The sequence below is a fragment of the Uloborus diversus genome, chromosome 10 (assembly GCF_026930045.1).
Source record: "Uloborus diversus isolate 005 chromosome 10, Udiv.v.3.1, whole genome shotgun sequence".
NCBI classification, from domain to species: domain Eukaryota; kingdom Metazoa; phylum Arthropoda; class Arachnida; order Araneae; family Uloboridae; genus Uloborus; species Uloborus diversus.
This window is the reverse complement of record NC_072740.1, coordinates 80,089,912-80,234,090: the sequence shown is the minus strand read 5'-3', so window position 1 is coordinate 80,234,090 and position 144,179 is coordinate 80,089,912. Positions and strand designations below refer to the sequence as shown.

Genomic DNA, 144,179 nt, shown 5'->3' with positions numbered 1-144,179 from the left:
AAATTCATACTTAAATGTGTATTTATTATACAAAGCAAAACTAATACAAAGACTTAAGAATTAAACATTTTTAATAAAAAAATAAAATAAAATGTTCACTTGCAAAAGTCACAAATGTAATATTCATTTACACATCCAGCGCACAAAGTATAGCACCAAGACTCACAAACCAAACATCTGATCCAAAGTTCCCTTTGAAAATCATTCGAAAAAGCCTCCCCGCAAAAAAATGCAAATGGCCTCATCCTCTTCTGCTGGAACTTCTCCAACAGGCATCTCCATTGCCGACTCCCCTGAGGATGTTGAATCGCTGTCGTCTGACTCTTCATTAAGTAAGAATTTTCTTTTGGGTAGTTGTTTTTTCCCTTTCCCTGTCGGAATTAATTTTTTAGATTTGTTTACAACTTTTTTCAAGTTCCGTTTTATATGGAGAACTTGTAATAACTGCAGCCGAAGAAGGTTTTCTTCCTCTGTTTGAATATTCCGCTTTGGCGCAGGTACAGGCCTTATACATCCCAAGGTATAACACAGGGCTCAAGTAGATTTGTAGGGCCAGCTTCTGCCAGTTCAATGACACTGGGTCGGGTTCCTTTGTCTTGAATTCGAGCATCTCGAACATTTTGAGCAGCAGGCATGGGGGCGCATGAAGAATTACTAACCTGAGGGGGGATAGACGTAGGTGACTGAATATTTAAACAACGACTTGAAATCGGTTCAGTTGGCAAACAAGATTGTGAAGGTAGGGAATATCAGACATGCGGTCACAAGGGTATATTCCCGTAACTTCGAACCCAGTTGCCGCTATAAATCATGTTTGGCATTGCATGTAAGCCTTGCCAAAAAGTTCAGCGATTTCGTAAGGGCATACAGGATGATCATTGTATCGCAAAAACTGGTGCACATATTCACTGTAATAACTTTTTAAGAGTCCCATAAAGGTTTCATCCAACGGTTGGGTTTTGTAGGATGTATGTGGAGGAATGCTGATGATCGTCACATGATTTTTACGAGCAAGATCAATTACGTCAAGATTCCTTGTGTGGGTGTTCGTGTCCGTCGAGAATTAGCAGAACAGGGGATTCTTCATTCGGGCGTGTCTTTTGAATAAAGTGGTTAAACCACTCTGTAAATAAATCCGTTTGGATCCATACAGATGGATGGCATCTGCCGAGTGACCCTGGTGGTGCTCTCATTAGAGCATGAGCCATATTTTTTCTGGGAAAAGTCCTCATAGGGGGACAAAATTTCCTCAGGCACTCATGAAACAAATTACAATAATAAGGGAACCTCGTTCTGCTGACGTGATTGCTCCCACTTGCCTTTTCCCTTTTAGTCCAACAACATGTAGTATCTTACTTTGCACAACACTTAACCCGATTTCATCGACGTTAAATACCCTATCACTTGGGTAAGGATGTTTATCGTACTCAGCTTTTAACATGTTAAAAAACTTATCAATAATATCCTTATTAAAGCCATTCGCTCTAGAAAATGAGGTACTGATTGGATTAGTGAGTCTCTTTGTGACGTCTTATAAACAAGTCAAACCAGGCTCTCCCTGCAGTTTTATTTAGAAACGGGTGTGGAACATTTATTCCGAACAGCCAACCTGTTGGCCAATCTTTTTATAACATCTCTCCTTAAGCCGTAGAAACGGTCATCCATTTCTATTAAATATTCAACCAGCTCAGTTTCCAAATGAGCTGGTAAAACAGACTTTCGTCCAACTTTGAGGTTCACACACTCTTCAGGTGTTATATAACTATTTACAAATCTTTGTAATGACGTCTGAGGAACTTTATAAAGCTTCACAGCTTTTCTCAAACCCATCTTCTTTTCTCTTACGGAAACAATCGCTTTTACCATAGATTGGGCATCCAAATTCTTAAATTTACCATTTTGCTTGGGACCAACAATCTTCCTCAGCATCTGAAATAGGCGCAAAGGAAATGTAGTACAACAAATATTATATTTCAATTTTTTACAAATACCTATTATAGTCTCTAAAATCTAAACTAAATATAATAGACAACAAATTTAGGTGAGGGAAATGTGGAAACGTTTCCACATTACCCCCAGTGTAGCGCTTCCACATTACCAGCATAGCCATGTTGAACTATGAAGATAAAACTACGCTACATTTTCAAGCTAGGAATCCATTTAATGATACCAGATTGCAGAGTATTATTTGCTTAACCAATAACTGCCTAAGTACTAAGAAATAGCTTAATGGACTATGTAATTAAAACAACCTTAAAGACTTGCCTCAAAAGTTTGAAAAATCAAGAAAAACTAAAGAAAACTTCACTGATAATAAACCACGAGTTGACTAACAACGCTCCTACAGGCTTACTAAACAAACACAGTAACAAGTTGATGCGTTCCGCGTAAAAGTGCGACGCCTCACAAGCCGTACAGTAGGGTGGATCGAAAAAAATAAAATTTCGAATCTTAATTTGGAATACCCACCAAAAGCTGTGCATGTGTAAGAACAATACACATGTAAAATATTATCAAGTTTGAATAACTCCTTGAGGGTCCTACCAAGGCTTGAATTTCTCCAAAAATAGGAAAAATGGTCAATTTTCCAAAATTTTTATGAAAATAATAAGGTTCAAAATTTTTGTTCTAATACCATTAAAATGTTTCCTTTTAACACGCTTTTCATGCATCTTCAAAATTATTTACATTCTTTGCAGTATTAGGTTCGCACACAAGTTCGTAAAATTTCGTGAAATTTCTAAAAACCAACTTTTTTCAAGCCTTTTTGCATATTGCAATATTTTTTCTTTTAAAGTCCAACTTTTTTTTTCTTTGTATGACAGTGCAGAATGCAGTTTTAAATGGAAATGAAATTATACTTTATTATATTAACAGCCCAGCACCTACGACAAGGAGCGTAATTGCTTCAAACTACACCCAGTGGTAAAGTGTCGCAGCAATTTACCTATTGGTCCTGAGAAAATTCACATGAACCAGCATTTTCACCATCAAGTAATGTGAACAGATGACGCAAAGGCTGCTCGTATGCAGTTCACAGATTAACTATGGGACAGGATGTCCAATTTTATTCTCTATAGCCGCAATTGCACCGTTCTTTTTTCTGGGATTCGTGACCGTGCCATCACAGCCAAAAACTAAAAGATCCTTAAGGCTTAAACAAATTTTCAGTTCAAAAATCACCTTGCTGTCGCGACATGTTTTGCCGTTCGAGAAGTTGGCGTCACATGACCCAAATAAAGAGAATTGGATTTTTCAATCATGGGTTCCTCACTTATGGTTCTTCTATGGTATCTGTCTCCAACCATTTCTTTTTGTCATAGTTTTGTCTTTTCGGCTATCAATATCTACCCTTTCACTTCTAGTTTGCAGGTTTTGAAGAGAAGCACGTACTTCGTCTGTGACACCTGTGACACTTCTGTCGCTGTCTTCGAATTTTATTCATATCAACGACTTTAGAACGATAATTATTTGACACAGTACCAAAATCCTGTAATGTTTCTGAAGCAATTGTTGCAGTACATCGCACATCTGTCAGAAATGCCGTACTAGTAGCACTCTTGATAGCGTTGGCAGAGAAAGCCTAATTTGTTCCACTTTTGAAGTGACACCAAAAAATGTTGATGGCTCTGTTGGCGGGAGTATAGCCGTTGCAAATTTTTCTTCTTCTGGAATTGAAACAAAACTTTGCTGTTCCTCATCAGTGTTATTACAGCATCTCGTTACGTAAGTGAAAATCTGAAAAAAAAAAAAAATATTGATCCTGTCATTCAACAAAATGCCTATTTTTGCCACCCGGAAAATATTCTCTTAACAGTGATCACTGATGAACGAAGTACATCAGAGAACTGACTTTGCGTACAGGCACGTAGCTAGGATTTTGTTAAGGGGGGGTCCAAGGTTGCACGAACTTTAAAAATGGAAGCATGCTAAATCAGAAGCATTAACTGTTAATTGTATAAATTAATACTATTCCAATCAAAACTACAATTAATAAGTATGATAATTAGCTTAATTAAGTAATGATATAATATAAGTATGATTGTTAAAGCTTTGCAATATATTTGCTTTCAAAAAAAAAAAAAAAAAAAACGCTCAATACTGTCTAACTCAATAAATGCTCCATAATTCCCCATTCCTGACTGTTTTGAATTGGATTTTGAACTGCATTTAATGCTTCTATGGACGAAAATATCGCCAAGGCTCATTAAAGAGAAGCTCGAACTGTCTTAATTCATTTAAATTTTTAGGATTCATTCAACGATAAGAAATGGAATGATACTTCTAATCTTCATCCTTTTTAATAATATTTTCATATAAAAGCTTATTAGGAAAACATTAAAGCTGTTCAAACAACGAAAATACATAGGAAGTGTCGTTGCTCGTTAATAAGTATTTTCTTGTTATGTATTGCTAAAATAAATATCTAAGGATCAGTTATGGTATTTACGATGAATTAAGTTAAACGATAAAATATCTTTGTCAAAATTTTGAAGAAAATTTGAATGATAATTTGTTTATAAATACTATTTTTAAGGCTATCAATGATATTAAACATTTTTCTTGGACATTTTCTATTTAAGGAGTTTCGCATGCAGGGTCATTTAAGGGTGATAAGAGGAAGTATTACTTTTAGAACTTTGGAAATTGAATGAATACACTTACGAACACATTGTATTTACATAGTATTTTATGTATAGATATGTCTTTACTCCTCTTCAGGAAAACAAATAAACTAAATCAAATCTGTAGTTCTGTTCTTTATGCTGACTCGAAACAATTTCTGTGCAAAATGTTCCATTCTAAATTTAAAATTTCAATTTAAACAACTGTAGGGGAAATGACCGATAGTAACAATAATGAATCATCACAACAAAATTTGACACTTTAAACCTAGTTATTTCACTAACAATATGGAAAGATAAAAATTTACATTTCTACATTTGGCGGTAGTCATCCGATTTCGTTCCTTTAGGAAGTAATCTTTGCCCTATTTTGTGATAATGCGGCAGCACCAAAATTAGATATTACTGTAAAAAGCTAATCATCTTTCGGTGACAAATATAAAAGGTTTATAGGTAGTTTGAAGCCTCAGTTAGCAAACATTTTGCTCTAAGTCATGAGATGTTTTTAAAAAAGGACAAATCTCTTGTAAAAACTCTAAGAAAAGTTGTAAATTAAAAATCTAGATACGATATAAATTGATATTTTGAAATTACATAACAACTAGAAGATCGCCTGTCAAGATATGATGGATGAAAATTGATTCCACATTTGAACGAAGCAATTGCCTGTTTGGTGACATTTTGATAGTTGACATTTTAAACCCTAACTCCAGTGGATTAACCCTAAGCTTCAGTAGATAGGGTTCAACGTTGACCACTTTTTCGTTTCTTCATTCCCCTGAAATGACACAGTCTTACCAGTAAAACAGTTAAGTTACTGGATCCAGTTCAGCCTTGTTACAATAAAGCCTTTCCCTGCATTTTAAACATTACCAAAACTTGTTATCAAATTATCCTTGCGTGGCGCGAGTTTCATTGTTGATGAGGTCGAGAGCGTTACTCGATCATTGGCTATTATATTTATAAGGATAAGAACAACTACTATTATTTTTGCATTTGGAGTCTACTGTGCTTTTTAACTATGAATGTACAGATACTTATTAAATAATTCTTGAATACAAAAAAGTCAGTAAATAGCTATCAAAAAATTTGTTAAATGAAGCATATGCACGAATATTATATAGTATTTTATTCGAAAAATGGAACTAGATTATAGAAGAAAATATATATTTTCAGTTAAACTAATTAATAACTTTTTCTTTTGACCTCATGAAAACAATTCAGTTAGTACTTTAAAATATAGATTTAAAATAATTTCATTGTGAAATATATATGTATCTTTAAACTTATACATCTTTACACACATGTGTTAATCATTCCAAAGTTGAAATTTAAAAAACCAAACACATTCAATTTTTTTTTTTAATTCAATTTCTTTGTTTTTTTTTTTTTAACTTTGATATCATTGAAATCAATTTTGTTACATTAGTATTAACCTTTACTTATTCATTTCTATTTTTTACTACCTCCAGATACATATTTTTTCCCCTTTTTCATAAATCATATATAAATACGCAAGAGATTAAACATTCGCAAAAATTCTAGTTTTTTTCGGTACATTTTTGCTCAGAAAGAGTGAAAGAAAAAAAAAAATCTGTTACCTTGTGATGAAAATTAATAAATATTCAGAACGAATTTCCAGACATTAGTTTCATGGTTGTAGAAAGGCATTTGATGAATGCTAAAAGCTGCGAGCTTCCGGGACACAATGATATAAGTAATCCATCATTGTTAGGAATGAAAATTATAAGTGAGATAAATTGAATTGATTGGTTAAAAAATGAAATGATATTCGATGCTGTTTTTGTCAGAACAAAATTTTAAATAAATGAGAAAACAATGCATAAAATTGCTCCTATATCTAAAAAAAAGAAAAAAAACACATTAAAAAACTGCAATACAACTTACCCAGTGGGGGTTGGCTAATTTTTTCTTATGAGTTTATGGTTTTACTCCTGATTTTTCCCTTTTACTTTGGAGGAAAACATTCGTGCAAACAACCCATACCAATGGCAGCAATAGAGAAAGTGAATGTGCGAAAAGAGTTCTGCACTATCCATGACTCTAGGGGCCTTAGGCACCTTCTAAAAAGACGGCGGCTGACCCCACAACTGTCCTCTTTGTATGACCTTCCCTCAAAAACATTCCGACAAATTTCCTGTCTCCGACATTTTCATCATTGATGACTCTCATCAATCTTTCGTTGACAATAAATGTTTGTTTACGAGCTGCTGGCGATTTCCTTGCGGGGAGTAAGATAATGTCTCCTTTTCGGATATTTTCGGATAGCTGCTGGCGATTTTCTTGCGGGGCAGGGGACTAATAAGATAATGTCTCCTTTGGGCAGGTCTGCGACGCGTACCACGGAATGAAGACTTCTGTCGCCACCCCCCCCCCCACCACCACCACCACTCCCAGAGGTTCTATTGTTCTGAACTAAACTGAACGTGAAAAAGTTATCGATTAATAAAAATATTTAGGACAAAAGAATTTTTTATTTATTTATTTATTTATTTTTTTGGAAAATTCTGTTTATGTAAGTGCAGGAGGACAGTGACCTATCGGGAAGGGGGGTGGGGGTCCGGACCCCATGGACCCCCCCCCCCCTTGGCTACGTCCCTGTTGCGTAGATTTTGAAGGCCAGGCAAGTGGCTTCTGTTCATGAAGAAATAAGAGAATTCTATAACTCAAGGATTAACTTTAATGCATCAGACTACTGTGATGTTATCAACCGGCAAAAATGTGCAGTAACTGCCACCCTTCTCCTATTTTAGCTGGCATATCTAATGAAAGTCTTCAACAATAGATTGAAAACACCAACGCCAATTTTGCGTTCGTTTAGTTCTCCTGTCACACTCACGTGGTGGAACGCTGTGGGTGACAGAAGCTTCTTTGTTGGTGATTAGTCAATCGGCAAGAGATGGTTTCACAAGAGCAAAAATCAAATCTCAAAGTATCATGTCATCGTTTGAATCAAAAAATGATTTCAAAGAGGTTTTATGAATGGATGTGACGATCTGACTATTTTCTGTGGCTTTAACTAAATGATACTTTTCAAGTCCCTCATTTTGTGAAATATTGATGCTTATATGTCAGAGCGACTGTGTGTGACTAAATATATTCTTTGTAACCAATGCACTTCTCTCTATGTTTTATTAGTTAATACAACTAAATCATTTTGATAGTTTACTTCTAATGTAAAATTAGTAATAAATTTATACTTAATACATGTGGCTCGGTAGATGGAAAAGGTAGAATGGAACTCGAAATGCAGCTACCTGTGTTTAGTGGATACTGGGCTGTTAATGTAATAAAGTTTAACTGCATTCTGTACAGGCGTTGTAAAAAAGAAAACTGGACTTTAAAAGAAAAAATATTGCAATGTGCAAAAAAGCTTTAAAAAAAGTCAGTTTTTAATTAATTTCGCGAAACTTAACGGCTTATGTGCGAACATAATGGTGCAAAGACTGCAAATAATTGTGAAGATACATGAAAAGAGTGTTCAAAAGTAGCATTTTAACCGTATTATAACAAAAATTTTAAACACTAGTAATTTCATAAAAATTTTGGAAAATTGACCTTTTTTTCTATTTTTGGAGAAATTCAAGCCGTGGTAGGACCCTCAAAGAGTTGTTCAAACTTGATAATATTTTATATGTGTGTTGCACTTACACATGCACAGCTTTTGGCAGGTATTCCAAATTAAGATTCAAAATTTTGTTTTTTTCGATCCACCCTACCGTACAGGTTATGTTAACACATTACCAACACGCTTCCACATTTGCACCACTTCCTCTAAAGTTAGAATGCACGAGTTTTAAACTTAATATTAAAACCTGTTATCCTTATATATTATTTCTGTAGCCTGTTTTTTGTTTCTACGCGAGATCTTCCTCAATTCTTGAGCGATTTCTTTGATTTACACCTTATTTTAAAGCCTATCGTGCAGGCTACTGACGAGAAATTGACCCACGGTCTAAAATTTTTTCTTTTAGACCGTGGGTCCTATGTCCTATTCGCACTTTTTTTCCCTGGCAAAAAAACCTGTTTTAAAGAACCAGAATGAGGTTTTCGGTTAAATTTATAACTTTAACTTGCACTGTGACTGACAGAGCTGAATAGCTCGATCGGCAGAGCGTTCGACTGGTAACCAGGAGAATGAGTGTTCGGGCCTATGTCCGGACAATCTGCAGCAAAAAAAAAATGGAGAAATATCGCGCATTACATGAACACTTAATAACAATGAATAACATATGTGAGGGAATAGAATAGGTGAGATGGAAACGTTCCTTGCTGTTATAAAAACTTGATGCAACATGGAGCTAAATTGATTTTTAATTGTAAGGCTTCTTTTTTTAAGCTTTGGCTCCGGTAAGAAAATTAAAACCTAATGTAAGCGAAGATATAATTATCAGGTTTAAGAATTCAGACTACAATGGAATTGTTTTTTGCTCAGAAAAAAATAATCTCAGCAAAAACAACCCTGTTGTAAAAATTTCCCCGCCAAGAAAACCTTTAACTCTTTCTCACAAAAAAGAAAGCCTTCATCCTAAACCAAAAAACCCTCAGCCTTAAAAAGTCATGATATCTAGTTTGCCCGCCAAGTATCTGCCAAACTATCATCCTCCCTGTTCTCCTCTTTCATCGCACCTACTTCCGTTAGAACCTCCTCCCACCTTCAACTCCTCAGAAATATGGATAGATCCTTTAAAGTGGTTATCTTGTTTGGCGGGAAGCTTTTTGCTCACCAAGCAAAAAGCTTCCCGCCAAACAACTCACTTTCATGGCAAAAAATTGAACACTTGCCATTCACAAATTTCAAACTGACTCGAAGGATCGCGCACTTCCTCTTTCCTCAATGAATTCGACAATCCTGATGGACAATAAAGAAGTATTCGTGGATTACGACAACACAAATGATGTTTTAGGGGGGGGGGGTGTGATTTTGTGACAAGGGAAGTAAGGAGTAAGAAGTGTGACATCAAGCATTTTTTAGTACGAATATGTTTATAAAAATTAGTTTATGAAAAGTACATCGTAACAGATGGAGAGGGGTCAAAAATGTTTAAAAAAAGTGTAACATCATTTATATGGACAGCCCCTTACCAAGAAATCGGACGAAGATTTGCAGAACTTATCAGAGCATTTTTTAACATAGGGACTACGCGACACCAATGTCGCGTAGTGAAAAAATTCTGTCGCCTAGAAGATGCAAAATCAAACCACTGGGCGACATAGGAAAATCCAAGATTGGTTCACTCATTTTTGTAAACGGTTTTCATATCTTTGTAAAACCTTAGGAAGCCCATCGTCTTCATTAAAACCGCCGACTCGTACTTGCCGAAAGAAAGCTTTTTTTCCTTGTGGAAAGGCCTTGCCCATAGACGGGCCACCCAGGGTCACCTCGCACACGGCGACAGATTAAACAATCAATTAGTACCCCCACCTCATTAGCGCTTCCCTTGATGATAGCCGATAAGCTTTTCGCGCCTGTGTACAGGAACGCTGACTTGGGAGAGCAAAAGTAGTTTAGTTTCAGGCCCTGGTTTGGTTTGCTTATCTTTTTCTCAACACCCATGGCTTTCTCCGATCAGTCTACTCCCCTGAGGGAAGCAGCCTGCATGGGAGAAAGCCATGCAACTTCCAAAGACCCTGATGCAACACCAGAGGGAACCACGGGAAAGTTTCATTCGTCAACAATGATGAGTAGCCATTATAAACCTTTCTCGAAATTGTCCAACTCTCATTTGTAGGAATGGTTTTGAGGAAAGGCCATATCAAGGCCCTGGGCCATATAGCGAAAGGAAAGTGACACCTTGGGATAATCAGGGAAGGGGCTGTCGGCAGCGGAGCCATTGTAGACAGCACCACATTTTTAGAAAGTGCCAGGGGCTCCTACAGGAGGCTTGTGAATCTCTGAGGTTGCACAACGCATATTTATTATTGGTATCCATAGCAAACTTTTCCTTCCTCAAATTAGTGAAAACATCTTTCAAAAAATCGAACTACAGAAGAAAAAAATTCAACGCACTCCAAAAATGATACGTAAGTTGTATTGCATTTTTTTGAAATGTGTTTTATTTTTACAATTTTGTGCCTTATGCCTTATTTTGGTATCCCATCTAAATATTACGTTTAGAAAAAAATAGCATCGAATAAATAACATATTGTCATTCTGCACACTCCTTGTGCTTCCAGTAGTCCTGTAGTTTGTCATAGGGTTATTGAGCAATCACGAATAACTTATTATCATCATTTCAACAAAACTGATGCTGCTCTGATTTTTCAGATTTCTGTGACGACAATTGTTTTTAATATTTATTTAGACAGTGAAATTTTCTTCGTCATAGTTACAAATCTTCTGCGGTTTGATTTTATTCATATTTATTTCAGGCCTTAACTCAAGCAAACTTTATATTTAAAAAAAAAGGTTTTTTTTTGTGTGTAAAATGTTTTTTCATTAAAAAACGCCTATATAGATTAACTTAAACAGTGAAACGTCATCTAATCGTCTTTAATATTTACAGGTTACTAATACCCATCTTTAAGTTTGATAAGAAATTAAAATGCATTACGTTACACGCTGTAAATAATCATTATGCTTAGTGTACTGGTGGATATCGGCCATAAAAATATTAATCTTTATTACCGGAACCTAGTTACCATTTCTTTTTTTATGGATATGCCTCGTACTAGCTATTGTAAAAAATCACCAGTACCACCACGGGTGCCAATTTCTGGACCATTTCCTTTCCATTTGAATAAACAAGAAACCCAACGGCCATTCTACTTGGCCATTATAAAAGAATAAATTTCTAAATCTTTGAAAACGTAAAATGATAAGATACATGGAAAAAATGCATAAAAACCTTAAGAAAAATTACTTCAAGAGTATTTCTCTATCTGTAGCAGTATCTGTAGCAGAAAACAAAAAGAAAAAGCACTCACGCGATGATAAAGAAGGAATATTCTTTTAAAAACGGAATGAACAGAATAACCCGAAATGTAATATTAACAAACTAGAAAATCGCCGGTCATGGTATGACGGGTGAAAAATGTTTCTACATTTGAACGAAGCAATTGCCTGTTTGGAGATATTTTGATAGTTGAAATTTTAACCCTAACAACTGTGGATTAACCCTAAACCCCAGTAGATAGCGTTAATTATTCTGCTTTCTTCGTTTTCCTGAAATGAAAATCTTACCAGTAAAACAGTTAAGTTACTGGATCCAGTTCAGCCTTGTTACAATAAAGCCTTTCCCTGCATTTTAAACATTACCAAAACTTGTTATCAAATTATCCTTGCGTGGCGCGAGTTTCATTGTTGATGAGGTCGAGAGCGTTACTCGATCATTGGCTATTATATTTATAAGGATAAGAACAACTACTATTATTTTTGCATTTGGAGTCTACTGTGCTTTTTAACTATGAATGTACAGATACTTATTAAATAATTCTTGAATACAAAAAAGTCAGTAAATAGCTATCAAAAAATTTGTTAAATGAAGCATATGCACGAATATTATATAGTATTTTATTCGAAAAATGGAACTAGATTATAGAAGAAAATATATATTTTCAGTTAAACTAATTAATAACTTTTTCTTTTGACCTCATGAAAACAATTCAGTTAGTACTTTAAAATATAGATTTAAAATAATTTCATTGTGAAATATATATGTATCTTTAAACTTATACATCTTTACACACATGTGTTAATCATTCCAAAGTTGAAATTTAAAAAACCAAACACATTCAATTTTTTTTTTTAATTCAATTTCTTTGTTTTTTTTTTTTTTTAACTTTGATATCATTGAAATCAATTTTGTTACATTAGTATTAACCTTTACTTATTCATTTCTATTTTTTACTACCTCCAGATACATATTTTTTCCCCTTTTTCATAAATCATATATAAATACGCAAGAGATTAAACATTCGCAAAAATTCTAGTTTTTTTCGGTACATTTTTGCTCAGAAAGAGTGAAAGAAAAAAAAAATCTGTTACCTTGTGATGAAAATTAATAAATATTCAGAACGAATTTCCAGACATTAGTTTCATGGTTGTAGAAAGGCATTTGATGAATGCTAAAAGCTGCGAGCTTCCGGGACACAATGATATAAGTAATCCATCATTGTTAGGAATGAAAATTATAAGTGAGATAAATTGAATTGATTGGTTAAAAAATGAAATGATATTCGATGCTGTTTTTGTCAGAACAAAATTTTAAATAAATGAGAAAACAATGCATAAAATTGCTCCTATATCTAAAAAAAAGAAAAAAAACACATTAAAAAACTGCAATACAACTTACCCAGTGGGGGTTGGCTAATTTTTTCTTATGAGTTTATGGTTTTACTCCTGATTTTTCCCTTTTACTTTGGAGGAAAACATTCGTGCAAACAACCCATACCAATGGCAGCAATAGAGAAAGTGAATGTGCGAAAAGAGTTCTGCACTATCCATGACTCTAGGGGCCTTAGGCACCTTCTAAAAAGACGGCGGCTGACCCCACAACTGTCCTCTTTGTATGACCTTCCCTCAAAAACATTCCGACAAATTTCCTGTCTCCGACATTTTCATCATTGATGACTCTCATCAATCTTTCGTTGACAATAAATGTTTGTTTACGAGCTGCTGGCGATTTCCTTGCGGGGAGTAAGATAATGTCTCCTTTTCGGATATTTTCGGATAGCTGCTGGCGATTTTCTTGCGGGGCAGGGGACTAATAAGATAATGTCTCCTTTGGGCAGGTCTGCGACGCGTACCACGGAATGAAGACTTCTGTCGCCACCCCCCCCCCACCACCACCACCACTCCCAGAGGTTCTATTGTTCTGAACTAAACTGAACGTGAAAAAGTTATCGATTAATAAAAATATTTAGGACAAAAGAATTTTTTATTTATTTATTTATTTATTTTTTTGGAAAATTCTGTTTATGTAAGTGCAGGAGGACAGTGACCTATCGGGAAGGGGGGTGGGGGTCCGGACCCCATGGACCCCCCCCCCCCTTGGCTACGTCCCTGTTGCGTAGATTTTGAAGGCCAGGCAAGTGGCTTCTGTTCATGAAGAAATAAGAGAATTCTATAACTCAAGGATTAACTTTAATGCATCAGACTACTGTGATGTTATCAACCGGCAAAAATGTGCAGTAACTGCCACCCTTCTCCTATTTTAGCTGGCATATCTAATGAAAGTCTTCAACAATAGATTGAAAACACCAACGCCAATTTTGCGTTCGTTTAGTTCTCCTGTCACACTCACGTGGTGGAACGCTGTGGGTGACAGAAGCTTCTTTGTTGGTGATTAGTCAATCGGCAAGAGATGGTTTCACAAGAGCAAAAATCAAATCTCAAAGTATCATGTCATCGTTTGAATCAAAAAATGATTTCAAAGAGGTTTTATGAATGGATGTGACGATCTGACTATTTTCTGTGGCTTTAACTAAATGATACTTTTCAAGTCCCTCATTTTGTGAAATATTGATGCTTATATGTCAGAGCGACTGTGTGTGACTAAATATATTCTTTGTAACCAATGCACTTCTCTCTATGTTTTATTAGTTAATACAACTAAATCATTTTGATAGTTTACTTCTAATGTAAAATTAGTAATAAATTTATACTTAATACATGTGGCTCGGTAGATGGAAAAGGTAGAATGGAACTCGAAATGCAGCTACCTGTGTTTAGTGGATACTGGGCTGTTAATGTAATAAAGTTTAACTGCATTCTGTACAGGCGTTGTAAAAAAGAAAACTGGACTTTAAAAGAAAAAATATTGCAATGTGCAAAAAAGCTTTAAAAAAAGTCAGTTTTTAATTAATTTCGCGAAACTTAACGGCTTATGTGCGAACATAATGGTGCAAAGACTGCAAATAATTGTGAAGATACATGAAAAGAGTGTTCAAAAGTAGCATTTTAACCGTATTATAACAAAAATTTTAAACACTAGTAATTTCATAAAAATTTTGGAAAATTGACCTTTTTTTCTATTTTTGGAGAAATTCAAGCCGTGGTAGGACCCTCAAAGAGTTGTTCAAACTTGATAATATTTTATATGTGTGTTGCACTTACACATGCACAGCTTTTGGCAGGTATTCCAAATTAAGATTCAAAATTTTGTTTTTTTCGATCCACCCTACCGTACAGGTTATGTTAACACATTACCAACACGCTTCCACATTTGCACCACTTCCTCTAAAGTTAGAATGCACGAGTTTTAAACTTAATATTAAAACCTGTTATCCTTATATATTATTTCTGTAGCCTGTTTTTTGTTTCTACGCGAGATCTTCCTCAATTCTTGAGCGATTTCTTTGATTTACACCTTATTTTAAAGCCTATCGTGCAGGCTACTGACGAGAAATTGACCCACGGTCTAAAATTTTTTCTTTTAGACCGTGGGTCCTATGTCCTATTCGCACTTTTTTTCCCTGGCAAAAAAACCTGTTTTAAAGAACCAGAATGAGGTTTTCGGTTAAATTTATAACTTTAACTTGCACTGTGACTGACAGAGCTGAATAGCTCGATCGGCAGAGCGTTCGACTGGTAACCAGGAGAATGAGTGTTCGGGCCTATGTCCGGACAATCTGCAGCAAAAAAAAAATGGAGAAATATCGCGCATTACATGAACACTTAATAACAATGAATAACATATGTGAGGGAATAGAATAGGTGAGATGGAAACGTTCCTTGCTGTTATAAAAACTTGATGCAACATGGAGCTAAATTGATTTTTAATTGTAAGGCTTCTTTTTTTAAGCTTTGGCTCCGGTAAGAAAATTAAAACCTAATGTAAGCGAAGATATAATTATCAGGTTTAAGAATTCAGACTACAATGGAATTGTTTTTTGCTCAGAAAAAAATAATCTCAGCAAAAACAACCCTGTTGTAAAAATTTCCCCGCCAAGAAAACCTTTAACTCTTTCTCACAAAAAAGAAAGCCTTCATCCTAAACCAAAAAACCCTCAGCCTTAAAAAGTCATGATATCTAGTTTGCCCGCCAAGTATCTGCCAAACTATCATCCTCCCTGTTCTCCTCTTTCATCGCACCTACTTCCGTTAGAACCTCCTCCCACCTTCAACTCCTCAGAAATATGGATAGATCCTTTAAAGTGGTTATCTTGTTTGGCGGGAAGCTTTTTGCTCACCAAGCAAAAAGCTTCCCGCCAAACAACTCACTTTCATGGCAAAAAATTGAACACTTGCCATTCACAAATTTCAAACTGACTCGAAGGATCGCGCACTTCCTCTTTCCTCAATGAATTCGACAATCCTGATGGACAATAAAGAAGTATTCGTGGATTACGACAACACAAATGATGTTTTAGGGGGGGGGGTGTGATTTTGTGACAAGGGAAGTAAGGAGTAAGAAGTGTGACATCAAGCATTTTTTAGTACGAATATGTTTATAAAAATTAGTTTATGAAAAGTACATCGTAACAGATGGAGAGGGGTCAAAAATGTTTAAAAAAAGTGTAACATCATTTATATGGACAGCCCCTTACCAAGAAATCGGACGAAGATTTGCAGAACTTATCAGAGCATTTTTTAACATAGGGACTACGCGACACCAATGTCGCGTAGTGAAAAAATTCTGTCGCCTAGAAGATGCAAAATCAAACCACTGGGCGACATAGGAAAATCCAAGATTGGTTCACTCATTTTTGTAAACGGTTTTCATATCTTTGTAAAACCTTAGGAAGCCCATCGTCTTCATTAAAACCGCCGACTCGTACTTGCCGAAAGAAAGCTTTTTTTCCTTGTGGAAAGGCCTTGCCCATAGACGGGCCACCCAGGGTCACCTCGCACACGGCGACAGATTAAACAATCAATTAGTACCCCCACCTCATTAGCGCTTCCCTTGATGATAGCCGATAAGCTTTTCGCGCCTGTGTACAGGAACGCTGACTTGGGAGAGCAAAAGTAGTTTAGTTTCAGGCCCTGGTTTGGTTTGCTTATCTTTTTCTCAACACCCATGGCTTTCTCCGATCAGTCTACTCCCCTGAGGGAAGCAGCCTGCATGGGAGAAAGCCATGCAACTTCCAAAGACCCTGATGCAACACCAGAGGGAACCACGGGAAAGTTTCATTCGTCAACAATGATGAGTAGCCATTATAAACCTTTCTCGAAATTGTCCAACTCTCATTTGTAGGAATGGTTTTGAGGAAAGGCCATATCAAGGCCCTGGGCCATATAGCGAAAGGAAAGTGACACCTTGGGATAATCAGGGAAGGGGCTGTCGGCAGCGGAGCCATTGTAGACAGCACCACATTTTTAGAAAGTGCCAGGGGCTCCTACAGGAGGCTTGTGAATCTCTGAGGTTGCACAACGCATATTTATTATTGGTATCCATAGCAAACTTTTCCTTCCTCAAATTAGTGAAAACATCTTTCAAAAAATCGAACTACAGAAGAAAAAAATTCAACGCACTCCAAAAATGATACGTAAGTTGTATTGCATTTTTTTGAAATGTGTTTTATTTTTACAATTTTGTGCCTTATGCCTTATTTTGGTATCCCATCTAAATATTACGTTTAGAAAAAAATAGCATCGAATAAATAACATATTGTCATTCTGCACACTCCTTGTGCTTCCAGTAGTCCTGTAGTTTGTCATAGGGTTATTGAGCAATCACGAATAACTTATTATCATCATTTCAACAAAACTGATGCTGCTCTGATTTTTCAGATTTCTGTGACGACAATTGTTTTTAATATTTATTTAGACAGTGAAATTTTCTTCGTCATAGTTACAAATCTTCTGCGGTTTGATTTTATTCATATTTATTTCAGGCCTTAACTCAAGCAAACTTTATATTTAAAAAAAAAGGTTTTTTTTTGTGTGTAAAATGTTTTTTCATTAAAAAACGCCTATATAGATTAACTTAAACAGTGAAACGTCATCTAATCGTCTTTAATATTTACAGGTTACTAATACCCATCTTTAAGTTTGATAAGAAATTAAAATGCATTACGTTACACGCTGTAAATAATCATTATGCTTAGTGTACTGGTGGATATCGGCCATAAAAATATTAATCTTTATTACCGGAACCTAGTTACCATTTCTTTTTTTATGGATATGCCTCGTACTAGCTATTGTAAAAAATCACCAGTACCACCACGGGTGCCAATTTCTGGACCATTTCCTTTCCATTTGAATAAACAAGAAACCCAACGAGTAGGGTCCTATCGCAATTCGTGATTGCGAACTATATGATTTTTTCGCAATCACGAATTGCCACGAATTTGCTCGCTGTGTCCTGGAAACTCACAACTCTTAGGCAGGATTATGGATCACAACAAAATAAAATGCTTTGAAGAAATTGAAATAAAAAAGAAAGAAAGAAACGAAGGATTTGAAATGGGGAACCTACCCACAGTGCCTGAAGTGCAGCGAAGCCTTGAAAAATTCGGGTTTTTAACGTAAATAATTCCCACCATAGAGAATTGAAAAAAAATTGCATAGAGAGCAAAAAAAAAAAAAAAATCTGCATTTCCCAACGATAAAAACTGTTAATATGAGCGGGTAATTTTTCACCCTCATATTCGGGAATTTATGTAAGACGCTTTTTGGAGACTTCATTTCATACTATCTAAGGTGATTAGAAATTTTTTTTTGATTAATTACCTTTTATTAATGCCTTAAAATTTTGATTAGCTAATTAATTTGAAGCTATTTATCATGCATTAATAAATGTAGTTTTAATTGAAATAGTACTAATTAATGTAATTAACAGCTAAAGCTTCTTGTTCAGTATTCCCCCATTTTTAAAGTTCATTCCGTCTTGGACCCCCGCCCCCTTAACAAAATTCTAGCTACTTGCTTACGGCCCTGATCATATGTTTTAGAAATATTAACAAAACTGCAGGGTCGAATTTAGCTCCATGCCACCCCAAGACAGATTTGAAATTTGAGCCCCCTCCCCCCTAAAAGAAGAAAAAATTCTTTCACTCAAAAACACGAAAAAAAGGTTTCTATAAATTTAAACTGTCAAGCTTATTAAGAAATGGTGACGTTTCACATTCCGGGGAGCCCCGATAAGATGTCACAGTGATATCCCAAAAAATTCCATGTTCCTCAAATTTTGCTGACAATTCGGCAAATTTGGAGATAATATTGCAACATAGAAATCGGTAAAATTAAAGTTTTCCTAAACCCAAAAATTTTAGTTCGACGCGCCTCTGTTTATATTATTTAATTCTGTACATCGTTCATGGCTCAAGTACTGCTCTTGGGCAGGTTATTAAACAATTCGTATAAGACCAATTTCAATAATATTTACAATATGTATATTTATTTCAATTAACAATTAATAGAGCAAGGTTATTGTTTTTTCATGGTAATATAGTTTCATAAAACATGTTTTCTTTCATTCTTTGAAGTTTTAAAACATTCCTTAAAATTACAACGCAAATGAAATTCTGAAAAATGATATAGACACGAGTTAAACCTATAAGGGAAAAAATAATGATAGAAAGTGGGGAAGTAAACAGAAAGCGAGATTTGTCTCAACGCTAAGCATGTTAATATGTTTCACATAAGACAGCATATTTATTTTCGGAATTAATTAACAAACTTCTTTGTTGTTTCATTATTTGCCATCGTTTGCTTAAAAAGACTTTTCGATTTTAGAGAGAAAAAAAAAGAACAGGGGAAAAAACCGATGACTTTCCGAATTAATTCTGTTTTTTAAAAAAGTTACGTATTAGTGCTCTTGTGATCGCAACTGTGTTTTGATGTCAAAACTCTACCTTAGATATTTAACATCGATATAGCTGAATCTGATGAGCACTAAACTTTGATGTCTTGTGTGTTAACCATTTTATCAGTTGCTATCTTTTTTTGTAACAGCATCTTTACAATGATTTTTTTTTTCATCTACAAATCAACGATTTGAATAATTTCCTCTGTTATTACGTGCACTCACTTAGTATTTCATTAGTAATTGTTACTGGATTACATTGAAAAGAGTCCAAAGTTTCCGCTTTTGAAAACTGTCCACTTGAAAAAAATATATCACGTTTAAAAATTAAAAAAAAAAAAAAAAAAATCATTAGGTGTGTGAAAGTAATTATTATTAAATTTCAAGAAAATCAGAGTAGAATCAAGAAATTCAGAGTAGATCTCTGTGGAAAATAAAAGAATGCAAATATTTTACTTTCAAGAATAAAAAATTAATTTTAAAAATGTGTGGTTAAAGCAAAATTTGCCGCCCCTGAAAATTTTGCCGCCATAGGCAGCTGCCAACTCTGCCTATTGGGAAATTGGGCCCTGCAAAACTGGCTTTATGCTGTGAGTGCTATGTAATTATTCTTCATTCCCTTTTTAATATGGGACCCTCCAAACCAATCTTCTTGTTACTATTGCCAAAGATCGTCTAAAAACTGCGTTTTAAAAAGAACTTGTAAAAGTTTCCAGATAGGTTCCCCACCTCTCATTTTCGCCAATATCGTTCAAGATCAGTCTAAATTTTGTTTTAGCCGCTTGAGTTTCAAAATGTTTCCGGGGGGGGGGGGCCTCCTCGCTCTCTAATATCATTGAAAGTCTTCAAGATCTACGTTTTTGGAGCTCAATTTCAAAAAATTGATGGTCCTCTAAAATCTGCTCGCCCACCAAGGTGGGGAGGGTCATGGCGCAAATTGCGCCATAGAAGTTTTTAGGGGGTGTTTGTGTTTTGACGGGTATTTTTCTCAATGGGGGGGAGCTCTTGCTTTTGCGGGGAACTTCACGATATTTAAGGGGGTGCACCCTTGATCAAGGGGGGAGCACCCCTGTGGATTGCCTACATTTGCAATTTGTTAAAAATTTGGGAGTAGACCTCAGAACCTCTTCAACCTCTAACCTTACCAAAGATAGTCTAGAATGCGTTTTTAAGTCTATGAATTAGAAAAATTTCCTTGGGATGGGCTTTTTCATCTCTCCTCCCATTAACAACACCAAAAATCGTCTAAAACAGCCTTCTTAGAGCTACAATTTTACAATATCAAACAATTTCCTGGGGAGCGCTCCAAACTTCTTTTGCCCTACCATTATAAAAGATAATTAGAATGTATCTTTAAAATTGCAAATTAAAAAATAATCTTGGTGCGGGTCCTTGAATCTCTCCTCCACGTAACATCACGAAAAGATCGTATTAAACTGCGTTTTTAGCACTACAATTGCAAAAAAAAAAAAAAAAAAAAATCGGCCAGAGATACTCGAACCTCCCTCTTCTGAACACTATTCGACATATTGTTTGCGTTTTTAAGGTTTCAATTTCGAAAAATGGGCAGGGGGGGGGGTCGCACCCGAGCGCTTAATACTACGAAAGACAGTTAAATGCATTTCAAAGATTCCAAATCAGAAATCTTAGACAGGCCCTCAAATCTCTCCTCCCTCTAACATCATCAAAACGAGCGTCTAAAACTGCATTCTTAGAGCTACAATTTCGAAAAATATACAAGTGAGCGCTATCAAACATCTTCTCTCCTAACATTACCAAAGATCGTCTAAAATGCGTTTTTAAGACTACGAATTCGAAAATTTTCCGGGGGAGAAACCCCCGGACCCCCTTTACTTCGGACTTGATATTATACTTACGTTAAGTTCATATCGGCTTCCTCTTAAATCAGAAGTCCCAGGGAGTCACGTCAAAACAAAAAGTACTTACATAAATACTACTTTGAGGCGACGATATATGCACATGTTTTACTGCCTTTATGATAAAACTTGTGTCGCCTAGTAAAAATTCCTTAAAAAATGCTTTGGAACTTATGCAGTATGAGTTAGCTCCATACCCATGGCATTATTTAACGAAAGTGAACTGAGGAAGTGCAGAAAACCAGCAAGCTTCCTCAGCAAGAAATTTGTTAGAAGTAATTTAATAAGAAAACCATACTGAAGTCTTCGATACTAATAAGTCCCCGATCCTAGGAAGGGAGTGGAGTTATAGGTGAGAAGGGGGACCCAAATTTTGTAATTTTCGATTATATCTCGTAAACGGCAGGAAAAATGTGTTCCGAATAAAAGTGAAAGTTAACTAAATTTATTGTGAAATTGTTTGCATACTTATATGTCATATTTCCAGTGTTTTTTTTAGGTATGCATTCCTAAAAACCAATACTGTTCGAAAAAAAAAACTCATTCTTTTTGTCTCAAAGTGTCTGTTCCAAGCAGGCGCTCAAGGGATCTTGTGCAGCAATCATAAGACAAGGAACCTGCCGTTTTTCTGTGTCTTGAAAATCCATCAGCTGAACACTTGAACTGCAGATTCAAACCTGATACCGAAGAAATACGAAGCCTATGCCCATGCCCAATCACCGAGACACCCAGCTGACAAGCAATAAAAAACTATGAAGTTCTAGAATGTACTCAATTTCGTTATTCTTATTGAAATGAATATGTAATGCTATGTATGGCATGATAACGAAAATTTTAATAATATAGAAGTAAGTAAATGTAGCTGCCTGGCAGCACCTTTTTTAATTACAGTTTTTATTACATTATTACTAATCATATTTTGAAAGTGTTTATATGGAATATGGACTGACAGTAATTAGAAAATAAATATATCATCTTTCAGGCGACATCTTGGTTTTATTCTGAGACGGAAGGGTCATGTCACCAGCAGTGGAAAAGTTGTTCTAGGAAATTGGTAATAGATGTCATCGTCGTCCCCTTCGTCCTGGATAAATATTTTGATTCCGTTGTTGCAACTACCTTTGCAATGCAAGTTAGAGAGTTTAAAGATGATTTTCTACAAGTGACCTTCCGGTCACTTGCAGAAAAGCAATCGGTCAAAATCATTTTCAAGATTCCCTCAGGAGCAACATCCGATTCCGAGAATTTCGGCACAAGTTGGTCATTCCTCCTTTCCCAAACCCCAGTCCGATTTTTCACCATTAAGTTCCTAGCTACAGGTCTACCTGGTGGATCAAGAGGGATCAGTCTTGATGTTTGCAGCTACTTTGATAAATGATCTGTAACGGAACTCATTGAGGGACTTTTCTGCCGCTAGAGCACCATACCTTGAGACATATGGCCACAGCAGCCTCAATGGATTCAAGGGAAGAAGGACTTTTGATGTATACCTTAGACACATGTTGTATGATTTTAGATTTCTGGTACATCCTATTCCTATTCAGAGTCACAATTGACTACAACTGTATTTATGTCGAGGACAGCAGACTAAGTGCCTTGCCTCCATTATTTTATATACCGATAGATGGCAGCACCATCACCGGATCGAACAGTTTAAGAGAATTTAGAACTAGTTCAGGAGCTAATAGCTACCTGGTGCTAGCACCCCCAGAGGTATCTTTTCACTTGGAGGACGTTGAGACCACGAGCATATTTAACGTCGCCCAGTCCCCTTTAATGACGACGGTGGGTCTTCGACCATCGAGGTTCGAACTCAGGACCCTCCGGCCCCGAATCCGACACTTTCTGGTACATTTTGACAGCAGAACGATCTGATCAGTTTGGGATTTGGCTATCAAAAGAACAACCAGGAGGACTTCCTCTCAAATGATAGCAACCGAGAAATTTTGCTATCTGATGATAGCTGTCTTCAAAATATCAACGTCAACATCACCTAACGCTCGGAGCGTATTTGTCTCTTTTTCAACAGCTTCATCATTAGCAGATTTGTCAGCTGACTGTTACTATGAAAGTTGCGCAAAAACCTTCTTCTTTGATCGTCGTTTCAATTTTTTAACTGACATTGATGTCCATATGGTTTATACAGTCGTCTCTTTTTGCCTAACAGTTTTGTCGATTAGGTATCCTAGTAACAACAAAAATTCAAATTAAATTAAATCAATGTCTGCACGTTCTCAGTCAACCAATTCATATTGCATGTACGTAATTTTGAAAATCTGCGTCCCATTCCTTGGCAAAGGGCTGTCCATATAAATAATGTAACATTTTTTTTTTCAACATTTTTACCCCCCCCCCCTCGTCACAAAGTTCCTTTTACAAGCTACTTTTCATAAACATATTCGTATTAAAAAATGCTGTGCGGGTATGAGTAGACATTCCGTATATTTTACAAAATACTCAAGTAGTTGAATTGTTCTTTATGGGTAACACATAAACTAGTTGAAAACATTTTTGTTTTTATTTTGATAGCTCATTTGGTTGCTTTGTGTAATTCACAAGGAAAAAAAAAGTGAATATACAAAGCTAAAATATGAAAACTGTTTGCAGTATAAGGGAAACAGACTTCTCTTGAAACAATCATTTCAAGAACAATTAATATTATGACACACTTGCATATACATACTAATTTTGAAGCAGTGGCGGCGATTTGGCAGGGGGGGCGAAGGAGAGGGACACCGCCCCTTCCCGCTTTTTATGAGAAATTTATTTTATTTTTCTACTGAAGAACCAAAACTAAAAATTACAAAAAAAAAAAAAAAGCAGAAATGTCAAAATTTTCAAAACATAATTGTTTTTATACATCTGTTTACGAAACATTTTGCCCCCACCCCCCACACACTTTTTGTGGGAAATTTGTTTTATTTTCCAATTAAGGAACAAAAACTAAAAATTGCAAAAAAGCAGAAATGTCAAAATTTTCAGAACATTTGTTGTACTTTGTATAGTACATCTGTTCACGAAACATTATTTAGAACAAACAGTAACTTTTAGTTTATGTATTCATTGTTTAGATAATAGTAAATTAATTGTTTTATTTAAACAAGCCATACTTGGTTTAATGAAGTTATTACCATCAAGTGTTTGTGACATCTCAAAATACTTCGGGATAAATAATTTATAATGTAAGTGTTAATTCACGTCTAAAGGTAAGTTATTGTGTACATAATTCATCAAAACCTTAAGAAGCTTTCATCAATTTCCACTTATCTGCTCTCAAAACCAGCCCTAACAAAATTTGTACTTTTCTCTCTTTTTTTTTCATTTTTTGCTGCCGTTTCCCCCCTCCCCCCTCACTGATGAGCCCTAATCGCCGCCTCTGATTTGAAGGCATACCCCCTTTTTTATAATGAAAACGAATTTGATATAATGAAAGTTAAATAATTGTGATTTTCTCTTTGAAGTTCATTGTAGACATGACATTTGAAACAAATGATAGAATCATCTATAATTCAGACAGAAAATATTTACATACAGGAACAAAGCATGTCCTATTCGCACTTTTTCTTATATTTGTAAACATTTACAAACAATTTCAATTCTCTATAAAGCAAGTGTTCTTTATAACAATTTCGAGAAAGCACAGGAGGGTACGGCATACTTTCGCATACCAAAATCAAAATATCAACACCGGCGGGAACTTGCGCACCCTCTCGTGGTTTCCTCTTTTAAAGGGCAATATTTGTAACATACGATCATTGGCCGATCGGAACACTACTCCTTCTAGGCACTATAATTTTACGATGTAAAGGGGGACAGTAGGCACGCTCCTGGCATTGTTTTCAAAATCGAAATCTTAAAAAACCCATTTCTTGGCTATTTTTAATGAAGTTAGGGGACGGGATGGGACTCGGGGCTCTTCCCCAGAATATTTCCAAAATTAAGTCCTAAAAACGCAATTACAGGACATTTTTCAGGATAAGGGTAGTTGTTAAGAAAATCTCTCAAAGAAACTATTCGGAATTAAAGTTCCCAAAACGAAATTTTAGACGATTTTAGATGATGTTAGAGGCAGAAAAATTCGGTGCTCTTTCGCGGAAATTTATAGATACTGAAGTGCCTAAACCAAAATTTAAGAAAATCTTGGCGATCAGCTACTCTAGTCAACCCGGATTCGCGGAATAAGGCCGTTTTATGCATCCAACCCAGCTTCAAGCCGCGTTCAATACAGGAGGGAATTCCCTCCACCTACATTGAAGGATTATTGGCGGATGTTTCCCACAAGAAGTACAATAACAAGTAATTACTAGGGATGAAGTTCTGTATATATGTTTCGTCAATAAAAATTTTATTTTTAAATGAAATTGAAAACCAAAATAAAATAAATTAATTAAAATAAATCAATTTGAAACAATTTTTTCAGAAAAAAAAAGGATAATAAAAGTATATTTCGGAACAGTTGTGAAAATTTTGCAGGGGATTGGAATCCTAAAAACCCACCCCTTAAGTGCGGCCATGATATTGACAATCACAAAAGGCAAAAATTTTAATTTAGAAATGTATTTAAAAGATCCAGACATATTTTTACACAATTTACTGATTAATGCTAGTTCTCACAATGCTGATCCCCAGTCAAAATTAGTAAAAGCTATTGCATTTGTCACAAGCTATTTTCGATTAAATTTATGAAATTCAAGTAATAAATTAAAAGGATGAAATAATAGGGTTCATATTGCAATATAATATGATTCACAGTGTAGTCGTGATAAGTAATTAACCCATTATGCCCCATATTTTCAGAAAAAGCAATATGTTTTTTAATGCTCAATTTAACTATGAAAAAGACACACTCACAAAAAAAGGATATTGCACAATATTTTGATGGGAACGTAAGCGGATAGACTGATGGGAACGTAAAGAAGAATCCACGATTTGACAAAAACTTCCCATCAACCCGGCTGCAATCTCCCTTTTATCCACCTTCCGCTTGAACCCGGGGTGAAGCCGGAGTGTGCATAAACAGGGCCATAGTTTCTATCCTGGATTCGCCACTGCGCTCAAGTATTGATGCTATTCCAAAATGATGCTACTTTTTCCCTGTGTATTTTAATTTTTCAACTATGCAATGATATATTTTTTAATTTAGAGATAATGTCGCGACCCCCTAAATGCTTCGCGAGGGGGTCGCGATCCACAGGTCGGGAAACCCTGGTTTAAAAGTATCTTTAAAAGAAAAGGAGGAACTTTAATTTTATTTATAAATTAATTTATTTTCAAATATCGCCTTTTTACTGGCAATACAAGAGATATCCCGTTTTGCAGTATTGCGATCTATAACGTCATTTAAGTACTGAGCCATTTCGTATATTTATCGCTCTTTATTTCGGCAAGCTAGGGCTACATTCGGAAACAGGCACCGGTCATACCGGTGCCACCGCAAGCGTCGATGCGACTGGTGCCTGTTTCCGAATGTAGCCTAGGTTGCGGAGTGTATGTAGGTAGACTTACCGCTTTGAAGTAAAGTGAAGAAAGGTGACAAGCAAAGCAGCGCTGCTCTCGACTTCGTTTTGTTTTGTTATAAAATTGGTCTGGTGGTTTGCTACATTCAGAGAAGTTCGGTTGGAATAAAAACCGCTAATCTCATTCCTTTTCTCTTGAATTTTACTCCAATCCAGTATTACTTTCGAAATATTCTATGGTCTGTTGCTGTACTAATCAGTTTGACAGTTGTGATAATATATATCAAAAATTTGAGCACAAAAATATGTTCATTGGCAGTAGTAAGTGTTATATTTTTAAGTGGGAAATTGGAGTGTAAATAAAACGTTAACTGTATAGAATTGTTTTTTTTTTACTTTACCGTCTTGTTTTCAAGAAAATCATTTGATTTCTTGAAATATTTCTACTTGTGTAATTTAGTTTATTATGTTGTGTCAACGAAATTGAAAGGTAAATGCTGGTTAAGTGTTTCTTACCTTTTGATATTGTATGTTGTATTCAAAGCAAATACTTGCCTGTATTTATATTAAAGAATGTGACAGAAAAAATAGTAAAAACTGCTAATTTTCACTGTTGTCTCGCTACGGTTGTTATATCTTGCTTTTTCCTACTACAGTTGGAATTAGTAAAGTTGTAAATTTTCACCAGAAATGCATTTTGAGCTGTTGTGAGTCACTTTCTAATGTGAAGCAAATTGGTTGTTTTATCCAAAGTTAATTCTGAACTGCTTAATAGCTTTTTGAATATGCAGTGGCGGCGCGAGAGCAAAAGTAGACGTCGGTGACGCAGTTTTGCGAGGCCCTTTTAATCATAAAATATTCTCAGACAAATAATTGAATTCATGGAATTAATTTTTATACTAATTATTGGCACTTAGGGTTCCCAATTCACTTAATTGCTGGGACAAAAACATTTTGCGATGAGTAGCGCAGTCAAAAAGAAGGTTTTGTAGTGGTGGGGAGGGGGGAACATTGACGGGGAAAAAATTACGTGATAGAAAGGGGGGACCGGGGGTTCTCTCCCGGAAAAAATTTGAAATTTATAGTTGAAAAATGCCATTTTAGGCTTTCTTTGCTGATGTTAAGGGAAAAAAGGTACAGGGAATCTCGGTGGAAATTTCTAGAAATTGAAGCCATAAAAACGCAATTATAGGCCATATTTATTGACTTAAGGGACAGAGACTGTCCCATATCCATTCTTTAAAAAAAAAGGTCAAAATCAATCTCTTGCAAATTCTCGAAATTGAAGTTTCAAAAACGGAATTTTAGACAAACTTTGAAGATTTTACAGGAAGGAAAGGAGCTTTTCCCTGGAAAATTTTTGAAAATTATGGTACTAAAAACTTTAGCAATATTTTATATTCAGGAGCCATTCCACTTAAACTTTTTGTTAATGTTGTTTAAAAAGCTTAATTTCTTATGATATAAAAGAAAGGCGGTATGGGGACCCTTGCCCGAATATTTTCTGAAATTCAAGTCTTAAAAATGCGATTATTAAGGGCCTATTTTTGGTAATATTAAGCTCGGTAATTTTTGAAACGCAATTTTAAACGATTTTCAGGGATTTAACACTCCGTCGGGCGCAATATGTTGTAGAACACGATCGGAGCGCATTGAGCCTGGGAAGCACACTTTGATCTACTGATCTTTTCTACGCATGTTTACATTTTCTTACGAAAAAATTGTCAACTACAAACACCAAAGAAGAGAAATAAAACAGTTTTTCATGATTTTCGAATGTAACATAAGTTTGAGAAAATGAATATACATTTTTCCATGAGCTATTGAGGAGGCGTGGCTAACTAAAGAATTCGAGGTGTGCCTAATAGATCAGTTGCGCCCGACGGAGTGTTAAGCTTTAAATATCACGAAATTTAAGACCTGGAAACAAAATTTCAGTTGCTCCATAATGCTTTTGGTGTGTGTGGAGGGGGTAGGGAGTTCGGAGAAACAGTATTTTGAATATTTTCTTACTTTTAGATGAACTTAGGAAAAAAAAGAAAAGAACTGAAAAGAAGAGCAAAAAGAAGGGAGAGAGTTAGCTGTTGAATAAGCTTTTGCCATTGAATATTTTTAACTCAGGTCCCGACAGAATTGGGCGAAACATTTGCTAAGGCTGGGCTTTGTGCGTGCAGTCTCCCCTGCATACACTATTATATGATTACTTTTGCGTTTGTTGTATTTAATAAGAGCTTCAATCAAAAACATGGAAATATCTTAAAACTGCTGAGAATTTTGCGAGGCCCTATCTGCGCGAGGCCGTAGGTAGTTGCCGACGTCTAGCGCCGTCACTGAATATGTCATGATACTTTTAAAATTGACTGTATTGTATGATGCTTTTTGTGATGTATTTTTTGGAATGACACCTAAAGTTTTTGTGTAAATGAACTTCCATGTAATAGTAAATTATTTCTTTTCCCTTGGTTCTTAACTTATGGTGAGAAATTTGAATTTTTAAATAAGTAAGGGAAGCTTTGAAACACTCGCCTTGATTTTCAACTATTTGATCAAGTTTAAAGGTTTAATAAAGTTTCCATGTTATTCTTGATAGTTTTAAGACAAGTTTTTTGTGGTTTTTTTTTTTTTTTTGAATGACATCTCGAATATTTTGCGCGAATGAAATATGGTGGACTTTGCTAATTGACTCTTCTTGTTTCTTCAAAGCTAAGCAGTTGAGTTTTAATTCACTTCCCCATATATAAATTTGGTTCTTAATAATTCTTCTGTTTCTTTGCCTCAGACTTTGAAAATGATTCTGCACCTTTTTTCCCTTCTTGATTGATGTTTTCATTAAAATCTAATTTAAGATTGTTTTCCTTCCTTGTACCTGATGTGACTTTTAAAAATGCAAAAAAAAAAAAAAAAAAAAAATAACTGCGGGAGAATAAATTATTTAATTTTTCAACCAGGAAAAAATATTCACAATGCCAACTACAACAGTTGAAAACAATTGAAACAAATCTTATGGTTCATCTTTGTGGCTGTCTATAAATGTGACTTTTTTCAATTTATTTGAACCCTGCCTCCCCTGAGCCCCTAAGTGTCATGTTTCACCTTGCCCCCTTTGTCACAGGACGAACTAATGTAAAAATATTGTCATGAAAAAATTTCCGACAAAAATGTATGACATCATTTGTTTTGCTTTCTTCTCCTTCCTCTTTGTCACAAACCCCGGAACAAATCTGATATACCCCCCTCTTGGCGACTTTTTCCTGTTGGCGCCAAAAAAGCGTCGCCAAGAAAACTATGTATGACGTCATATGTCATACATCGTTCTTAGCGATGCTTTTTTAGCGCCAACAGGAAAAATTCAAATTATGTCATTAATTATTTAATGAAATTAATGCATTAATTTTTTTCCGTTGTTTCTCCGGGATACGAGCCCTCGGTCTCATAGTACTTTCGTAATGAGACCTCGGCTCGCCGGCCCTGCCTCGGTCTCATTACGAAAGTACTATGAGACCTCGGGCTCGCCAGGACCTCGCTACCGCTCGGTCCGTTATCCCTCCGACTTTTAATATACATCACAGTCGGATATAAGTCACAGATCTCCTCCGTTCAGTATACAATAAAGTCACAGATTTTATGTGAAATTAACACCATTTTTGTGCTACAAAAATGCCAACCAGACCAAAATACAAACTACCAGAAACACACTAAAAACACAATAATTCAAAATATGTTCACTTACCTTTTTTACTTTTCTTTTACTTCCTCACGTGAGGCAGTGCACATATGTTCCGCTCTTAGGGAAATTATCCCATTTTTTTATTATTACTTTACAAAAATATTTAAATTATGTTTGTTTTGACAAAAAAAATTCCAAAAAAAACAACCTTATTTTACTTGTATTTTGTACTCCACCCAATTAATTTCGCGAATTATTTCCAAAAACTTTACAAACATATCCTCATTTTTGTATTCACAATTTTTCATTCAAAAATTTCAATTGATACATTTGGACAACATCACAAACCGAACTCATAATTAAAATAGAAAATTCAACTAAATTAACATTAAAAAACAACAAGAAAAAGAATACTCTAAAATAAAGTTTGAATTGAAACTTTATTTTAGAGTATTCAACTTAAAATCTCCCTAAGAGCGGAACATACGAGCACCTACCTCCTACCACAGAGACACGTGAAAAAAGACAGACTTCGAGAAACTACTTTCCAGCGTTCAAGTTGCAAAACCAGGGTTGCCAAGTTATCGCCTTATTGGCGATTTTCGTATCGAGCGAAAAATTAAAATCTCGCCAAGAGGGGGGGCATATCAGAGGAGAGCCCAAACCCCTCTTGCGTGACATTACCCCTTACCAATCAAATTAGAAGTTGAAACAGGCACAAAACATTTTTTTTTTCTCCAAATATCTTATAATTTTTGGACGAGCACCTGTTCCATTTCATTCATTTGCATTTTTTTTTCGTTTTGAAAATCTTTTGCTAAGTTTTTAGTTCAATTTTTATTTTTACCAATTAAATTTTTAGTTTTGTTATAAAAATATGCCATAATGTAAATGATTTCTAAAATTTTAAGGAAGCAATTGCACATTGAATATCAGGCATTTTTTTTTAATTTTCATTCTGTATGTATTTTGTTTTGATAAAAGATTTTTACATTGCTCTTGTATTTTCTTTCATAAAACACCCAATTTAACAAGGGAACTGATGTGATATACCCCACCCTTGGTGACTTTTTCCTGTTGGCGCCAAGAAAGCGTCGCCAAGAAAACGATGTATGATGACATATGTCATACATCGTTCTTAGCGATGCTTTTTTAGCGCCAACAGGAAAAAATCAGATAAAAAAACATGATCAAAGCACTTCAGAACACAATATATATAAAAACAACATAAAAGCACAACAAAAAACATCACGAATATATGCTTCAAAAATGTACAGGGCCGGGGTTTTTTTGTAAACATATTAAAATACAATGAAATAAATTATTGTATTAATTACAAGTCGAAATTAATGCATTAATTTTTTTTTCATCATTTCTCCGGGATACGAGCCCTCGGTCTCATAGTACTTTCGTAATGAGACCTCGGCTCGCCGGCCCTGCCTCGGTCTCATTACGAAAGTACTATGAGACCTCTGGCTCGCCAGGACCTCGCTCCGCTCGGTCCGTTATCCCTCCGACTGTTACTATACATTACAGTCGGAGTATGGTCACAGTTATGTATATTTTCATGGAGACACCCAAGGGTGGCTCCTTCCGTTCAGTGTACAATAATGACACAGTTTTAAGTGTGAAATATGCACCATTATTGTGCAGATTTATTAATAAAATTCAGCATTTTTAAGAGTACAACCGAAAGAACTTTCAATTGTTAACATAAAATTCAGTACCTAAAGGAGGCACGTTAATGTCTAAATAATTCGTGGCATCGATAAGAATTAACTTTTAGAACAAAATAACCATACTATTTCTGTAAAATTAATTTATATACAGTAAAAATAAAGTTAAAAACTACAAGAACCCCTCAAGGATTTGTAAAAACAAAGAATTTTGGAAGTGAGAGGTTTTTTTGAATTCTAAAATAAAGAACTTACCTTTTTATATGGTATAAATATTCACACTCAGTCTAAAACAATACATCATATGACAATGGCACGTTACAGATACACACCACGTTGGAGTTAACTTTTAATTAACAGGGTGGCGACAGATCAGGGAAAAGTCAGGGAACTTTATTAACCAGGGAAATATCAGGGAGTTTTGAAAAAATAACAAAAAATCAGGGAAAATTCATTTTATGAAGAAATTTTTTTTTTTTGCTTTACAAAATTAAATACTCTAATTTCCTACGCATTTTCCGCCAATTATCTGTTCAAAAAAAGTAAAATTAATGAGGTGCGATTATGCACTGCCGCATATTTGTGCATTTTTTTTCCTCAACGTCAAAGTATTGAATCTTACTTATTAACCACATGATGAACTTCCTAAGATTTCTTCTGTGTCTGTTAGGTTGTTTATTTTACCTAGCTTGAAATTTCCTTTTACGCTTTCAATGCTACGTAAAATAAACAACCATACAGGCAAAGAGGAAGCCTTCATTAATGCCTTAGCTCCTTTGCCTTTATTCCATTGTCTCGAAGTAATTAAGTATTGTAATCACGATTTCAAGAAGAAATCTTTGGTTTTTGAATTAATACTATAAAAGCTTAAAAGTTATTACTTCTTTGAGTTTTTAATTTAATTGCTAAAATAGTACTTTCAATTAAAAAAACTTTGTTTTTTGCCGTTATACTATTTGTTGTCACCGCAGATTGTAAAGGTTTTCCTTTCTTCAGACTTAAGTAATTTTTTAATTTTGTAACCAAGTTGTATTCTTTTATATATTTTGATATTAACTAATTGCTTTTTTTTCTTGCATTCAAAGTTGTTTGTTACGAAAGCAAGCTAAGATTTTTTTTTCGTTACATACCTACTAAAATCATTTGAAATAGAGTTAACTTGTGAACTTAAGTAAATATTTTAATTTTTTTATTGTTAAAATGATGTATTCATTCATTAAAACCTATATTCTTGATTATAGAAAAGCTCCCTATGAATGGATGTCAAATGGTTTGATCTGTTTTTCATAAATATGTCAATTAGTTAGATAAGAATAACTACATTACTTCTATTCTTTCACTATTACTTTTTATTCTTGCAACAATTATTACACTGTTTGAAAATTTAGTTCAAAATAATTTCAATTACTTTTTAGTTCTATCATAAATACACATATGTTTGTAAGAGTAATTTTAATAGTTTCTGAAATTTCTTATGCTAAGTGGTTTCTAGAAGTAAAGTTTTTTTTTTTGAATTTTCTATAATCTTTCCATGTATAAAAATTTAATATACTCTTTTGTTGGTTTTTCTTTCCTTCCAAAAAAATTGTCTTGTTTTTTTTTAAACCATTTTATTAAAAAAGTAGCATCTTTTTAAAATATATCTTTAGTTCAACAACTTTACACAACTTAAAACGTTTAAAATACTGCATTTAATGCAAACATACAATGGATTTCAAGCAGAGCAAAGAAAGAAAACCATTATCATTGGCAACATAAATCAGGGAAATTTGGAGAACTTAATCAGGGAAATCAGGGAAAAGTCAGGGAACTTTTTTTCACAGTTCCTGTCGCCACCCTGATTAACCTTCAAGTTTGAAGAAACTGGCATTTTCTAATGTTTTTACTTCAAAACACAACTACTGAATTTAAACTAACACAAAATAAGCATTCCTGTAAGGTATATTGCACGAAACAACACCACGTATCTCTCCTGCGTGAAATCCAAGCAACCCAAGTAAACAAGTTTGAACAGATCTGTAAGATTGCATTCGGGTAGCTAAACACAGGTTAGTTTGGCCAGGGATGCCATGCATAAAAAATTATCGCCTCATTGGCGAGAAAAATATTTTAATTTTGTGCAAAAAAATCAAATGTCGCCAAATGGGGGGGGGGGGGGGGGGGTATATCACATCTGTACCTTAACAAGAGACCCTAGAAAATGTTTTGAGACAAAAACTTCAAAGTAAAAATGAAAAAGTGTCTCTAAACATAAAGAATGGTAGGGTTCATTTTGCATTTTAATATTTTTTTAGATATGTGACTATAGTTTATTAAATTATTTCGTAATTGTAACTGATAATTTATTCTTGAAATTCTATGTTTTAGGATTCTCCTCTCATTAATAACTCGTCACTACTAATGGAAGTATATTTTGTTGCTAAGAAGAAAATACCTGATTTGGCTGTGAAAAAACTGTTATTCAAACACTTCTATCATCATCATCATCACTTTATCTGACACTGAGCTGTTTAGTACTTCATCATCATGTTCCTTTTTTTCAAGTAAAAGACTTGGGAACTACTTCTTATGTAATATGTTGTACATAACAAAATCTATACTCGTCTCATCTTTAATGATGAAAACATGCTCTATTGCAATGTAAATTATGAATATTTCTCAAAGAATATAATAGTAAGTATATGTTTAGTGTAATGAATTAATATACTATTATTAATATTTTGTGCTTGTTCTAATATTATTCAACAGGTGTGCTCAAATATTATATCCAATGAACATAGATACTTATAAAATTTTAACTTTTGTAGTTTATATAACAGTCAAACTCTGATCTAGTGCCACTGTCGAATCCCAGTGTGTGGTGACATTACATCCAATTTGGCAGTATATCGGGTTGTAAAGTATAGGTTTAACATAAAAAATTTCGAATATTAAAAAATATGATCAAATTAAAGCGTCTTCTTACCTGTATTAGATCAAAAATTTAAAAAATATAATATATAGAGAGATTTTTGTGTTTCAACATTTTATATCTAAGTTTAACAACTTGTTCTATGGTTTAAAATATTTTCAACAGCTACTTTGCCATTTTTTTTCCAGAATAACTCATTCTATGTCCTTTCTAATGCGAGAAAATAGTTCATTACTTTTTTTATTAATCCCATATATCTCTAAGATCTTGTTAGTTTCTATTTGCATTCTTTGTCCATTCAGATTGTGCGATAGTGGATTATATTTTTATGCGGTAAGGTGCTGGTAGATGCGGTGATGTTCATATTTATGCGATATAATGAAATTTATGTGATATAATGTATGAAATAAGACAACTGATCACGCATAATCTTTGTTCCACCATTTATTGCAATCTTAAACAAAAACACAGGGTGAAAATGCATGTTTTAAGAAATCGTCTGCAGATAAAATCGTATGCGAGTTATTCAATTCAGTGCAAGGCTAAACTTAAGCAGCGGAACTTCAATTAATGTTAAATTCACAACACAGATTTTTCCTCGCCGCTATCAGTTGGCATTATAATGAGTTGGCGTCTTAACGGATAGATTACAATAAAATTCTTGTATGGAAGATTTGTTTAGACACTATTACGGCGATATAACGGAATTGACCCGTTAAAGGGTGGACACTAAATCGGAGTTTGACTGTATACACATTATGCAGTACATAATGATTTCTCTCCCATGACTTAAGCATTTCCATGAGAATCTGTCATATGAAAAAATATAAAATTAGTCCGTGACGTGCTTTCTAGGAAAATGGTAAGGCCTAGAGACATGAAATGTACTATACAGATGTAAATTTTGACAAACTTGTGCACTGCTAAATAGCCTTTGGAGATTACTGAGCTTAAAAAATCAATGGCCTAAAATGGTGATGCAATTAGATTTTTCCAGATCTAATTACATCCCTATATATATTTTTTTTGGAAAGGATATTTTTCATTCATTGATTCACTTCTTAAATTATCCAAAACCTACTTTTCTTGAGCCTTGATATTTTTCAGCTTGGTCCTTAAAATGTACTTTATTGAATGTACAGCTCAAAAGTAATTGTTTCAGAAGTAATTTGTCTCGCTAAACTCTAAAATCACCATAAAAAACGTTGAGATTAGCTCTTGTTTTCAAGATATAAAACCAACTGGTTTACTGAAATCTCACTAATGATCTTTTTTCCTTGGCAGATAGAAGCCCCTTCAATGGGACTGATCATCTTTTAAAACTTCAACTCTTAGTTGAGATAGAAACACTATAAAACACAAATTATTTGAAGAAGTTTAAATTCGAAGGAGAGAAATGCCACAAATTAGATCCACTCATGCTCATTCTGCTGCGAATAATGATCTTTGTTAAAGCTATGAACAAAGAAGGTTTTCTAATGCCTTAGAGAGAAATTCTTAAGATATATTGAAACTAAGATTAAAAAAAAAAGAATTTTTATGTTCCTTCCGATACGCGGAATTATGTAGATCAATGTTTTTAATAAAAATTTTGAATGGTGAGAGAAAAATACCTTTGAAATCTTAAGATTTGTTATAAGTATTTCTAAACAGAAGACAAATCAAGAACTAAAAACAGTTGGTCAAATTATACCTACAGAAGTTCTGTGATCATTGATAAAAGATATGTCTCCAAAGCTCCACTTTCTCCAGGATGCTTAGCCAAAAAACTGTAGAGCTGGGCAATAGGCATGGGGAAAATTTTCACTAAGGTATCACTGGTAGGGATCGCAGTTATCATAGTTATTGAGCGGAGTTAATGCTTGCCAAATACTGCTGGACTATCGTAAGAGATGATCCTTCTTATACAAACAAGAAGCAATGGAATATGAAACCTTTACAGTAATATGCTAAAAACAACTTGCTTTCTGAAATATAAACATTGTTGAATAAAACAGAACCTATTTAATTACATTTATTGCATAGTGTTTACTTTTCTTTTTAAATTTATCTTCAAATCCATGGGTGGTTGCTGTATCTTTTTAAGTGTGCTTTTGTGTATCTTAAAAATAATAGCTTATCAAAAAATGTCAGTTACATATTTATTTATTTTTTTTTGACCAAAAATGAGTAAGAATAGACTATTTACAACCAGTATGCAGACAAAGTTTTGTTTTTTGTTGCCTAGTGTTATATATTACTTGATAATTAATTGATCATAACTTATTCTTTTGGCAGGTTTTAAAATATTGTTAAATTAAGATGTTTGAAAAATACCCAGTATTATTATGTACTTACTCTACCTGTCTACCCCGTGGCAGAAAGCTGGCAATATTGTCGCAGAATGAGAGAGAGTTTGTGCAGAAAGATTTTGCACTAAGAGGGGAAAAGAAGGAAAGAGGAAAAAAAGTTGGCAATAAAACCATTCTGCAGAACAATACCTAAGGATTGCTGTTTCGCGGTAAAAAAAATGTAACTCGGCTACGAATTAAGGAAAAGTCCTGAATTTCTGTGAAAAATAAAATAATTGCGACATTTTACAAAAAAAAAAAAAAATAACTTTGCCGAATGCCAAACCGAGCGATCATTGATGACTGTGGTAGTCTACAACATCGGAACTTGGGAGATGTATGGATAAAAACCGGTTCTAACCAGAACTTCTCCCCACATGGAGCGATTTTAAAGCAACCTTGTGTTGATCAAGGAAGAGTGGTTTCGCATTGGCTTCGCAAGGCACATAGTTGTGTTTGTTTGCGTCAAAGACTTGTGCAGACTTATTTTCAAGCTTTTTTCCCCTCTGTTGAAAAATTAATTTAAGCCCTTAAAAAATGGCTTATTTGCAGTGTCGTAGGTTGAACCAACAGAAAACAGATGGAATACTTGATAAATTATGTGGTATTTTGGGCTGACCAATCGTTATTCAGATTGATGCTATGATTGCTTATATGAATGAAAGTCTTTTCTCTTCGGAGGAGTTATAGATTTTTTTTCTAAATGCATTATTCTAATTAAATTCTTTTTTCTTCATATGAAAAGGGAACTTTTCTTTGTCTCTGTACTTGATTTAAATTCTTTTTTTTTTTTCACATGAGGGAGAGGGCAGGGTGGGGTTTCTTTTTCGTTTTAAATGTAGCAATAAATTTTGCTTTAGCATTTTAATAAAATCCTATTTTCTTCTGAGGGTTGGCATAATTTTGATTTGTTTTGACTAAAATGACTAAAATTTGTTTTGACTAAAATTAAATTTATTTTCCTTTGGGGGGGGGGATACTTTGTTTATAATATTGTGCATTGCATAAATTAAGTTTTTTTTAATGGAAGTGTGGCCTTTATTTATTCATTTTCCCCCCAAATCAAATGCATGTTTTAGTTTTTTTTTTCTAACTGTAATGCATATTTTAATTAAATTCATTTTCCTTTAGGGGGTGGGAGATACTTCGTTATAATTTTGTAATGCATATTTTAATTTAGTTTTTTTTTTATGGGGGGAGGAGGAGTAGTGATCCTTGCATTTTTTTCCTTATGTATTTTTTCAAATCACACGCATGTTTTAGTTTGTTTGTTTTTTCTTTGGGGAAGGGTTTCCAACCCCCCCCCCCAAACTGTATGGCATATTTTAATTAAAAATTACTTTTCTCCAGATCTTATTTCTTTGAACATTGAATAGATGTTGCATCTGTATTTTTCTGGTATTAAGAACTACAGATAAGTGCTAAGAGATTAAGACTGAAAACTTAAATATGAGAGTGGCTTCTCTGTTTAAGCAATCACCCCCTACTATAACATAATAATTTACATTAGCATTACATTAATTAACATAATAATTTACATTGCTTTTGGTTAGATTGGTTTTTTTCCCTCCACTTACCAATTGCTGTTACCATGGTGTTAATATTTTTAACCATTAGATTTAGCTTGAGGTCCCTTATTTTTTCTCTAACGAAAACTGAAAATCTGTTGAAAGCCCTGATACTAAGCTTTAATGTTTTTTGTTTTGTATAAATGAATTTACTTAAACAAGAAGTTGTGCGAAATTTCTTAATAAATAAATATATTTTTCACTTTTGAAATGAATTGCACTTAAGTTTGTTCATTAGTTCATTTTTCACTTCAGAGCATTCATGCAGAAAGAAATTAGGTCCAGAAAATTTGTCGCAGAAAGTAAAATAAAATTCTGCCACAGGGCCTTTCTGATTTTAGCTATGATCTCTGACAGGAAGCATATTTATATAGACTTGCACAAAACATTTACATTTTAATTGTTACGATGTTTTTGAATTCATGAACATAAACTCTCCTTGATTAAAATGTGTTTTTATTGTATGGATGTATCATGCACCAAAATATTAGCAAAAAAACTAAAACCCTGTCTTCTGTAAGAAATTATTAAATTTTGTAACATATTATCTGTAGATTTTGTTATTTAGTTGTAATCACAGAAAAAAAAGTAAAGACAATTTAATTTTTGTTCTAAAAACTGTAGCATAAAACATTTATTCTCATAAAATGGTTTAGTTCAATGAGAACTAACTCTTTATTTTCCGACTAGTTGATACCACAATTATTGCAGAGTCTTTGTTTCAATGATGCATTCTAGATCATTAAAGAAATTGCAAGAGAGTTATATTATGAAATGTAACCAATGTAAAAGGAGATTCAATCAAAATAATTCTGACTACTCTCTAATCACAAATATAGTACAGTAAAGCATCATATTATCGCCTCAGAGCAACAGTAAGATATCTTAGTGTTATTTCTGGGATTAGATATCTCATTGTTGATCTGAGGCGACGATATAAAGGGCATTTCAGTGGATTGACCTTAAAGGAAGAATAACTCAAACATTAACAAATCATGTTCAGTTTTCCAATTTTACGCTACTTATTCAGTTGTTGTGTAAATATAAAGGTTGTAAGGATCTAATAAAGTTTTTTATGCAATAAATATAAACTAGTGTGCTGTAGTTTATGCTATGCTTTCCACTAGTGCTTTGACAAACAAAAAGAACCACTTTTTCCCCCCCCCTTTATTTGACCCTTCATACCTTAGGGAGTTAATTTCGTAATATAAATCAAGAAAGTTAGACAGGCAGAAAATTTTCTAATTTTAGGAAGAGGAAAACAATGTGCAACACATATCTCATGATATATAAACAATGATTTTCCCCATGTATATATAAAATGTATATATATAAAAGTTGTATAAATGTGGGTACATATAAACTGTTTTACTGTATATGTATTTTACAGAAGTAAAAGGTTTTTATAACTTTTTTCATTAAATTGTGTTGTTAATATCACTTTTATATTACTTTTAAGTTGTATATTATGTGTCATTTCTCATGTTTTTCTGTTAATTTTGTTCTTAAGGACTCCTTGGTGTAATTGAACACAATGCCAGTTCAAGCACCACAGTGGACTGAATATTTGTCCTGTCCTACATGTTCCAAAGAGTTTGAATGTAATGTTCGATGTCCTGTCAGTCTTTCATGTGGCCATACTATGTGTAGAAACTGTTTACTAAATCTTCAGCAGAAACAGTGTCCTTTTGATCAGACCATCATTAAAACAGACATTAATTTATTGCCTCAAAACTATGCCATTCTTCAACTTGTTGGTGGGAAGATTCCTGCTGAGCAGCCTTCTCTTGTTCCATTGGTATCTGATGATGATCTTAAATATTATGTTGAGTCCAGGAAACATGTTGAAGATTTAGCTTTATGGATGAAATTTTCTTCTGTTAGTAAGTATATTTTTTAAATATACATACATTATCATGAATTATGGCACCTCTTGCTGCTAATGTTTTAAAATTGAAGACTTAAGTGGCGAGATTACAACTCCACTTTTTAAAAACGTTCAGAAATTGCTATAAATAAATAAGCAAATGAAAAATAAAAATTCATTTTGAAGATTTTGTGTTTATATTTGATACTATGTTACACTTTGCCTCCATGAAATCTATTTCAATAACATTGTAATAAAATAAGTTGTTGTTGTTACTTATGCCACTTGGGAACCCGAGCCCGAGTAGCAATACTACTCGATTTTAAGGCTGAGGGGTTACGGCTTCCATTTTAATCGAGCTCCTATTTCTAGGTGGTCTAAGTCCAATTTTGCTCGGAAAACACGATAGATGGCAGCACCATCTACGGACAGTTCGTTAATTTAGAACCAGACCCAGGGTTGGCTTTTTGCCGGCAGAAACTGGTTTTTGCCCTGCCAGTGGCAGAAACTGGTTATAACCGGTAAAAACCGGCAGAAACTGGTAGAAACTGGCAAAAACTAGAAAACGTTTTTAATAGCTCTAGTAATTACTTAATGACAGGCAATTAAGTAAAATAAAAAATATAACTCCATTTCGTCATTGCAAAAACTTAATATAATAGTTATTTAATAATTAGTTTAAAAATATGTTAAATATCAAAACTGACATTTCCAAAGCAAAGTAAAATTTATCATAGTTGAAATTGCAGTTGTAAGTAACAAATTTTTCAGTTTGGTGTTTATAATTATTTTGTTTGCATTTAATTTAAAGTGCAATATATATATATATATATATATATATATATATATATATATATATATATATATATATATATATATATATCAAATATTTAAATAAATACAGATTTGTTTTATTTCATTAAACTCTAAAATTCAAGAACTTCTCATTTTACACTTAATATAACTGAACAAAGCTATTCTAAAAGAGCTTAATCAAGCAGTTACTGATAATCATTTACTCGCCTATATGCTCCATCCAAAGTATTTGGGAGTAAATTTATCATGTAATCAAGAAGAAAGTGCCCGCACTTTACTCACAAATATTAACCCTGATTATGTACCTTATACCATTGCTTTACAAAACAAATCGGCCCCTTTTCCCAAAACCTATTTTTCCAATCACGTGGTAACAACTACTCCAAATACCGCATGGTGGTGCAGTTTGAAAAAATGTGCTATAGATGAAAGTTATGTGAATCTTGCTTGTTCTTTGAGGATAATGCCAGCTAGTTCTACTGGGATTGAAAGTATCTTCTCAAATTTCTCCTTTGTGCACAACAAGTTGGGAAATTGGTTAGGTTTAGAAACAGCGTCAAAACTTTTATTTTGTTAGAGGCTGCTGCAGTGGGGAAACAATGTAAAATTTGATTTTGAATGGTGGTAGTGTTGTAAAGAAATTGTATTTGGGTTAATATTTAATTATTTTTCTTATACATTTTCTATTGTATGTCAGGAGTTTCATTTATGTCATTTCTTGAGTTTCTGCCAGTTTCTGCCATAAATGCGGCAGAAAGGGGTTTTTGCCATGCCGGTTTTAACCAGTTTCTACCAGTGGTTTTTACCGCCTCGGCAGAAACCTGCCAACCCTGACCAGACCAGATGTTGAATAACTTTCTGGTCTAGCACCCCCAGAGGTATTGTTTCACTTGAAGGACACTGTGACCACGAGCATATTTAACGTCGCCCAGTCACTATTAATGACAACGGTGGATCTTCGACCAGCAAGGATCGCCTCCGAGACCCTCCAGTCACAAGTCTGATGCCTTACCGATCAGGCCACCATGACCCATAAAATGAGTTACCTATGTGTAATTATTCCTTCATAGATTTCAATGTAAAACACAAAACTGACAAAAAGTAGAGCTGTCTCTATCATCCACAGAGGTCTTCAATTACCATTCTATGCATTTTAATCTGCATTGTTTTTATGATTAATCACTTGTACCTTTACTATTTGAGTAAGTTTCTACATTAACGCCCTGCAAAGAAATATAGTTTTTTGTTTTTGCTTTGGACAGAGTAAGGGAAACTTTTTCCTTCTTGATACTCGATATAGAAAATAATAATACAGGGTCTTGAATCAAATGGAAAAATTATACAGGGTGTTCCATTTTAACCTGCAAGTTCTTTTCGCAACCGTTAGTCCTAGATGTATATTTCCCATTGCAAAAATGTTCAAAATTAGATGCAGAGTTAAGATATTGAAAGTTTGAAGCAAAAACAAAAAGGAGCCAAAAAATACAAAGCTTAACTTTTTATATGGGCCCCAGGTCCCCTAACTAATATTTAGAGAAATAATCTCCATTAAAAACTATTACTGACACAAAAAACTTGGCATTTGTGCGACCAAAACTCAAGGAGGTATTCGAGTTTAAAGATTTAAGAGACCATAGAAAAGATGAGATTAGAACTTATCGCCCTTTCAGAGGAATGTCAGGTTGTCGAAGTAAATAAAATAAGTATTGATATTTCTCTTTGCTATTCCAAAATAAATGCAAATGTTATGCCATGATACGCAAAAGCACACCACAAAACCTCAAACAATTTGAAAAATCACACTTTATGCACACATATAATTTAAAACCCTTGTTAACTGCTATATTTTCCCCCAAAATGTGTTATTGATGGTGAGTGAAAGGTGGTGTAAATCACAAAATGCTGCATTTCATAGCTCGGTGAATATTGGTCGTACTAATGTCAAACTTTTTCTGGTGTAATGATTTTTCAATGGAGAAAATTTCCTTACTAAAGGGAAATTTTCTCCATTGGTCGGTAAGGGGACCTGGGGCCCGTATAAAAAGGTAACTTTAGTATTTTTTGACTTATTTTGATTTTACTTCAAACTTTCAATATCTTAACTCTGCATCTGATTTTGAACATTTTGGAGTTGGAAGTATGCATCTATTACTAAGGGTTGCGAAAATAAAGGTCTTGCAGGTTAAAACAGAACACCCTGTATATATATGTGTGTGCATGGAAACTAAAAAATTTTTTTTTGCTCTTGCATTTCTTCTAAATTTTATGCCTTATGTCCTCTTAAAGTCATGGCCATTTTTGAAATGAAACAATTATATGCCTTGCATTATTAGACTAAGAAATTAATTCATTTCAAGAACTCTATTTAAGTATGGTGTAAATATGCATAAATGTACTTCAAAGTTAAAATAAGTCTTTTATTCAGTGCAATATCAAGTATAAGTATGTAGTTAAAATAGCAAAATCATAATTGAAAATTTTATTATTGAATAGTTCTGAATGCTAAAAGAAAAAACTATTAGGTAATGGTTAGTAGTTGCACAAGTAACTTGGGATTGATCAGAAAGCTTTGCTGAATGTTCGAATTCGACCATGCTTCTTAAGTTTTAAACTTTATGTTTACGTTATTGCAATATGATTTTTCGTTTTACTTTACTGTGAAATTGTTCTTCCTTTTGATTTTGCATGCCCTATATAATAAAATTGCTCTCTTTTTTTGATAAATGATCTTTCATATATATTTATTACTTTAAAAGGTACTCCACGGAGCAGTCCATTGAGCAGACCAATGCAAAAAAAACTTGTCCAACTTATGAATTGTCAACTGGCTGAAGATGAGGGTAGAGCTCGTAGTATAAGAGCAACTCGAGCACTTGCAGAAAGAGCAGTAGTGGAGTTGATTTTGCAACATCAAAACCCTCAGCAGGTATCAGTTAATCTATGGGCTGCTGTTAGAGCAAGAGGTTGCCAATTCTTAGGTCCAGGTGCTTATTGTTTTCAATTGTATTATATTTTCTTTTCTAAGTAAAACTTTTTTTACTTAAAATGACTTTCCTGCTTTACATCATTTCAACTGTCAACCAAAAAAAAAAAAAAAAAAAAATTGTATGCATATGATATTTTCTAGGTGAACTACTCAGAAAAAGTTTTATGAATAGGTAGTTATCAAAGGGTGAAACCAAAAAAGTTATCTTTGAGCAATTTTAAAAATTTTCAAATTTGCCATCATAAAGGATACAACTTAATTATTTTACATAACTCAAATTTAAAATATTATACACAACACGAAAAACCTTTATTAACTTTCATTGCTAAGAACAAAACATTCTATCAGAAAGAAAAGATGAGCTTTTCTGCTGCAATAAAGTTCGTCTGAGCAACAACAATGAAATAAAATATAGAAATAGAATTATTCTATTTATTTTATTTTATATTTTGTTTCGGCTACATTCTTTAATTTATAGTTTATCAAATTCCGCTTATGTTTAATCCTAATGTTATTTTCTTATAATGCATTGGAAACAAAATTTTCATCTTGTTGTTTTCGGAACACTGATGAGAAAAATTAAGTGTATGAAAGTTTCTGTTTTATACTGGCAAACCGAACTTTCGAGCTGGATACAGATCATTTTTCGTATCAGTTTCATAAAAACAAAGTAAACTCTTATTAGAATTAATATCATACATTTTTTTAAACTGTGTATTAAACAAAAATGAGATTCCATCTTTTTAATTTTCGAATTATATCAAAACCATGTATTACTTAATTCAAGTTTTGAACTGTGCAATATTGAAACTGTGTTATAATAATCACAAATTTGGTAGCATGTTGTATAAGAGATGCCTGTATCACATATTTTTTATTAATTCATAAATTGTTTGTTTAAAATAAAATGAAATGTCAATATATAGTTCCATTAGAGAGGGCAACTTTTCACGGTATAAATGTTGTTAAATAAAAATGCTTTTCAAACTGACCTTGAAAGTCAAGTTGCTCAAATTTTTGCCTATCTATAAAATAAGAATTCATGAAGAAGGCAACCTAGCAAATCTCTTTGCAAACTTAAAAATTGCGACTTGATTATGTCTTATTCGCAGTGCAAGCTTTCTAATGATCAGTTTGGAAAACAAACATTGAAGTCATGGAGTAGAAGAGTGAAATCATGATCATAATAGCATCAATGCTGATGTAAAACTTTATATTATAATAAATTAGCATAAAGGTTGTTATAATTTAGAGGTTGAGTAGTGATGTGTTCATTTTGAAATTATAATATTTCCTACTTCATTTTCTTTTCTTTTTTTTTCTTTTTGGTCTAAGTTATTTTCAACTTCTAATACTTCAAAGTTCAAACTGAATTTCTAGGTGAAATTAATGGAATTAACCTTTCAAGATTCAAGGATTTTTAAATTTAAGAGTTTTAGAAGCTGATAATATTCTCAATATCTAAATATAGTTCTGAGTTTCACTGTTACTTTGTCCCCTCTTGCCCTTAAAAGTTGCATAACATGATTTTGTCATTGCTACTGCTGATTGAGCAACTAAATTTCAAGATAGAGAAATCTTTGAACAATTTGAGTATTAGGTAGCACCAATATGTAATTTTGCAAAAGAGAAAGCAAGTTTTGAGAAATCTTTCAGAAGGTCCTTGTCATTGTACAAATAGAGAGGACGCTTTAAGAACTTTTTTTAAAAATATCTTTCTTGTTGTTGAAGCAGAACTGAAAAACTCTTACTCATGCAGTACCCATGTTAATTTTGCTTCTTATTCATTTAGCTGTGATGCTGTGTAACACTTTTAGTTCATTATATGAATTTTTGTTACATGGTTATGTTGCGGCATAAGTTTTACGTGTAAACTTTGACTATACTAATTGTTCAATGATATGATTTAATGCTAGTGCTTGTCAGAATGATTGTTGTTATTGGTTTTTAAAAGATACTATCACTGTGTACTAATAATATTATGCTTGGAAGATAAAGCTACGGGATGGTGTTCTGTGGCAAAAACAGTCATTGTTGAAAATGGATATGCTATGAAGAGATTTTTTTTAATGTTACAAAATGAATTAGTATAATTTAAACCTTTTGGGGGAAATTATAGTAACTTTCCACTTTCTACTAAACTTTTGAATTTTTTAAAAGATTCTCACTATATTGTTATTTTGCATCAAAGTTACATTTTTTTGTCTCTTTTAGCCTTGCAGGAAGAAATATTGAAGTTGGTAATGCTTGCTTTAGAAGATGGTTCAGCTTTGTCAAGAAAAGTTTTGGTTATGTTTGTGGTACAGCGTTTATCTTCTCATTTTCCTCAATCATCAAAAACTAGCATAGGCCATGTAGTTCAATTATTGTACAGAGCTTCATGCTTTAAGGTAAGTAAATAAATTAAAAGTTTTGTGTTTATAAGTTTTTTTAAATACATTTAGCTGTGTAAAAAAATAATTTTTACTTTCTTTTTTTAAAGTATCTTTTTAACTAAAGTTATTTATTCCTCAGTTTTGTTTTAATTTATTTAAATTTGCATGAAATGCTATACTATTTATGTACTACATATTTTTTAGCACATTATATAGCATATATTTGATTAAAATATTTAAAATACAAGTAAATGTAGCAGTTTTAGAATTTGATGCTCGTGTTACCCATGAATACATCTTCAGAAAAAAAGTATATAATAAAATAAAATTAAAATAACAGTATTTGAATGAAGATTATTTTTCTGAGACAATCATATATAAAAATGAATAACTCTGAACAAATTGCACAAACATTGAGTTACATTATCTAATGTTGTTGTTACTTATACCTTATAACCCAAAGATCACCTGAACAGAATATGTAACCCGATTTAAGGCCAAATGAGCATCTACTGCTAAAGTATGTATCACAAGGGTGGAAGTCGGATTTTAGTTCAGAGAAAACATGAAATACATTGAAGCACCATCTATCAAGATTTTGATTCTTACAAAGGGCTTAACAACATATTCTCCAGTGCCTCTAGAAATATAGATCTGTAATGCAGGGTTGCCTACTGATCTGCATTTTGGGGTGTTGCTCCGCAAAAATAGCGAAAACTCCAGAACTCTGCAAAAGAGTTATTTGGTTCAGCATCTGCTAACCAAGCTGCTACTCTTCGGTAACTTATAAATAAGTCTATCAGTAAAATTGTGAAATGAAACTTGAAACATTGTCAGAGACTTTCATTTTTTGCTACTAAGTGCAAAAAATCTTGATTACAAGGATTAATTTTAAAAAGGTTGTTATTTGAATCAATAATTAATATTTCATTTCATCTGGCATAAAAATTAGAAATTACAATGCAACAAAATTTAAAATACAAATGCTTTTCTTTAAAAAGAAAATCTTAAGCTCCACATTTTATGCACAGAGGTATAGGTTCCTGCATCCATGATTTTATGTAAAAACATGAGCAATTAATGTAAAGTAGTTATAAATTAATGTTCTATATTTATTACTAATTAACATTATGGATTTTTTTTGTTATTGTATCATATTTGTTTGTCATAGTAAAGTTGTTGTAATGTGTCATAAGATTTCATAAACATTGAAAAGCAACAAGATTTAAATTTAAGGTCTGGGCGTCTTTTCACACATTAAAATTAATTTAAATATGATAAAATCAATAAGTAAGAATTTGAATTAATATTGTAAAATGGTATTTGCGACTCCAGAGCTCGAATACGCTACCTTGTGGTGATTAATAATACTAAAGAAAAAGGTAAAACTTTCCATTTCACGTATTTTCTTTGTTGTAAGTTACAGGCTTCAGACAGTTTGTGGTGCAATGTAATTTCAGAAGAATAGAAAAGAAAGGTTCCCACAAACTTATTAAAAAATTACCGTCATTCACTAAGCGTCAAAGCAAGTTATAAGTTACAAAATTTGTTTGTTTTACCTTTTTCATCCGCCATTAGACAGTGACTGCAACGCCTCCTATAGTTTATTGGAGCTGTGAATTATACTGATACTTTCATTCATTCCATAAAAAACGGAACTGATGTGATATACCCCACCCTTGGCGACTTTTTCCTGTTGGCGCCAAGAAAGCGTCGCCAAGAAAACAATGTATGATGACATATGTCATACATCGTTTTTAGCTATGCTTTTTTTAGCACCAACAGGAAAAAATCAGATAAAAAAAAACATGATCAAAGCACTTCAGAACACAATATATATAAAAACAACATAAAACCACAACAAAAAACATCACAGATATACGCTTCAAAAATACCAGAAACTAGAAAGGTTTTGTACACAAAGAACAATTACTAGAAAGTATTTAAAATGCTTAAATTGACAAATTACTATAACAGCTCACCAATGAAATATGTACCAATAGAAATAAAAGCTATTTTCCAACATGCACTTCATCGAACAAAAACTTTTATCATACTTTGCTAAAAAAGAGCAAAGCAATTCAAATTGCGATGTTTAAAGGGGAAAACATCCCCAAAATCCATAACTATTTCGGCCAAAAAAGCGCTTATTTACTCAAATTTCGATGTATGAAAAGTAGAAATGTCTCAACAAAACATCCTAAACATAAACAATACAAAAATACCATACATTTATTTGCTATACAAACATGCTCTCAAAATACCTATTATATTTTACATAAAATAACACCTTTATATTTTTTATAAAATGCTGGAGTCAACTTATTTTCAGAAATTCAGTACCTAAAGGAGGCACGTTAACAGAATATGTCTAAATAGTTCATGGCATCAATAAGAATTAACTTTTAGAACAAAATAGCCTTACTATTTTTGTAAAATTAATTTACATATAGAAAAAATAAAGTTAAAAAATACAAGAGCCCCTCAAGGATTTGTAAAAAACAAAGAATTTCGGAAGTGAGGGTTTTTATGTGAATTCTAAAATAAAGAACTTACCTTTTTATGGTATAAATCCTCACACTCAGTCCAAAACAAAACATCATATGACAATGGCACATTACAGATACACCATGTTGGAGTTAACTTTTAATTAACTTTCAAGTTTTAAGAAACTGACATTTTCTAATGTTTTTACTTCAAAACACAAATACTGAATTTAAACTAACGCAAAATAAGCTTTCCTGTAAGGTATATTGCATCAAACAACACGTTTCTCTCCTGCATGAAACCAAGTAAACAAGTTTGAACAAGATTGCCTTCGCGTTGCCAAACACAGGTTAGTTTCACCAGGGATGCCATGCTTAAAAAATTATCGCTTCATTGGCGAGAAAAATACTTCAATTTTGTGTAAAAAATCAGATGTCGCCAAATGGGGGGGGGGGGTATATCACATCTGTACCTAAAAAAACGTTTGTTTACGAATTTTCAAAGTTTTAAGTTTGTTTACATTTGGTTGCCAAATATTGAACTAATCAGCCAAGCCAAATATTCGGTTTGTCTGCCAATATGCAATATACCGAATACCAGCCAAGTATTCCATGCATCTGTAATTATAATGAATAAATAAATAATCAATAATCAAAATTCAAAGAACTGAATGGGTAGATTTTCAAGTTGTTTTGAATTTCATGATATTTAACATTTATTTGCATGAAATTCCCTTTTAAAAAACTTATCTAAATTTTATCACAGTTTTATTTTCATTCCCATTCTGGCAAGTTATCAAAATTAGTCTTTCCTTTATGTTAGTTTTTTATTTATCTTTGTTGATTTCCAGCTGCTTTTTTCCATTGCTCTGTATTCTAATTTTGTAATCTGAACTGGAGGATGTAAAGAGTTGATAATTTAAATAATTTTGTAATCTTATCTATGGGAAAATCACTGTGTTTTATTAATAAAAATATTTTAAAACCAGTTGAGCATTCATTTGTCAATAAATTAATTTTATTTAAGTAAAGACATTAATTATACAACTAGTTGACCATTAATGTGTACTGTTTCTCATTTATCTATAAATATGAACTCTTTATTTTAGTGAAGTTTTAAAACTTTAAAATGGTAACCTTAAAACAAAACCAAATTGTTACTTTGAGCTGAAATTCAGAATTTTAGGTCCAGGTAAGAAAAAAGTGTCATTCAAATATACATTGAAGAATAAATTTTTCAAAATGTTTTTATTTTTTTTTAGATGCAGACTTTCATATTAAGTCTTTAAAAAATGTTTTGTCAATATTTATTCATGTGACACATTTTACGTTGTTTAAAACTTGGCTTGTATAAAAACCTGGCTTCATAATTTCTTCGATGTATTCAATTAAAATCAGAAGCTTTTATAAGGAGTTTTTTAATGCGTTTCCTATTACCTTAAGATTTTGTATCAACTAATATTTTTCTTTTAGGGACTTAACAGGTAATTTTATTTTAAACTAAGGGAACTGTTTATGTGTTGTAAAGATATACCCCCTTACCTTTAAACAGAAACATTTCTGTTTATTCTTTGTAAATTTTAAGCTTAAAATATAATTGTGTTGGGCATTGTTTTTTAATTTTTTTAGGTAGGCAATAAATACTTATCAATTTAAGCGAGAAAAGTAAAACACGCGGAATTTTAGCCCACATAATACAAGTTTTTTTCTTCACCTTTCCCACCACCCAACATGGCCGCCCCTCTCTCACAGTTCTTCAAACGTTACAATGGGAGTAGATAGGGTATGTTTCCTTCTGTACTCCTACCTCCATGATTTGGGAGCGAGAATTTTTTTTTTTTGGTGGGGGGGGGGGGGATTTGCATCATTGAGCTTGGGGGGGGGGGCACTCCTGGTAGAAAAGAAAGGAACTTCTTTCACGGTGAAGAAAGAAAAAAAAGGAAAGGAAGAAACAAGTCTTGAGATTGATGGTACCTTCAGTGTGTGATTACATATTGCAGTTAACGAATGAATTGGCCAATCAGGGTTTAGAGGTCATAATTTCTTTACAAACTGTTCCCAGCAAGCTTCAAAATGTCTGACATTGAAATCTGATTGCAGCAGCTTCGACAACACTTGCTTATTTTTGTGTACTATACCATTTTTCTGCATAGACATTTTTTAATTTGTGTAGACAATTATTTTCACCTCTTCTTATACACAGTTTTTTTTTTTGCAGAAGACTTAGACACTCATTGTAATGCCAAAGTCGTTTGAAAATTTCGGTCCAGTTCCATCTAATTTAATTTAAGCCATCACCATTTGCCAACTTGAGTCTTTGTGCTTTCTTATCTTGCCAAGATATATTTCATAAAAATTTTAATAAAATTAAGTTTATTTTAATTGTATAGTTTTATTTTATGACCATGTAAATATGGGAAGTTAAAGATGCTCTTATTCGAAGTATGACTTTGTTTTTAACTGTTTTATTTATTTAAGTAAATAACTATTTTATGCTAGTATTTTAAATGCATTTCAAAGCAGAGAAAAATTCTTATAATTGGTTGAAATTTTTTTTTCAAAAATGATTTTCATATCGTATACCGAATGCTCCATAAAGCTTTGAATTGCTCATCAAAATCACTACGGATACTCCTCAAATCGTTTCTCTAAGGTTGGCCACCCTAGTAATGGGAACTTGGCCACAGCAAATGTACCATTCGCTTGTCGCCGTTAATCTATGGGAGATGGGCAGTATCTGATCTATGACCCTTCATCCATGAGCCCAGTGCCTAACCAATGAAACTGTTTTGTCTCTTGTATATATTGCCTTACTAACTGCGTTGCCTGGCATTGCATGGTGTACCCCGAAAATAAAAGTTATGTCAAACAGTGCGTTTCAACAATTAGTGTTAAATAAAAGAAAATAAAAAATAAATAATGTAATGTTGCCATAAGTTTGAATAATGGCGACAGTAACTAAAGATCCCCAATAGAATTTGAATCTTAGTCACTAAAAATTCCCATTTGAATGAGAAAACTTATTAAATAAAGTTTATAGTCCACAAAAAATTAAAATAACCAAATAAATAAGGAGAAATATAAATAAAAGGATCATTAGAATAAAGGCAGTTGTCCCCCATATAGCATCAACAGACGGTTAGAATCTTCATTACAATTAAGACAAAAGTCTCCCAAAATCCGGAGTACAATCTAGACATTAGTCTCAAAAAAATCCTTCATTGACTGGGGACGATAGTCCTTAAAGTTCCCTATCAAAGTAAAGATAACAGCCTCTAAAAATCCCCATTAGTCTCCCCAAACTCTTCATTAAAAAAAGAAAGATATTCCTTAAAATTCCCTATAATAATAAACGTATCTGTTTCAAAAACTCTGTGTTAGATTAAGGGAAACAGTTTTTAAATATTGTTAAGTCTCATTAAAAATATTTGATGTGGATATTAGTTCAAAAAACCCATTTCAGAATGATAAAAAATTTCAAAATGACATCAACATTCTCTCTTTTTATACCATCAGAATTAGAAAAATAGCTTCAAAAAATTTCTTCTTTGAATAAGTTCTTCAAAAAGACTCCATTAGAATAACAATGTCAATTTCTCAGAAACCATGTCAGCATCTATTATTCTAAAACATTGTCAACAGCAAATCTACAAGACCCGATTAGAACTAAGTGAATAGTATCTGTTTCCATTTTTAATGCTACTGAAATCTTTGATTATCTTCTGCTGGCAGTACAAAAAAAAAAAAAAAAAAAAAAAAAAAAAAAAAAAAATAATAATAATAATAATAAATTTCTGAAAAAATAACCAGAAGGGGGAAAAATTTTAAATCTCCAGATTAGAGGAAAAGCAAAAGCAAGAATTTAAATTTTAAATGGCAACAGATCATTCTCTATGATTTTATTCACTCTAATTAAACTGAGCGTGCAGCAATTCAGTGGCCTGAAACCACAGACGATACTTTAAAAATGAAGATAAACCTCGTTTTAGAATGTAAAATCAACTTTAAATAAAGAATTGGGGGGGGGGGTGTTCTTATTGTCCCTCAAATTTCGTATAAAGTTCATATTGTGCAGCATTTTACGGGTTTTATTATGCTGCAAAAACCGAACAAATATGACCTTTTTTCGATAAGATGCTCTCAAATTTATGGGTTTCTTTAAAATTGGAATAAAAATCATGAAATATTTTTTTCTAAATGAAAGGTACCCCATGTTCATCCCTGACAAGGTTTATACGAAATTTCATGATCAGTTGAGTAATTAAGGTGTGAAAAAAACAAGCATAGTCACTTTTGCATTTATAATATTAGTTCGGATACAATTATTCATTATTTAAAATATTATTTGATTAATTACTAATATGACTTTTTCACGAAAATACTATAGGTAGCTAAACGTGATGGAGATTCATCTCTCATGCAGTTAAAGGATGAATTTCGCACATATGAAACTCTAAGACGAGAGCATGATTCTCAAATTGTACAAATTGCAAGTGAAGCAGGCCTGCGCATAGCTCCAGAGCAGTGGTCTTCCCTTCTGTATGGTGATTTAGTCCACAAGTCTCATATGCAGTCCATTATTGATAAGGTAATCCAAAAATAAAAATGTTTCGTACCTAATTAATGTACTTTGAAACCGTAACATTTTCCAACCATGTTTATGCCGCCTTTGTATCAAATAAGTTTAGCTTTAATCACTATTTACATGCTTTTTAGCTTTTGACTGTTTAAAGTTTTACTCTTTTAAATTATATCAATCTACTTTTATATGCAGTTAAACATTATGTATTGACTCAGTATTACCCAAGTATTGTTAATGTTACATACTTTGTGCTTTTAGTGTTTACGATTTTGTATGCTCTGCAGCGAGATGTATTTTTGTGTTTGTTTCAATTTTTGTAGAAGAAATGTTTTAAAAAGTGTAATTTATTAACAATTAAAAGTGCATTTGGATGTTTTCAACTGTACACAAGTGCCAAGTAAAGCCTCTGTCAACTTTACTTTGATTAGTGGTTTTATTGTATTTAATGACACAAAATCTAAGTCTCTATAGGCTCTTTTTATTTTGAGATATTTTTCAATATTGAGTACCCAAGGAGAATTTTCAATGTCTTCATGAATGACTGATAAAGGTGATGTTTCAAATATTTATATTGAATAGGAGAAAACATTAAAATTTCATCAAGTAACTCAGTGTAAATTAGCACTAAACAGCCAGAATTTATCCTTGCAAGGCATAACAGTCCTTACATATACATAAAATACCATATTATGAATGGCATTATGTATTAAAACCAAAGATTTTTTGGAGTTGATCCCCCCACACTGTGCTCCTTGGACAAAGTGTCAAAACAACTACTTAGCCTCTAAGCTCCCATATCAGTAAAAAATTTCATGTTGTAAAAATGTTTTACAAAAACTCTTGGAAGTGCATATCAGTTGCATCTTAAATTTACAGGAAAGAAACTCCCCTTATTATTTATATCTATTCAAGAAACATTTACAGATGTAATTAAAAATGATATAAAGTATACTTATAATATAGTGTTAATGTTTATATTTCTATGGATGTGCAACAGCCATTGTTTATCAAAAAGTGCCTATTGCGGGTCTATCTCTGTTACCTCTTTCTCCTGGTATTATTGATTTTTTTAATGAAACATTCTAGCAATGCATTTTTTAGTGAAAAAAAAATAGTTAACATACAGACCATAATATAAACTATCAACTATCAGAAGTGAACTACATTTTGCATGCCAATTTTTTGGGTGATAGTATGCTTTTACTTGATAATAGTATATTACTATGCCATGTGAGGCATTGATATTTTTCTTCATGATGTTACTAAAATGAATGAGCTTGGGTTTGTTTCAATTCATAAAGATGTTCATAACATACATGTGTTCCTAAAACTTTATTTTTTGCTATATTATTACAGCACTTTCTCAGTACTTTCACTTTGGCATTGCACAAAATAATTTTTTGTCTAAAACTAACAAAATATTTACTATCTATTTAAAATGAAAGTTAAGTTTATTCATTATTATTGTCAGAGTTTTGATGCTCATTCTATTTTCTTTTTAGCTTCAAACACCCCAGTCATTTTCTCTGAGCATTCAAGAATTAGTTATTGCTTTACAGCGTACTGGTGATCCGGGTAATTTATCTGTGTTACGACCACACTGGGAGTTACTTGCTCGTATTGATCCAAGCTTAGGTGAGTTAAAAATGGAATATTGCTGTAGAGGATGACTTTTCCATTCTGAAATGTAGTTAAATTGTCTTTTAGATTGCTAGGAATATCTTTCAAGTTGAAATTTATGTGTGTATGTATTTATACATGTATTTTAAATTTTTTTAAACATTTCATAATGCATGAACTTATAAATAATGTTGTGTGCTTAACTTTGTGCAAAATGCTTTTGCAGTATCAATAGTTATTCTATATTAAGAATTGATTTTAATGTCATGTGTTTGCGGCCATTCATTAATTACGTGAGGATGATTTTGGCAATTTTTGACCCCCCCCTACCCCCATGTAAGGTTATGTAAGATTTTTGAAATCCCCTATTCTTAAGTAAGATTCCATTTCATTTTTCAAAATAATAAAATGTTGTTAGAAAAGGATCAGTTACACTGAAACTGTCTGTTTGACGTAACCCAAAGATTTTTATTTTTCAACCGAGAGGCTGTAATTTTTTTTTATCGCTCTGTCAACTACTATTATTTTTGTTAGATTTTCAATTTAAACTTTCACAAAAAGTGAAAGAATCATTTAATTTGAAAAAAAAAAACATTAAAAATACGTTTTTGCATCATGCAGAATCGATCCTTTTTCGATGTAAACATTGCATCACGTTGTGACGTCATTTGTGCGATCGGTTGCAATAACTCAGTCAAATGAACTTTTGGGTGAACCGAGTCACCAGTTCATTGTATCTTATAACCGCGAAGTTTTTTTTAGATTGAGTTACTTTTTGATTGGCAACATGTCTTTAACTTTCTTGCATTGGCAACACATCTTGTGTTTTGCATATTCTTAAATTTGAAAGCCATGTGAGGACTTTAAATACTTTGAGCGTTCTTTTTCGCTCTCTCTCACTTCACATAGCCGTAATGTATTGCACGTAGTAATTTATCGTGATTTCGTGATGTCTGCCAGTGCTCTTTACTCCTGGCAGGGCGTAATACAACGTGATGTCAATTTTAAAGTTATAAAACGCCTTTAGGCCTATTTTTGTGTGTTACGGTAATGCCTTATATTCCTTGGAATCAGCATGTTCGTAAACTGAATGTTTTCGTTGTATAATAGCGGCTAATATTTGTTTATTTTTCAAAATATTTTTTTAAATATCAATGAAGATGTTGTTCAACAACTTGAGAAATCTTTTGAAGATAATAAATACAGATTTTCCTTGAGGAAAAATGCTTCATGTGTTTTTCATTTTCTTCAACTTCAGGCTGTGGACATGTTTTGCAAGTTCACTTCTACTAGCGGTGTAGTAAGTCTAATTCACTACACTTAATGCTCACAAGTATTTTATTAGATAAATATCTAATCTTTGGAATACCATTTATCTGTAGTTAAAAGTAAGTTTTTAAATTATCTTTAACATAAATCAGTTAAACAATCTACAAACCAATAACATGTTTCAAATAATACTCAAATAGTTTTTCATGAATTTAAAAGAAAATAAATTAGGACAGTTAAAACGAGATAAATTCAGATCATCTAGACTGAATGTTTTTTTTTTTTGACATTTTTTGTGTTTGATGCAATACTAATTAAAAATAAAACATGCCATTCTTTGTGTGATTCTTTTATTATACTTTACACCATTCGTTCTTTGTAAATCAAGTAAAAAATTTCTCATCCTAACACATTTTTTACCTTCTAGGCGCAAATGAAATATTCCTGCCAAACAGGGGTCGTTGATTTAAATGAGTCACTTGATTTAAATCATGATTAAAATTGTGATTTAAATCAAGCGACTTAAAAAAAATCATTGATTTAAATCAATTTGAATCAAGTGGATTTTTTTAAAACAAAATCATTAATTGAAATCAGTTCATTTTATTTTTATAAATTAATTATTCATTTTTAGAATGTGTTGCCTAAAATTCAATTACATTGAGAACAGTGAAACAGATATTCGCTCTTACAATTTTGCTTTTACTCCAAAATTACAGTTCAATTCAGTATGGAACCAAAAAAAAAGAAAAAAAAAAAATGCAGTTTTTCTTATACACCATCACTAATATAGTTCAGAAAAGTAATTGCTCAACATATTCTTTCACACTAAAACGTGTATGATGATAGAAGCCTTATTTTAAAGCAAAGCATTAAAAAAATCACTTTTTAAGTATTATAACATATTTGTGTATCTTAAAAAGCATATTGAATAGTTAGAAAACTTATCTTAATGTAAAGTGAGTAATAACTACAAATTTGAAGATTACAAAAAAAAAAAAAAAAATCTAATTTAAATAAAAAAAAAATCTAATGTAAATAAAAAAAATCTGCCTCTTTTGATTTAAAAAAAAAATGAAATAAAATCATGAACTCTGCTGCCAAACCACTTGACTGCCCAATTTCTAATGTAAAATATCGATTTATAATATGATTATGTAAGAATGGATTCCTCCCTCCAAAGTAATTGTATGTAGAGATTTTTCCAACCCCCTCCCCCTCGAGACCTTTAAGTAATTAATGAATGGCCCCTTCATCAGAAAAATAAAACTCAAACTGAGATTTCATTGCATATGTATTTGCAAGTCTTGCTGTCTTGCTGTTCACGTTAATATTTCTTTTTCTTTTTTTAAAACCATAAATTAGTTAGTTTTTATTTAACACTATTTATGTGTCAAGATTTTGAAAGCATAGTAATAAAATTAGTATGATATCTAATTAATATTTACTTATTATGAAAATACTTTTACAACATAAAATTTGTTTTGGTTTAGATGCACCGGCTCCTAAGTGGGAAGATTTAATAAGTGCCCAAGAGGCTACTTGTATTGCAGTTAAAGGACTTGTTGATTTTATTCAGAATTTTGGTAGCCGCCAAATGCAAGAAGATCGAATCAGCTTGAATGTGAAGTACAAGACAAGTATGTGTCGCGATTTTACTCAGCGTGACGTGTGTCCTCGAGGGGCTAATTGTACTTTTGCTCATTCACAAGACGAACTTGAAAAGTACTTTTTACTATTTAAATATTTAGTAATTCTTGAAATCTGTTCTTTTTAATGTGCTATTGAAAGTAAAGTATGTTATGCACATTGTAATAATTTTAAAATGCATTTTCAGGTACAGAGCAAAAACTAAAAAAAATCCTTCTAATAAGCATTCTGCTGGAAGTACAAAGAAGACAAATCTTGAAAATCCATCTTCAAAGCAGAAGACAAGTGACTCAACAGATGGCTTATCAACTGTAAATGCTACACCAAAGTAATCTTTCTTGATTTTACACTTCAATTTGTATTAATGAGAGGTCACATGTGATATCTGTTTAAATTATTTATCCTTTTTCTGTTTTGCAGCAACATTCCACCAGAAGATCTACCCAATTCTGAACTTGAGAAAGATAGGCATAATTTTGATTTATTGGATACCAGAAGTGAGTTTATGTTTTTGATGATGTTTATGAGTTTAGTATGAATTGTAAAAGTAAAATTTTAAATTAATCTTAGTTCTTTAATGTGACATTCATTATATTGTAAAATGTAAAGTAATAACTTATAAGAAAAATTCCTATTTGGAAAGAAAAGGATATATTTTTTAAGACTACCTTTGTGCAAAAAAAAAAAATCCTATGCAGCATTACAAGTACCATATTTTCAGTTGTAAGCGGCCGGCCCGTAAGAGGAAAAAAAAATTAAACTTTGCCAATGTGGCACTCTCAACAAGAGTGGCAGATACGAGTTTTCTTTTTTTTTTTTCAGGAAAAAATATATTTGAATTTTTTTTTTCTAAAAGGATAAAAATACGGCAAATACATTGCACCACATTGTTTCAGTTCATTCTACAAGATCCTACCTTAGGCAACAAGTAAAGCAGGAAGTTAGAAAGTAAGTCACTGACTGTTTCACTGTGGAAAAGCAACCAAAAAAAGAAGCATGATTGCTAAATCACATGGGCTAGCCCAGGGCTGTGTCCAAGGGGAGGGTTTTAGGAGTTAAATCCCTCCCATTGCAAAACAAAAATAATTAAAAAAACAAATGAAGAAAAGTGCATAACTGACTTAAAACTAACTTTTATATTAAAGTTTGTGTACAGCATTTTCTTCAATTATTCTTTTTGAGGTTTTCCGGTTAATAATAAATGTCCTCCTCTTTATCATTTTATCGACTAAAATCATATTTTGAAAAAACTGATGGAGGAACCGTAAAATAGGCTGTCAAACAAAGCACTCACTGTGTTTAATATTGCTTCTCATAAGGATGCTATGATGACTTGGGCATTTCACAAAAACATATGAGTGTTGCTGATATGTAGATGCATAGTAACTGTGTTTTGAGTTTTGGTAATGTATATTGCATCTGCAAAGAACCCTTTCTTATTTAGTTTGCTAAGCATTATCCTAGAACATAAAACTTAAAAACATATGTCATGAAAGAATTTGAATTTTTTTTTTAAATTACTTGTTGCAATATACCTCAGTAAACAGATAATAAGGCTTGAATCTGAACAAGCAATAGAATGAATAAATACTGAAATTACTAGCACAGCCAGAATTTGCCTTTTAGGAAGTGGTTTTCATAACAGTTCTTACATGTGCAGTACAACCTCATTTATCCGGACTAACTGGATCCAAAAGTAATTCGAATAAATGAATATCCTGAGAATTCAAGTAATAAGCAAAAACATTCTCAATTAAGCTGACTTTCAGTACAGCAAAAAAGTTTTCGTTAAGAAAGAAATATGTACCGTTTCTCTCACAAATACTTCATCATTTATAGTTCAGCTGCAGCGGTATCGGACTGACGCTCCTAACCAAGAAACCACACAATCAAGGAAATTTGAAAAAAATCAAAATTGGTAGCATTTGAAAGAGTATTGTAAAAAATGTTTGTGGTACAAAAATTATGTGCCGTTGTGAACCCGTTATCGAAATATGAGGTCTCTTAAAGTTTGCCGAAATTTGAGTTAAGTCACCAAATGTTTAGCAAGTTTTGTTTCAAAATGGTAGGTACAGCGCGAATTCAAAATCTGCATCTCACAAGACATCTCATTGCCATTTTTGGCCTTCACCAAAATGCATGAAAGATGTTTCAAGTTGATTCTTTACTCATGGGTGACTACCAGGGAGAGAGGCTCGCCATTAAATTTTTTTGGGGGTTGTTTTCAGGGCTATTTTTCTTTTGTCTGTGTGTGTTTGGGGGGGCTTTTGTTTTTGTGGGGTCTTCAAAGTATTAGTGAGGGAGGAGCGTAGCATTATCGATCTTGAAGGAAACAGGCACCCCAGCTTTACTTGTGTGCATCAAAGTTAAGAACCACTATCAAGTTTATAAAGTGGAAAGTTTTTCCAGAGGAACAACTTTAAATCAAAATTAAGCTTAAGTTTTCTTATTATTAATAATAAAAGTAGACCCACTACAGTTTGGGGGGGGGGGGATTATGGGGGCTATGTTGACCTCCTGGTTTTTTTAACAAGTATAGAAGTATGGTGTAGTATGGAAGGGAAGGGAAAGGGGACGTGCACAGGGAACGATGTCACCGAAATATTTGTTGTTGTTGTTGTTTTTCTAAAAACAATGCAAATATAATATGAATTGATTTCAAACCACCTTTTTTTATGGCGAGTCCCTAAACCCCAAGGTGAGATCCCAGACACATTTCCAACTCTAGCTATGTGTATGTGGGTGTGTCTTCTGTTGCTTTTCGACATGATAAGCATTTTGTATAAATCTTCCGTTCGAAAGCAAAGCGTAGTAGCAGCAAATTTCTTTCTTTTTTTTGCCACATTTTGTACTTTAGCCAGGGGTGCTCACCTGGAGAGGCAGGTCGTAGGGCAGACCGCGCCATTGAAATTTTTAGGGGAAGGGGGGTGTTTTGAGAGATATTTTTCTCATTTTGGGGAGGGGTCTCTTGCTTTTGTTGGGGGTCTCCATGATATTTAAGGAGGGCGCCCTTGTCCTTAGGGGGGGGGGGCACCTCTGCCTTAGCTTTAGTGTACAAAATTGCTTATTTGGTTTCTGGTGAAAACTAAGCACAAAAAGAACGTCATATTTAAACGTTTCCTTTTTTTGGAATCCAAAACGCAATTCTTCAAGTACCTCAAAAATTCATTTCTGCACATACTGCGTTTTAACTTCCCACGGCAGGATTGACTTTTTCCCCAGTAAATTTTTAGAGAAACGAACCAGATAAAAGTATATTTTTGCATTTTAGTAGATTTTACTTTAGTAGTTTAAGTGTAAATTACAATATTATTGATGTAATATATTTTAAGTATTTCTCATTATAGTTCTTATAAGTTTTTAGATTATGTGCAAAGCTAATTTTTTTACTTTAGGCAATTAAATAGAAATTATTAAAAAAACCTCTAATTCAGGAATTTTAATCAACAGATTACTCTAAATACAGACAAGAGCTACAGTGAAATAAAAATGAAATAATAAGTTAATTTGCATACTTAAGGCAATATAAATTTTAAAAAAAATCTAATTCAGAAATTTTAATCAGCAGATTAATGCTGAACACAAATAAGAGGTATAGTGAAATAAAAATGAAAGAAGCCTTTCGAAAGATCAAAAATATGCTACTGACTCTGACAAATATGACACTGAACGAAATAATGATTAAAAAATAGAAAATTGTGGCTCTAGAAGCATGTCATGAGGTTAAGCCAAACACAGATTTTTCAACTGTCAAATTCCTCCGAAATGCACAATTGCAAAGGTGTTTAAAATGGAGGTGGGCGAGTTTTCAACAACCCAGACTAATACCAAGCATATAGTATCATGTTCAGTATTGTGGTCATAATAATCTGGAAATGAATAAGTGATTGTTGTTTGATTGAAACATAATTTGAAAAAATATTCCAGTATTTTAAAAAATGAATAAAAAACATGCAATATGTTGTGCATTTACGTTTTACCCACTTTTAGGTGTAGTGGCAGATTTTGTTTGGTTTGTTGTAATGAGCGTCGACTATATTAACTGTTTTTAAGAACAAAAATAACCATTTCTCTCAATCCATGAAGTAACTTTCGATATCAATAATTTTGAAGCGCAGGTTATTGTTATTTTTTTTACCCGTTTTATTTTTAGAGTTTTTTTTTCTGTTTTAAATTAAAAACTAAATGTTTTTCTCTCACAGGTGGGCAGACAATAAACCTTCATGTATTGTTTTTCACTTAAAAAAAAGAGCTGATACCATTCCATAACCATTTTGTTTCAACATCAAAGACCATTTGTTTTATTATCTGTGTATGAGCTTAATCTAGTTTGCTTTTTGTACTTATTCATATTAATTTTCCCGGATTATTAAGAAGTCCTTACAACATATTTCATGAATAAGAATTAGCACTTAAATAAGTTAAGTTAAATACACTAAAATACAGAAGAATTCTGAAATGTATTATCACAAATGAAATGATACAATTTATGTGTAATTTCATTGTGAAAAATAATGAAAAAAAATCATGAAAGTTGTCGTTCCTCTGGATAAAGCTTACTGCTTTTCATTTCATAGGCTTGATGATGATTCCTTTAATTTAACATTCACAAGTAAGGGATTAATCCAAAATGGCAATGAGGTGCCTTGCAAGACGGAAGACAATGAAATAGCGCAGTGTTTTAAATTTCTTGCCAATTATTTAAATCTGGCGACTTTTCTTAAGATTTCAATGGTTTTTAAGCCCCTTTATCTCGAAAATGAAAAAACGAGGGCGCTCAATTTATTGGTCAAAAAAAAAAAATGTCTAAATATGCTCTTTCAAATGCAACCATTTTGAACTTTTTCCATGATTACTGAAGTCGTGTGGTTCCCTGGTAAGTATGCCGTGATGTTTGTTAAATTAGTATGGTACTTAATTGTACTTTCTATGCAGGAGTTGTACATTTCATCAACCCAAATATTTGACATATTTATAGTGCGATCCGTACAATCATAGTTTATAATAATTGTTTGTGGAAATATATTATTGTAACTCTTCAAATTTGATCCGGATAAACAAGATTCTACTGCATATAAAATACAATAATAGAATTGGTAATTTTATTATTGTATTATCTCTCCCCCCCCCCACTAAGCCCCTCATTGTGACCATTTAACAGAAATTAATTATTTGGCATACTGTTGTTTTCCAGACAATGCAGGTAATAATGAAAAAACATTGAAACCAAAACACCTCTCTTTATGAAATCCTGGACACTGGCCTCCTCATCATAGTGGAGGCAAGGGTGGATAGAAGGAGAGGGTCATGGGGGTCATGACCCCCCAAACTGTGGACAATAATATCCATCCATGTTTCCTCACACAGATGTGTTTTATAAATATACAGGGACATTCCATCGGGACGCAAGTGGATACTTTTTTTTGTTGCATAACAAGAGTTTTAAATGTTTAATAATCATTTAGTTGTAGTTTTGCTGAATTTTGTGGAAAATAAAAATTCTGTGTATTACTTCTTACAAGAAAACGCACTATAAATCCCATCAATTGGTTTTTGAAACAAAATTAATGCAGTGTAAAAACATTACATATTTGCAACCTAGAATATTTGCATGAAATTTAGCTCTCAAGTTCTCTAAGGTTTAGGTAGGTATTATTGCAAAAACAATGTACAGTAGAGTCTCTAAAGTCCGAGTCTTGAAAGTTTGAGGTTCTGCTTAATTTGAGGTGCAAAAAAAAAAAAAATCACTACTGTGTTAAACTGTTTTAAAAACATACAGCAAATAATAAAAAATGCATTGAGAGGTTAGTTTCAACAACACTCCTTAAGTGACTCTTAATATTCATCAACTGCAAAATATGAATTAAGAGATGCCTTGGAGATAATACCTTGATACATAAAATTTACGCAAATGCGCCACAAATAATGTGTAAACATGCCTTTTGAAATAATTGATTTGAATAATGGGGACAGAAGGTTTACAACTTGACACCACGCAGTCGTATACACCTTCTGCAACTAACTTTTTGTGTTTTATGAGTTACAGACATGCGCTTGCAAGTACATAGATACAGACGTACTGACAAACTCATCGGAATTGTTTCAGGCATTGTTAAAATGCATGTTTGGTTGCCTACAAATTTGCACACAAGAATATGTACTGACACATGGAAAAAATTCAAGTTTGTTTAGAGGTACTTAAAAAACGAAATTTATGTTGAAATTTCAGTGATAAATTTTTCGTGAAAGCAATACTTCTTTTTCTTTGTGCAAGAACGTAAAAGATGCTCCTCCTTTTATGCCATCTGAAAAGAGTTGAATTTTAATCTGGAAGAATTTTCCGGATAATCTGAGTTTTCAACAATCCGAGGTGGCATGAGCCCAAATTACCTCAGATTTTCGAGACTCTACTGTACTGCATTGTTTTGATAATTAAACTTGATTTCGCATGCAGAATAATACTTAGTTTTGATTATAATGTACCAAAAGTGAATATTTATTGTAAATGTGATGTCTGATAACTATAACTCTGAAGATGGAACATTTTGGAAATAAACTTGTTAATTTCATGAACAGGTATGTGTGTAAATATTGAATAATATGTAAATTCTGATACTTTGTCTTGAACTCAATACTTTTATTAACAAACTAGCGACCTGCCCCAACCTTGTTCTGAAAACTGATCAATCTTAAATAATATAATGCAGGTACTGCTTATTTTAAAACATCATGATACAGATAATTTTTTTATTCTTCTTTATGAGATTTTAAAACAAATTGATTCTCCTCATTTCCTGATCAATAGAGACCACCATGTAATTGCCCATAAGTAAGGCAATGTTCTAGCATGTATGACCTTCAAATTTCTTGATTGTGATGACAAAAGAAAATTTCATTAGAAATTAATCTTGAAAGGGAAGTCAGCAGGGATCATGGGAAGGAGAAGATAACGAGTCAACTGACCTGTTGCTGGTCCTGTAAGAATAGTACTGTAAAACATATTATTCCATAGCGACTTGTAGTCCAATTCCATGGCATAAATTAGGCAAATTGAAGTTAAAATTTTAATTGTTGCCTGAAACAAAACTAAATAATATAATTATGAAACTGATTTCTTTAAATTAAAAGTCAACAAATCATTTTCAAGGCTGAAATTAAGCTAGCATAGAACTGTGAATTTTGAAGGGATATTGATAGGAAAAATATTATAGATACATATATATTGCCTTTGTCACTCTCTAATTATGTAACTTTCCAATAGTGAAAGGAATTTTTTAAAATAGTGCAAGGGTTCCTGAGATTATCCAGAACATATAAACATACAAAATCTGCTTTCTCTTTCTCATTATATATTAGTATAGATTAGAAATGAAAACAGTTGGGGGGGAAACCGGAAAATTTCCGGAAAAACAGAAAAAAAAAGTTTTTTTCCCGAAGGGGTTAATTTTCACTCCGGAAAAATTGAAAAAATGGATTTTTTTAACTTTTCAGGAAGTTTTAATTGAAATTTTGAGCAAAAAGTGATTAGAAATTTCTCACACTTAAATTCTGATGCAATTCCCCCCTCCCCCCTTGTATGTTAAAATGATGCCTAATTTTGATGCAAGTTGTTGTATGATAATATAATTTGCATATAGATCAAAAAACGTTTAATAATACTTTTTGAAAAAAAAAATCTTAAACCAATATCCTTAGTGAAGAATTAATTTTCCTTCTTCATGAAATAAACAAGCATAACTTTAATCACAAAACTAAGTTTCTGCTGACTGTGCGAACCAAATGTACAGGGTGTGGCAAAAAAAAAAAAAAAAAAAAAAATATGGGCAAGCAATTTTCCATGGAACTTTATTAAAAATAAATAATGTAACAAAACACAAAAAATAATATGAGAAGGCCTTTAGCAATCAATAAATTTAATTGATTTCAAACTGGCATTCTTTTGCAGTAATACAGAGATGCAACTGCTTATTGAAATTTTCATTCTAGTGCCGCAAGTCTTTGAATCAATCCTATTCCCTAAAAGCAGTTGGTTTAGATTATTCAAACTTATGTGTAGTTTAGGATAGACCGTTGACTCTAAAATAGGCCATACCTTGTAATAAATTGGATTGAATTCTAGCAAGTAGAGCATCCACTAAAAGATGATATCATGTCAAAAACAATGCGCCTTACACCACTCATGCCTTTTTGGCCCTATGAATCGGTGTGGAGTTTAATTAAAATATCCACTCTACATTGCTGAAGTGCTCTTAGGCCCACAGATGTACAATAACTTCTAAAATGTCCTTCTGGTTCACTTTTTGATTCATTTTGTGGCCCTCATCTGCAAAAAACTAGAGATTTTTTTGTCGCTTGTGCTGATTTCATCAAGGAACAAGCCTGACTTCGGATTTTGGTGATGTTTAACATTTTCTAAGGTGCTTGGCGTGTCTACAGACCAAATCCTATTGTTCTGGGGGATATGAGCTGATTGAATGGTAAATCAGTGAAAGGTATCTCTTCCAGCGCGAACTTGCAGCCCGTCTCAAACGTTTCTGGCATCTTTGGAGTCCTACGAATGCCTGCACTTTTGGAGCTCTTAAAACTTCTGTTTGAGCTGTTTTTTACCTTAGTCGCACTTATTGGTCACAAATTCCCATCTTACGAAAGACTTTTCTCGGGGAAAACCCAAGCTTTTCATTGAACTCACTTTTGTATGACCTGACGATTAACTGAAATGTTCACTGTTGATTTTTGTACACTTTCCGTGCATAGACTATCATTTAAAAGCCAATTGAAACGGTGTACCGTTTCAAATACTGTTTGCCGAAGCACAACAAGCAAGCGAATTGTCGTTATACTTACAACTTAAAATAGCAGGTATTTTGCTTAAAATTGTAAGAAAGCCGAAAAACAATACATAAACTAGGAAACATATTGTAAATTATTTTCTAATAAAGTGATAAACAAAAATAAATAAGGCACTCATTAAAATGAAATTACCTTTCTTCCATTCGAAGATATAATTTTTGTCCAATTTTTTGTTTCTGCACCCTGTATTCTAGCCTGAACCGAAAAACAACTTTTTTTTATTTCGATGATGAGTAATGCGGAAAAGGTGCCTTTGGTGGAGCAAAGTGCACATAAAAAATTTGATTTTTTTTGTACAATTTCTTAATCTGCCGCAATTGGGTTGAAGTTTCGAAAAAATGCTGTTTTTTTATGTTTTTAGTCAAAATTGGAAAAAATAGTATGTTCCTATTTTTGATGATGAGTTGTGTGGAAAAAGTGCCGTTGGTGGAACTAAACTTCTATAAAAATTTTGAGGTGTGTGGTATATTTCTTTCCTTTGCCACAAATGAGTAGACGTTTTGGCAATTTTCAGTTTTTTTAGAGTTTTGAATAAATTTTCTCAAATAGTAAAAATTTAATTTTTGCCATATTTCTCTGCTATAATTATATGGTTTTATCAACTGTAATGTATTTTTAGATGCATGGTGTGTTTTAAATTAACTAATTATTGCATATAATTATTTTAATGTAAAATGTGCAAAAGGGATTTAAAAAAGTAAATAACATGGTCATCCTAAGAATTTACAAAAATGCTACCACAGCAATGGAAACTGACGAAAACCAAGGTATCAAAACATTGTGATGTATATTAATTGAATAAATAGATAGCAATTCAAAGAAAAAACAAGGATCGAGAAATTTGCGTGTTTGAGGTTTAAGGTTCCAAAATTGAAATTCAGGTTAACTGAATACAAAGATATGCTCCGGTTTGGTTCTCAACCAATATCAGCCATTTTCGTATCAAGAAATGTTTTTCGTCACAAGAAACTGGAATAAACATGGTATTCGAAACAATTTTAGAATATGAAGTCTTATGCTAGCTGTGTGCAGTAAATAGAAATATTACTGAAATAGCATGGAGTTTGCAGATGGCCCGAAGGAAAAGATGCTTTCATTGTAGCAATACAGTAACAGAAGTAAAGAGCTAAAATGCAGAAATTCAATTAAAAAAAACTTTTACTACTTAAAACAGTGTAGATAAACACACTCTGTTGGAAGTACAGTAGAACCTCTCTTATCCGAACCTCTATTAACCGAAACTCTCCGTTAACCGAAGTCGGTTTCAATTCTCTTTTTTTTTCTCCGATTATTATCTAAAATTTTCTCTAAACAAACATCCATTTTAAAATTTTTTCTCCCCACATTTCTTTTACATGTCAGCCGTTTTTTCCAAACTACGAGTGCAGATAAATAGTTTGGAATTCCTTCTCACTAGCTCAATTCTTGGTATGAGTATACTCTCCCCTACTTTCAAGTGTTCCTGTTCTAAACAAAAACACATGTCATTTCGAAATTTGGAAGGTCATACTGCCGAGGCCCAGAACAATCAAATGTTATTGCACCGTCTGATTGTAAGCAAGTGCAAAGAATCACCTCTTTTGTAATCTCAAGAGCAGAGAAGTTTTCTTCGCAGCAGAATTTGAAAAGGGGGAGGTCACTCTGTGTCACTTATCCTTTGTGAACCTATTCCAGGAAAAGGGAAAAGAAGGAAAACCCGTTTGCTGTTCTCTGTCGCGTTGGGCTGGGCAGCTGGCCAGAATTCGAAATTTCCCGGAAATTTCGTGCTAATCTGTGGGTTCTCTTTTTCTGCTCCTACATTTTCGATCAGAATTTTCTTGAGTGCTATCAGTGAAGTTGGTAGTTTTGACCTGCCGGGGGATCTGATAGAACTAACGCTTTGTTTTTCTTATTTTTGAAACTCGTGTTTTCTTCTTTATGATGGCTTCCATTAAGAGAAAAAGAATCGTATTAACCATACAGGAAAAATATGATATTGTAACGAGACTAGAATCTGGTGAAGCTGTTACAAAACTTGCGAAAGAGTTTCACGTTGGTGTGTCAACCGTGATTCTCAACTCGAAGCTTGGTGGTTCTGATGACTTCAAAGCCAGTAGTGGCTGGTTAGAGAAATTCAAAATTCGCCATGGTATAAGGCAACTCAATATCGAGGGGGAAAAATTGTCTGGAAATGTCGCAGCAGTTGATTCATTTGTTGCAAAGATTGAAGATTTGATAAGAGATGAGAATTTATCTCCAGATCAAATTTACAACTGCGATGAAACCGGACTGTATTGGAAGGCCCTTCCTGAAAAAACTTTAGCTGCGATAAATGAAACTTCTGCTCCCGGAAGGAAACGAATGAAAGATAGGGTCACTGTTTTAGCCTGCTCCAACGCATCGGGTTCCCACAAGCTTGAACTAGCTGTTGTTGGGAAAAGTAAGAATCCGAGATGTTTTAAGAATGTAAACAGATCTGCTCTTCCTGTACACTATTTAAATCAAAAAATTGCTTGGATGGATTCCAATTTGTTTTCCAAGTGGTTTTTTGATATTTTCGTGCCTGCAGTGAAATCTTGGCAAGAAAAAAAACATTTGAATGGAGCGCTTCTGTTATTTGACAACTGTCCAGCTCATCCGGAACATAACTCTTTAAAATCTGGTAACATCCGGTGTTTATTTTTGCCCCCCAATACAACATCTCTGCTGCAGCCTATGGATCAGGGAGTCTTAGAATCTTTAAAACGACATTACCAAAAGCAGTTTATCAGAAAATTACTTTTTGAAGGAGATTCTGAATCTGGTGCAGTTTCAATAGTTGAGTTTTGGAAAACTATCAACATCAAAGACTGCATTTATATGATCAGTGACGCGTGGGAATCTTTGCCGCAATCGACACTAAGACGAAGTTGGAGAAAACTTTTGCCGAATTTTTCAAGTGGCACAGATGAAAATGCTACTGACATTGCGAAAGATATTGTTACTGAGTTTTCAAGCGTTTTCAGCACAATGAAAGGCTTTGAAAATTGTGGTGATAGAGAAATTACAGATTGGTTGAATTGTGACATGGAAGATGCACTCTTCCAGTTGCTCAATGATGAGGACTTAATAGCAGAAGTCCGGAATTCTCCAAAAGAAGATGATGATGATGAAGATGAGAATGATTCTGGAACAAATAAGATAAGTAACAATGATGCATTTGAGAGTTTTGCAAAAGGTCTTGCTTGGTTGGAACAACAGGAACAGTGTGATTCCTCTGAGCTCATGATTTTAAGAAAACTTCGGGATAGAGCTGCACGGCAAAGGACGGCGAAATTGCACCAGATGAAACTTCCATTTAAACCATTGTAAATTTTGTTCCAGAAATAAATTAATTTTCATTTATAATTTTAATTTCTTTAACAGTAAAAATAACCATAACAGTTGAACGACGACTCTACTTATTAAACTAGATGATTATAGATGAATTCTCGATTATCCAAAGTTTTCGATTATCCGAAGTAGGTTCGGTCCCAATTACTTCGGATAATCGAGGTTCTACTGTACAAGCAGAAATTTTTCGTACATCCACACCATCTTTTGCTCTTTGTTTAGTTTTGTGCTGTTTAATTGTAATATTGAGCACAGCTGTACAAAGTTTTCGAATAGCACATTTCAAATTAAAAATTTTATGCGCAATAAATAAGTAATTTATGTCACACCACGCACCCGAAAATGCATAACGTTGAATAAAGCTATATAATTAAGACTGAGATATATGGCAAAAACAAAATTTTTACTATTTGAGAAAATTTATTGAAAACATTAAAAAAACTGAAAATTGCCAAAACTTCTACTCATTTGTGGCAAAAGAAAGAAGTGTACCACACACCTCAAACTTTGTATGGGAGTTTAATACCACCAATGTTACCTTTTCCACGCAACTCATCATCGAAAATAGAAACATACCATTTTTACTAATTTTGACTAAAAACATGAAAAAACAGCATTTTTTCGAAACTTCAACCCAATTGCGGCAGATCAAGAAATTGTTCAAAAAAATTCAATTTTTTTATATGCACTTTGCTCCACCAATGGCACCTTTCCTGCACTACCCATCATTGAAATAAAAAATAAGTTTTTTCGGCCCACCCTACTGTATACTGCCATGCTAAGCAAAAAGGTGGAATCTGCAGTTGAGCTCAAGCTAAGATATTGTGTTTTAATGTTTGGCTCTTCCATATATTTGATTCAGATGTCTTTTTTATTTTCTTTTTTTTAGAATTTTTCAAAAAAAAAAAAAGAAAAAAATTGTTCTTGATCAAATGATTGTAAAACATTTTATTTATTAAGTAAAGTACGAAACGGAGAACAACTTAGTTATAATAAATCAGTTTTGTTCAAAAGTGCTGGTATGACAGCTTTTACTACTGTGCTTAGCACGGCCATATGAATAAACTGAAACTCCAGTTTAAGTTTTGGTTCAACTTAAAAAAACCAATTTAGTTTTGATTTGGACTTAGACTGGATTGGAAAAAATCAAAACTCAATAGCTTTTATTTTCAGACAGTAAAGTTACATTGTATTATTTTTCTTTCAAAAAAAATACATCAATCATGTACGAAAGTCGAAAATTTCAATTAATATTTCAAGTTTCAAAGGCAATCTAAAATAGAAAATGTAATTGTTATGTTTCGACACACATTACCCAATATTATTGGTTGAATGACGATTGACTTATTTCTGGTGTTTGACCACGAAAGCTTTCAGTTATAAAACAAAAAGTTTTTTTTTCTTATTCATCTTACCTTTATGTGTATTTCTGTCAAGCAGAAAAAGAAGATGTGTGGATAACATTTATTTTCAATGCTTAACCCTTTATGACCCCCCCCCCCCCCCCAAGAAACACAGAGCTATTAAGAAACCCTGATTTTATTCATAAAAAAATCATTTTTTCCAATTTTTCCCGAAAAAACCCGGTAAAAAAACGGTTTTTTCCCACCACTTCAAATTTTCGGAAATTTTACATCTCTAGTATAAATACAATATTGATTAAATTAATGCTTTTTTATTGTTTTATGCACAGTTTACTTTTCTTCTCTTTTTTTTTACTACGCACAAGCAGAACATCTTTTTCCAGATAACTACCAAGAAATGTAATCCTCTTAATGAACAATTTCAATTGTAAGAATTGTTTCTCCTAGAAAGCTTCTTAAATGAACTTTTTTGACTTTCATTTCTACCACAGTAATGCTATTAATATTCTTATTAGTTAGCAAGATAACGTACAAGATAAATAATAAGCCTATTTTTTCCTGGGACTACTTGTAAGGACATGTTTTTTGAATCTTTCTGTGAACTTAGTATGGTGGGAAAGATGAAGTTACATGTGCTTACAACTCAATACAAGTTAACTTAGTAACATATACAAGTTGCTCTTGCAATACGAAAGTTCTTAATAAGAATTTTGGTATTGCAGTATGGACACAGAGCAATGAACAAGAGCAATTCTTCTTATTCTAGGGATCTGCAGGGCTTTTAAGAAATTCAGTGATATTCTCAATGTATGTTATGAAATGATGAACATGAATTTTAAAAATGGGTTCATAATCTTTAAAAGATGATGCTGTTTCCAAAGTAAATATGTTTTAATGTCTTCAGAAAGTTTCTTTCAAATGTATAATGCGTTTTTAATTGTAAAATAATATGAAATTATATTTAAAAAATTTTTTTAACTCTTTTTTTTTTTTCTTGACATAGGGTCTACAAGTGATCATTCTATTTCTGCTGTGCCAAACCCCAATTCTGTTTTTAACAAAATTGGAATCACTCCTGAATGTTCAATGTCCAGTAGTATCTCTTATGCAGCATCTATTAAACCACCTTTTTCATTAAATTCACAAATGCCATTGTTTCAGCCTGTAGCTTCGAAGCCCACAAGCATCATGTTTTCTCAGCCTCAGTATCAAGTCACAAACAATAACAACTTAAATCCTCAGAATTATGAATCTTTGTCTACAGCAGCTCTTAACGTTTCTACAAACATCCAACGTTTGCCAGCTAACTTGAATCTCTCAAATAATTGCATGTCTTCCCAACAGTTACATAACTCTGCATATTTAAATAGCCATGAGGATAGGTTTTCAACAATACCAAATTTACAGGCAGCTAATAATATGATGAATGCTGATCATTGTAAAAAATATGATGCAATGTCATATCAATCAAGTATGAAAAAAGAGGTAAATATATTTACTTATTGTTTAAATTTATCTATTTTTGTTTACTAATGAAGTGTGCTTGTTTTTCTCCACTTATTCCTCTTTTTGTCTAATATATATATATACACATACAGGGTGTTTCCTTTTAACCTGCAAGACCTTTATTTTCGCAACCGTTAGTCCTAGATGTATGCTTCCTATTGCAAAAATGTTTAAAATCAGATGCAGAGATAAGATATTGAAAATTTGAAGTAAAAATATAAATAAGTCAAAAAATACTAAATTTAACTTTTTATTCAGGCCCCAGGTCCCCTATTAAGAAAATAATATCCATTGAAAAATAATTCGAACACAAAAAGTTTGAAATTTTAGTACAACCAGTATTCACTAAGATATGAAACTCGGCGTTTTGTGACTTACACCACTTTTCACTCGCTGTCAATAACAACTTTTAGGGAGAAATATAGCTGTTAAAAAGTGCTTAAAATTATGTATGCTTAGAGAGTGGTTTTTCAAATTGTTCCAGGTTTTGTAGTGTGTTTTTGCGTATCACGGGATAACATTTGCATTTTTTTTTTTTTGAATAGCAATGAAAAATATAAATACCTTGTTTTTCTTAGTTTGATGACCTGTCATTCTTCTGAAAGGGTGATAAGTTCCCATCTCAACTTTAGTATTGTCCTTAAAACTTGGAACTGGAGTATCTCCTTGAGTTTTGGTCACACAAATGTCAAGTTTTTTGTGTCAGTAATAGTTTTTAATTGAGATTATTTCTCTAAATATTTAGGGCCCATATAAAAAGTTAAATTTTGTATTTTTTGACTCGTTTTTATTTTTGCTTCAAACTTTCAATATCTTATCTCTGCATCTGATTTTGAACTTCTTTACTATTGTGGAAGTATGCATCTAGGACAAACGGTTGCGAAACTAAAGATCTTGCAGGTTAAAACGGAACACCCTGTATAAAGGTGACTGTGTTTCTTTGTTTATTTCTTTCTTTGTACCCGATGGCCAGAAGCCCCCATAGCACCTGCAGCTCTAAAACTTGGCACAAAATTCAAACGTACCCCGGGGGTGTGCACATCAAAGCCGAAATTCTAAATTTCTAATTAGTTTTTTCTTAATTAAATGTTTTATGTGATTTTTAGCCCTTTTTTTTTTGTTCAATTCGTCACAGACCCCCAACCAATCGCGCCAGGTAAATATTTTTTGTACTATAGTATAGGAAATTTAATTTCAAATATGATGACCAAAAATTTTTTAAAGATTGACCTATTTTTGAATTTTTCATGAATTTTTGAAAATACTTTTATTTTGCATTTTTTAAAACTTTTTTCTAAACCCATCCCGCCAAAAGTATGAGAGACTTCTTTCTGAAACTATAGTGTGTAGTAGTAAAAACATTTCTTCCTCTTCAGAAAAAAAAAGGTTCAAAAATGTGCAATAGGTTTTTTTTAAAGAATTTTTATGAAATTTTGAAAAAACCGTTATTTTTCACTTTTTTTTAAGTTTAATTCTTTCTAAACGCGTCCCACAAAATGTATGAGAGATTTATTTCTGAAAATTTAGTATGTAGTAGTCAAGACATTTTACCTTCTTCAGAATTTTTTTTTATTTCAAAAATATGCAATAGCTTTTTTTTTTATAATTTTTAAAAATTCAAAGTGACTTATTTCTTTTCTACCGTTGCTCCAATCAGTGGAAAAAAAGTGTTCTTCCATCTGTGACGTTATGATAGGGCATTCTCAATTGTTGTGATGTCATGCCTGGATTTCAATTTGCTTCCCCTTTTTTTAGCTATTGCTAATGGTAGCACTTGCTTTTTCTTCATTTAGGAATTCTTTCTTTTTTTCAATCCCCTCTTCCCCGCCAGACGTTTCGCTGTATCTATTTCAGGTTACATATTTGTGAACTTAATTTAGATAAAATAGTGAGGTGTTTTTTTTTTTGCAAACACTACTTTTTACTAACTATGGGAACAAGGAGAGAGCTTTTTATGTGCTATTTACTTTAATGAATAAAGTGCAGTTTTTTAATGATATTTGTTTAGATTAGGAAATGGGCAAGGAAGTTAACATAATTGGAGATGGATAAAAAAAATTACGAGATAGATTGTATAGTTAGATAGCCGCCGAACACGGCAATTTCGGTGTATAAAGGTGAATGGCACAAAATGCAACTGTAAATGGGTATAGAAAATACGAAAAAGATAGCTACAGATTAATTAATGCTGCTGCCAAATTTTATTTGTTTTTCAAACTCCTAAGTTTTTGTGTTTTGTCCTTAATTTTAATTTAAAATTTCTATTGTCTAATGTTGTTACTGTAGTACTGTAGCGACAATAGACAATAGAAAGCTATATGTAGTTCGTAGCTACTGGAGTAGCTACATTTTTTGATAGTTTGTAGTATAGCTCACTACTTAAAAAAAAAAAAGTAGAGTCGCGAGTAGTTTGCTACAAAAAAAAAAGTTCGTAGCAATTTCTGAAAACTACTTTTAAATAAAGTTTTTTAAAAAATGAGGTTTCAAACAATCTGACTGGTGCAAGTCTTATGCAAGTAAAACTTGCATCAATCAGATTTGTAAGACTCTGAGAAATACGAGCTGAAATGAGACATAGTTTGATGCCATACCTTCTATCTGTTTGATGCCGTTAGTTTGTTTGGCATCGAATTTTTCACATTTCTCCAATATTGGTCTTGCGTAGCACATGGGTTAGAAAGAAAATAATTAATTACTGACAAGTAGTACCACGTTTGTGTTTGCTGTCAGCAGAGAATGTCCCATGGAGGAACTATTTAGATGTCTATGAGAGTATTGTACCAATATCCTCCTAATATGGAAGCTACTGTAAATGTTATGAAAGAGGATGATAATGATCTGCCTTGGCCGTCTAACAACAAATATTTCAGTGTTATAGAAATGTATGATAACAGAAATTTTTCCGTTTCATGCAAATCTCACCAGCTAAGCAAAAAGCTTTCAGTATGAATGCCGTCCGCATATGCAGTCAAATCTCAACTTACGTGAGGGATGGGTTCCAAGACTCCTCGCGTTGGTTGAAATTTCACATTATGGGAAAGTATATCTATACCATTTTTTATTAACATACCAATTGTTTTAGACATTTGAAAACATCCTTCAAACTATTTTAACCCATTTTTTAACTTCCTATTACCAAATTTAAACAGAGAACTGAAATTTTACTGAATTAAAAAAAAAAAAAGCTGTGTTATTGAATAAAAACACGGTTTGGATGCCCAAAATCAATGGGAGAGAATGGCATAAAATGAAGCAGTACGATACGTATAGTATGTAGCAATAATAAAATGCAGCACTTCAATAGTACTGTACATTAGATACAGTAATTATATTCATTGCCCTTTTTAGTTGTTCAAGCATATCGAAAATCTTTACATTTCTTTAGTTGCCAGAAACTTTCTATTTTTCCTTCCTTTTTAAAACTTTAGATAAACAGCTTGCTGATGTAAAAATTATGTTTCATCAACTTCATATTTAGAATAAAAAAGATTGCTCAATATGTTTTGTATTGTATACTAATGAGAAAATTATAAGTGTGCAAACTGAAAGCGGATGCTAAAAGATTGCTTCACAGTTAGAGCAAAATACTTGCATTAATACATGTGGCACTGAATAAATGTAAAAATGATCTGTAATCACAGTGTTTTTAACATAAAATAGCCGAATAGGAACAGTTGTGGACCATTTGAAATTTTTTTTTGTTTAATTTAAGGAAAAGGTTTTGGGTTTTATGTCTTCTGTGTTTTGTGATTCCAAAATTAGAGCCCTAAACGTCTGTTAGCATTTTTAATGATTAGAAATATTAATGCCTCTGCTCTAAATATTTTATATTACACATTGTTTCATGTTTTATGCATTTTGTTAATTAACAATTAAGCTTTATTTCGTAAAAGAAGGAAATTGATCTAAAGTGTAACTACTTTTGTAAAAGTTTCATGTTTTTTAGATTGTTTAAGCATTGTTAGTAGATGCTGAAATGTGTAGATCCTGCTTTTAAAATCACTTTAGTATAGTCTCTACAAGGTGGCTTTATAATGAGTTTTAACTGTTTATGAGTCAGTGGGGACATGTGGGTTTTTCAAATGTAGATTTACAACGCAATTTCAAAAATTACATGTGAAGCTATGGCATGAGTCATTTTCAAAATGTTGATACATATACTGTGTCACTGTGAAAAAGACTACTACTCTTAATATGCTATTTAAAAGTGATTATAAATATTAAATTTCTTTATGATACACTAAAATTCCTAATATAAGGGGGGAAAAAAGAAACACTTGTGTAATTTTATCTTAAAGCTACAAACTTTTGTTTCTCATAGATTTAAAAATAGTTATTCCTTATCAGTATTTTAGAACTTAATAATTTTTTTCTCATTCTTTTACTGTAGAAGGATAATACGTTTGACATTTTGTAAATTAAATTACTATTATTTTCGATGTCTGAGATTATTCCTGAACAGAAACCTTTTTTCGTAAAGATGTTGAAAAAAGCACTTTGTCCCTCAAATTTTGTCAAGTCTATTACCAAGGTATAAGATCATGAAAAAAAAAAAAAAAGGTTTGCAATTTTACCAAGAGTTAGCCACACATTTTCACTAAAATCCCTCATACAAGTTAAGTATTTACATATAGCCATTTCCTTTTCTGTTGGAAAAAAAAGTGTAGAAAAATAAACAATATATTTAAAAAATAAGTATTTGCAAATTATGTAAATTTCTTTGTAAAATACTTTTATTTATAATTAATGCTGGATTCCAAATGTGATGCAAAAATCTTAACTAACAGAATTCTTTCTGAAACAAACACTTTATTACTGTTGTAAGTTATTTTATCCACTTGTATCACCTATTGTTTCTTCTAGTAATGTCAAGGTTATGAAATTTCACTTTTGTCTCCAACTTCTTATTATGGATAAGTTTTGTATTTGTGCACAATGGGATGATCTCTGGCAGTACATGACTGATTTTAAAATTTTGTGCCATAAGTTTGATCAATGTTCTATTATTTATTTCAGGATTCAGAGTGTCAAACATTATCACTTTTGCAACAGAAGAAAAGAGAATTATTAGCCGAATTGGATAAGGTAAGCTACAATAGAAACTATACTTCTACTTCTGAAAAATGTCTTATTTCAGAAGTAGAGTCCTCAGTATGTATTTATTTTTCCTATGAATTATAGTGTGCACTATATCAGCCAGAGTTCAACTTTGGGGTACTCTTTTTTGATCTGCAGTTTAGATTTAAAAAAATCCCTTAACTGTATATAAATTATCATACAAAGATTACTAATGGATCATTCTCCAGAATGAGTAACTTTTGAACAAAAATATTTTTCAATATCTTTTTTTTTTTTCATTCTTACATGAAAGTGTTATTTACTAAAAGTAACCATAAACCATGACCCAGCTAAATTCCAATTATTTTACTTGTAATTAAAAAAACTAAAAAATACCTTGTTCACAGAAATTAAAAAAAAAAAAAAGATTAGTGTTTAGTGTTTGAAAAGAGCCCAATTTGATATCAAAGATGTAATTTTGTAAATTGTGCAGACAATGAACAATTTTAATGATTAGTATGAATCTAATATCAAGTTTTCTTAATTAAAGTACGGCTTAAATTTATTTTTTTAGTTCAAATACAGTAGAGTCTCGAAAATCCAAGTCACGAAAGGTTCTGCTTAATCCAAGGTGCTTTATTTATATTTTAAGCTTAATTTTTTAGTCTCTAAAAAATATTTTCATTAAAATCTGAAAATAGAAATTTTGCTACTGTAAAATTAATTAACCCTACAGTAAATAATGAAAAGACATTGAGAAGTTTGTTTCAATATCCCCCAAAGTGGGACGAAATATTCATCGACTATAAGATATGTATTACGACTACAAGATATGTATTCAGAGATGCCTTGGAGATAACTTGATACGCAAAATTGACGTTGATTTTCAACAAAGAACATGTTAACATCCCTTTTGGAGTATCTGATTGCAATAAAGAAAAGGAGGAGCACAACTTCATGCCACATGAGTTTCAGAAACGAAATTTACACCTTTCACAATTAACTGTTTTTGTGTTATTTTGGTTGCTTAAAACTGTGGGCACATAAATACAAACGGATATCATGAAAAACTAAAGTCATAATTTCTTTAGACGCAATTAAAGCATAAATTTTTGTTGAAATTTGAGTAATAAATTTTTCGTGAAAAAAAAAACTTCCTTTTCTTTGTACAAGGAAGTAAAATGTGACCCTCCTTATGTCGTTCAAGTAGTGTCAATTTTCAATATGAAAGAATTTTCAAGATAATCTGAGTTTTCAGTAATCCGAGGTGACATTAGCCCAAATTAACTTGGATTTTCAAGACTCTACTGTATGTGTTAAATAATATAGTATTAATGTATTTCAAAATCAGTAAATTTAAGGATATAATGGTAGTTTATAATTTTTGTAGAGTGTCTAAAATTGATGTATTTCCTTTCCATCATTTATTCTCACCTCCGAAATAATGAAATTAACAATGGCTATCACAAAGGTGAGGAATTTTCTATTAATATAGGCCTAATGGATGCATTTCTTAGGGAAAGAAATGATTTTTTCGTTGCTACAATCTACTCATATTGAGCATATGAAAAAATGTAAACTTCTTTTTTTACATATATTTACGTAACTGAAATTCAAGTTCAAGGAATTCCAAATGATCACACTTAGTTTTTGAAACAAAATCTATCTTTTTGTTTTTTAATGAAAATCTCACAATTTCTTTATGACCGAAAAGAAACAAGGGGAGTAGGAAATAAAATGAATAGGAAATAAAATGTGATGCCATTACTGCCATCTGTTAATGAGAAGGACATTTTGTGTTTGGGTTGCGGAGATGAGAATTTATTGTGTGACTAATTCCTTATCCTACTAAAACAAACTAAAACACAGTATTAAAAAACTAAATATACCTAACAATATAAGTATATAGTTAAGTATAATTATACAATTAGTATTTGAGACACTTGTGGAAGAAATAATAAATTAGCTAAAGTTACATGTGTCCAAAAAAGTATGTTCGAATTTTTTTCATCAGTCTACAATGCACACCTTACATCTTTGGCACATGGAACTCCGAACAGTCTGGAAGACTTCTGACAAATCTCAAATTTCTCGAGTCGGGAAAGTATTTCCGACCCATCATTGCTATATGATTTTGAGTGGTCAGGATGCTACCCCTCTTAGAAGTTCTAAACCTAGTTTTAACTGTGGCACCCTGTATATATATATATATATGAAAATATTATGCACAATATTTTCAGTCTTGTGTTTTTTTTTCTTTTTTTCAGTTGTAAGGTTTGCTTTTCTAACTTTATTGCTATTAATAATAAAAAGAATCAGCTTATAGGAGTTTTGAATCTAATAGATGTTTTTGTCATCTGTTAGATTCAAAACTATTATATAGTTTTGTCATACAGATAGATATTTTTGTCATTTACTGTTAAAAACATCTTTTTCCTGACTTTCTTTAAAATGTAGTTAAATCTACTTCAAAAACTGAATCACCAATTTCAATCTTTGGCATTCATTTGTTGCATTTTTTTTTTTTTTTTTTTTTTAAGAATAAGTACTCTCCTTTTAAACTGTAAAGTTTTCTATGTTATTTCTTAATTATCTTTCTTAAGCATCATCCTGATGAGCTTTTACTCAAATTAAGTGATAAGTGTAAAATAAAACAATTAGATTAATTAAACATTTTATTAAATATTTTTTCTAACAATAAAATGTTAATGTCCGTTTTTAAATTATTGAATAAGCTTATCTGTTTTAAAGGGTATTAGAACCAATTTCTTTCTTCAGGCTGTTTTTGTATTGTATAACTAGTCATTGAAGATTAAAGTAACTATGGTATTGGGTAATATATATGAAATTAATCCCTTAACAATTGCAGGTATTGTGCTCTGAGATGTAGATGACATAGACATCATCACATGATCCAAAAGTACATTGAAAAATCTTTCCTTGCTCTAGAAAAGGTTACTAGAAATGCAGGGCTAACCAGGAATTTAGGGAATACCAAATACGTGTTTTGTGGAAAGAGAGACTATCTGGATGATTTCTTTAAAACCGAACATAGGTTTGAGAGTGTTAAAACGTGTACTTACGTAGGATCTGAGAATACCAAAATTAAATCAGCCTTGAAATCCAAAAAAAAAAAAAAAATTGTTCCTGCCATTCGCTGTCTATTTTATTTTTGAAACAAATTTAAATCCCACCTGGTTAAAAGAAAATCTAGTAAAACCTCTCGTAAGAACAGTATTATCATATGTGTCTGAAACATGTACTGAAACACTAACCACAATAGAAAAGAAATTGTTTGCAGTCTTTGAAAGGAAAGTGCTATGAACTATTTTCAGTAGTATCAATGCTAGTAAAAATTCACAAAGATTGAATTTTACTATTATATTTTTTGAGACTTTGATGTTTATAAATTTTTTTGAGTGAATAGAATGAGATAGGCTGGTCATTTGGTGAAAGTGGAGAGCTTTTTAAGAAGGCCAAGGCCCACAACGGGCTGTCGAGCCAGCTATGATGATGATGCTCTGAGAAAACAGAATGTCAAATCATTTAATAATTTAGGAGTCTTTCTATTTGTAAAAGGGCACAAAGGTTTCACAAAATGTTAAAATGACAATCAATTAAAAGAGATATGTCAATTTTTTTTATATATATGCATAAAATTTGCATATTGTACAATAAAATAAACGGTGTCAACGGCATAAATCAAATGACTTTTTGAAAAGAAATCCTTGGTCTCATAACTTAACCTTTTCAACACACCAATTTTTTCTTTTCAGAAAAAGTTAAATTAGGGCTTTAGTAAATTAAGTAAAGTTGGCAAAATTGGCATTAATGGGTAATAAAAAATTAGACTAAAGTAACAATGTAAGCACAGAAAACCAGTGGAACATGCAGTCCACTAAATTTCCAGCTTATTTATCCCATAGGGTCTTTTAGAAATGTCTACGGGACACATATGTTCTGATGGGGCTAAAAGGGGTCAACTTTAGAAATCATCTTGAAATTTTTAAGTTTCATTAGTCAAACCTTTTTTGTACTCCCTTCAATACAATCTTTCTTCCTTATGTTGCTATTGTCCGTAGGGTTTATAGTACTGTAAAAATAGGGGTCGGACCCAAACATCCCAAAAAAAAAAAGCTCAAACCTGTTGCAAATTGTTTATTACCCTCCCAATAAAAACAGGTCAAAAGTCCCACCCCATTGTGCGTCGGGTTTGGGAATGGGGGGGGGGGCATCTAAAAATTGCTGTTTTGGGTATTTTTTCGAAATTTTTAGAGTAAATATAAAGTGGTAATTTTTGTGTCATACTGAACTTAAAAGCATTAAAGTTGTTAACCCCCCCAAGAGAGATGGCACAGCCCACCAATGCTACAGAGCCCCCTATCCCCGTAAAACGCATTTCAAATGGAAGCATTATTTTATGCAAAAATATAAGAAATCCAGTGTGACCATCCTCCAAGTGCGATGGCGCATCTCCTCCCAAAGCTACAGCATCCCCCCACCCAAATAAAATAATACCCCAAACCCCTCCTCCACCGCCCCGCCTCCTTTCCATTTCAAGTAGTAGTATTTTTTCAAGCAAATTTAAAATGCATTAAATCACTCCACAAGAACAGTAGCTCACCTCCCAAAACAAAATACTGATATACTTAAAGGTTAACCCTTCCCACCCTCTCTGATGGCACATTTGATTAAATGGTCATAAAAATTACACTGAACTGTCCCCCCCCCCCTTTTACTATATTGCTTTTTTGCAGTATTTAAAATCAAAATTTTTAGTTTGCGTTATGACATGCATGCTTCAAATACATCAGCAGATTGAGATAAACTCTTCGTCAGAACTGGAGTTTTCAAATGATTTCTCCTCTAAGCTTGTAACAAAAAGTCTTTGTTATCAAGATCTTTTTTAGAATCTACATCCTTGGCAAAATCGTTATTGTTGTAGTTTTGTCTAACACAGTTTGAGCATATAGTTGAGCACTTCAGTCCACTTTCAGACTTTTCAAACATTCACTATCTCCAATGAACTGCTCAGAGGAAGCACAAAATATGAGGCGCAGAAAGTCTTCTAGAGCAGAAGGCTTGGCTGTTGTAGACTCAGATCATATTTCTGTGGTGTTTTCTCCTTCTTTGTACCCATCAAAAATGACACTAGCTTTCCCATACCTATAAGTGACATATACACTGCATTGCTGGCATATTTCCTTGAAGCTTGCAGATCATTACCGAAAAAAAACCCCCTTGATCGAGAAGCTATCTTCCATCTATAGCATATGTGACACCAGCTGTTTGTTTTGTGATGGTGGATGGATCTTTTGCTTCAGATAATATAACACTTTAACAATACAGGATTTCTTTCATTCTGAAACCAGATTCAACGAATACTGATGGAGGATCAGCGCGTAACTCATACTAGAAGTTTTTAGCAATTTGTTATTCCATCTTTACTGTTCATACCATATGGTGCAAAAGACGGTTTGGGCTTACGTATCTTTACAGACAGTAACTACTCTCATAACAGAAGCTAGAGACATAACTGCATACCTCCTTTACAAAGAAATACCACTAAATTTATTGCCTTCCATATCCTTTTATGTTACTACCCGGATGTTAAAGGCCACATCACATTTCACCTTTTTATCAGCGATCGACCAGTATCGGTGAGCAACACCACTAGTAACTTGAGTCAATACCCATAGAGAGGGAATATCAGTATTTAGCATTCTACTGTTGTATTGCTCATTGTTCTCATCAAGACTTCTTTTATCGTTGAATCACTACAGGTTCTGGATCACATAAATTTGTCATTGCGTTGGATGGTTGGGTAATTAACTGATGTAACGCCTTTATCAAAAAAAATTTTATCGCATAATGTACTTAAAAGTTTCAGATAGTGTTTCAAGTATATGTGCGCATATTTAGCATAATTCACATAACCGACTGCGTAAAAGAAGGGCAGCTTGGTGTTTGCAAACGAGAACCCCCGCCGACTTAGCAAGTGCAGAATTGCAGCATTGCCTGTCTCACTATTGGCAATTTCGGTTTATTCCCTTTACGCTGATGGCAAAATATTATAGAAAAGTTGAAGTGAATTAATTAAGAAGAAGGAGGGAAACTTCAGTCAATTTGGACCCTTTTTTATGTTACACAGGGATTTTGTTTTAGATGTCACTCCAGCGCTCTAAACAGTTTAATAGCTCCAGTCACAACTAAATTGGTTACTGATCTCGCTTAGATCTTTTAGAATTATCCTTCTGACATTACTATATCATTGTGGGACATTTTGTACTTCGGAAAAGTTTAAAATCAGTGAAATTTTTTCTGGAATTTCACAGCAATTGTTGATTTTAGAATGCAAATTCAGGGTCTTCCCCCCCACCCCCAAAGTAATGGCGCACCCCTCGAGTGTGACGGTGTACCCTTCCAGAATAAAAGACCTCAAAAAAGAAAGAAATACCCCTTGAAAAAACTGCCTTAAAAATTCCAATGATGCAATCTGCGCCATGGACGCCGCCTCCCCCGCCTGTGCACCCCGGTTAATTAGCATTTTTTTCTATGACAGTTTATTATTTTACTATTATAGAGTGTGATTTCTGCGACTTTTGAGTGTTTTTTTTAAGTAATAGAAATTATTTTTATTTAAAAAAAGGATTTTTCGCCCCCCCCCGTTTCCCCCAAAACCCGACGCGCAAAGTGCTGGGACTTTTTACCCCTGCTTGCTGGAATGGTAAGAAGTAATTTGCAACAGGTTTCAGCTTTCTTTTTTTTGGATGTTTGGGTTTGGCCATTTTTTGGGCTAATTTTACTGTACTATTATCCTCACTTGATCAGTTTCGTGAATTCAAATTATCTCTTCTTACTCAATCTAAAGATCCTAGCTTTTATCAATGGCCAGTGGACACTTTAAATTAGTTGCTGCTTTTGAGGTAAAATTAAACTTTAAAAAAAAGTTAAACAAGTACCAAAAAAAAAAAGTATTTTAAAATATTCATCAAATGAAAAGCTTGAAATTTATAAATTTTATTTACTGTAACTTAGGTATGCACCGATAAACAAAATGGACGATACTAATTAATTGGGAAAAGGTAATTGACCGATGCCAAATAATCCGCTACCAATTAATTATAATAATTATTTTTATAACATTTTGTCCAAAAACTTTGTTTTTAATTACAATTTGAACTTTTAATACTTAACCAATAGTTTGTTTTTGCGAGCAATGATTTAATTTTCTCCATTTGAAAAATTTTCATACAAATGTTTCAAAATATTATTGAAATTCTGTAAACCAATTTTCTTATTAGTGTTAGTAAAATTTTATTCTGTTGTAAAATAGACATAAAATTCAAATATTTAGTAAGTAACCCATCTATATACACTTTTAATTTTGTATTGCTTCAGAGTGTTCATAAAATTAAAAAAAAAAAAATTAAAAGTACTAACGTTTTTATTGAATGAAAAGGTTGTAATTTTAAAAGTAAATTATAAAATATTTATTATAATTGGAAACAAAAGTAATAATAGCATACATAAATTGAGTTAAAAAAAAAAAAAGAATTCCGGTACTCCCTCAAATGTTTGAAGTTGGTGAGGGCAGACACACGAAAAGTTAACATCTCATAACCTATATTTTAATAAAAAATGCATTAATTCAATATTTTTAAAAAGAAATCATTTACCTTTTTAATTCCATATTTTTATTCTCATTATTTATCTATATAAATAATAATTTATAGTTACAAGTTGATTTTTGTGATAGAAAATTATATTTATTTGTTGTTAATTGAATGCACTCAAAAGAGTGTCTTGGTCTAATCATACTTAAAGTAATTTTAATTAAAATAATTTTTTGTGCTGTTAATCAGTAAAAATCGGCCAATTAAAAATAATTGGCAAAGTTGTGGATTACTAATTACTGCAGATTAATTGGTGCATCTGTACTGTAAATACACATATAAACAGTGAATATATAGATACTAACATATTGTTTCAAGAAAGTGGGTAAATAAAAATGTATTAGATGTTAAGATACCATTTCTGTCTGTAAACAGCAGTAAAACATATTTTTAAAAATATTGAAACATGTTCTTTGAAAAAAAAAAAATTGAACCGAAAAAAGTTACTTAAATTTTGTTGCATTTCATTTTCATCTCATGTAATAAGATTCTCCCCAGTTTGATTATTTTCCTCTTATGCTTCGGTATTTATAGTGACTACTATGCCATCCATATTAAATTTGTTTTGAATCACATACATTTGTATTAAATTGGATTTGCATCATATTATGAAAGTTTTTTGGAGAAATTTTCTGTTTTTTTCTTTTTTTATTTTTAAAGATATAAATTTGAAGTTTTAATTATAAATTTAATGTAAATTAATTAAGTTTCTTAAGTCTTACAAAAAACATTTAAAAATAAAATAAATAAATCCCATTTAATAAAATCTTATTTGAATTGTAAAAAGATCTGTTTTTGGATATTTAAAAAAACAGAAGAAACATGATTTTTTTACACCCTGAAATATAAGTAAAAGCAAAATATTATATATTCTGAGAAAAATATATACACTAGTAAAATGGCATTGTATTGCATGCATTGAAGCCTCATGCAAGTGTGTTTGTAAAATACCTTTAAAAACATTTCATCATATAACTTATGTTTCATAAAAAGTACTTAATACATCCTTCTGCTAGCTAATAGCAGAGGAATGTGGGACTAAGTGAAATAGAGTGATGTGAAATGCAATGGCAAAATACCTACTCTGTTTTTTAGCGCCAGCTATCTGGTAATATTTTAACAATGTGGAAACACATGTTGTCTATTCCAGTCAGGAAAATGTTTTCTCTAAAGATAAAAGCATGCAATATTTTGTTGCAAGTCAAAGAAAACAAATTTTTTTTTTTTTATTTTAATTTGATAAAGTTCTTGGTATTAACACTTTAAATAATTATTCAAAGCTACTATTATTTGGTGTAGTACTTATTTATTTAATATTAAGTTTATTTTTATTTTAATTTTTCTTTTACAATTAGTCGAAGGCATGTGAGGCAAAGTAGATGGGGCAGAGTAAAATAGTTCATTTTGTTTACTTATCCATTATTTATTAAATCACTTACACATTCATTTACATTCCTTTATTTAATAGTTCACTTATTAAATCATTCACCCATATTTTCTTTTTCATTGATTATTTTATTCACTTACTTGTTTTGTCTCATATATTGATTTATTCATTTATTTATTCACTTATTGTTTCATTATCTATTCAGTTATTCATTCATTTTTTATTTGCAAATTCATCTGATAAAAAACATTTTTTATAATCAAATAGAAAACATTTCATTTAGCAATATGTTTTATTTTTCACTTTGACCCATGCAAAAAAAAGGAAAGTTTTCTACCCTCCCCCTTCCATTTTTTTTTTTTTTTTTGAAAACACAAGTTTACTTCCAAAAATAAAAATGTTTTAATGCCAGTTTTATTTTTAATGCATTGTTCTTTCTTTATGTACTTTAATTTTCAAAATAAATTTCCAATTTGTTCACTTTGTTAAAGGTATATATATAAATTACCTTAACTATTTAACTTTACCCCATGTTCCCCTACTTTTAAGAGCCTCTTTCTGTGAGTTGTGTATTTTCACCTGCCCATTTTTCTGTTCTTCCTTTTTTTAATTTGCTCGTGTCTGCTTAGCATAATTATCCCTCTAGAGATGCAATGAAACTCATAAACAATACTCAACTCCTAAATGTTCAGTTTTGCTGCATCTTTAGCTTCTGAGTCATCAAAACTTACAAATGTTGAGATTACTGTATGCCATAATTGTTATTTTTTATACAACTTTAATAGGGCTCTTTGGATAGTGAATTGCTTACTATCTGAAGCAGTATGTTACAGTACAGTGCCGGCAAAAAAAAAAAAAAAAAAAAAATCTTTACATTTGGTTGGAAATTAAAAATTTTACATGCAAACTTCTTGTGATTATTTTACTTGGCATGCTCCCTAGTGATTTGGCCAAATACCAAATATTCGGTATTCAGCCAAATCACTAGGGAGCCATTCTAACTAAAATCGTGACTAGAAGTTTGCATGTATAAAGTTTTTAATGGCCAACCAAATGTAAAGATTTTTTTTGCCGGCACTGAAGCTTCATATTTTATAGTTCAGTTTTTAATTTTTAATTTTTTATTTTGTATTAGTTCTGCCCACATGAAGCAGATGAAGTTCCCTTGTATTCTCCTTGGACATCTAGAAGCATTTTGTCTTGTGAATCTTCTGTTAACTTTAAAAAAATTAGTGATAGATCTGCATTTGTTGGTGAAAATTCTTGCAATATAAAAGAAAAAAGTGATGCTAATGCAACGTAAGTTCAATTTATTATTACATATTGGGGAAAATCCGAGTGTTGCTCAGCTGCTAATTGATATTTTTCTTCAAGTCAGATGGCAAAAAATATTTTTATATTGTGTGAAGAAAAGTGCAGCTTTTTTAAACGAAAACATTAAAATGTAAAGACAAGATGTCTAAAGTTTTATTTTATCTGCTGCTCTAAAATCTTTACTAAGACTAATGTATCCAGGGTCTTTTCTGGGCAGAGTTTTTAATTGCATTTTTTATATTACAAGGGGTGTCACTAACTTTTATTTTTCTAAATTTGTGTCATGAAAACTTCCATCCAAATTATATCAGCTTTGAATTTTAAACTATTTATTTGATGAGAGATTAACCTTCTACCAGAAATAGGGTGAAACTTTTTGGAGAATGACGACAATTATGCAGTTTTTTAGTTTATTTACATTTACTGTTCTTTGCAACTCTTAATTATCACAAAAAATTGAGTAAAACTTCAGTAATATTGTATTACTAAGACTTAGAATTTACTATTATTAAGTTAAAAAAGTTCAAATGTTTATAACTTGAAAGAACTAGAATTCTGAGTGGAAAACTATTATCATTGCCCTGGTTTTGTTTTGATGGAGTGAACCTTAAAAAATATATGCTTAGATAAATAAACAAAGCTAACAAAGACAAAATTATGAAGATATTTTTTTTAATAATGAGAGAAAATGAAAGTTTTTAATGTTAAGAGCAGGAATCTGAGAAACTGTCACGCCTAGCATTATGAGGTAATTCATGCCATTTCAGATTTTTTCCAAAAAATTACCAATTATTACTTATCTTATTAAATGCCCAAATCCAGAATTCTTTGTTCTGCAGTTTAGTTGTTCAGTTTTTATGGGACCCTAAAGGTGAATGTGCGGCCACAAAAATTGTGCGGAATTTTAAGACATGGAAATTGCTGTGAGCCACAATAACAATTTGCTTCCAAATTCTTTTTGTGTATGATAGATAGAAGGTTCAAACTTTACAAAATGAATGCTAAATTCGTGGCAAGTTGTTGCTGCAATGTCAATGAAGGTCACCTAAAAGTGGCATTTTCGATGTTTTTTAGCATTTATGAGGTCCAAAAACAGATTGAACCTTTTAGTTGACATGGCAAAGGTACTGTTGCTTGAAAGGTAAGTATATGCACTTTAAAAAAATGCATAATTAACTGAGACAAGTTTAATGTGCTTTTAGTTACATTAGGCCGAAATAGGGAAAATGTCGCATTTTACTAATATTCAAACTGTCGTATCTCCTTGCGTGAACTACATATTGAAATATTTTTTTTGCTCTTGTCATGCCCTATTGCTGGTCTTACAAAACAAAAAATTCCATTGAGGCGAAATGCTTTAAAAGATTTTAAAAAATAACAACTTTGCCAATTTTTGTCGTCAAGGCTTTTTGCTTCTTCATACTATTTGCCTGAATTACTGGTATTTTAATAATAAAGTGTGCAATATAAATTGATATTTTATTGTTCTCTGACACATATATGATATTTCTGACATTCATTTAATTTAACATAAGACATTAATAACATTTAAATTTTGTATATTTACGTGCAAAGTGATTTAGTCAACATTTTCAATGTTATATTGAAAACTCTTTTTTCTTTAAACCAACATATAGTTCCATCTAAGACTCCTGAATGTGTTTTTATCATGGCACTTTAAATGGATCAGTAACAGATAATTTCTGTAAATATTTATTTAAGAAAAAAAGTCTTTTTTTTTTTGAAAACTTTGTTCTCAAGGATATTTTTTCTTCTTAAAGCTACTTAATTAAACTATTACATTTTAAACATTCTAATAAGAAATGAATGTAAAACAAATTAGTTTTTGTTCTTGACAAAGTATATTTTAAAACATTTTTGATTCAACTTCTAAAATTTACATCTGTATTGACTTCAGTAAAAAAATTTGCAACAAAACGAAATTATTTTTTTCCCTTGACTTTTGTATTCTTACCACTACATTATAAATAATATCAAAATATCAGAACAATAATACTATAGAAATAGAATTTCTAATGTTTTAAATTAAAAAAAAAAGAAAATGGAAATAGAAAAAGATAGAAAAACTCAGCCTATTTCTGTCGTCATAGTTTTTTGCTTCTTAATACTATTTGCCTGAATTGCTGTATTTATATTATATAGTTTGCAAAATAAATTGATATTTTAATGTTCTGTGACACGTTTGATATTCATTTAAATTTGCTCATGACATTTAACATTTACAAATTTTATGTTCAGGCGAGAAGTCATAAAATAAATGGATGAATAATTATTTTTCTGCTTATGCAAAATGGTGGATTTTGTCCGTGATATTTTCTTTTCCAGCATTTTCTACAATTGTGAAATGTAAAAGTTCATCATTGTCATCCATTTCAACATCAAAATATTTGGCCGTCCGTTTCTTTCTGCTAAAATATGACATAAGCTGTTCTTGTGTTAAATATTCTGCTGGGCTATACTTTTTCTTACCCTCAACATTTAAACATCTCATCATTTTTAAAACATTATGAGCTGTACATTTATTTGCTTTTTTTCTCCCTTTGTGAAGCACTCAAGAAGAAGTTGATTTTGGTTTAGCCATGTGACTTTTTTTTTTTTTTTGTTTTGTCTTTAGTGCCCACCTATATTGTGAAACCTGACTTGAAAACATTGCATAACTACTCGATGCAGTAGCACTTTCAGAAGAGTTGATAATAGGATAGCTTTTTTTATTTGTAAGATTCTCCATTCTTTTTGGAAATATCTTTTGAACTTGATCCATTCCTGATAGAAGTTTAGGAATTTTGTGCTCTCCTCTTGCTATCTGAATTGATAATTCATCGGCAGTTTTAAATGTGCAGGTACAGTTGTCTGCAGGACAAAACTGTAAACTTACAAATTTTTGGCCAATACATACTGATTTCTGTCTGATTTTTTTCTGAGCTAAATTTGCTAATTATTTGAAAACTGCAGTTAAAAGTTCAAGTTGCTATGTACAACTTCTTTCCCTGAACCAATTTCAAAATACTTCCAGAATATCATACTATTATTTTCAAATTTGATAGAATGGTATGTTTGGATATCTAGTATTGTAATTCTTTCACTGGAACATTCTTCTTTATTAATTTCAATATCTGAAATTTTGGCATTTTTGACGTGTCCTTCATAAGTAAGTGCGGTGATAGACATGTTTTGCTGATGCAACATCATGACGTTCAATATAATAACATTGAAAATGTTGACTAAATCACTTTGCATGCAAAAATACAAATTTTAAATGTTATTAATGTCTTACATTAAGTTAAATGAATGTCAAAAATATCATATATGTGTCACAGAACAATAAAATATCAATTTATGTTGCAAACTATATTATTAAAATACCAGTAATTTAGGCAAATAGTTTGAAGAAGCAAAAAGCCATGACGACAAAAATAGGTAAATTTATTATTTTTGTAAAAATTTTAAAGCATTTTGCCTCAATGGCATTTATTGTATTCGTAAGACCAATAATAGGGCATAACAAGGGCAAAAAATTATTTCAATATCTTGTTCGCGCAAGGAGTTATAACAGTTACTCCGGTTAGTAACATGTGACATTTTCCGTACTTTGGCTTAATATAACTAAAAGCACATAAACTTGCCTCCATTAATTGTGCATTTTTTTGGAGTGCATATACTTGCCTTTCAAGCGACAGTAGTTTTGCTGTGGCAACTGAAAAGTGCAATCTGTTTTTAGACCTCAAAAATGCTAAAAAACGTCAAAAATGCCACTTTTAGGTGACCTTCATTGATCTTGTGGCAACATTTTGCCACAAATTTAGCATTCGTTTTGTAAAGTTTGAACCTTCTATCCTTCATGCATAAGAAGAATTTGGAGGCAAATTGTTCTCGGCAACAATTGTGGATCATAGCAATCCATGTCTTAAAAATCCGCTCAATTTTTGCTGTGGTGCGTTGACCTTTAGGGGCCCAAAAAACTGAACTAAACTTCAGAACAAAGAATTCTGGATTTAGGTTTTTAACAAGATAAGTAATAACTGGTGGTTTTTTTGGAGAAAATCTGAGATGGCATAAATCACAAGCGTGTCACTCTCTCAGATTCTTGCTCTTAAATACTAAGATAAATATATTAGTAAGATAAGTAAAAAAATACTTACGTTGAATGTCTTTATAACAGTATAAAAATGAAATATTTACAGCGATTGAGAAAAATAAAAAAGTTTGTTATCCATCTTATACCGCAGAAAAAAATCTTTATTTAAGTGTGCAAAGAACGTGATTGATGGTCAAATGTATGTTTGAATTTAGTCATTTGTTCTTTTTCTACTGTAGAATGCATATTGCACAGTGGGGTTGAGCCAAAATTTAAACTTTTTTTTTACTTTGGTGGTATGCACTTCTTTGCCCTTCCAATGGATGTAAATAAACCAAATATAAAATATACTCAATTCAACTGTAGACAAAAAATAATTTAAAGAAAAAAAACCTGAAATAAGCTTTTTCTTTGAAGGTTTCGAATGACGTCTAGCCGTTCTGCCTTGATCAAAAATATTTTGATTCTGAAAGAGCAATGAATTAAGCCGGTTAAATGATTCAGAAATCAGCAAGCAAAATTAAAGATGCAATGTAGGAGGGCTGTTCAATAACTAATAAGACTAAATTTATAAAAAATACAGAGCAACTTTAATGGTTATAATTTACATGTTTTTATAAGAATAACATCTGCGGGACTAGGGTAACCGAACCATTCACAGTTATGCCTAAGACATCTCTCAGGTTAACTGAATTTTCTGAGCCCTTTAATGTATTTAGACTTTTTAAAATATTTTTCTCTTATGCAACAATATCTGATCTAACGTTTGGCTGCTTTTGAATCCTCTGAAGTAGTTAATTCTATTTTTATTTGCTAAAATTCAAAAAAAATTCTGACAAATAGTAACACGCCAAAAAATCTGATGATATCCAGTAACAGACAGGCTAAAACTATGAGTTATAGACAAGGTGAGTAATAGATAAAATTTGTTTTTTCTCTTAAAAATTTGAAAAAATGCTTCATTTTTAGTGCTAAAGCCATTTTGTAGGAACAGTTGTTGTTGGAGTCCAAACAAGGGCTTTTTTAAAAGGCTAGGAATACCACCCAAGGCACTACTAATGTTCATATCACTATCGCCAATCTCACAGATTTTGGATGTTCTAGGCTGTTGGATGCTGGGCATCCTGAACTGAAAAAGAACATGTGTATTCGCTACTGAGGTTCCAAAAAAAAAAAAAAAAAGGCATAAGAACAGACACCCTTTTGGACCAGTAACAGACACACTGTCTGACACTAGTCACGTTTCGTTTTCAATGTTAAACCCGTAGGTACAATCAAATTGAAGAAAAACCTCTTCTGAACAAAAAAAAAATATAAAGAATGAAAAAGTCTTCAGGGTGTCAGCAGTGTCTGTTACTAGAACAAGTTTTCTGTTGATGAGTAACAGATCTAGATAAAACTTGCATTAGAAATTATTGTACATAAAAGGTGATGCAAAAAACTGAAAAGAGCGTCGTAGTTCAAACATTAAAAAATACCTCTAGCATGCACTTTATCAAAGTTTTACAATGGAAAATGATGGTTGAAAACACTTACCATCTTAACTTAACCAATTTGCTGCAGCATGAAAGACCAGCTGATCTTGTGGTGGCTGTTCATAATCTCCCACCACTGCCTTGTAAATACCAATTGGTTCATGAAATTACATATTGCTGTCAAAATGAAAACACTTATTCAAAAATTAGCAATAAATTTATGTCCGAAAAAATTTCGCTACGAATCAACTGCCATATTTAGTGAAGGAAGAATACACATAATTCAGAAAAACAAAAAGAAGTTAGAAAACAACAAAGAGTTAAACAAGTACAAAATAAAACATGAAATGGAAACGTAAAAACAGAAAAAAATAACAAAGAAAGACATTACAATAACCACCTACAACAACCTAGAGAAAAAAATATGAGATCAAAGAAGAGGGCAACAAATTATTCTTCTGTATTCTGTATTTTTCTGTGTATTTTTCTGCAGTGTGGCAGCCATTCATTAATTGGTAGTCTTTTTTTGCCCTCTTTGATCTCATATTTTTTTCTTCGGGTTGTTGTAGGGGGTTATTGTAATGTCTTTCTTTGTTACTTTTTTCTGTCTTTACGTTTCCATTTCATATTTTATTTTGTACTTGTTTAACTTTTTGTTGTTTTCCAACTTCTTTCTGTTTTCCTGAATTATATTTATTTTTCATTTCGCTAAATATGGCACTTGATTCATAACAAAATTTTTTCGGACATAAATTCATTGCTAATTTATTAATAAACGGTTTCATTTTGACAGAAAATATGTATTTTTTGGATCTTTTTACTGAAATTTATTGCTTAACGGTTTTCTCTGGAAGGGAATCATGCAATAAATTTTGACTTCGAGTTCCATTTTGTCTTATTTTGCTTTTGTTAATTGCTTGTTTTGATATTTAAACTGTGTGCTGTCCATTTTCTTTGCTTTTACTGGGTGTCTTTACATTTAGAAGCTCACACCTTCGAATTGAAAAAGGGGTTCCTTGAAACCCTGAAACAGGTGTATTCTGTAATCTGTTTATTTGTGCTAAACAACGTTGGGTATTTCCTGTTATTGTAGCCTGTCTGTTACTCGACCCTTGTCTGTTACTGGAGACGTTACCCTAAATGCATTGATTCTAACATACTGTCCACTTCTTTAAAACTTGTGAATGTTAAGTTTGTGAGAGCTTTTTCAAAACCGCCTCCACAGAGTTTAGACATGATTTTGTGTTTCAAAATGTTTGTCTCGTAATGGTTTCTAGAGTTGAGGAAACAGCCAGAAATCACTGATGTAAAATAATACTGTGATTACCCTTGATGATAATAGCAGCAGTGTTAATCATCGTCTCTGTGATGAACGTTGAAGGTTGTCCCTCACGTTCAATATCTTCCATATTTTTCCTGCCTTCCTTAAAAGCTTTATGTCAGCAAAAAGTACTGACTCTAAACATTGCTTCATCGTTGAAAACTTCATGTATCATATCAAAGATCTCTGATGCTGAAACAAACTTTAATTGCAAAACTTTGTTCCAATGACATTTCCATTTTGACAACTGTCTGGGTTTTGTAGGTGCCAACTAACAGGCTTCAATTCAATCGCATGATACTCAGGAACATGAGTGTACATGCCAACTATCAGCTTTTGTTCAAATAGACAACAGACATTTTTCATGCCACAGAAATTGACATTCCGATGAGTGGTTTCACAGCAGTAAAATTAGTCTTATTACTCATTGAACAGCCTAAGTAAATGATGATGAATATTTCTATGATTGTTTTCTAAAATTGATGGTTTAAATAAATATCAAATGATGTGGTCTTTGAATGTTTTGGCATGTACAGAAAAAATACATAATGTGCAAATTTTGCTTATTTGATGCTTAAATTGTGAAGAAATGAGAGTAAAATTTATGAAAGGTGATGCTTTTTGGCCTTCATGCCATTGAAACAAAAAAAGAAAAGAAAATGCAAACAGCTTTCTATCACCACAGATTTCCTTTCCTGGTCTGGAGGTCATAATTAGTTGGGAAATGCATTTCCCCCTTTATTGTATTCTTACTTTCCTTCTGCTTACTAGCCAGTGAAGGTGCTCAGCACGCAAACAAATAATTTAGGAGGTGCTCAAGCTCCGCAGCAGCCCCGGGAGCCCCTGTGGTGTGCACGCTTGATGCACATTTGAAGGCCATTTCGCAATTGTCTAGGCCATTTAACTAACTATACATATAAAGTACGAGGGCTATCCAGAAAGTAGATTACGTTTTGGAATAAAAAATAAACAAAGTATAGGAAAAATTTTTTATTATATACAGATGAAAGCCACACTCAAATACTACTTTTTGACATAGTCACCATACAAATTAAGGCATTTATCGTAGCGATGTACGAGCTTGGAAATTCCTTCGTCGAAAAATTCGGCCGCCTGCGCCTTCAACCACTCCGTTACCTCTTCTTGCAGCTGTGCGTCGTCATCAAAACGCTGCATAGCCAGCCACTTCTTCATTGCTGGGAATAGGTGGAAGTCGCTCGGTGCCAGGTGGGGACTGTACGGTGGATGAGGAAACAACTCCCACTTAAAAGATTCAAGAACTTTACGAGTGACATTTGCCGTGTGGGGCCGGGCGTTGTCGTGAAACAACAAGATCTTAGAGCTCAACATTCCTCTGCGCTTGTTTTGAATTGCTCTTCTGAGTTTTTGGAGAGTTTGGCAATACCTTTGAGAGTTTATTGTAGTGCCTCTTTCCAGGAAGTCCACCAAAATCACACCTTTTCTGTCCCAAAAAACAGTCGCCATGATCTTCCTTGCCGACATTGTTTGCATGCATTTCTTGGGTTTTTGGGGAGAACTTGTGTGCCCCCACTGCATTGATTGCAATTTCGTTTCAAAGTTCACGTGTTTCACCCATGTTTCGTCACCAGTAACGATGCGATCGAGTAAAAAGTCACCATCCTTATGGTAAGCGTCCAAAAAGTTCAACGCTGCAGCCATTCGCTGATTTTTGTGGTCCTCTGTCAAGATTTTTGGAATCCATCTTGCACAAAACTTGTGGTAACCAAGCTTTTCGCTGATGATTTCGTGCACCAAACTTCGCGAAATTTGTGGAAAACTTAAAGAAAGTTCCGTTATTGTGAAATTTCGATTTTCCCGGACTTTAGCATCGACTTTTTCGAGAAGTTCGGCGTTCACTATGCTGGGTCTCCCACTTCGATCTTCGTCGTGAACATTGGTTCGGCCATTTTTAAATCTTATGACCCACTGACGCACTCCACCTTCAGTGATAATGTTGTCTCCATACACTTCACAAAGCTGCCGATAGATTTCTATCGGTTTACAGTTTTTTGCAGTCAGAAACCTTATTACTGCGCGCACCTCGCAGCTCGCGGGATTTTCAATTAACGCAGACATTTCAAACCGTCACAGTATCTGAACGAACACAGCACGAACCTCTCACTAGCACGGCTAGATGCAGACTGAGCTGCGCAACGCTTTGACCCCAAGATGGCCGCGCTAGCCCCGCCCCTAGCAGACACAGACGAAAACGTAATCTACTTTCTGGATAGCCCTCGTATTTACTTCTCTGGAGTTTAATTTCAACCATTCGTAGTTTCAAGTGAGAGATATTTATATTTCTTCATTTTATTTTTGCCAGTTTGGTGAAAAATCTTGCTAAAAACTTAAAATTGAATGCCAAATGGGTAGTTAAAGACATTCTTTGATTTAGCTGAAATTATGTATGATAAATAGGCTTGGTAAGAGGCAACTTTTCCGCACATAAGCTTTACATATTCCTCAATTTCAGTTTTTTTCACTCCACCTTACTGTACATAACTTGTGCTTTACTTATCCTATTGTTATTATTTCTTTTGAGCTTATCATTTTCTTGCTGCATCGTGTTTAAGACTAATTCACTTAAAATTTTTTGTTGCTAACCACTTTTTAAATTTAATTTATTCAATTTATTCAAATTCAATTCAATTCAATTCAAAATTCAATGTACATATCTTGAAGTTAAATTTATTGAATGAACATAAAAAAAAATCACTCATTCGGATTGTTTTTTAAATGTAATTCATTAAATAGGTAAAAAATACGAAAAGTACGATATAAAATCTCACGAAATAACATTTAGTGATATTTTCATCCCAGGAATCGCTTGAGCAGCAGCCTATTCTGCCCATCAGAGAAAGATGAATTCATACCATTTGATCCTCCCTTAGCTTCAAAATATGGTCCAATATCAAGAGGTTCTAAAAGATCAATTTGTGGCCAGCATCCTATAGGAGTAAATACTGTTTCTCAGATGAGTGGATTAACTAATTCAACATCTGTTGTACATCATCCTGTACCCTCAGCTTCATTAAACCCCTCATACCCTCCTAAAGATTTTCCAAGTAAGTTTTTAAACATTAATTGATATCATTGTATAGCATATGCTTATTTTTCTTATCCTCTTTTAATTTTTCATATAATGATAGGATGGCAGATGAGCTGAAAATTCAAATAAATGTTCAGTAGTTTTGTAAGTCAAAACAAATGTTTCAATTGGAAAGTAAAATTAACAATTACTTCAATTTAAAGAGATGCAATCTCTAGTAGTTGCTGCTGATAAATGGATGCAGATGAAACCATACAAAGTGAGTGCAAGAAATCACTTATATATTTGTTTATATTATTACTGTTAGAACGGATGATGCATTCGAAAAATGAATAAGCAAACAGAGAAACAATAGCTTAATATTTTTCTTTGCATTATCAATATGTATTGCGTACCTTTTGAAATTTCTTTCTGCTGTTTATGTTTTAGTCATTATGAATTCAATGTTAACATACCTGCCAACTCTACTGGTTTTTCTGGGAGATTTCTGGATTTTAATCATTTCTCTTGATTATGTATATGATGTAAGGAACATTTGGTTGTACTAAGAAGCATATTAAAATATCCTATTCTACCTTAAATAACAATGGAAAAATCCATCGTAATCATCTACTGAATTTTTTCCCCAGTAGATGTTGGCAGGTATGTGTTAATTTTCATCTAATGTCAGTATCACTGATACTAGCAGGATTTTTTGCAGACATTAATATAATATTCTTTAACATGGAGATTTTCAACCTGCGGTCCATGAACTACTAATGGTCTATGAGCAATTTTCATGTGGTCTGCCATCATAAAAATTAATCTATATCATTTTTATAGTTGTATTTAAATTTATTATAGAAAGCTTTTGGATTCATCTCATTTCCCCTAGTATAATTGTTGTGAAAATATTATTTCTGTTGTATATGGCCTGCTTTGGATTCAAAAGGGTATCTAGTGGTCCTCCGTAGTGAAAGGGTTGAAAACCACTGCTAACATATTAACATCAGTATTTTCTTTTTATTCTATTCTAAAAAGGTACATATTTTATGCATTAGTCCAATTTGGAAATATTTTATTGTTTTACATTGAATGACAGAACCATTGAAGAAAATGCCACATCCTTTGCCATCTCGATTAGTGAGATGTATTAGTTGATTGTAATATGCATTTATGCTTGAAGATAGATATCTATGACAAGCTCAAATCAATTTTTTTAGATTTTTTGATTGAAAATTACACTTTGGAGATTTTTTTCAAAAATTCAATTTTTGTTCATTTTTTCAGAGTCATTGTTTCAGCATGAATTTAGAAAACTCTTTCTAATTTCTTTATTTTTCAACCAATTAAGTTGAATTTGGTATCAATTTCAATCTAATACTTTTCTCTTTCAGTGTAAACAACAGAAAGTTTTCTGTGAAAGTATTCTGTGGCTACACCCAATTCTTCACCTAATACTTTCTTTTATTTGCACTGAAAGAGAAAATTATTAGCTTCAAATTGACACCAAATTCAGCTTAATTGGTTGAAAAATAAAGAAATTAGAGAGATTTTTCTAAAATCATGCCAATACAGTGTCTCCAATGCATAATTTTTATTCAAAATATCAGTAAAAAAGGAATTTGGGCTTGTCGCATAGATAGCTATTCGTAAAAAAATAATGAATAAAATAAGAGACATAACAGCGCACGGCATTAGGCGATTTGACATGAGATGACCAATTGAAGTTTTGGCAATTTACTTTTATTTTTTAACATTTTTAATAAATTTTGTCAAAAGGTTAAAATACTGTTGAAGCAGTATTAACCTGAAATAATTATGTAATAATTTGTCACATATGATGCATTTTAGATGCTTGGTGTGTTATAAATTAACCACTAATTGCATATAAATTTGAAATATGCAATTAAAAGACGTTGTGTAGTAGGGCCGAATGAAGGATATTTTCGAGACGTAACTTCTAATAGCAAAATAAAGTTGTGTATAACCATCTTAAACATGGGAAAATAATTTTAAAAAATAATATTTATGTGTTCAGATCACGCATTGGCAGCAAAGTTTGAAAAATGGGTAAATAATTACAACATTTCAAACATTTTTATAAAAATCCAAACGTTAAAATTTTTTGTTCCAATACATATTTACATTTTTTTGCAGTTCACACATAAGCCGCAAAGTTACATGAAATTAACCAAAAATCAACGTTCTTAGCTTATTTTTTTAACTGAAATTCCCCTACTTCCTTTTAGCAGAGATCCTGCTTTGGACAGAAAAACATAAATGCCTGAATTCTTATGATGTCCAAAATGTTCATTACCAACAAATTTTCTCTCTTCCATAATGAGTCAAAACATTTAAGAAATTAAATTTTCTCTCTTCCCACCTAAATATTGATTGATCAATGTTCCAAAAGATTTGCTCTAAACTTCTGATCAATTGAAAACATTTTAGGTTCTGTGTTTCATTTCATCTATCTCAGTAATGCTACAAACATACTTATAGTTTTAATTTGAATATCCTTCATGAAAAGAACTTTTTCTGGCATGCTAAAAATGGGGTTCAGCATTTAATTTCAAAGATTCAAGACCTCTAATAGGTTAGGAATGTAATCTAGGATTTGTTTGAGACTTCCTCCACATTCAACTAAATTATGGCCACAGCCTGGTCTCTTTGCTTTTTCACATTTGAAGACATGTCTCTCTCCCCCCCCCCAAACTCAATTTGAATGAAGTCTCATGAATCCCATTCAATCAAAACCATTTTTATGTTTTTGGACCAGGTTGCCCAATTACAGGAGTTTGATTTCACTAAAATCAAGGATCAAAAATTATGTTCAAATAATATCAAGCTCTTGCACAGCCATTTCTCATGCCTGTGATACTGCAAGCAGCTCTTGTTTGCACTTTCTCTAACTTTTTCAAAATACTGCACTGAAATAAACCTGTCATCAGTACTGTAAATCAGATATGATCAGAGAGGTAAAAACTACTCTTTCTACTCTCCCATTCTATGTGGCAAATATCAATGTTTCATTCAGTGAAAATGAAATATGTTCACTGAATATGGGAACACAAGAGAGCACTCACGCTAATTGGGGGGGGGGGGGATTTTTAAGTCACATTTAGAGAAACATTCCACCAGTTTTACTTTGTTTCTATTTAAGTCTCATTTTGTTTATATTGTTACTGAAATTGAAAAATTTGTATTTAAATATTTATCTGTAGTCTCTAAGTAGTTAAGTCAGTTAAGTAAGCTCTGATGTTAATCTCATACAAGCTCAGAAAATTTTCAGCAATGAATAGCATTTGTCAAATAAAAATCTTTGCACAATATTGTAAAAATTATTCTCTTTAGTATCACAAAATTAAAATTGAATTACAGCGTTAGTTTTATTTTGAATGTTTTTCTTGGTTTTAAAATTTTAGTATGGTTTCAGTAAGTTAAAAATAAAGGTTATTGTTACAAATTTGAAAAAAAAAAAAAAAACAGAGGATTCTAGAGTGCTCACACCATAAGTGTTTGATTATGATGTTTAAAAAGTAGACTTAAACAATTAAATTCATTTAAGAAGGATAAGATAGTAGTTTTCTCACATTTTGTTTTAGGTTTCACTTTTTTGTGTGTAATTTCTTGCTTTCTATTTTTTTAAACATGTTTAAAACCTTTGGTATTATTTCTTGATTATTAAAGAGTTGCAAGTTGTTAGTTCAATATCATGCCCTCTCCCTCAGTGTATCTAGTATTTACGCTTTTTTAATACTCTGCCCTTCCATTCATTGTGTTTCAAAAACTGAAGAATATATATATATATCATGAACTATAATGTTTGTTAATTATCTAATTTTTGATATAATACTCATTTCTTCTCCATTTACAACTCAGATTTTTCTGTTCCACCACCATTTGTTCCCAAGCAATATTTCCCTTTTGCCAACTGCTTTGTGCCAACTGCTGTTGATTATGAAGCTTACTCATACAGTGATGACTATAGTCTCAGGTATAATGTTTGATATCTAATCATTTACTTACTACTTTGCTTTTCCTTAACCACACAGTACAAAAACACATACTTGCCCTTTTCAATAAGAATTTAAGGATTGCAAACATTTTGTTCTGATAATTTATTTGAAATCTGTAAAAATTAGTTTCAAAATGTGAGTTTGACTCTTTATTTTTTCATCATGGGAGTACTATTTTTTATTTTAATGGGAGGAAAATGGCTATTTTGTTCTGTTTATGCTTCAAATTTATAATAAGTATTTGTTAAAAGATTTTCTGCCGAAACTGATTACAGAATAATTCACATTGGTTTCCCAGTCATATTGTCTCATATAATAAGATTGTATGCATTGTTGAAAGCCTCATTGGTGAGTTTTTCATTGATATCATTGACAAGTCATTACTAAAAGTGATTAGAATTACTAAAAGTAAGAAGTTAGAATTATTCGAAATTATATTAGAAGTAATTGTTCTTTTGAGCAATAAAAATCAGTGTAATTTAATATTCAGTCTTCGTAGAAAGTGTAGTGCATACAAATATATATTGCAGAAATAGTGTTTTTTGTTACTTGTCTAACTGTTAGCTTTGTCACTGTATTCATAAATTATGACTATTATAATCAACTATTTTTTCATTCTACAAAGTTGAAATGCTATCTCAAAAATGTTTTTTTCTGGATTTTTTAAAATTTGCAGTGTAAGTTTCTTACTGAATGATCAGTAGCATGATTCATAAGGTATCTAATTCTTTTAAACTGAAGTTTGCCCCAAAAATTTTAATTGAAATTCTTTTAACTTATGCACCAAGATATTGAACATATTTTATATTCCTTGTTCATGCCAAGTGATTTTTTTTCTGGGAGCGCTTACAGATAAAGTAATTCTTACAAAAGTGTAGCCACAATAATGTCTGGTGCTGAGAAGTTTTCAAGGATTTTTAATTACCAAGTGAATTATAACAGTTTAAATTTTGAAAGCTCCTTACCTAATAAGGACTTGAGAAGAAGGAAGTGAAGTAACTTTCTTATGATTCTAGAAAGTTCTTGAATTTTATCTTTTCAACTGAGGTCCCCATAAGTACAAAATTTTTTCACCCAGAAACACTTACACAACTAATTACCCAGGGCTAGCTAAATCTAGCCCTGAAAATGTACTTGAGTTTTGAGGTAGTTCATCGTATTGACAAGTGTTGTGACAAAAATCTATGGTATTGTTTCTGTAAATTGAAGAGAACAGATATTAGCTTGAAAGAATTCATTCATCATGGATTTAAAGCCTGAACCCTCAAACTTCCATCTTTTCTTTCTCGTTTTAAGCAGTGTACAATAGTTCATTTCATACTGAATGGAGTTTCATGTGTTTGGGAAAATGCCATGCTATTTAATATGTACATCTTTATGTTGTAATGAATTTATGTTCTTTTGTTTGGACTGTGTAAAAAGATTTCTTATTTCTTAAAATATGTTTTTTTTATTAAACTGGGTTTTCTTGGTTAAACCCTGTAAAAGCTAAAGCTTATGTTTTTAGCATGTTGAATTTGACTGCATAAAAGAAATGCTCCATCTTTTTTTTTTTTTGTTGATGATGATTACACAATCAATTTTTCTCTTACAGTTTATTTCTTTTAAGCATTTATGCATTTAGTTACTCCCAAAAAAGAAATAATAAATTGGTTTTTCGAAATTGATGCATTTTAGAAAATTAAATATAACATTCTTATCTAAAACTTTTTTCACTTAGCACTTTTTTATATTAAATTTATTTTTTCATTCTGTACTAGGCTTGAATCAACCCTTGAAAGGTGAACAAAAACAACAACAGTAGTTTGCAAGAATAAGTTTACTTTATGCCTCCAGTTAATGAATCCACATTCTTAACTTTCCAGGGGGGGGGGGGGGGACAGCCTCTTTACCAACATGAAAGGTTAAGCATATTTCTTCAATCACTATTCCGTATCAAGTTTTGGCTTATTTCGCTGCTGAACCTCATGAGTCAAGTGCAGTTTTCATTTTGGTCTATGAGTTGCGGTAAATTTTATGTTTAGTTGAGTTAAGTGTTAAAATAGAAGCAGTGTATTTGAGAGATATGCATAACTGTTAAGTAAGCTCTTGTTACATTTGAGGCAGTGAGAAGCAAAGGGATGTAAGTGATAAAATTTAAAATTGGGACATAACCAGTACAAATGGTAGGTGAACCTCTCCTCTGTCTTGGGGAAAGAGACAGTACTAGTACTGGTAGGTGCTGCTATATATTTTGATAAAAATTTCAATGAAAGCCTACCTAGGACCTTATCTTCAAATGCGTTTCACTCAAAACTTGAAAATGTCAACTTACAGACCTTTGCTTCTCACTGCCTCATTTGATGTTATATATTTTTTATGAAGTTTATATTACATTGAAGCACCTTTTAAAAGTTTCTAGGGGCCATTCCTAACACTTGAGTAATATTTAATCCTGGAATAACAATATAAATACAGAATCAAATGCAAAAAAAAAAAAAAAAAAGCTTATTGCTTCAGTGCAGACTGCTACTGATGCTAGAAATGTTCCAATGATGACTAAAAGTAAGTTTAAGGTAGGAGGAAGAATAGCTAAAGTCAGACATTCTTAGACCTATTTGGCATAAAGCTATAAAGCAAAATTACCTCTTAATAAATCTCTCAGCTATGCATACCTGCTGGAAGATTAAAAGTTTTCAAATGAGAACCAAAATTTTAACAAAGCATTATTGCCCAAGTACGTTACACTGTATTAAGATACTTATACAATATGTTGATATTATCCCAAGTACAAAATGGAAAAAAGCTTTAAAGTTTCAATTGCCAACGACTGCAACACTTTTAGTGGAACTATGATGCATAACTTAGCAATGCACCAACTACACGCAACAGCAAAATATTTTGAATTCCAATACAAAACATTTCTGGGAAGAATGTCTACTGTATTACATTAGCCTTTACCAATCATTGTTTTCTTAATACATATGTTTCTTTTCCTTGTTGATTAAAAAAAAAAAAAAGATGCATTCCTTTCATTTTTTTTAGTTACGAGAGAGGCTTTGGGCAAAAGAGAACCAAGTATAATCATGAGTACTTTGATGACAGTTTTCATCATGTTCAGGTCTGCCAAAAATATTTTTACCTCTGCTTTTAAAGATTTTTTTTTTTTCATTTAAAGTAATTTTTTGATTTCTACCAGTTTTTATTATTATAGAATTTTAACTATTTTTAAGGCTCAAGAGCTGCTGCCGGCAGAAAAACCTGATGCTCATTCTAGCAAAGAAGAACTTTTTGTAATGGATGAAGCAATGCAAGAACTTTCTAAAGTAAGCATGTTTAAAAATTTTCTTTAAAATTGGGAAGATTTAACGAAATTGCTGTATATGCTTTTCTATTGTTTGTTTGACTACAAATGTGTTAGTGGCAATAGTGTTGGAAGCGAATATCTTTATGGTAAAGCACACATCAATGTGTAGAAGGTCATTATTACATTTTAAAAAATATTCTTAGCTTGAATTTATTTAAATTCTTTCAGTTTTTTGTTCTGTTCTTTTTGAATATATTTATATTTCATGTCATTTGGAAGAAAAAAAACTTGGTGTCATTAATACTTTTTCAACACTTGTAGCATTATGTTCTTCATTTATTTAACTTCTTCTTTTGTCTGTGGGTGCTAAAATCCCCCTTTTTGCTGTTGATGTTTTCCAACTAACAAAAATATTTTTTCTTTTTACTTGAAGTAAAAAATAAATAAATAAATAAATAAAATAAAATAAAGTTTATGTGTGGCACAATACTTTTCTTAAGTGTACTTAACACGCTGTGGTGACATAAGTCATGGGATACCACTTAATATAGTGTCTGACCTCTTTACTCAGATAAATGCAACATATTGATGTGGTAAAGACTCAATAAGTTGTTAGAAGTTCTCTGCAAAAATAATAAGCAATGCTGTTGCTATAGACGTACATAATTAGAAATGTGTTGCTGTTGCAAGATTTTTTGCACGAGTTAATCTCTCGATTATATCCCGTAAATGAGTGATGGAACTTATGTTGGATGATCTTGGGAGCCAAATCATTTTCTGTAACTGTCCAGAACATTTTTCTAGCCAATTGGAACTGTTAGTAGCTCTTAGACAGTGCATTGCCCTCCCTAAAAATTCTATCATTCTTTTTTTTTTTTGCATAGTTGAAAACCATGAATTGCTGCAAGTGATCTGAAATTAGCTGAGATAACTATTTTCAGTCAGTCATAGGCTCTGTTGGACCACTGGACCTACTCCATTCCATGTGAAAGTAGATCACACCTTTATGGAGTCAACACTATGCTACACAATGCCTCAGTGGCAATTTCTGTTCATGATTTCATAGGCTCTGCAACACACTCAAGCCACACCATCAGGTCTTATCAACTGAAATCCTGACTTCACTGACCAAGCTGTGGTTTTCCAGTTGTCAATGTTCCATCCAATATTCTGACAAGGCCAAGATAAATTTTACAGGCGATGTTGAGCTGGCTTCGAAGGCACTGCAGTTGGTCTTTTGTTGCCATAATCCATAAGAGCCAGATTTTGCTGCCCTGTTGTGACAGACGTGTCTGTCGTAAGCCACACATTGATTCTGGGGATTATTTTATGCAATGTGACATGTCTATTAACTCTGAAAATTCTACGCACACATCACTAATATTGGTCATTAAGTACATGTGGTCCACGAGTGTGTTGTTCAAGATGGGGGGTTATACCTGAAAATAGGTATTTTTCGACTTTCTTTTAACACTGAGAATGTTGAATACCTCAATGAATTCTGACATGGAATATCCCACCGCTCTAAGCCCAACTACCAATCTAGGTTCAAAGTCTGTCAATTCCTGTTATACAGTCATAATCAGGTTAGAAAACTTTTCAAATGATACAATTGAGTACAAATGAAATCCCTACCAATGAACTGCCCGTGTATACATTTTCTATGTGATGCTATTACCATCTGTTTGTTTTCATATTGCTATCCCATGACTTTTGTCACCTTAGTGTATAAGAATCAAACAATAAAAGAACGGTATTTTTTTCTGCTAGATGTATAGTCCAGTCTCTATAATCCTAATTAATTGGGCAAGAACAAGCTTATACTGCTAAAAACTAGGCCTAAATCTGTGTTCTCAATGTAAAATTAATACTGCATGCAAAATAAAGAGCTTTTAACAAAATACTAATGGACACTCTAAGTTGTGTTATTTGTTTCTTATCCCACTTGGCAGACTGAAACATTGAGACCGAGTCTATAAACCCGTGTGTTTTCAATCCCCCCAAAACAACAGAAGATCACAGCTGATGCAGGAAAAAATATGGGCAGGAGCGGCTTAATTCATATTGCATTTTGGACATGAAGGGTAAACTTTAAGACCTGCCACCTGTCATTGTGCTTGTGTCTGTCCACTTTGCAGCCTCGCCAGAACCGTTTGATCCCCTCTATTGCTTGCCCAAGTAAAGCAGTACCAGGAACTCTAAATTGTAAATTAAAATTAACATTTCATGCAACATTGCATATATAAATGTATCGTTTTAGTCCCATGAAATTTTAAATATAAATGCACACTTCTCTTTCATTAGAAATATCCACAGTAAGGTGGACCTTATATGAGGGTTTAAAAAAAGTTGTAAATTTTTTTGGGGCACCCTGTGCTTTTGTTCAAATCTTTGAAATATAATTACTGTAATTTTTTTAGATTTTTATGCCATTTTGAGTGTCACTACTGCAGCTAGAAACTTTTTAACTTCTGGAAAAGTTACAATTTATCTAACTTCAGATGAAACTTTATTTATTAAGCATTGTGTACAGTTTAAAATCAAATCTGTGAAGCCAGGAAACACAGTAAATTAACAGAATTGCAAAGATGAACTAGAGAATATTGTCTTTTGGGACAGTAAAATGTGAGTACAGATATTAACTTCTAAATTACTTCATTAATGGCAACTAGTATTGCTTCTGTTCTTCGTCTTTGGCATTAAATTTATCGTAGTTTTCCATCACTGCCAATCCATGCTTTGTTATATTATTTATAACTCTTCATCAGCTATGCCCATCCCCTCCCAAAAGCGTTTGGGCATTTCCCCAAATACTACAGAGCCCTTTTCAAGAGCAAGACCCCTCCCCTGCTCCCCCCAAAAAAACTTAAAAGAACCCATAAAAAACATCCTTCTCTAAAAATGCGGATGACACAGTCTGTGACATGATCCCCTTCCCACCATTAGTGAAGGAGTTGACTGGGAGCAGCCCAATCTGAATAAAGAATCAAATGCATAAGTTTTCTTGTAAAATTCATTGCCTTTCCATTTTATTAGTTTTCCTTTTTTATTGGGGGGGGGGGGGGGGGTTGATTCTAATGGTGTCTTCAAGATTTTAAATAACCTCATCATGCTATTTGATGTAAATTCATATATTTTTAAAGCTGCATCAGGATTTACTAGAGTTCCCTGCATGAGTTCATTATCTCCTTTTAGGGCTTGTACCATTTTCCCTTACATTTCTTGAAAAATATCATTAAAAAGCATAAGAGCAATTAGTTCCTCTGAAAGTGCAAGCCACCACTAATGTCCAAGCAACTTGTTAATTATACTAATAAGCCTCATAATTAATTATCTCATATCCTTTTACCCCTTTTTAAGATCTAAAAGCAAAAGCAAATAGGCTACAGTACAAAAGCAAAATTCTACCATTAGCTGGATAATTATATGCATATCAAACGAAATGATGAGTTGACAAAAAAAAAAAGAAGTAATCATGGTACCAGTACAAACATTCTACAACTAAAATTTAAGTGAAATACAGTGAAATCTAAATTATCAATTGGCTGGCTGTCACTGAATCTTATCGACCAATTTTCACAGGTTGGATTCATTGTTGTAGTTCTCAATATTGATTGCAAATGTTCATGTGGTAATTTGCTCCTTAATTTTTACTTGTCATGTTAACAAATGTATGTGCTACTGAACATTGCTTGCATTTTCTTTAGTATTGGTAAATCCTGGATTTAAGGTTTGGAGAACTCCAAAGGCCCCAATGATCAGAAACTTAATTGCATATCAGAAGTCTGCAAGCTCACAAGCTCCATAAATGGGTCTCCAAATAGTTTTATTTTTATGTTTTTTGGAGGAGAATAATACCTATTGACCACATGGCGAGTACAAAAAAAAAAAAAAAAGAAAGAAAGAAAATAAAAAAAGTGATTATAAAAATATAAAAAATCTAGATCATATTTATCTTGAAAAATATGTTCATATTCTTGCTCAATGTGATTTGTACTATTTCAAAAATAATAAGATATTGTCACCAGAAAGCCAATGCTAAAAGATTACTGACAAATTACACATAAACCTTAATGTTTGACATGTGGCATTAAAGAAATGCATAAAAATTTGCCAAAATTGCTGGGTATTCAGCATATAAACAAGTGAGCAGGAGTTTTAACTTTAAGTTGGAAACATAGGCCTTGAGTAATGAAATATTGAAAAATGTGTCGTGTTTTTCAGAATGACTTTTTATTTTATTTATTTATTTTTTATCTTTTTTTTCTTAATATTTCTCAGCCATTCTCTTCTGGTCTTCTTAAGGTCTTCCTATGACCTTAATATCTTGAAAAAGGTCACAGGAAATTGCTGTGACCTCCCGAAAAATTACCTCATTCAGAAGATTTTATTTGACCATTCGGCAAATTAAAAATTATTGATATTTTGCAATGTTTTTCTTTTAATGACGCCTAATGTCTTTTGTCATTAGATGTAGGTATTGTGAATGCTAGTAGTTTATCATTTGGTAAAATTTGGAGTTTTATTCAGTAAACTGAGAATTTCTCTCGCCCAAAACGTTAAGTTTGGAGTGCAACTGCAGATAACTCGAAAGCTTAACATGAAGAAAGAAAATTTGTGATTGCCTTTTCATGCCGATTCCATGAATAATGTATTTTGTATGGAATTAAGTTTTAATTGTTTTATTTGTAAATATAAAATGAGGCTTGAATTTGAAAATATTAATGAGTTTTTTCAAAATATTCCACCTGAAGCAACAATCTTTACCCATCGTTCAGGCTATAAGCAGATTCCTAGAAGGAAGAATTCCATTTCTTATGAAGGGACTCGGTCATCAACCTAATTTTGCATGTTGTCATATTAGGTGAAGCACTCTCCAGTAAGTGCTAACTGTATCAAGAACAAATGCTAGTTTGAAGAGGCATTGTTATGTAAATACTGTGGTTATGGTAGGACCTCCCATTTCTCCCCTTTCAGGTATGTTGAGATGGGTTGACCTACATGTGGCCTAGCATTGTTGTTCTGCAAAATCAAGTTTCTCGTGTCTTTTGTGTCATTCCAGCCATTTTTTTGGATAGTTTGCTTCAAACCCATTAATTGAAGTCAGTAAGGTTAGAAATTAATACTAATATCAAGCAATAACTCATGTTCCTCATTTTTCGACTTTTTGGGGCACCATTGCATTCTTTGTTCTTGACATCAAACACTACTTTTTGAGCTTTAAACCCAATATCTGCAAGTTAGCTCCTATAGAGCATGGTTTCCGTAAACATTCACAAGCAAGCGGTTCGCTTCTGCAGTGGTGAAGATAAACTTCCTGCAAATTCTGCTTTTTTTTTAAATTTTAAATCTGAAATTTTGATGCAATCTGAATGCTTGCAGTTGGCACTTCAAACAAGTTTATTAATATGTTTAACAGCTTACATACACCTTTTAAATCCATTTATTGAAAAGTCGAAAAGTCAGAAGAGATGCAAGAGAGACTTGTTTAACTGCAAACAAAACTGCAAGTTTAAAATTTTCTTTTTCTTTGCATTATATACTGAATTTTATTTAATTTAATTTTTATTTATTAGCTGTTGTTTTTCTGTTTTTTTTTCTTTTTCATATTTTCTCTTAACAAGATAGAGACACTACATTAATCAATAGGAACATAGCACTTATTTGTTTGAAGCCAAGCAAAAGCCTAGAGTGTGGCCATCTCTTTACTTATTCTTGTGATGTAATTTCTCTTTTATATACACAGCACATCCCCGTTTAACCTGCAATACTTCTATTTTCATAATCGTTAGTCCTAGATGCATATTTCTAATTGCAAAATTGGTCAAAATAAGATGCAGAGTAAAGATATGAAAAGTTTGGAGATAGGAAAAGTTAAGTAGGAAGGTCCGAAATCTAACTTTTTATATGGCCCTCTAATCACCCTCATTGCATTTCGGGAAATAATCCCCATTGAAAAATAATAGCAACATAAAAAATTAAAAACATTTGTGACCAAAATTTAAGGAGATATTCAAAGTTTTTAGTGACCGTGCAGAAGATGAGATTGAAAGGTATCTTTCAAGAAGGTCCCTTTCAGAAGAATGATATGTTCTCAAAGTAAAAAAAATAAATATATTTATGTTTTTCATTGCTATTGAAAAATAAATGCAAACGTTATGCTATGATACGTAAAAACATACAAAAAAAGTCCATACAATTTGAAAACTCATGCTCTTTATACACCTATACTTTAAAATCCTTGTTAGTCGTTATATTTCTCTCTTAAACCTGTATTTGAATGCAAGCACAAAGTGGTATAAGTCACAAAACACTGCATTTCATATCTCATTGAATATTGGTGGTACATCTGTCAAATTTTTTGTGTTTGAATTGTTTCTTCATGCTTGTGATTTTCATTAATGCAATGTAGGGGACTTGGGTACCATATAAAAAGTTATTTCGTATTTTTGTGCTATTTATTTTTCACTTTTTTATATCTTTAATGTTGTAACTCTGCATCTCATTTTGACCACTTTTGTAATTGGAAGTATGCATCTGGACTAATTGTTGCAAAAATAGAGGATTCGCAATTCAAAGGGGGGGGGGGGGCACTGTATGTCCTTTTTTCAGCCTAAAGTGACCATTAAGAGGCTGTACCACCAGCTGGGTGAGGCATCTATCCATCATGTCTGAATCAGAGCTCTGCTCGGAGGTCATTATCTTTTTAATCTGTTCTTCTGATTTAAAAAAAAAAAAAAAAGAGGAAGGGTGGCTTATTTCTTAAAAATCAATGAAGGTGATGAATGCCACATTTGGTATGGGAAGAGAGCAACAAGGATGTATAAGCTAAGGCTGGCTGGCCTAGAAAGAGCACTTTTTAGCCATATAAACTACTTACTGCAGAAATTAGATATCTATGAAACAATTTCTTACGCAAAATTATTTTTCATACATTGACACAAAGACTCAAAAATTGGTCCTGACCATAGATCAAAGCTGTAGTTTTGGATTTAGTAACTTAGCCAAAGGATAAATTAAGTAGATTCTAAAACAACTTCATATAGAAAAATCAGTAAAAAAAAATGTTTAGATCCCCTCCCACCCCCCTAAAATTTACTTTTGGAGCAATCATCAATTTTTAATGATTAATTTTTTTTTCTACTCTCTAACTAGATAATTTTTGTTTTGAACTACATAGAGTAAACCAGAAGCTTATTATGCCTCTTAGAATCTTGCTTATAATCTTTCTTCATGTGGAAGTTTTTTTTTTTTTTTTTTTTGTAGGAGACATATTCTATGATGTATTTTTCATGCTATACATATTTTTCATAGTTTGATTTTTTTTCTTTAGAGAGCTATGGAGTATGCAGCATTATCTTCTTACAGACAGTCATGTAATTTTACTAGTGATATTGTTCCTACACCTGTTGCACCATGGCCATCTCAAACATGGGAAAATGTATTCCTTAAATATTCTGAGGTAACTTTACCCCTAGGTTAAATAATATACAGTATAACCTCAATATCTCGAATCACTCAGGAAAAGAAAAAAAATTCGAGATGTCGAGTGTTTGAGTCATAAAGGTTTTTTCTGAAGAAATTTCACTAATTACTCTCACACTTACACACAATGCAACATATATTTATATAAGTGCTATGCCCACTTTGCAATAAGAATTAACAAAGTATTTTGAAATAAGTAGCAAATTTGACTTTCTTTTTTTAACTTCCAACTTCAAGGTTCTAATTTTATCTTCAATCACATTCAATTTATGCTTTTCTTCAGCAATTTTGTAAAAATTAAAACTGCGGATTGCTGCAGAGCACGCTTTCCCATTTTTGAACCCTTTAAAACCAGTCAGTCACGAAAAATTGACTCCATGTTCTCAAAGTGTGCACATGTTCCAAAGAAAAGTGCAGAGAAGTTAACCTCTGGGAAAGATATAAAGCTAAAAAAGACTACAGGACCCTCTCATAACTACTCTCCTATTATCTCACTTTAGTCCCCCTATTCTTATACTTATCTGGAAAAGGGATGAATAGGTAAAAGCATATGTCTCCAGAAGTGGTTTCACTCTAAAAATTACCAAGGAAAAAACAGCAATTAAAATTTGCTTCTGTGCAGAAATTTCTACACATCAAGGTTTTGACAAAAAAAAAAATAAAAAAAATCCCTGATAACTATGGAAAATACACTCGAGTTTTTATGAAAAATGCAGAGGCAAAATGTTTTTTGTTTTTTAATAATCAAGATATCTAGGTTTGATTGAATATTTTTTTTTAATTTCAAAATAATCTGTTGAGTATTAGAACAACAAACAACTCAACAAAGCAGTTTTAAGTTACATTGTCATAATATTCCTTTACAAATAATAGAGTATTTAATTCACTTCACTCTTTAAATTCAACTAAGAACACTCCTTTTGCACTTTTTGAGTCACATATATCCTTGATTCTGTGGTCAGTAGGAGTAGTGATGCGTTTTCTGCCACATTTTCCTACGTGATCCGCTTCCAATTTTGGTCAATTTTAATTTTGGTTTGTCCAACTACTGACTTAAAAATACCTGTTATATTTGCAATAGCTCTCTGGGTATAAGTAGAGGGGAGTAGCAATACATTTTCTAAGGAATATCTCTAAAGCTTTGTCTATTCTCAAAAAAAGTTTTGATAATAGCACGTTATAATATAAATCCAATATTGAAATTCATTCACAAACTGTAGCAAAAGTACTTTATTAATAGTGTTACTCAAGTATTGACTATTAGCAAACACCATAACTTTCGGAGAAATAATTCTAGAATACTTAATGTGACCTACTATGGGGATTCACCCCACTATGGAGACTAAAACTGGAATAATCTCTCTTATTTGTAAAATGACCCTGACTGGTATCGTTTCCACTTCTAAAAAACAATAATAATGATAATACTGGGTGCAATGCAGAATAAAGAAGTTTTATAGTTCATGGTTTATTTCAACAAAAAGTGAGTTTGCACATGAAAATGTGAGAATTTAAGTAGTGTCCCTAATAATATGCCCTACCCCCCCCCCCCCCCCGGGTTTGAAACTATCCAATATTTTGACATATATCCAATATTTTCAAACAGCACAAACTGAAATCTTTAAAATAGTAAATGCACCCTCAAATCACTCTTTATATTCTCATATCATTAGAACAATATGTAAACTTATGAATATTGAAAAGAAACCTTAGTTTTATCTAACATTTCAGTTATATTTTTATCAATTTTATTGAAATTAATTTAGTTTTAGCTGTTTTACTCATTTTTCTTATGTTAGCTACTTTTACTTATGATTCAGAAATAAAAATATGCATAAGTTCACAGTCATAATATATTTTTTATGACTAATGTTTAATAATTAATACGAATTAAATTGTTACATTACTAATAATTTTATGAATATAAAATAAAAAAAAGGAATATTATATTACTTTGTTACATTAATAATATATTAATACATCATAAAAATATAATACATAACATTTTGGTTATTTTTAATAATAAATGAATAATATTGCTATGTTAATATAATTTTTATATTGAAAATACTGTAGTTGAAAAAATAAATATCAAAAATATCAAAATATCATGATATTTTCAAAATAAATATTGGATATAGATCGTGATATATATCATGATATATATTGACTGATATATATCGGCACCCCCCCCCCCCCTTCTCCTGCACAAAAGCTAACTACTTAAAAGTATTTAGTTAATGAGCAGTCCTAGCTAAACAAAATATATAAATCAACTAATTAATAACGATAATAAGTTTTCTGCTGCTAACCTATGAAACAATGTCACTTAGTGACTAAGAAGACGTAAAGGTCTGAAAGTCCTTATGATGATTCGTTTTTCCTAAACTAAAGTTTCAGCGTACTAATATAAATGATTTTCAGGCCTTGAATATTTTATAACTTGGTTATTTTGGTTTCTTCTTTGAATGTTCAAAGCATTCACAGCCCTATAATAAGGAATTTATTTATCTAAGCTTTTTGATTCTTTGAAATATGTATACTTCGAAAATGAAACTTAAAAAACTAAACTACATTTGAACTGCTCTTCTTTGTAACTTGACTTATCAGATATTTTGTAAAAATTTTGATGCAGTAGATATTTTATCAACTTTTTTCTTGTAAAAAATGCTGTTTTGTCTTTCTATACTTTTTATATTGCTACTTACTTTTATTTGTTTAGATTGAATGAAATCTGCCTAAAATGTTTATGGTATACAAATTTATGGTAATTCCTTGAGAAATATTTTTTGACTCTTAAAAGTACTTGAAAAAGTGCTTCATTTTTTCCCTCCTTCTAGTGTATGAACTTTGACACTTTATCACAGCAATTTCTTCATTTGTTGTTAAAATGCACATATTTGTTCTTCAAAGTTCCCTTTACTGACATTCGTTCCAAAAGATAAGATAAAATCGTTATAAGTTGACATTGATAGGGAGAACGTTAGTGCAATAGCTGGATTGTTCTTGCTTTTGGAAATAGGATATCAGTCTGAATGAACCAAAGCTAGAATAGGAGTGATATGTTGAAAACTTTGAACTTTTTCACTAAATAAAAAGGGAAAAGAAAATTCAGGGATCTTGGCATTCCATAGAAAATGTGTGCCAGAGTTAGACCTTGAAGACTTAATGTACACCAAAGCAGAGTTTTGTGTTTCTGATAACCAAACACTTCCAAATAGATTTTATTCGATACCTCATCGTTTCAAGTTTATGTGTGAATCATACAAACTCATTTCTTATTCACCTTTTATATTATTTTATACCCATTTGAATCTTAATATAAATGAATTATAGTCCTCAAGGCAGAGCATAACATTTTGTAACTTCCACAGCGCAGTCAACATCAGAGAAAAAAGAATATGGATGCCTAACTCTCTGATGGTTTTGAGCATCTTATCAGACCCTAGTGAGCATGCTTAAAAAGCATTTTATACTTATTTTTCTGATGCTAAATGTTTGTTATCAAATGGTCAGAGGTGCAGGGCGGTAGCTAGGCATTGATAGAAGGTAGAGCACTTGATTTACATCGCAAGTTACTCCAAAAAAAATTTTTATGGGGGAAAAATTTCACATATCTTAATTATGACCCAGGACCATTAGAGGGTTAAACTGCAATCAATCAGTAGACTTGGCTAATGATGCATTCTGCTTGTCAGTAAAGTGAATGATGTTTCCAATTTGTCTCCATTAAGGGCACAAAATGTAAAAACCCTTTATAAAATGAAAAGGTAGGTAAGTAATAACACATTATACTTATGTAGATGAATAAAGAAGAGTGTGTGTCATTTTTCCTTATGAAATCCATTTACATCAGTTCTTCATCAGATTTGGTACTTTACAATGTTTAGTGCTTTTGCCTGGAAATGTAACAGAATTACAGTTAAACCTTGTTATCACATCACCTTTAGGACTGTGAACAAAACGGCATAGTCAGTGCGACATCTTAACTGGAATAGTTTAAATATTCATAATTAAACATTAGTTCAAAATAAAATTAGAGATTAGTGAAAATTCTCCTGTTGTGCAGTATTTGCCATGATTTTCCTGGTTTCGCTAATGTGCTTACCAAATCTCTGATATGTCTTGATCGGTCTTTATGAAAGTATACTTCATTATGCTACAATAAAACTCAGAGATAATTTGCAGTGGTGTATATTTCGTGGATGTTGCTTATTATTATTATGCAAGGTGTTAATCAATACAATAAATAAATCATATGTTTTCAGAAAATATTTTTGTACATTTGTTTAATAGGCTTTGTATTGATATTTATGAGAGGGAAAAAAAGAATTATTGTTAACTGAAAGTGGATGTTAAAATATTGTTGCAAAATTACTGCAAACCGCTAAATTGAGCATGGCTGGTGACATGGAAGAAACATAAAAATGTAAAATAAAGCTACACTGAAAGTACTGTGTTTTCAATCAGCTATTGCTGAACATTAACTATTTTGAATATCTAAAAATGGAAAAAAAAAAGAATAAATAAAATTAATTTTTACATTTTTTTTTTCAATTTGTTTGATTTTTTTTAAACTAAAAATGTTACAGATTTTGGGGTTCCAAAATTTGGGTCTCATACTGTAATAATTTTATGTTTTTAATTCAACTAATGTAGTTTTGAGTTATTGGTGGTTAAACTAAAATCATAAGGAAAAAAAATTCATTATTTTTTTCATTCTAAAATATTTTCCACTAAAGGTTTGCTTAGTTTTTGAATAACACTTTTAACCTTCTTACTTTTCACAGAGTTGCTTTTTAAGTGAATAAAAAAAAATTTCTGGTTATTATCAGCAAGACAGAAACCAGTTAAAACCAGCAAACACCAGTTGAAGAATTCTTCACTTTTTCCACAATTCGATTAAATTTTGACTGCTAAGCCCGCCTTTCGAAAGTGGAAAAACATCTTCTAGTTCTTTACTTCATTTTAAAGTTCTGTGTTCCTTTTCAATCTAATGAGAGGCTCTTTTCTCTTTTTCTCCTTTGGGCAGTGTCCAACTACAGCTTAAGATGGCTATGGTCTTCCTTTTCTCTTGCTGCTTCCCTAGTCCAATTTTGAAATCTTTCTGCTTTGCATCCCTTTCTATTGTCCCTTTTGTCAAAGCTTTAAATCTGTATCTTTCAGAATTTATCGACTCACCCACACACCATTCTTGAGGTGGCATGTGTGGTCTATTGTAACACAAGGTCTCTATCTCTTGTTAGAGTCAGAAGTTTCTGTGATAAACTTTTCCAGATGTTTTTTATTATGTTACTGAAAATATTTTAATTACAAAGAAAAATTCTATTCTGTCTGAGCAGCTCAAAGTGTCATCGTAACCAGAGTTTAACTATAAAACTCGTAAAATCTGTAGACACTTAACATAAAGATTATATGCCATGAGTTCAAGACTGATAAAGTCACGTGACATCTGAAGGGCCTTGAAATCAAAGTGCTGTGATAACAAGGTTTATCGGTATTCCTCTCTCATATTGTCACGTATGCCTTTCAGCGCTCGGCAACTTTTCCATGTTATGAGCAATATTTCTTATTCTTTTGCAATCCCAATAATTAAGTTTCTGTTTTTAAGGCTGACTATGAAACTAAAGTTGGACAAGGAATAAATGATTTGCAGCACTACTGGCTAGAATCATTGCTGCGGGACGAAGAGGATGTATGGATGGCAGAAAATGGTATGTGATTAAATTTTTTAATTGAAAACACTTAACATTACTACTGCTGTAACATTAAAAAAGTCTAACTTAATATTAGTTCAAGTGAATTATAAATTATATTATTTTTATTTTGTGTAGTAAATGTTGACAAATTTGAATAGCTTTTGAACACTTCAGATTTACCAAATTTTATCTGTTCAGAAGACTCTGTTGATGATTCATTCTAAAAAGGTCAACATTCTTGTAGATTCTGAAATCTATATCAAATGAACCAAGATTGTACTTTTACATCTTGGAGTAATATATGTATTTATTTTATTTATTAATTTTGGTTTACTGATTGTGCCGTAAAAAATATAAGAAGTCCCCCCCACTTCAAATTTTGAATTAATAGTTTGCTGTTTAATGAAATTTTGAATTTAGAAATACTTGAAAAAATTTGCAATTGTTTCTCATAAAATTGCTCATAACTGAGAAAAAATAATGCTAGATAATTTACTCATATACTCTTCTAATTTTTTCCTCTTTAATATGTTTTCAATATATATGTTTATAAGAATCTCGGCTTGTCTAGGGGTATTCTTCACACAACAAAGCATAATGACAACATGGTACACTGAAAAACATTTAATAATCGACAGCACAAGACGAATACAGGAACATAGAATAATAAACAGTAAACATCGAGAACAACACTTCTTCCACCACACACATCCCATCATTCCTTCCTCTTCAACTCGCCAAAACTGGCCGCATCGCGCACAATCTCACTCCGCGTGTAGGAATAATAAAAACATTGTTCACAAGAGTTCAAGTTCTTAATAAAATGTCTTAGAGAATACCATATCACCATATATATATATATATATATATATATATATATATATATACACACACACATACACAGTCAAACCTCCCTTAACGGACACTCTCAGATAGCGGGCACTCCCCGTTAGTGGACAGTAAATCAACCGAGTTTCGTTTTATTTTTTTGTGTCTGACAAGATTTTGCTCAGCACTGCCTTTGTGGCAAGCATTTTTCTACTCACTTCTTTCTTTCTTTACAATGTTCTGGAACTAACCAGTACCGATAAGAGGATTAACACCCCTATTTCTCCAAAAACAGGAGCCATTCAAGTCAAACTTTTAAGTCAAAGCTTATGAAAGTATTGTTTTCATTCCATGCACGAAATTCCAGCTAAAAACAGAAGAAAAAAAATATTTCTCCTTTCACACAGTACTTTCTTTTATCAGTTCACATGAGAGAGGGATTCATTAAAAAAGAAAAAACTCTCATGCAACTTAACGGTATACGCCCCCCCCCCACTTCTCCCCCTAGTTTTTGGGAGACGAGCGTCAGCGCCTTGTCCTTTCCCTCCAGACATTGATGAGGAATCGGCACAGTACTGTCTGCTTAATAAGTGAAAAGTAGCCAGTTGATTCTTCCATAGAAATTGAGGAGTGCTTGTGCGCTGACAGTAATTTGGTTACTGAAGATGTAAACTTTGACATCACTAGTCTTCAAGAACTAACTAATGGAACAGGAGGAGAAGAAAACGAAGAAGAAGATTATGATGAAATAGAGAGGATATTTTGCTATACAGTAGCCTGTAATAGAGATGCCCACTCAAAGTTTAGAGCAATTTTTTATGAAGACGGATCTTTATGAAGAATTGGAACTTGTGAACAAGCTGAAAATTCATTTGGAAAAACGAGTTTATTGTACCTCTAACCCTGCAAAACGCACAGTTTTAACAAATTTTTTCAAATAAATGATGTAGCACATAAAAATTGCCTTTCTTTTTTATTTTCCGAAATATTCAGTGGATTATTTACTTATCGGGAAACTTAAGTAGACTATTAAGTATACTTATGTAAGCACTAAGTATTAAGTACACTTATGTAAGCACTACGCATTAATTTAATTTAGAATTATACACTGTATGTGCAGGTTTAAAATGAAAAATTAAAATGTCATTGTAAATTCAAACTTCCCAATAGCAGACACTCCCCGTTAACGGACATCAACTTTGGTCTGGATGGTGTACGCTATTGGGAGGTTTGACTGTGTATCTATATATATATATATATATATATATATAAGTGAAAAATATTGAAAAGACCATACCAAAAGCCCATGGATGCGCAACACAGCAAAACTAAAAAGCCAAATAAATATAAAATAAGCAAGCCAAATTCCAAATATTAAACAAATTATATAAAAATAATGATGATAAAAGGGAAAATTGCAAATAGCTATTAAATAGGAAAAGATAAAGTATGAATCCAGAGCTCATCAGCCGTGGAGGATTCATTAAATATGATCAAAAGACCAAAGTTTTTTAACTATGAACTAAAAGAGAATGTTTAAGCTCCAGTACATGCAATATAGAGTAACATTGGGCAAATGCACCACATGCTAAACTATAAACAATAAACAAGAGCTCAAACCTAAAACTAAAAGCAGGGGGTTTCGCCTCGACCAATTAGGAAAACAAGTTCCAATAATTAGCCATCCATGGGACAGTACCTGCCAATAACAAAATTATCTTACCTTGAGATCCATTATTAAAAAAAACCATTCCGATGTTAAACATGATAGAATTCTTTCCAGTTATCAATGCAAAAGTAAAAACAAATCCATATCCAAAGAGATCACTCCAGAAACATGCCAGTCGTCTGTTTCCCACGTGTAAAAATCATCCACCCCGGTGATCCACAAAAAATGGTTTGTCACGGTTGTATCATACATTTACACAGTTAAACGGTTTCAAAAGAAGCGAAATGCTCATCAAAGGCTATACTTAAGCAAATGTTTTCAACCAGATTTTTAGGGAAGTTATTATTAAAAAGTATATTTTTGAGTACTGAGATTTCTTGATTAAATGCGGAAATGGTATAGCAAATTCTTTTTATTCTGATAGCTTGCGAAACAATGATGCCAATAAAAACCTTTTCGCTTAAACAGGAGGAAAAATCTTGTAAGCTGTTAACTGTGAAATTAAATTCGCACCTTTTATCATAGATTGTAGTGTAACAATTTGAAACAATTGGTATGTTAATATCCATATATATATATATATATACTAGCTGACCCAGCCACGCGTTGCTGTGGCGAAGTAGTTGGATTAAAATATTCTTTTACTCAATATTTTGATAGAATCTAATTATTTTTAGTGAAGCTTAATATAGTCTAGCTAATTTTAAAACATATGAGATTGATAATGGGCAAGTTAGGCTGAATTAAGTACTTATTAAATTTAGTAAGTACTAACTAAATTTTCAATGGCAAAATAACTATACTTACTCTTAGTAAATTTTGCAAGTATGGCTTCGGCCATAAATCAAAGCAAAATAACTTGAAAGTGATTGTAAATATCGAAACTGATGGTAAAATATCGGGACGTAGAAATTAAGCATAAATCCAACACACACTTTTAGAATTTACACTACATTTCATTCATCTCAGATTTCTCTATAGTTTGTAATCAATAACTTCTTTACAAAATACATTAACTAAATTAAAAACATATAAAAATTAAATTTATAAATGAGATAGATAACATTGACGTCGATCTATTCTTTCCATTTTTTGAAAACAGAAAATTATCTAAGCACTAAGTGTGCACAATATTCTTGTTTAACTTGTGTTCTGCTAACACGAATAGGTGTGATAACTTTTCCACTTGTGAGTAGGCGATAGACAGTTGCCCATGAAAGAAACATTTATGTTTCAAGTCCAAACCGAAAGTAGGCATTATTTGGTCTTGAGATCTATTTATGGTATTTTCAAAAGCTAAACAAATCGGAAATTGAAGCCTTCCAAATGTGTTTGAAAATTATGACGCTATTAATCGTTTATGTGGCCACACAAAAATTTCTCCTTTATATTTTTCCGTCAAAATTGTTGAAATTTTGATGAAAAAACGTGTACCGTTGCATAATCTAGGTGGGTTTAAACTGTGAAAAAGAATAATATTGGTGAACGAATTTTCAACCGAAAATCGTCTAGTGGCATTCCTGGTATATCCAGAGAATTTAAAAATTCAGTTGGAATGTTTATGGCTTTGTTTTCATCAACAACTGTATACCCTTGTTCAGCATCAACGGTCAGCACAATCTGATTATGATTTTTTTTTCAGCTGTTAGTAATGGTTCATTATTCACAATAATTGTAGCTAAGACAGCGTCATTGCACTGTTTTTTCTCGTTACAAATCAGTATCAACTAAGTCGGTGACCAATCGATCAGGTGATATCACACTATAATGACTAAACAACAAATTTGAAATTGAAATGTATAAATCTTCAATCAACACTAAAGCTTCATTATACATCTTTGGTGCAAAATCTAGAATTGGACATCGGTGTGTTTGTTTAACTCTATGGAGTACTTCTTCAAGCATAAAATTTATATAGTGTCCCCACAGAAATGATGATTGTGTTGGATATTATGTCGTAAAATTATCTTAAACAAATGACGAATACTGTTTCTCGTTATGCAAAACCTGTATTAGAAAATACAACTCCCAATAATTGTGTGCTACCAATAATTACAATTCGCGAAATGCATCATGCTATGTATTAAACACTCGACAATTAAGGGTCCACAAATATTCCCGTCTTTTAGGGAATGTTTAGCGAAAACAAATTCAAAAACAACATTCGCTTTATTTTGGATGCACAGTTTTGTTTTGGATGAAGTTTTGGTCTCAATGTCTTGACTTTAATTTATAAATATGCCCGAGATGGATGAATGTTGTGTTCTTTGTTTGCGTGGCTTCCATGATTTTTTGATTTTATTTAACACTGTAAAAACAATTAAGAAACATCCTGAAAAAAAATGGGCAGCGAATACGCCTAATTTCTGCCAGTAACATATCTTAGAAAAAAATAAGAGGGTATCCCACTAGAAATCAGAAACCTCCTAAAATTATCCTGAAGTCTTTCTGAAGAATTCCGAAACCTCTCCGATTCGAGACAATCATTTCTCTGAAACCTTTAGAGTGAACCGAAGTAAGATTAAAAATAATAACTTGGCATATTTTTCGACTTACCAAGAAAGTACCAAAAGCATTACCGTAACCATAGCCACTGCTAGGAAGGACTTTCAAAAACACACAAAGAATTCTACTTGCTCGTTACTCTTGGAAAGTTACGGAATCCAGAGACTCCCTTCCTCCTATTGGGAGTTATGCCAATCTGTACAGACCACGACGACGGTAATGAAGTCAGTTTATCACTAATATTCATTAATCTTCCTGAAAATTATCCTTGAATCTTTAAAGAATTAAGTACTATCCCAGGCTAAAAGCCAGTCGGGTCGCTGGACCTTCAGAAAAAGATTAATTTGAATAGAAAGTTTGACACCTCTCTGCTTTTCCAAGAAAGCTCCAACACTAATGCTGCAAGCATGGCCAAAGGTAAGACGGACTTGTAAGCAAGTATCATGGTCTAATTCGTCTGCGATTCCTGCACAGCTACGGAATCCAGAGGCTTATTCATGCTCATTGACAGTTTAGTCAATGTAGACTGAACATAATCGAACTGAAGCCGATACACTTAAGAAATACGCTCAATTAATCTTTAAACTGGAAACTAAAAATATTTTTCGCAACAGTGAGAAGTCTGGATTCATGACGTTTGTAGCAATTCAGGAAACTTTTTGAAGCAAATACTTGATTTTTAAATAAAATTGATGAGGACCTGTGAAATCCCAACATGTTCCACGGAAATAATCAGCGACATTTTGGATTTGTTTACAGTGCATGTAAAATAGCGAGGAATATAGGTAAATTATTTTATTTCTGAGAATTGGGTTAAACACATTAGGTTTTTGACAATGTAAAAAAAAAAAAAAGAACATGGTCGTTTTTGGTGGTTCAAGTGCTTTCCGTAGAAAATATGTTCGGTAAAATATACTCGTTAACCGTTTTCAAGATGTACTGCAAGATGCTGTACAGAAGGGACTCCATCGTATATGGGGAAGCCAGATAGCTTCGTTGCTGTTTTTATGTCCACTCATCGCGTTTTTTCGGAAATTTTGTCCGTATCTCTTACTTCAAATGCTACCTAATAAGGACCTTTAATAACGTATTTGACGAAGTATTTAATGGATTTCCCGGAACTGCAAAGCTCGACATTTATATGAGCCTCAAACGTTTTTAAGAGCAGTGGTGAGTATGGAACTACCCGCTGCTTATCAATTTCAACTTGATTTGTAGAATTTGACATTTAGATTGAAAAGTGTGGCCTCTATACTCCTCCTTTCTATGGCGATCTTTTTGATAATCATCAATATCCGTAACATAGTATCATTTGTATATTTTAATGAACTTAAGAATAAAATTTTTGAGGATGAATCAACTTACAGTGCCATCTAGTAAGAATTTACAGAACCAAACAATCAATACACATTTTTAATGTATAATAAGCATTTTATTTGCAATAAAATTTATTAAAACCATCCTATCTTTTAAGTTGGACCAAATTACAGATACGTATAAAATTTGATAAAAATCGGTTCAGTAGTTTCGGAGTTTACCCCGAACAAACATCGTGACACGAGATTTTTATATATATAGATATATAAGGGTGTTCTGTTTTAACCTGCAAGACCTCTATTTTTGCAACCGTAGGTCCCAGATGCATACTTCCAGTTGCAAAAATGTTCAAAATCAGATGCAGAGTTAAGATATTGAAAATTTGAAGCAAAAATAAAAATGAGTAAAAAAATACAAAATTTAACTTTTTATACAGGCCCCAGGTCCTCTAACTTGTACCTAGCGAAATAATCTCCATTGAAAAAGAATTCCAACACAAAAAGTTTGAAATTAGTATGACCAATATTCACCGAGATATGAAACGCAGCGCTATGTGACTTACACCACTTTACACACAACGTCAATAACATCATCTGGGGCAAAATATAGCAGTTGACAAGAGTTTAAAATTATATATTTGCAGAGTGTGTTTGCATATTTTGCGTTTTGGCATAACATTAGCACGAGTTTTTGAATAGCAATGAAAAAAATGAATACCTAGTTTTTTTTTTTTTTACGTTGACAACCTGTTATTCTTCTGAAAGGGCAGTAAGTTCCAATCCTATTTTCTGTATGGTCCTTAAAACTTAGTACCGGAATATCTCCTTCAGTTTTGGTTGCAGAAATGTCAAGTTTTTGTGTCAGTAATAGTTTCCCATGGAGACTATTTCTCTAAATATAAGTTAGGAGTCCAAGGGCCCATATATAAAGTTATATTTTGTATTTTTTTGACCAACTTTTTTTTTCAGACTTTCAATACCTTAACTCTGCATTCGATCTTGAACATTTTTGCAATTGGAAGTATGCATCTAGGACTAACAGTTGCGAAAATAGAGGTTTTTGCAAGTTAAAACAGAACACCCTGTATATTAGGATGGTCCTTATTTATATCTGATTTTTTTTCTGGAATTAAACAAGGGTTAATCCATAACTTATTTTAATATTTTCTCTCTTATACTCTTTAGGAAAATACTGGTTATGAGCTTTACTTAAAACGTTACAACTTTACTTTTTTGAGGAACTCTGGGGTTTCATGGGACAAAAATTTAGAACTGTAGACAATCTCTGAAATGAATGCACTCACTTGACATTCACTATCCTTTTTTCGGATTGCCGTAAAATAAAAATTTCCAAAATTAACCTGATATCCAAAATTCAGTTGGAGTTGAGGAGAACCTTCTCTTTGTCTTTTTCTCCTAGCTTCTTGACCTTTTTTTCCCCAAAGTTTTGAAAAAATATCTTCTCTTTCCAGATGTTTCTAAAACTTATTGATTTTTACTAAACTAAGATCGAAAATTTGCACACAGGCAACAGGCTGTTGGTAACAGTAGTAATGGTATCGGCAATTGAATTTTTTTCTTTTTGATCAAAAGAAACTGCATTTCTTTCCAGTCACTCTTATACTTCTAAGAATTGATTCTTTGTTGTTAACCTGCTTATTGGTTTTGATAAAGAAATTAGACCAGCAAATTCCCAGCATAGGTGACCCACTTTGTTTTCTTAATAATAAATTGATTTTTTTTTCTTTCTTTTTAGGTTAACTTCATGATTACAGTTGGAAAACTGATTCCTGTAAATTAAGATGAATGTATGCCAAAGAATTTAATTTAAAAAAAAAAAAAACTTGATTTATATTTTGCGCTCCCAATGTTTAAAATTTTTCCATTAGAGAAATGTGTTCCTCAAAAAGTATTAGAAAACCATTTAATGTCCCCAGTGATGTTCCCATTAATTTTTTTCAGGGTATACTCCCCGTAATCTACTACGCACAATATGTGTATGTGATCATAAACATAGTATGTCAGAATATGAAAATTTGTGAAGCTTAAGGATATATGCAAAATGTCCAAAAAATGTTTGAGAGTACGGCGTACATGGAGGGGGACCCGTACCCTGTGGGAACACCACTGAATGTCCCATGAAAGGATCAATTACAATATGAAATGCTTTATCCATGTCTCAAGGTATGAAAATATTATGTTTGAAGGAGAAATTTGTAAGTTTGTTTTTTATTTCTGTACTTCGTTGAACAAAATGTGTGTGAGAGTTAATTATTTTGTGTTGTGTTCCATTTTGACAGTAAGACATAAATTCATTACTTTTGTTACACTTTTATATTTAAATCTGAGGAATGTGCGAACAATGTAAATGTTTTATGGCTATCAAAAGACACTCTTTTGCAAGAAAAAATAAATAAAAATGTAACATCATAGAGAGATTAGCATTTATTAAAAATAAATACAAGTACGGCTTTACGCTCATGTTATCAAATGCATACGAATTAATGATCTTAAGTAAACATCTACAATTAATAATTGACTATTTGTTGTTACATATCGCCAACTGGAAGTCAATCCATGGAGATCTTGAAGCTGTTTCTTCTGTTGAGTAAGAAACAAGGAACAGAAATGCAATAAAGTAACAAGACAAACATGATATACAAGTGAACAAACAAGAAAGGAAGAAGTGTTGAGTTTTTTCTATTTTTAAGGTGATGCTCTGTTTTTAAGATGAAGTTTGCATCAACCTGTCTCGGGGAGTAGAAATGGTGAACTGTTTTGGTTTTACTAGCTTTCATATTGTTTTCTCAGGACCAAAATTGTAAGGCCATTAGTACTTTGTTCATAATTGTTAAAATCTTTGCTGTTGATCTTTGTATTTTCTTGTATTTTCTGCTACAATCCAAATAACATAATCTACAAATATGCATGTATTAATGCCTTCTAATGTTCTTTAGCTTTGTTATAAGGTCATTTATGTTGATGTTGAAAAGGTGCAGCTAATTACTGCCCCTTGAGGATGAGCTACTTAGTTTATTTTTCGATTCCACATCATTCCATTTGGTCTTCACCCATCTTTGTGATAGAAACCTTTCATTCCAAATCTACATGTTGCCACCAATTCCATAGGTATGTGCTTTGTTCAAAAGCCTATTTCTCCATATTACATCGAATGTTTAAATCAGTAGTTGTTGTAACTTTCCAAGAGTGGCAATGCATGCTTGTATATATCTATACGAGGATTGATAAAGATTTCTAACGTTGTCCTACACTACATTCTAGCACGCTATTCATCAACTGTGGCTTCAGATGTGACACATTTTGGAATGCGTGAATCTAGTGATGTACTATGTAAAAGACATCTTTCTTGGGAGAAATGGTTCGGTTACCTAGCTGGTCAAGGAATAGTATCAGTAGTAAGGAGGCGATCCAGAGGCATGCAAGTGGTTTAGAGCCTGGCATTGTGTAGTTAGTTACTCTCTAGATGACGTGCTGTGAAAAGTAACACATTTAGTTGTAAAAGGCTACCTTAGATTTTTAAGCTTTAAACAAAGAATGACTTGAGGGGGACTACTATCTTTAGAGATAGCACCAGGCTAAGCAATCATTCATAGCATAACAACACATTCACACAAGGAAAAGAAAAGGGCGGGAGAGAGAAAATACATCTATTCCCGAGTCAGGACTTGAACCCATGGCCCCTCATCAGCAGTCATACTTCTTTGACCACTAGACTTGGGGATCGGCAATGATTTAGATGCTTCATCTATAAGAATTCACATGCAAAATTAGAGATAATTTCATTATTTTAAAAGATTTTTTTTTTGCAAAAGAGTGCATTTAAATTTTTGATTTGGAAACTTTTGGTGATGGCAATGTAACTGTTTTTGCTTTTTGAATACTGTATGAATAATTAACTAACCGAAAGTAGACACAGCAAAAAACATTCTTTTTTTCAATTAACTACTTAAATGTGATAAATTGCTGTTTGAATCAAATTAAAATTAAAATATCTGACTATGATGTATAACATGGTTTTTAATTATAACTTGCTTAGTTTGAAGTAGTTTAATCAAAACTTTTTTTAGAAATGATTTATTTTATTTGTTTCACAATGCTCAAATGACCCAAAACCAATATCACATTTTTAGTTTTTTACATTAAATACTTTACATAAATCATGGTTGCACATGTTTTATAAAGATATTTTGAATTTAAGATCTACTTTTATGTCAGAAACCATCTTATATTTTCTTGTATACAGTTGGATCCCATTTCAACAAACTTCGAGGAATGGCAAATTTTGTTCGTTGCAACTACAATTTTGTTGTAATGGATTGCAAACAGGGCAGTTAAAGTAGGACTGAACATTTGTTTTGTTAAAACTGATATTTGACGGATTGATATTTTTTTGTATGAGTTTTTACTGTATTCATGAAATAGACACTGATGCTTTATGTATATTCATAAAATATACTTGGATACTTTAGACCAATGGGGCTTATAGATAATTTAAATGGGGGTTCCTATAACGCTTTCAAAATTAAATGGGTTGATACAATGTAACTTACAAGTCATTTTAAAAATATTTATTAATTTATTTATATTTATTTAACTCATTAATTTAACATTTAAAAACAAACATATGAATCACTTTATCATTGACTTTAAGTAGCATTTATTATGCCTCTCCAAGACTTTTTTGCATAAAAACTAAAACAGTTAGAAAGGAGGCAATATATGCCTCCTAAAACCCTAGACATGTTAATCAAATTCATTTACCATGTATAAAGCCACTTTTACTAACAAACACTTATGATGGCAAAATTTAGCGGGTGCTAAGTATCAAAAAATTCGATAAGTATCGGAATATGACGTTTTTTACTTCTTTTTACAAAAAAAAAGTATTGTATTCGCAAAAAACTTTTCACTCAAAAATCGACCTTAATTTCCATTTTGCTCACCCCAGAATGAATGTTGAGTATTTTTTCGACCCAACCACATGTGCATACATACCTTTGAATTTATAGATGCCCGAAATATCCATTTTGACGATTCCCGTGTTAATTACAACGTGACGTCTGTGTGTACGTATGTATGTCGCATAACTCAAAAACGGTATGTCCTAGAGAGTTGAAATTTGGTATGTAGACTCCTAGTGGGGTCTAGTTGTGCACCTCCTCTTTTGGCTGCATTTGGAAGTTTCTAAAGGGGTCGTTTGCACCTCTTTGGGAGGGGGGGGGAATCATTGTTAATTTCGATGCAAACTCAAGTGGTGCTATAATTTGGCAGACACTTCGCGATGTATCGCCAGTCTTTTGGTTGCCAAGTTTGGTCGCCAACTTAGCAATTTTTTTTTTAAATCCAGTTTCAATTTGGCCAGTGTTGGTGATATTTAGAGAGTTAACTTTTGAATCACAGTAAAATTGCCAATCATGAAGAAATAACATTAAAATGGTGTAAAGGAAATGTCATGGGATGCACATATCAGCTTGTTCTTTCTAAGGAGCACACTGAAAATGTGTGAACATAATAACAAGTGAGGCTTTTTTCCTCTTGCTTCTTGTTCATTTGTGCTACCATAAGTTGGTTTTTCTCGTTTAATTTCTTTGATTGCAGTTGTATTGAGGAAATATTGAGTGTTTTCTTCATAAGCTAAAATACTTTAGCTCTGCATTACCTCATTTTAAAAAAAGAAGGGAGGGGGGAGGACGACTCTTCTTGGAATTTATAGAAAATCTGTAAGTATATTTATCATATTTTATTTAAATTTTTTGTCGTTGCCTTGGGAAATCTTGTGCTTATGTACACATATAGAGGAGGCCTCTACATGCACTTCATGAATAAGAGGAAAATTAATGTCACAAAACAATTTCATGTTTATAAGTGAAGGTTCCTCCTCTCTTGTAAAGTTCTTCACCAGGGTGCAAACTATCTTTAATTTCATTGTAACAGATAAATAAACCTTTATTTTTGCCCTTGACAAGCTGACTTTGTGTACTATAATGTTATTGCCCCCTCCCTCTTTATGTATGTAAGCATGTGTGTGGAAATTTCTCTCTGAGAGAGAGGCTAGCAGCTGTGTATTATTTCCATTAAGGTTTTGTAAATTAAAATTTGAAGTTAACATGTATTTTATAACGTAATTGCATCATGTAATCAGCAGTCCATAAAAAGTAAAAACAAGTAAATGCATTACTTGCAATGCTATTATCAACTTCTTAGTTGGTTTTGGGAATAAAAATGTAACAAGTAAAATTTTCAAACTGTAGTTCATGTTTGTAGATAGTTATTAAAAAAGGTTTAAAAGTTACTCTTTTGATACCTATGAATAGCTATTTATTAAAGTTTATATGCTTTTAAATACATATATATTTTTTAAAACTGATTAGTGGTATAATCATCATCATTGAAAGAGATTTTCTTAATGCTTCCAATATCTGAAGATATAAGACATTCCAAATAATTAACAAAGAAACAGTTGCTGATCTATGCATTCTAATTAGTCCAGCAATGCAGCATACCAAGTAACAAAGCCAACAAAATGTTACTCTATCTACAGGTCTATTTCAAATTTCTCAAAATACAATCTTCCTTTTACAGAAATTTTGTCAGACTGCATTTGGACTATGTTATTCAGTTTCAATCTCCATTTCTTAAGATATGAACTTATTAGAAAGAATGTAAAGGCTAATAACCTAGGTTAATAAACAAACCTTACGATTTGAATTACGATTCCAGGCTTATATAGCAAGGAGGGAGCCGAAAAGGCACAGGTCTCTCTCAAAATAAGTTTAAAAACAATTTTTTTGAATAAGGATTTTAATATTTTCAAATTTAGAATTATAAATTTCTTGTGTGTGACTTAGGCCCCTCCTGAAATAAATTCCTACATATGCTCCTGTAATATGGTCATAATCAAAAGAAATAAAGAGGAGAAATGATCCAGTTATTAATATTTATAGAAATGGAGAATGTTGATGAGCAAAATTTTTGCACAAATGGCACAACCAGGGGTGATTATTTTAAGCTTTACAAATCCAAGCTAAGCTGGAAATTAGAAAAAACAAATACTTCTTCAACAGGGTTGTAGGTGTTTGGACTGGTTTAACGAAAGCAGCTGTTACTTGCAATGAGGTGAATCTCTTGATCTACATTAAGGGTTAATAAATTGACGAGTATCAGCCTCGCTGTGAGCCCAGTTGTTGTTGGTCGTCACTTTTGTATTTGTAGATTTTGCATTCATAGAAATTTATGCTAATAAAACAGGAGTTTAAAAAATGCAATGTGATGAGATATGTACACATAAGTGTAAATTTTTTCGATATTGTCTTGATTTTTCTCCCTTCTGTGTTTACCATTTAACTATTTTTCCCAAACACCCTTTGGGTGTCGCAAAAGGGTCTTTTTCGATGTACACGAATGCCAGCTCAGGCAACATATTTTTCTACTCCATTCGGCTAATTTACCATTAGTTATCTATTTTTTAAATTGACCTCTGTGTGTATCCCACGATTTCCATGGGCATGACTTAATTCATAGGCGGCTTGTACAGGGGGGCAACTGTCCTCTCACTTCAAAAAGTAAAGGGGCCTTGCCCCTCACTTTTCAGAGTTAAAAAGTAATGATTGGTTAAAGGAAAACCTATTGAGGAAGGTTATGTAACATCATGCAATGACTAATAGGAGTGGAACAGCAATAAATTGAAATTAAATCAATAATAATCGTAATGCATTTTTTGTTGCATCAGTAGCTCGAACTTTTATTGTCTGAATAGCTCAGTCGGTAAAGCGCTGGGCGATCAACCCTAGGGTCTTGGGTTCGAACCCGGGAAGATTTCAGCATTTATTATCCGGCTCATTTAGAAATTAATTTATAAATCAAGAGTTTTCAACTATTTTTTTTTTTTATTTATTTTTTCCCTATATTCTTATTTAACGGACAACATCGATGTGGATAAATATGTGACATGTTTTGCTGTATATATATATATATATATATATATATATATATATATATATATCATAGCATGATGTACTTAAAATAGTTTTTTAATACATTGTTGTCTTATTAATACGGGTGAAACAATGGGGCATAGCTAAAAATACATAAAGGAAAGTATAAATTGTTTCTCTATATTATTACTGACCCAGGCAACACTGGGTATGTTTGCTAATAATATATATATATATATATCGCTAAATTTTATGAAAAAAAAAATCCAATTTTCAGGGGTGCCCCTACAACTCCCACACCTCTTCTGATCCCGTACTTTTTTGCAGCACCAGCCGCCTATGACTTAATTTAAAAACCTGTTATTTTGTCGTATAAATGTCAGTAATACATTTTCTGAAGTATTTACACTGACTGCTTGCCCACATTTTGCATGCCATATACCTTCAAATTTAGGATCTCACAGAAAGTTGATTGTTGCTTAAGAAATTGAGAAAAAAATCGCAATTAAACTAGAATTTTACACAAAGAATGAAGTAGAACATTTCCTCTAACCGTCTTATAAGATGTATCATACTAATTGTAATTACTAATGTAATTTGTGTAAATTTAGTGCCTATATTTTGTATTGGAATTTTTATACATAAAAAATATTTATATTTTATAAGTGACTTCATAGAGAAAATGGAGAAATCGGAGGGTTTAACAGTGTTTCCAGTCGATAGCTATAGTTTTCCAGTAAAGTATTTATATGAAAGTACTGTAAACCAGTTGTGATTGAGTTGTTACTGTAAATAAACATGAAAACTGTGAATAAAAATGATCAAATTATTGATACAATACTTGAAACATTTTCGAATTTGATTTGAGTTTGTTATTGATTTGAACTCACAATTACTCATCAAAAATTTGCATATTTTTGAACACAATGTGACCAGGAAATGAAACAAATAAGAAACTTAAAGTGAAATGTTACCTACAATTAATTTTAATTTAAGTTTTGTTTTAAAGATACAACTTTAAAATTCTGATAGCCCTGAGTACAAACCATTGCATGATGATTGTGCATTGATTGTTCCCTGGGCTATCACATCCTTGGTGCATAGTATTGAAAAATGGCTATATTGGTCAGCATTATCAAGGCAAGAAAATTATAATATTGAACTTTATAATCATTTTTCAACAACATTGTTTTTTTTTTAAGTAAAACATTTATTTCTGTGCAGAAACCATAAACTAGCCAACTAAATCATGGCAAAAATATTTCTTTTACCATTTATGCTATAATATTTTTAGTATGCTTACTGTTATCATTTACATTGTTTGAAACAATATGCATTGTATATTTTGTTTTATCTGTCATGAAATGTCTTCTGTAATGCATTTTAATAAAAACTTTTATTATGATAGAAGCCTTTTTTTTTTTTTTTTTTGACTAAAACATATTTCCTGTGGTGCTTTTATTTGAAAAAGAAGTCTTAAGAATCTGAATTAATCGGTTCACGTACCATTTTATGGAAAATATTTTCAGATTATAACTACTTATTGCATATATTTTTATATAAGAGAATAAATTATGAAATGAAATTTTGTCCCCAACTCCTGTGACAATAACAAAAATTAGTATTATTTTTAACTGCATGTTATAATGTTAATTTTCATGCTTTTTTTTTTTTTTGAACGACCAAAATTGCACTCTACACTGCATTTCAAATCATCCTTATTTTCTCCATTTTTTGCTTTTGATTTAGAGTAAGGACCTTTTATGGGCGAAATTATTTTTAAAATCTTCTATTTAAGAAATTATTCAGAGCAATTTAATTTTTACTTCAAACATATTTCATTTTCAGAGCATCTATAAATGACTGGTGCACATTTAGAATCCTTTGCTTCAATTAGTTGATTTACTCTAAATATCATAATAAGGTTTGACTGCAAGATTATGCTGGCTATTTACTAGTGCCGGACCCAGGGAAAGCAAGCTGCAGCTCTAGCTCTGGTTTCACCCCCCATTCTGAGGAAGGAGGCTAATTCACCTTTTTTAAACACAATTCAAAAACTTGACAAAAAATGGGAAGGTCGTGGCAGTTTCAAGTTTTTGCCCTGCCTCGGAACAGACTAAGATCTGGCACTGCTGTTTACTTGCGTTTGGAACAAATTTTAACTGTAAGTTTTAAAGAGATAAAATGAGCTGTCGCTAATCAAGTCATTAGTTGTAGGGAAAGGGGGTGCATTTAAAAAGGGGTGGAATGTTTTTTTGACAAATAAAAAAAAAACTTTTTAAGAAATCTCTTAATATTGTGAAAAACCTTATGCAGCATAGAAATACATTTGTAAAAAAAATTAGAAGCTCATGTGTCATACGTGGAATTTTCTCAAGCAGAGGGAGTCTTTTTTGCTTTCTTTCCGAACATACGAAAACAGATTAATAAATATGTTTTCAGCAGAACATTTAGTACCACTGTTTGTTGCAGATCTTTAGTTTCAAGAAAGTTTATTTTATAAATGCCGAACAATGGCGCCTAAGCTCTCCCAATATTTTTTGACAACGTCCTCATATTGAGATAACAGAATACTACTTTCTAACTGTTCAAAAGTCATTGGTCATTTAGAATCACACAAAGAACATTCTGGGGAACCCACCACTCTGATTCCACAAAGATGGTCTCGTAAACAGTCATACCCAGTTAGACCTCTGAAGAGAGCCATTCCAGTCTTCCTAGAATAACTTAATTATTCTGTTTTCTCCCCCAGAGTCCTCCATCTCTTGTTAAATGTATTTTGCATCATACATGGTTTGAGAATTCTCCTAAGGGTGTTCAAGTTAACAAATAATTTAGTTGCATGGAAAGAAAGTGGATGTTTCATGCGTTCTTCAAGTAAAGCTTCCTTTTTAGCTAGTGTATCAGCTTTTTCCTTGTCCACAATTCCGCTGTGAGCAGGAATCCATTGGAATGAAATTCTGTGTGCCAGCTCTTCAAGTAAGGCCTATACTCTAAAGTTCTTTGGGAACTGTTTTGGGCACTCTAAAACGCCTGTAGCCCACTCTTTAAATCTGACAATATAACTGCTCTTTCAAGATAACTTTAAGAGGGCCATTGACTTTCTTTTAGGACTAATAAACTGACTAGGACCAGCCTAGCTAGGCCCAGACCTGTTGCTGGTCATCACTTTGTATTATTTAAAACATTTTTCAGTCTAGCCATAGATTATAGAGAAACATGAAATACAACAAAAATTCAGATTTATACAATTTTATTAAGCATTTATTAGAAACAAAAATACTAAAAGAAACATTTGTTATAAAAATCCATCCATCAGTGACCTTCTGTAAAACAAAATTCCTTCACAAGTTTCTTGTTTAAAGTAGCTAGAGCTACTAGTCTTTTTTAAAACTCATCAAAATTTTTGGCGTGACAAAGATCCAAACTTAGCTGTGTTCGTGACAGTATTAAAGTTCAGTGGCTTTAAATCTATATAAGGCAGGAGACAAAACTGAACATTTAAGCAGGAGAGTTAGCATTGCTGTTCTCAATGGAAAAAAAAAAAAAAAAATAAGTAAAAGTAACCTTAACTAAAAAAGTTGATATTTTTTGCATCCTACATCTTATTTTCAGTCATCAATACTGATTCTCTCTCTGCTCTTTTAGTTTCATATACATTAGTAATAACTTTTTCAGCAGAAGATAACCAAACCTGTTTCTGTAAAAGAATAGGTAATGATCTAAGTGAGAAGTGATATTTTAGATAAGAATGTGAAACACCATTTGTGGTAAAGACAGGAAAATCATCATACAAAGACACATTAAAAGAGAAGGTGCATAAGTGAGGAGTCGTAATATAGTATTTGCACGAATACGTAATTTTGATACTTTTTAAATTATTTAAATTATGTTTTAAAAATCTAGTTTATCTTGGTAGTAAATGTTGAAGGGCGTCATTCACCATATGCATCAAGCACATCTGTTCAATGTTCATTTATTGATTGTTTATACGATTTAAATGCATTCTGCTGTATAACAATGCAATCTTCTGATTACATCTTTAAAATAGCAAACTTAAAAAAACATTCTCTGTCCTCTAAAATATTCACCAATTATTAGCACATTTAGGCTAAAGTAATAATAGTCAAATGAGAATCAATTGATACCATTTAATTGGTATAATTTACTCAATGTCAAACTGAAATATAATTTGCACTAATGATAAACTCTAATTAATTATGCTAGTTCTTATTGGTCAATCGCTATCTAAGGTGGATCTATGGTAACCTTACAATATTATGAACTACTATCTGTTTATTTAAAACAGTTTTGTTGCATAAATGATGACAAAAAAATACTTTTTTAAAAATGATTAATATTTGTTCAAATATTGAATTACAGTAAACTCCCTACAGGCACATAGCTAGAACTTTGTTAAGGGTGGGAGGGGGGCAAGGTTGCAAACTTCAAAAGAGAAGACATGCTAAAGCAGAATTAGTAGCTCATATTTACATTAAAAAATAAATGCAATTGAAACTAATTATGAAAGTATGATAAACTAAAATTAATTAAATAATTGAAATTGATAGAGCAATTAGTTAGAATTAGTTAACAAAAATTTCATATTAAGTGGCAAAGAAATTATTGTCAGTTTATAAAATTAACATTAAGCTAAAAGTTATCCCATACTAAGTTTCCAAACATGGATAGAAAAATTCCATCACATAAGCTTCCTCTGTTCTGATGCTTTGAAAATGAGTGATATAATTCCTATTAATAAAAAGTTCACAATAAAAGAAAATCGGAAAAGAAAAATGTTCTAGGGATTACTTAGAAAATGCAGGTGAAAATTTAATAAAATATTAAAGCTTTGTAATATATTTCAACAAAATATGTACAAGTCATTTTATTTGAAAAAATAAAGAAATCTATATCTATCGAGTCGAATGTATAACTGTATGAATGCTATATAACATGTTACACTGTGACCTTTTAAAAGTACTCAGCTTATTAACTTTAAGTGGAAGCTCAACCAGGACGTATGATACTTCTTGAAAAAACATTTATCTTGTGAAACATCATGAAGAGCCAAATTTAAAAAGTAACTTGTTTATTATGGCTATAATATATACAATGACATGTTAAAGGAAATGTTGAGAATATGCTCTTTACAATATTAAGTAGCTCATAATACTTTAAATGACTTCTGAATCTAACATTCTAAGTCAAAGTATGAAACGTTAAACATACTGAGCTATGATATTCATGTCAAGAGCAGTAAGCCGAAACTATCGGCAAAAACGGACAGACTCGACTGAGCTGCCAAAAGAAACAACCAAGTCTGACTTGGGTTGCAAATTGAAAAGGGAAGAGAATGAAGCAAAGTGCCGGGAGCTTAAATGCTACCGGCAATTTGCATATTCTGCTGACGCGATCTTGTTGCAAGAAGGAATGAACGAATGAAAAAAACCTAATGCAAATTAAGGTTGCCAACACTTTTGGAAAATAATTTTCTTCCTTTCGTAACAATGGCCCGCCTCTTGCAATCAAGATCGTATCAGAACATTATATAATAAAAATAACAATTTAAATTGAAATATTTCATTTCAGCATCTTGACTTGAAATTCTGGCACTGCAAAAATTAAATCCATAGAACAGCACTTTTTTTTTTTTTTTTCAAAAAATCAAACAAGTTGATGAGTTGAGCTGTTGACCCGCATCGGCTCCAGCGAACTTTGTAGGATCCAGAGGACATCAATATTATATCGGGAATGACAACATCAAAAGTCCTACTCGTGCTGTTGCATTAAACGCTCCAGAATTTCCAGATACATGAAAACAAATGACAACAGTCAATAACATAATGAACATTTTTACAAAAAAATTTGCCAAAGTACATATGGAAATGTAATTGGACTTCGCATTTTTTTTTCATTTTAAAAAATTTCTTATGAAAAAGTTTAATTTAATTTTGTTCAAAGGTTTTGTAAAAATATCCTCAAAATTCTGTTTTGTATTCACATAATTTAAATCAAACAAATTTTCTAATATTAAATTTCTTAAAAAATGAAGTCTGATGTCTATATGTTTTGTTCTACTGTTTTCTATTGGCGAATTTGAAAAATTAATTGCTGCTTGATTGTCGCAAAGTAAGTTAAACTGTGTTTTGATTTGAATAAATTCAAACTTTACAAGTTCATTTATTATGCGAACAATCCAAACTAATTCCTTTGCAGCTTCAGTAAGTGACACATATTCTGATTCCATTGTTGATAAGCTAACACATTTCTGTTTAAAAGTTTTCCAAATGATAGGAGATTGATCAATGAATAAAATCATTCCGCCAATCGAAATTCTATCATCGCGACTTGCTGCAAAACTTGCATCACTATAACATTCAACTTTTAAATTTGAAACGTTAGACAAACATAATTTCAGAGATTTTGTGTAATTTAAATAGCCAAGAAGTTTCAGTAGAATATTCCAGTGATTCAAACCTGGGTTAGATTGAAATTGAGATAATATGTTTACAGCGTAACTTAAATCTGGTCGCGTTCTACTTGCAATGAAGGAAATGCAACCTAAAATGTTACGGTAAGGCAATTTAGACATCATTTCAGTTTCTTCTTTAGAATTCGGACATTGATCTTTGGAAAGTACAGTTCCTACACCAATCGGCAAAGAAACAATTGGAAAATTGTATTTTTGATATGTTTTGCATACTGTATTGATATAGCTTTGTTGATGAATAAATAATGCATTGTCTATTTCCTCAAATTCAACGCCTAAAAGTTTTTGCGTTTTTCCGAGTACTTTGATATCAAATTTAGATTTCAGACTAATAATAACATCATTCAGACATTTGTTATTTTTACCAAATACTACTATATCATCAACATAAAGTATTAAAATTACACTTGATTCAAAAATATAAACACAATTTGCCCATGATAATTTCTTAAAATTTAAACCAATAAGAACATTATGTATTTCCAAAAACCATTCACGACCCGATTGATGAAGTCCATAAATTGCACGATTTAATTTACAAACATAACCAATTTTCTCAGGATCTTGAAATCCCTGGGGTTGTGACATGTATATGTTTTCCTTTACAGGAGCATATAAATAAGCACATTTTATATCAAATTGATGATGAATCCAATTCAGTTTACACACAAAGATAGAAAAAAATAATCGTACCAATGAGAATTCAATGACTGGACTAAATACCTGGTCATAGTGAATACCTTTTAATTTTCTATGACCTTGAATTACCAGGCGACTTCTGAAACGAACAATTTCATTTTTATCGTTTTTTTTCACAGTAAAAACCCAACGATTGCCAATTACTTTGGAATCAGCCGGTTTAGGCACAAGACTCCAAACGTTCCGGGTTTGCATGGTATGGATTTCATCTGACATTGAATTGTACCATTGGTCTGCCTCTGGTGTTTTTAAAGCATCAATGAAAGATTTTGGTATACGAACGTCTAGTCATGTTTCTGAATTACTCATGTCTGTAAAATTTACTTTCCCTGAAAATTTATTTTTCCCATTGAAATCAAAATTTTCTTTTAAATATTCTATTTTGTGAGATCTGCAAAATGCTTCAACATCATTATAAGACCGCAGTCTTGCGTTTGCACCTTCAATTGAATAATATATATCAGTTCGTGATTTGTCAGGACGGGGAACAGCTTTCCGAATCCAAACAATTTTATCTGGAATTAGGGTTTGACTAGTACTTTATTCATCGTGTTCCAGTACGGACACTGGTACAACATCATTTTCCCCCTCACTTAAACTTTCCCGATCAGAATCATTGTCGGAATCTGACGAATCCAGAAACTTAGTTGGGTCCAGTGAGGCTCCACTGCACTTAGATTCTGCTTCAAATCTAACATTAATCGATTCCACAATTTTCCGTTCTGTAGGAAGCCAAATTCTATATCCCCTTGTTTTTAAAGCATACCCGACGAAAATACCCTTTTTAGCCCGCATATCTAGTTTCCTTCTTAAATTTTTGGGGGTTCCAAGAAAAACAGGATTACCGAAAATTTTCAAATGCCTGACCGAAGGTTTTCGCCCAGAATAAAGTTCAAAAGGTGTTAAAGTTTGACCTTCATGGCAAACACGATTCCACACATACGTGAAACATAGTAACGCCTCAGCCCAGAACTGATTTCCTAATTTACTGGAATGTAAAATTGCCTTTACAGCGTCTAGAGCTGTGTAATTGAATCTCTCGCTTACCCCGTTTTGCATTGGAGTATACGTATTTGTACGTTCTGGTCTTATACCCTGTTCATCAAAATAGGTCTCAAATTCGGCACTGCAGAATTCTAGTCCATTATCAGTTCGGACATTTACAATTTTCGTATTCAAAAACCTTTCAGCCCTTTTTTGATACTTTTTAAAACATTCTAGTGCCTGACTCTTTTCCTTTAGCGGAAAAACAGTGACTTTACGAGAATAATCATCAGTTATAGACAGAAAATATTTAAATCCTCCAATTGCGACATGTGGAAGTTTTCCACAAAGATCCATATGTACTAGTTGTAGGGGTTTTTCTGATCTGATCTTATTCAACGGCTTGAAAGAGACACGTCTAGATTTAGCTATTTTACAGGATTCACAATTTAATTCAGTTTTCTTAAAATCACCTAAACCATTTACAGCATTATTTTTACTAGTATTAACAATATATTTAAAATTAATGTGACAAAAACGTTTGTGCCATACATTTAAATTGTTGTCAAATTTTCTACTAGAAAAAACAATTAGATTTAGATTTTAAATCGCCGGAGTTGGAGTTCTAACTAGAATTAGAATTTCCAGGCTTAGACTCTACTTTTACATCATTTTCAGAAAAAAGAATCTGATTTTTCGGCTTCGCCGATAAATCATCAGTTTCGCATTCTTTAAAACTGTTAAGTTCCTTTACATTTTTACATTTATAGATTTTATTATTTTTAGTTTTTGCATTTACGCTTCTAGGGTATTTGGGCAAGAAAGAATAAAGCCCGTCTTTACATTTTGCAGATATTATAATTCTACTTTGATCTTTAGATTTTACATTTAAAACTCCATTTTTACATTCAAATGAATAACCATTTTTATCTAATTGTGAACCAGACAAAAGATTTCTCCATAAGTTTGGAGAATAAAGAACATTATTTAAAACTAATTTGTCTTTATTACCTTTCGAGTCCAAAAGTAGCACAATTCTACCAGTTCCTTCAACCGGACAGCTTGGCCCTTTAATTGCTGTTGTAAGGCATTATTTGGAATGTAATGCACAAAGAGTTTTAGGTCATTGCAACAATGATGGGTCGATGCACAGTCCACGTACCAGTCATTGGATACTTCTTCTGTGGAGTTGACACTGCAAACAAAATTCGATTCTTGCTTCTTTCTTTTGAAGCATCTCGCTTTCGTATGGCCGCATTTCCCGCAAAAACTACATTTTATTTTTCTGTCCCGCTTTAATGGAAGTTTGAAAAGCTATAGCCGATGACTCAGAGTCCTTTTGCACTAATTTTAAACGAGATTCTTCAGCAAGTAATTCAGTCAAAATTTTATCAAACGTAAATTCATCTTCTTTCCATCTGTAAATTGACTGTACAATCTGCCCAAATTCAGCAGGCAAGTAACGAATCAACTGGAAAGACTGATAATATGACGGGATAGGTTTTCCCAAATCCTCTAACTGTTTGATAAGAGTTTTTAGTCGACTTGCATAGATATCAACCTCTTCACCTAACTCAATGTGACAATTGAAAAAATTGGTCTGTCAAATCAATAATTCGTGCACGAGAGTCTGGTCGGAAATGCAGTTCTAATTTCTTCCATGCTTGAGAAGGATCATCAATCTGATTTATCAAATTCTTGTATTCATCAGATATGTGCAAATAGATTAAACTATATGCTTTGTCTCTGCGTTTACAAAAGTCTGAAGTTTGCGGTGAATCTTTACCCGACTCTTTTTCAACTTCGGTAACTAATCTCCAGCAATTTTTGCTCATTAACAAGGCTTTCATATCATTTAGCCATGTGGAATAATTTTCCCTATTTAATTTCGAGATTTCCATGTTAAGAAAAAAAATTATCTGGCCCGCCGTCTGATAGACTTCTGTATCACGTTCGATGTTGCAAAAATTTTTTAAGAATTTACGCATACCATCTCGTCAGGTTGGGCAAACGGCCCATAACCGATTTGTTAAACTGTGAGCTTTTAAAAGTACTCAGCTTATTAACTTTAAGTGGAAGCTCAACCAGGACGTATGATACTTCTTGAAAAAACATTTATTTTGTGCAACATCATGAAGAGCCAAATTTAAAAAGTAACTTGTTTATTATGGCTATGATATATACAATGACATGTTAAAGGAAATGTTGAGAATACGCTCTTTACAATATTAAGTAGCTCATAATACTTTAAATGACTTCTGAATCTAACATTCTAAGCCAAAGTATGAAACGTTAAACATACTGAGCTATGATATTCATATC

The 144,179-nt window shown here is 32.3% G+C and overlaps 1 protein-coding gene across 1 annotated transcript; it reads left to right on the top strand.

The window, feature by feature from the left end:
• The first annotated feature begins 26,775 nt into the window (after nucleotides 1-26,775).
• LOC129231200 (roquin-2-like) lies at nucleotides 26,776-127,696 on the top strand. The gene is made up of 20 exons (XM_054865448.1): nucleotides 26,776-26,990; nucleotides 34,380-34,685; nucleotides 40,332-40,704; nucleotides 44,261-44,488; nucleotides 46,705-46,880; nucleotides 53,739-53,939; nucleotides 55,436-55,568; nucleotides 58,316-58,547; nucleotides 58,660-58,800; nucleotides 58,893-58,969; nucleotides 73,041-73,522; nucleotides 78,560-78,628; nucleotides 88,800-88,963; nucleotides 98,709-98,953; nucleotides 102,802-102,916; nucleotides 105,963-106,038; nucleotides 106,151-106,243; nucleotides 113,558-113,686; nucleotides 119,321-119,423; nucleotides 127,483-127,696. Exons 3-20 carry the CDS (start codon nucleotides 40,356-40,358, stop codon nucleotides 127,485-127,487), a joined length of 3,018 nt encoding a protein of 1,005 aa, XP_054721423.1. The 5' UTR covers nucleotides 26,776-26,990; nucleotides 34,380-34,685; nucleotides 40,332-40,355; the 3' UTR covers nucleotides 127,488-127,696.
• The last annotated feature ends 16,483 nt before the right edge of the window (nucleotides 127,697-144,179 follow it).

Coding starts and splice junctions, on each gene's coding strand:
- LOC129231200 (XM_054865448.1), top strand. CDS start 40,356: ATGCCAGTTCAAGCACCACAGTGGACTGAATATTTGTCCTGTCCTACA. Junction 53,940..55,435: donor TGCAGTCCATTATTGATAAG/GTAATCCAAAAA, acceptor TTTTCTTTTTAG/CTTCAAACACCCCAGTCATT. Junction 106,039..106,150: donor ACAGTTTTCATCATGTTCAG/GTCTGCCAAAAA, acceptor ACTATTTTTAAG/GCTCAAGAGCTGCTGCCGGC.